Raw genomic sequence first — 144,179 nt, 5'->3', positions numbered from 1 at the left:
CCCAAATTGCTAAAAACATTTTGAGGGAAAAAAACGAAGCTGGAGGTCTTGCACTGCCTGACTTTAAGGCATATTATGAAGCCACAGTGGTCAAAACAGTATGGTATTGGCATAAAGATAGATATATCGACCAATGGAATTGAATAGAGTGCTCAGATGTAGACCCTCTCATCTATGGACATTTGATCTTTGATAAGGCAGTCAAGCCAACTCACCTGGGACAAAACAGTCTCTTCAATAAATGGTGCCTAGAGAACTGGATATCCATATGCAGAAGAATGAAAGAAGACCCATATCTCACAGCCTACACAAAAGTTAACTCAAAATGGATCAAAGATCTAAACATTAGGTCTAAGACCATAAAACAGTTAGAGGAAAATGTAGGGAGATATCTTATGAATCTTACAATTGGAGGCAGTTTTATGGACCTTAAACCTAAGGCAAGAGCACTGAAGAAGGAAATAAATGAATGGGAACTCCTCAAAATTAAACACTTTTGTGCATCAAGAACTTCATCAAGAAAGTAGAAAGGCAGCCTACACAATGGGAAACAATATTTGGAAACGACATATCAGATAAAGGTCTAGTATCCAGAATTTATAAAGAGATTGTTCAACTCAACAACAAAAAGACAGCCAACCCAATTACAAATTGGGAAAAAACTTGAATAGACACCTCTCAGAGGAGGAAATACAAATGGCCAAAAGGCACATGAAGAGATGCTCAATGTCCCTGGCCATTAGAGAAATGCAAATCAAAACCACAATGAGATATCATCTCACACCCACCAGAATGGCCATTATCAACAAAACAGAAAATGACAAGTGCTGGAGAGGATGCGGTGAAAGAGGCACACTTATCCACTGTTGGTGGGAATGTCAAATGGTGCAACCACTGTGGAAGGCAGTTTGGCAGTTCCTCAAAAAGCTGAATATAGAATTGCCATACGACCCAGCAATACCATTGCTGGGAATCTACTCAAAGGAATTAAGGGCAAAAACTCAAACAGACATTTGCACACCAATGTTTATAGCAGCGTTATTTACAATTGCAAAGAGATGGAAACAGCCAAAATGTCCATCAACAGATGAGTGGCTAAACAAACTGTGGTATATACATACGATGGAATATTATGGAGCTTTAAGACAGGATAAAATTATGAAGCATGTAATAACATGGATGGACCTAGAGAACATTAGGCTGAGTGAGTCTAGCCAAAAACTAAAAGACAAATACTGTATGGTCCCAATGATGTGAATCGACATTCGAGAATAAACTTGGAATATGTCATTGGTAACAGAGTTCAGCAGGAGTTAGAAACAGGGTAAGATAATGGGTAATTGGAGCTGATGGGATACAGACTGTGCAACAGGACTAGATACAAAAACTCAAAAATGGACAGCACAATAATACCTAATTGTAAAGTAATCATGTTAAAACACTGAATCAAGCTGCATCCGAGCTATAGGTTTTTGTTTTGTTTTGTTATGTTTTGTTTTGTTCTTACTATTATTACTTTTATTTTTTTCTCTATATTAACATTCTATATCTTTTTCGGTTGTGTTTCTAGCTCTTCTAAACCGATGCAAATGTACTAAGAAACGATGATCATGCATCTATGTGATGATGTTAAGAATTACTGATTGCATATGTAGAATGGTATGATTTCTAAATGTTGGGTTAATTTCTTTTTTTCCGTTAATTAATAAAAAAAAAAGAAAGAAATGACCAGTCAAAGGCATCCATCCAGGGAAAGATACCTTGATTCAAGAAGCCCGATGAAATTCAGGGTCTCTCTCTCAAGTGAGAAGGCACACGGTGAACACAGTCAGGGCTTCTCTCTCAGCTGGAAGGGCACATGGCAAAAGCATGGCATCATCTGCTAGCTTTCTCTCCTGGCTTCCAGTTTCATGAAGCTCCCCATAAGGTGTTTTACTTCTTCATCTCCAAAGGTTGCTGGCTTGTGGACTCTCCACTTCATGGTGCTGCAGCATTCTCTGCTCACTCGAATCTCTCTCATTCTCCAAAATGTTCCCTCTTTTATAGGAATCCAGAAACTAATCAAGACCCACCCAAATAGGTGGAGACACAGTTCCCCCAATTCAGCTTAACAACCACTCTTGATTGGGTTACATCTCCAGGAAGATGATCTAATTACAGATTCAAACATACAGTATTGAATAGGGATTATTCTATCTTTACAAAATAGGATTTAGATTAAAGCATAGCTTTTCTAGGGGACATGCAGACTTTCAAACCAGCACATTCCACCCTCTGGACCCTAAAAAAGACATGTTTTCCCCATATACAAAATACATTAATTTCATAACGATACCACAAATCCTTAAACCATTTCAGTAGCCATACACATGAAATACAAAGTTAGAAATGTACAAATATCTATCAAAGTTAGTTACAGGCATAGTCTGTTCTAAGGCAAAATTATCCTCTGTCTCTGGACCTATAAAAGCTCAAAATAAGTTATTTGCTGCCAATATACAAAGGAGGAACAGTCATCAGCCTGGACCTGTTGCAGAGCCTTCTCTTGTTCAGGTCCTACTCAAAATTGGCAGCTTTTCTGGTCACTTTATAAATGTGCTGGAGTAGCAGAAACAAATGAGGAATATGTTGTCACCAAAATCCAAAGAGACCGACTAGGTGTTGTGCCTCTTTTTTGGTCATAGGAGGGGCCAGATGCAACAACTTATCCTTCACATTAGAAGGGATATCTTGACATGCCCTACACCACTGGACACCTAGAAATTTCACTGAGGTGGAAGGCCCCTGTATTTTTGTTGGATTTATCTCCCATCCTCTGACACACAAATGCCTTACCAGTAAGTCTAGAGTATTTGCTACTTCTTGCTCAGTAGGGCCAATTAACATGATATCATGAATATAATGGACCAGTGTGATGTCTTGTGGGAGGGAGAAATGATCAAGTTCCCTGCGGACAAGCTACTCTGCCACTTAGGCCATATGATCCAGCAGATCCAGTGGTGCTGGAAGTGTCAGTGGCAAATAGAGATGCTGTTTGGATTCTTTGGCAGGTCCCTATAGGAGAATACAACACAGATCCTTACGATTTTGGAGCAAATCCTTACCACCTGCTGCAGATAACTACTCTCCTTTTGAGAAACAGCTTTTGGCCTGCTACTGGGCCTTAGTAGAGACTGAACGCTTAACCCTGGGCCACGAAGTTACTGTGAGACCTGAGTTGCCTATCATGAGTTGGGTGTTGTCTCACCACCAAGCCATAAAGTTGGGCATATAAAGCGGCACTCTATTGTAAAATGGAAATAGTATATATGAGATAGGGCCAGAGCAGGTCCTGAAGGCACAAATAAGTTACATGAGGAAGTGGTTGAAATACCCATGGTCTCCACTCCTGCCACATTACCTTCTCTTTCCCAGACCAGAGATATGGCCTCCTGGGGAATTCCTTACAGTGAATTGACTGAGGAAGAGAAAACTTGGGCCTGGTTTACAGATGGTCCAACACAATATGCAGGTACCACCCAAAAGTGGACAGTTGCAGCACTACAACCCCTTTCTGGGGTGTCCTTGAAGGACATTGGGGAGGGGAAATCCTCCCAGTGGGCAGAACTTCAAGCAATGCACCTGGTTATTCATTTTTCTTGGAAGGAGAACTGGCCAGAGGTGCATTTGTATACTGACTTAAGGACTGCTGCTAGTGGTTTGGCTGGATTGTCAGGGACTTGGAAATATCATAATTAGAAAATTGGTGACAAAGAGGTCTGGGGAAGAAGTATGTGGATAGACCTTTCTGAATGGGTTAAAAACATGAACATATTTGTGTCCCATGTGAATGTGCACCAGAGGGTGACTTCAGCAGAGGAAGGTTTTAATAATCAAGTGGATAAGATGACCCATTCTGTGGATACCAGTCATCCTTTCCTCAGAAACTCCTATCATTGTCCAATGGGCTCATGAACAAGGTGGCCATGGTGGTAGGGATGGAGGCTATGCATGGGCTCAGCAACATGGACTTCCACTCACCAAGGCTGACTTGGCTACAGCCACTACTGAGTGCCCAATCTGCCAGCAGCAGAGACCCACACTCAGCCCCCGATATAGGACCATTTCCTGAGGTGACCAGCCAGCTACAAGGTGGCAGATTGATTACATTGGCCCACTCCCTTCATGGAAGGGGGCAGCGATTTGTTCTAACTGGAATAGATACATACTCTGCATATGGGTGTGCTTTTCCTGCACGCAATACTTCTGTCAAAACTACCCTCTGTGTGCTTACGGAATGCCTTATCCATCGTCATGATATTCCACAAAGCATTACTTCTGATCAAGGAACACACTTCACAGCAAACAAAGTGTGGGAATAGGCACATGCTCATGGAATCCTCTGGTCTTAGCATGTTCCCCATCATCCAGAAGCAGCTGGATTGATAGAATGGTGGAATAGCCTTTTGAAAACTCAATTATGGTTCCAACTAGATGGCAATACCTTGAAAGGCTGGGGTAATGTTCTCCAGGAAGCTATATATGCTCTGAATCAGTGTCTGCTGTATGGTGCTGTTTCTCCCATAGCCAGGATCCATGAGGTCCAGGAACCAAGGGGTGGAAATGGGAGTGGTACCACTCACTATTACCCCTAGTGATCCACTAGGAAAATTTTTGCTTCCTGTCCCTGCGACCCTGTGCTCTGCTGGCCTGCAGGCTTTAGTTCCAAAAGGGGGAGTGCTTCCACCAGGAGAAACAACAATGATTCCGTTGAACTGGAATCTAAGACTGCCACCTGGTCACTTTGGGTTACTCATGTCCCTGGATCAACAAGCCAAAAAGGGTATTACATTATTGTCTGGGGTGATTGACCCTGACTATCAGGAGGAAATAGGACTGTAACTACACAATGGAGGTAAAGAAGAGTTTTCCTGGAATATGGGAGATCCCCTAGGGTGTCTTTTAGTACTACCATGCCCTGTAATTAAAATCAATGAAAACTACAACAACCCAATCCAGGCAGGACTACCAATGGCTCTGAAACTTCAGGAATGAAGGTTTGGGTTACCCCACCAGGCAAAGAACCACGGCCAGCTGAAGTGCTTGCAGAGGGTAAAGGGAACATGGAATGGGTAGTGGAAGAAGGTGGTGATAAATTAGAATGACGACAATGTGATCAGTTACAGAAATGAGGACTGTGATACTGTTATGTTCCTGTTATACTATTTAAGTTGTAATATATCGAGTCTAAGAATGAATATTACCCAAGGACTTGCACCCTATTCTGGAGAGAGTTAATGTGTTTCCGGTTATGTGCAGGACAGTTGAGTATTGTTAGGTGAAAGAAAAAATGTGTGTTTTACTGTTTTTTTATTTAGAAATTAGGTATGGTTTAATGTGATATGTATAGCTGCCAAGTTGACAAGGGTGACTGTCATGGTCAGACTCATGTGTCAACTTGGCCAAGTGGTGGTACCTGTTTGTCTGGTTGGGCAAGTGCTCATCTGTCTGTTGCGATGAGGACATTTCATAGAATTTAATCATGATCATGTCAGCTACATCCAAAGCTGATTCCATTTGTAATCAGCCAAGGGGAGTGTCTTCTCAATGAGTGATGCTTACTGTAATCACTGGAAGCCTTTTAAGGAGAATTCAGAAGAGACAGGCTCTCTTCCTGCTTTGGCCAGTGAGCTTCTCCCATGTAGTTTGTCCAGACGCTCTATTGGAATTGGCTTCACAGCCTGCCCTGCGGATTTTGGACTCTGCATTTCCATGGTTATGACTGTATAATGATATAGCTATCACAGTGTGACTGTGTATTGTGAAAACCTTGTGTCTGAATCTCCTTTTATCTACATATGGACAGATGTGTAAAACATATGGATTAAAAATAAATAAATACTAGGGGGAATAAATGTTAAAATAAATTTAGTAGATTGAAATGTTAGTGATCAATGAAAGGGAGTGGTAGGGGGTATAGAAAAAAATAGGGGAAAGAAAGGCTGAAATATATTGGGCAGATGGAAATACTAGCAGTCAATGAGAGGGAGGGGTAAGGGGTATGGTATGTATGAATTTTTTCTTTTTTCTTTTTATTTCTTTTTCTGCATTGATGCAAATTTTCTAAGAAATGAGCATGATGATGAATACACAACTATGTGATGATATTGTGAGTGTGCTGGTTTGAAAGGAAGTATGCCCCCTAAGAAAAGCCATGTTTTAATATAAATCCCATTTCATAAAGATAGAATAATCTCTATTCAATACTGTATGTTTGAAACTGTAATGAGATCATCTCCCTGGATGAGGTGATTTAGTCAAGAGTGGTTGTTAAACTGGATTGGGGACGACATGTCTCCACCCATTTGGGTGGGTCTTGATTGGTTTATTGGAGTCCTATAAAACAGGAAATATTTTGGAGAATGAGAGATTCAGAGAGAACAGCACCATGAAGCCGAGTCCACCAGCCAGCGACCTTTGGAGATGAAGAAGGAAAACACCTCCCGGGGAGCTTCATGAAACAGGAAGCCAGGAGAGAAAACTGCAGATGACGCCTTTCTCATCACGTGCCCTTCCACCTGAGAGAGAAACTGTGACTGTGTTCACCGTGTGCCTTCTCACTTGAGAGAAAGACCCTGAACTTCATCAGCCTTCTTGAACCAAGGTATCTTTCCCCAGATGCCTTAAATTGGACATGTCTATAGACTTGCTTTAATTGGTACATTTTCTCGGCCTTAGAACTGTAAACTAGCAATTTATTAAATTCCCCCTTGTTAAAAGCCACTCTGTTTCTGGTATATTGCATTCTGGCAACTAGCAAACTAGAACAGTGAGTTATTGATTATAGACCCAGAATGGAATGATCATACAGCAAGAATGTTCATGTTTTTATGTTTATAAAAAGTTTTTTTTTAATGGATCAAAGACCTACATTTAAGAGCCAATACCATAAAACATCTTGAAAAAAATGTAAGGAAACATCTTCAAGATCTTCAGATAGGAGGTAACTTCTTAAACCTTACACCTAAAGCACAAACTGTGAAAGAAAAAATTGACAAATACGAATTCCTTAAGATCAAGAGCTTCTGTACTCCAAAGGACTTTGTTAAAAAGGTGAAGAGGCAGCCAACTCAATGGAAGAAAATATTTGGAAACTGCTATAGGATAAGGGCTTGATATCCTGTGTATATAAAGAAATTATACAGTTCACCATCAAGAGAACAAACAATCCAATTATAAAATGGGCAGAAGGAATGAATAGGCACTTTTCTGAAGAACAAATCAGATGGCTAAAAAGCATAGGAAGAGCTGTTCATCTTCATTGGCAAAAGAGAAATGCAGATTAATACAACAATGAAATATCTCACACCTACGAGAATGGCTGCTATTAAACAAATAAGAAACTATAAATATTGGAGAGGATGTGGAGAAATTGGAACACTTATTCACTGTTGGTGGGAATGTAAAATGGTTCAGCCACTGTGGAACTCAGTTTGGTGATTCCCCAGAAAAGTAAATATTGAGCTGCCCTATGACCCAACAATACCAATACTCAGTATATATCCAGAAGAGTTGAGGGCAGTGACACAAACAGATATTTGCACACCGATGTTCATAGTGGCACTACTCACAATTGCAAGGAGATGGAAACAATCAGGTGCCCATGAACAGATGAGTGGATAAACGAAATGTGGTATATACATACAATGGAATATTGTGCAGCACTTAGACATTATGATGTCCTGAAACATTTGACAACATGGGTGAACATTGAGGACATACTGTTGAGTGAAATAAGTCAGACACAAAAGAACAGATATTGTATGATTCCATTATTATGTCTCTGATAAAGCCACCAGTCTTTTGGAGCAGCTAGAAGGAAATGTCTGAGTTGAGAGCATGGTAGCCCATGACAAACTCTGGGAACTGTCCTGTAGGTGCTTGCTGAAGTGTGCTTTGAAAATTGTTGCTTTTTTTCTTTCTTTTTGTTGTTGTTGTGTGTGTGTGTGTGTGTGTGTGTTATATTTTACAATGAAAAATGGTTAAAAAAGCTATAGGGATTTATTTGGTGAGGATGTTTGTTGTTTATTTTTCTCTTGGGGACAATAAAATTATCTGAAATTGAGAGAGTTGATGGACTCAACTTTGGGCATTATAAATGATGCCTAATGAATGCAGGTGGCTGAACAATGCAGTGGCTGAGAAGTAGATAGGTGTATACATATGATCAAGTATTGTGTTGTTACAAAAAGAATGGAGTTGTGAGACATGCTACACTGTGAATGAACCTATGGGATTTGGTGAGGTAAAATAAGCCAGAAACAAAAGAACAATTATTGTATGATCTCATTTAGAGAATACTTATAAGAAAATAGGGGCCTAGATTGTAAGCTCTTATAGCAGTCACATTTAGCCCAGAGTGATCATTATTATTTCTGGATTTTAAGAGCTGTTTTGTATATTTATAACCTGGTATTTAGGGTTAAGAGTGAAGTTGTCAGGTTGGGATTAAGGTAATTCAGATACAGGGGTAAGGAAGACATTGTCTATATTTTAGAACCTCATCTACTCTTTGAGACCAAAAGAAGAAAGGTTTATATTGTCCAGAACCTAAATTTTCCATGTCACATAATCTAATTCAACCTGTTTGGATAGATCATTCCAAACACAGGGAGGCCAGAGAAAGAATGAGAGCCTTTAATCCTGTATAGCTTAATGTAATACCTTGATATATCCCAGAATATGTTGAGCAGATAATCAAAAGGTATTGGCAGAGTCCTTTGGAGGATTGGGGAAAAAAAATAGAACTATTGAACTTTACCACTGGGGAAACCCCTGACATTGTGTCGCATATTAGGACCACCCAAATCAATAGGCTAAACCCTTGATCTTGAGGCTCACACTTGTGAAACTTTTGTATGTAGTGGAGAAGCTTAGCCTACCTATAGGTGTGCCTAAGAGTTACTTCCAGACAACCTCTTTTATTGCTCAGATGTGCCCCCCCACTCTGAGCCCAATTATGCAAGTGATTTCATTGTCCTCCCATTTATATGGCACATGACATTCAAGGGTGAAAGTCTCCCTGGCAGCATGGAAGATAACTCCCAGGGATGAGTCTGGTCCTGACACTCTGGGATCAATAATGCCATCCTGACTAATATGGGAAAAGAAGTATTATAAATAAGGTATCAGTGGTTGAGAGAGTTTAAATAGAGTCAAGGCACTACTCTGAAAGAGTTCAAATAGAGTCAAGAGGCTACTCTGGAGTTCAGTCTTACTTAAGCTTCAGTTGGACATTGCTGCCTACCATAACTTGCCAAACCCCAACCAAAACAATTTTTGCCAATCCTAAAGAACACCTAGAGCATTATATAAGTTCTACAAAGGTTCCATGCACTAGGGAAACTTTCCAGAAACCTACAACCTCCAGATGGGTCCCTGGATCAGATACGTCCTGAAATGCAGAAGGGTCAGCCTCTCGAGAATATTGATATAGTTCCATTCAATGGCCCCTTCCAACATGAAAAATTTAGAATGGGCATAGCCCAAATACCCCTAAAGCATGGGATAAAAAGATTGAAGGTGATGGTGGAATTATACATAGAAGGTAGGGTTTAATAAACAAGTATGATTGCTGATTCATTATATTGACATTTTTTTATTCTCCAATGAATTAGAGCAGCTAGAAGTAAAAACCTAAAAATGTGGAATTGTAACCCATACCAAACTCTGAAGTATGTTCTACAACTAATTGTTGTGATTTGCTTTGAAATTTATTACTTTTTTGTACATATGTTATTGTGCCCAAAAAGAAAAAAAAATTCTTCTAGCCTCCAATATTTTGGAGCAGCTAGAAGGAAGAATCCGAAGTAGTGGAATGATAGCCGATTACAAGTTCTGAAATTTGTTCTGTAACTGCTTGTTGAAGCGTACCTTGAAAATCATTGCTTTTTCTTTGTATATATGCTATATTTAACAATAAAAAGCTTTTAAAAATTAAAGACATATACAGAAGTAATAAGTGCACATCTCAAGGGAATTTCATAAACTGAACATACACTTGTACACACCACCTAGATCAAGAACAGAATATTATCAGCCCCCAAGAAGTAACCTTATGCCCCCTGATGTCACTACTGTCAATAGTAAACACTAGTCTAACATTTAAGAGAATTATCGCTTTTTCCTATTTGGGACTTGTGCTGGTTTGAAATTTATATAACCCAGAAAATGCATGCTTTTTAATCTGATTTGGCGGGTACAGACCTATGTTGGGTGGGTCCTTTTGATTAGGTTGTTTCCATGGAGATGTGACCCCGCCCATTCAACATGGGTCTTAATTCACTTGCTAGAGCTTAGAATAGAGAAATTAAGTGTTTTAGTTTGCTAACTGCTGGAATGCTATATACCAGAAGCAGAATGGCTTTTAAAAAGGGGAATTTATTAAGTTGCAAGCTTACAGTTCTATAACTGTGAAAATGTCCAAATTAAAGCAAACCTATAGAAATGTCCAATCTAAGGCATTCAGGGAAAGATACTTTGGTTCCAGAAGGCTGATGACGTTCAGTATTTCTTTCTCAACTGGAAAGGCACATGGCATTGTCTTTTTGCTTTCTCTCCAGGCTTCTTGTTTCATGAAGCTCCCTGGGGGCATTTTCCTTCTTCATCTCCAAAGGTCTCTGACTACATGGGCTCTAATGGTTCTTGTGGCTCATTCCTCTTGTGGCTCTAAAGTCTTTTCCAAAATGTTTCCGCTTTTAAAGGATTTCATTAAACTAATCAAAGCCCACCTGGAATAGGCATAGTCACATCTCCCTCTAATCAAAGGTTAATACCCATAATTGGGCATGTCACATCTCCCTGGAGATAATGCAATCGAGTTTCCAATCTACAGTCCTAATTAGTGATTAAAAGAAATTGCTATTTCCAGAAGATGGATCAGGATTAAAACATGGCTTTTCTAGGGTACATAAGCCTTTCAAAGTAGCACACTAAGAAAGAAGAAAATGGCCCCTAAGAAGTCAGAAAGGCCTACAGGAGTGAGGGATCAATTTTGAAACCAACCCAGAAGAAAGTGGCCAGCAGACATTACCATGTGGCTTCCCATGTGACAGAAGAACCCTGGACACCATCAGCCTTTCTTCAGTGAAGGGATTTTCTTGTTGATATCTTAGTTTGGATTTTTTTTTATAGCCTTGAAATGTAAATTTGTAACCTAGTATATCCCCTTTAAAAAAGCCATCCTATTCCTGGTATGTTGCATTCTGGCAGCTTTACCAAACTTAAATAGATTTTGGTACTAGAGAAGTGTGGTGCTGCAATTCACAAATACCAAAAAAAAAAAAAAAAAAAAAAAAAGCTAAATGGCTTTATAAATTCATAAGAGGAAGATTCTGGGAGAACTGTGACATGCTTGGTATGAGAAAGCTGAATTACTTTGAAGAGAATATTGCTAGAAATGTGGACTGTAAAGATATCTCTGATGAGGCCTTAAACAGAAATGATGGATGTGTCACTGGAAACTGGAAGGAAGGTGACTCTTGTTTTAAGTCACAGAGAATTTGGCAAATTGAGTACTGGTATTGGATGGAAGGGAGAATTTAAAAGTGACAAGCTGGGATATCTAGCTTAGGAAATTTCCAAATTAAACGTGGAAAATGCAGCCTGGCTTCTCCTTGCTGCTTAAAGTAGAATGTGAGAGGAAAGGGATAAACTGAGAACTGAATTCTTGGGTATAAAGCAACCAGAAATTGATAGTTTGGAAAATTCTTAACTTTTGGATAGTGAGTCCCCAGAGGATAGTACCCCACATGAGGATTTAATCAAACGTAGAATCAGTCAGCCATTTCAGCACAAGGAGGATAGCAAATGGTGTTATCCAAAAAGGATTTGTGGAAAGTCCTGTTGTCTGAGGGTTGTGACCCCTGTATGCTGCTTAGAGAATTGACAAGAGTGTTGTGGTATAAATGGAACCATTGCCAGTCTGGACTAAAGGAGGAAAAATGACTTCAGAGGCAGAACAATGGAGGCTAAGATCTGGAGCCAGGAAATCCCAGGCCAGGAGAGTGGACCTATCCAAGCACTTGAAGGGGGTGTGTTTGCCCTGGAAGCCAAGGGTGTGCCTTCCACTTCATTGTTCTTGAAGAGGTTCGGTTCTCCAGGCCTTGAAGAGGGTGGAGCACATAAACTGGGGATTGGGGGAGCCTGGGAATCACCCCATTGTTCTGACGGGTAGAGTGTGTGCCCCAGAGATGGAAGAGAGCCCAGGTGCTGCCCTAATGTTTGGAGATGATGGAGCCAAGAAAAAGGTGATCTTTCCAATGATCCCATGTTGGAACACTCACTTCAGTGTTTTCAGAGAGTGGGGCTGCTGCATAAGCCCTTGGAACAAGGTAGACTGTTGCTTTCTAAAGCCCTGATGATGAATGACTCTCAGACTTTGAAATTTAATGGAGTTTGCCTGACAGATTTTCAGAACTGTATGGGTCCAGGGACCCCTGTCTTCCTTTCTATTTCTACCTATGGTAATAGGAGACATGTATCCTTTGACTTTTCCTCTTTTGTATATTGGAAACAGATAACTTGTTCTGAGTTATGCACATCAATAGCTTCATGAAATTTTTGGCCTTAGAAAAAAACATGCTGTAACTAACTTTGATGAGATTTTGTACTGTTTCTGGCTTTGTATTACATTTGTATTGTTACTGAAGTGGTGTAAGGCTCTTGTGATATTGCAATGGAATTAATGTATTTTGTATATGGTAAGCATATGTCTTTTGTGGGTCCAGAGAGTTAAATACACTGGTTTGAAAGTGTTCTTTTTTTTTAATCCTGATTTAATACTGTGGGTGGGATCCTTTGATTAAAGTGTTTCTGTAAAGATATAATCCACTTAATTGTGGGTGTATAACCTTTTGATTAGATAGATCTGCAACTCCATTGATTTAAGATGTGTCTTGATTAGTTTGCTGGAGTCTTTCAAAAGGGGAAACACTTTATGTCTGGACCCCAGGAGTAAGCATTTCTTACCATTCATCTTCCAAGTCCGTCAGTCCTTAGATATGTGGCTTTTGCACTATTGGACCAAAAGTGTGACGTGAGGTTTTTGATGAAATTGAGTCATGCATCCATAACAATTGAATTTAAGAATGGAACACAGGTTCGTGGAACCATTTCAAGTGTGGAAGTCAGCCTGAGTACACACCTTAAAGCTGTGACAATGACTCTACAGAACAGAATCTGTACAGCTGAATCACTGAGTATTCGAAGATATAATATTTGATATTTTATTCTGCAAGACACCTTACCGCTGGATTTACTGCTTGCAGATATTGAATTGTAAGTGAAATCCAAGAAAAGGGAAGCTGTTGCAGGAAGAGGAAGAGGCTTAGGTAGGGGAAGAGGAGGTGGCCATGGTAGAGGAAGAGAAGGTCTTAGGTGATAATGTTTCTCAAGAGTCATGTTTCAAAGTGTTATGTGATTAGGCTATTTTTTTGTACAGCTTTTGTTTGTTTATGTCAATTTAAGTAAACTTAAATATGGGACCACATTGTCTATTGACTATCAAATTAAAATTTTAGTAGTCTCATATATATATGTACATGATATTAGCACAGTAGGAGCTAAGCACAACTTATAAGCAGCTCAGAAAAATTCCATTCTTAAGTGATTATGTTTAATTTTTAAAATTAAAAATTTCTATTTTATGATTATTTATGCAGAATATATACCTTTTACTTCACATGCATTGAAGATACATTATATTAATTTCCATTCTGTGGAACTTACCTACACATGAAATAAGCTCTTTTTGGTACTTCAGAAACTGAAGTCCTGTGGAATGGGGTCTACAATTGGTTTTCTTTCCCTGACTTTTTTTTTTTGGATATTTAAAACAATTATTTAATGGTAGGAAATATTGACATAGGGTGCGTTTTCATGTTTAAGTTTTAATACAATTTTTAAAAATTTATTTATTTATTAATTAAAAAATTTAACAAACGAACTAAAACATTAATATGTGATCATTCCATTCTACATATATAATCAGTCATTCACAATATCGTCACTTAATTGCATATTCACCATTTCTTAGAACATTTGCATCAATTCAGAAAAAGAAATAAAAAGACAATAGAAAAAGAAATAAAATGAAAACAGAAGAAAAAAGAAAGATTATACATACCATACCTCTTACTCCTCACTTTCATTGATCACTAGCATTTCAAACTAAATTTATTTTAACATTTGTTCCCCTTATTATTTATTTTTATTTCATATGTTCTACTCGTCTGTTCACAAGGTAGATATAAGGAGCATCAGACACAAGGTTTTCACAATCACACAGTCACATTGTGAAAGCTATATCATCATCAGTCATCATCAAGAAACATGGCTACTGGAACACAGCTCTACATTTTCAGGCAGTTCCCTCCAGCCTCTCCATTACACCTTGAATAACAAGGTGATATCTACTCAATGCATAAGAATAACCTCCAGGATAACCTCTCGACTCTGTTTGTAATCTGTCAGCCATTGACACTTTGTCTCATTTCACCCTTCCCCCTTTTGGTTGAGAAGGTTTTCTCAATCCCTTGATGCTGAACCTCAGCTCATTCTAGGGTTTTTTCAATCCCTTGATGCTGAGTCTCAGCTCATTCTAGGGTTTTTTTTCAATCACTTGATGCTGAGTCTCAGCTCATTCTAGGATTTCTGAACCACATTGCCAGGAAGGTCCACAACCCTGGGAGTCATGTCCCACACAGACAGGGGGAGGGTGGTGAGTTTCTTGTTGTGTTGGCTGGAAAGAGTGGCCACATCTGAGTAACAAAAGACGTTCTCTTGGGTGACTCTTAGGCCTAATTTTAAGTAGGCTTGACCTATCCTTTGTGGGGTTAAGTTTCATCTGAACAAACTCCAAGACTGGGGGCTCAGCCTATAGTTTTGGGTGTTCACACTGTTTGTGAGAATATCGAGAATTCAACTTGGAGGTTGAATTTTCCCCCATTCCCCAAAGGGAACTTTGAAAATACTTTTCCACTCACTGATTAAATCACTCTGGCATTCATCAGAACATCACTCTGGACAAACGAATAAAATCTCATGTCCTAACAAGGTTCCATGTACTTACAGTGTTCAACCAAGCTATCTACATAAGTTATATTAGGAAATGCACTAGTCAAAATATAAATTTTGTAACAAATAAACATTTTTTGCTTTAGTCTCACATAGAAGGTGACATTTTAAAATATTAATTACCAGCTATTTTCAGCACTCTGCAGTAATGACATTCCTTTGTTCTTCTTCTTGCAAAAACATTTTGAAAATTTGTACATTTATTCACTATCATTATACACTCTAAGCATTCCTAGATTATACCATCTCAATCTTTATCACCTTTCTTTCTTTCTGATTTCATTTGTGCCCCCAGCCCTCCCCTATCATTCTCACATTCAGCTTCATTCAGTGTTTTAACATAAATTGTATTACAGATAGGTAGTATTGTGCTGTCCATTTCTGAGTTTTTATATTCAGTCCTGTTGCACAATCTGTATCCTTTCAGCTCCAATTACCCAATATCTTACCCTATTTCTATCTCCAGATAGTCTCTGTTACCAACGAAATATTCCAAGTTTATTCACTAATGTCAGTTCATATCAGTGAGACCATACAGTGTTTGTTCTTTTGTATTTTGGCTAATCTCACACAGCATAATGTCCTTAAGGTCCATCCATGTTGTTACATACTTCATAACTTTATTCTGTCTTACAGCTGCATAAAATTCCATCATATGTATATACCACAGTTTGTTTAGCCAACCATCTGTTGATGGACATTTTGGCTGTTTCCATCTCTTTGCACTTGTAAATAAGTTGCTATAAACATTGGTGTGCAAATGTCCGTTTGTGTCTTTGCCTTTATATCTTTGAGTAGATACCTAGCAATGGTATTGCTGGGTCACATGGCAATTCTATATTCAGCTTTTGGAGGAACCGCCAAACTGCGTTCCACAGCGGTTGCACCTTTTGACATTCCCACTAACAGTGGATAAGTGTGTCTCTTTCTCCACATCCTCTCCAGCATTTGTCATTTTCTGTTTTGTTGATAATGGCCATTCTGGTGGGTGTGAGATGATATCTCATTGTGGTTTTGATTTGCATTTCTCTAATGGCCAGGGACATTGAGCATCTCTTCATGTGCTTTTTGGCCATTTGTATTTCCTCTTCTGAGAAGTGTCTGTTCAAGTCTTTTGCCCATTTTTGAATTGGATTGACTGTCTTTTTGTGGTTGAGTTGAACAATCTCTTTATAAATTCTGGATACTAGACCTTTATCTGATATGTCATTTCCAAATGTTGTCTCCCATTGTGTAGGCTGTCTTTTTACTTTCTTGATGTAGTTCTTTGATGCAAAAAAGTGTTTAATTTTGAGGAGTTCCGATTTCTTTCCTCAATGCTCTTGCTTTGCATATAAGGTCTATAAAACCACCTCTATGTACAAGATTTATAAGATATTTCCCTACATTTTCCTCTGTTTTATGGTCTTAGATCTAATGTTTAGGTCTTTGATCCATTTTGAGTTAGCTTTTGTATAGGGTGTGAGATATGGGTCCTTTTCCATTCTTGTACACATGGATATCCAGTTCTCTAGGCACCATTTATTGAAGAGACTGTTCTGTTCCAGATGAGTTGGCTTGACTGTCTCATCAAAGATCAATTGTCCATAGATGAGAGGGTCTATATCTGAGCACTCTATTCGATTCCATTGGTCAATATATCTATCTTTATGCCAGTACCATGCTGTTTTGACCACTGTAGCTTCATAATATGCCTTAAAATCAGGTAGTGTGAGACCTCCGACTTCATTTTTATTCTCATGATACTTTCAGCTATTTGGGGCACCCTGCCCTTCCAGATAAATTTGGTTATTGGTTTTTCCATTTCTGAAAAGTAAGTTGTTGGTATTTTGATTGTTGTTGCATTGAATCTGTAAATCAATTTAGGTAGAATTGACATCTTAACTATATTTAGTCTTCCAATCCACGAACACGGTATGCCCTTCCATCTATTTAGGTCTTCTGTGATTTCTTTTAACAATTTCTTGTAGTTTTCTTTGGATAGGTCTTTTGTCTATTTAGTTAAATTTATTCCTAAATATTTTATTCTTTTGTTTGCAATTGTAAGTGGAATTCATTTCTTGATTTCCCCCTCAGATTGTTCATTACTAGTGTATAGAAACACTACAGATTTTTGAGTGTTGACTTGTAACCTGCCACTTTGCTGTACTCATTTATTAGCTCTAGTAGTTTTGTTGTGGATTTTTCAGGGTTTTTGACATATAATATCATATCATCTGCAAACAGTGAGAGTTTTACTTCTTCCTATCCAGTTTTGATGGCTTGTATTTCTTTTTCTTGTCTAATTGCTCTGGCTAGAACTTCCAACACAATGTTGAATAACAGTGGTGATAGTGGACACCTTTGTCTTGTTCCTGATCTTAGGGGGAAAGTTTTCAGTTTTTCCCCATTGAGGATGATGTTAGCTCTGGGTTTTTCATATATTCCCTTTATCATTTTAAGGAAGTTCCCTTGTATTCCTATCCTTTGAGGTGTTTTCAACAGGAAAGGATGTTGAATTTTGTCAAATGCCTTTTCTGCATCAATTGAGATGATCATGTGATTTTTCTGCTTTGATTTGTTGATATGGTGAATTACATTAATTGATTTTCTGCTGTTGAACCATCCTTGCATACCTGAGATGAATCCTACTTGTTCATGATGTATAATTCTTTTAGTGTGTTGCTGGATTCGATTTGCTAGGATTTTGTTGAGGATTTTTGCATCTATATTCATTAGAGAGATTGGTCTGTAGGTTTCTTTTTTTGTAATATTTTGTCTGGATTTGGTATGAGGGTGATGTTCACTTCATAGAATGAGTTAGGTAGCTTTCCTTCCTCTTCAATTATTTTGAAGAGTTTGAGCGGGATTGGCACTAATTCTTTCTGGAATGTTTGGTAGAATTCACATGTGAAGCCATCTGGCCCTGGACTTTTCTTTTTGGGGAACTTCTTAATGACTGATTCAATTTCTTTACTTGTGATTGATTTTTTGAGGTCATCTATTTCTTCTCGGGTCAAAGTTGGCTGTTCATGCCTTTCTAGGAAGTTGTACATTTCATCTGCATTTTTGTATATATTAGCATAAAGTTGTTCATAGTATCCTGTCATTACTTCCTTTATTTCTGTGGGGTCAGTGGTTAAGTTTCCTCTTCCATTTCTTATTTTATTTATTTGCGTCCTCTCTCCTTTTTGTCATTCTTGCTAAGGGACCATCAATCATGTTGATTTTCTCATAAAATCAGCTTCTGATTTTATTGATTTCCTCAATTGTTTTCATGTTCTCAGTTTCATTTATTTCTGCTCTAATCTTCATTATTTCTTTCCTTTTGCTTGCTTTGGGGTTAGTTTGCTGTTCTTTCTCCAGTTCTTCCAAATGGACAGTTAATTCCTGAATTTTTGCCCTTTCTTCTTTTTTGATATAGGCATTTAGGGCAATAATTTTCCCTCTTAGCATTGCCTTTGCTGCTTCCCATAAGTTTTGATATGTTGTGTTTCAGTTTCATTTGCCTCAAGATATTTACTGATTTCTCTTATAATTTCTTCCTTGACCCACTGGTTGTTTAAGAGTGTGTTGTTGAGCCTCCACATATTTGTGGATTTTCTGGCACTCTGCCTATTATTGATTTCCAACTTCATTCCTTTATGATCTGAGAAAGTGTTTTCTATGATTTCAGTCTTTTTAAATTTATTGAGACTTGCTTTGTGACCCAGCATATGGTCTATCCTTGAGAACAATTCATGAGCACTTGAGAAAAAGGTGGATCCTGCTGTTGTGGGCTGTAATGTTCTATAAATGTCCATTAAGTCTAGTTCATTTATTGTATTATTCAAATTCTCTGTTTCTTTATTGATCATCTGTCTAGATGTTCTGTCCATTGATGAGAGTGGGGAATTGAAGTCTCCAACTATTATGGTAGATGTGTCTATTTCTCTTTTCAGTGTTTGCCACATGTATTTTGTAGGATTCTGGTTCTGTGCATAAATATTTATGATTGTTATGTCTTTGTACTCAATTGTTCCTTTTATTAATACATAGTATCCTTCTTTGTCTCTTTTAACTGTTTTACATTTGAAGTCTAATTTGTTGGCTATTAATATAGCTACTCCTGCTATTTTCTGATTGTTGTTCGCCTGAAATATCTTTTCCTAACCTTTCACCTTCAACCTATGTTTATCCTTAGGTCTAAGATGTGTTTCCTGTAGACAGCATATAGATGGGTCCTGTTTTTAATCCATTCTGCCAGTTATGTCTTTTGATTGAGGAGTTTAATTCATTAACGTTTAGTGTTATTACTGTACATGTAGTACTTTCTTCTACCATTTTGCCTTTTTGATTTTCTCCACACCTCTCTCTTTTGCCTTTTTGTATCTGTCTCTATTGCTCCCTTTAGTATTTCTTGCAGAGCTGGTCTCTATGTCACAAATTCTTTCTGTGATTTTTTTTGTATGAAAATGTTTTAATTTCACCATCTTTTTTGAAGGACAATTTTGCTGGATTGTCCTTCAAAATTCTTGGTTGGCAGTTTTTCTCTTTTAGTAATTTAAATATATCATCCCACTGTCTTCTCGCCTCCATTGTTTCTGCTGAAAAATCTATGCATAATCTTATTGGGCTTCCCTTGTATGTGATGGATTGCTTTTCTCTTGCTGCTTTCAAGATTCTCTCTTTCTCTTTGACCTCTGACTTCTGATTTGTAAGTGTCTTGGGGTATGTCTATTTGGGTTTATTCTCTTTGGGGTATGCTGCACTTCTTGGATCTGTAATTTTAAGTCTTTCATAAGAGTTGGGAAATTTTCAGTGATAATTTCCTCCATTAGTTTTTCTCTTCCTTTTCCCTTCTCTTCTCTTTCTGGGACACCCACAACACATATATTCATGTGTTTCATTTTGTCATTCAATTCCCTAAGTCCCTGTTCATATTTTTCTATTTTTTCCCTATATTTTCTTTTGCTTGTTGTATTTTAGATTTTTCATCCTCCAGTTCACTAATCCTATCTTCTGCCTCTCAAAATCTACCATTGTAGTTTTCCATTTTTTCATCTCTTCTACTGTGCCTTTCATTCCCATAAGTTCTTTTGTTTGTTTTTTCAGACTTTTGATTTCTTCTTTTTGTTCATTCCTTGCCTTCTTTTTATCCTCCCTGAATTCATTGATTTGATTTTTGATGAGGTTTTCCATGCCTGTTCATACATTCTGAATTAATTGTTTCAACTCCTGTATCACATCTGAATTGTTGGTTTGTACCTTTGACTGGGCCATATCTTCAGTTTTCCTAGTGTGATTTGTTATTTTTTTGCTGTGTCTGGGCATTTAATTACCTTAATTAGTTTATTCTGAAGATTGTTTTCACTTCTTTTACCTAGGGTTTTCTTGCTGGATGAATTTTTTTTGTCTGTGTGTTCTTTTTCTGGACCAGTGCTTAGGTTTTGTTTAACAGAGGAGAATTTTTCAGTTCTTGTTTTCTTATTTCTTGCCCTGCCTATATGGTGCCTTCCCTGCCCCCCACCTTAGAAGGGTCTACTTAGGTATTATAGACCCCAGACTGATTTTCCCAGACCAAACTGGACTCCTATCAGGAAGAAAGAGTCACTTTCATCAGTTTTCCCTGAGGGTGAGACACAGCAGGTTGAAAAACTTTCCTGTGAAGTCTTTGGACTCTGTTTTTTGTATCCTGCACAGTTATGTGGTGCTTGTCTGCCTGCAGGTCCCACCAGCATACGATGATGCTGTACCTTTAACTTTGGCAGACTCTCCCTGCTGGGGGCGTGTTGGATACAGAGGAGAGGTTGTAGGCTGGTTTTAATGGCTTCATATTACCAAGCCCTGGTGTCTGAATTCCTTAAGGGAGGGATTCCACCTGAGTTGGATTCACCCCTCCCCTGGGGAAGGCACAGGCTCCAAACAAACCCTCAAATGAGCTTATTTCTGCCTGTGCCTTGGGCAGTCGCAGCCTGAGAAGTCCTGCCGCTGTATCCAAAGGCAGTCAAGCCTTTGTAGAACACAGCAATGAAAACCTCTGTTTCTTTCTTTTTTTCTCTTTCCATCAGCCCTGCCCCCTTGGTGCCGGGGCAAAAATAAGTGACCTCCACTTTGACCAGGTTCACCTGAGTTGGAAGTCTGTTTTTAGTTGTCAGAATTTGTTAATGAATTCCACAATTGGCGTTTGGTTGGGCTCAGCCCCTGCTGCTGGTTAAGTCTCTTTCCTTTCCCCTCTGGGAAGCAGGCTGTGGAGGAGGGGCACCAGGTGCTGTGGCTTGGAGAACTCACAGTTCTGGGGGGACTCGCAGCTGGTCCAGCTGGTCCAGACTGTGGTGCGCTATGTGTCCCGTCACTGACGTGGCCCCAGGAGCTGTTCTGTACTGTTTCTGGTTATTTAGTCGCTGTCCTGGAGGATCAACTAATCATGCACATTGCTAAGCCGCCATCTTGCCTTGATTCCTTTTGGGGTTTTTGACATATATTATCATATCATCTGCAGACAGTGAGGGTTTTACTTCTTCCTTTCCAATTTTGATGCCTTGTATTTCTTTTTCTTGCCTACTTGCTCTGGATAGAACTTCCAACACAATGTTGAATAAAAGTGGTGATAGTAGATATCTTGTCTTGTTCCTGATCTTAGAGTTTCCCTGCATTTTATCCCTTTGAGCCTTAGGTACTTGGCAGAAAATAATAGCCATATTCTAAATAAAGAGTCAGTGATTTCCTTGTCATTGTTAATATTTTTGCTTGTTTTATAATAAATTCTCAACAGAAAAGTTTTAAGTTCTTCTGGGTTGAAACTGCAGAAACCTAGTTGCGTATTGCTTGTGACCAGTGTTAAAGCCTCATATTCTTTTGGAATGTACCTGGTAGTGACTTTATCAAATATTTTACAAGGAGTCTGTTAAGAACAAAATGAAAGAGACCTACTTTATTTTATAGCAAAACCAAATTATTTTCATTCACTAATAAGAAAAATTAAGTATTTTAATTGATTAAGCTTGATAAAAACTATATACAAGGCTTACTACCATTTTTGTCAAGCTAACTACCATTTCTGTACTAAGAAACAAGCTAATTTTGAAGATGGGGGAACTGAATCTGTATTTTTGTTTGATTATGCATTGTTGACTTAGTTGTCCTTTAATGAGAAGAAACTTTCTGCAAAGATTGTTACCTAAAAGTACAGAGTAGACCCTATAGGAGTTACTAAATTTGAGAGATGGCAAGAGCATTGTGTGTTTGTGTGCATGCATGTGTATATTTTAAAGAAACTATAAACTTGGAAAATATATATATATATAAGTATCTTGCTCATCTCCTGAAGATAACTCCATAGATGACATGTTTTTTTTCTGTTGTTCGTAAGTCATTGATCCATCCCAAAGTGCCCAGCTATTTTATCACAAATTATCCAGCATTGTTTAGAAAATTTTATCACAAATACTATGATCCAAAAAAAAAGGCACTGGGGATGGGATATGAAATCCATGATGATTAAAGGCAACTTCATATGAATATTTTTTAGTAGTAGATATATTAAACTTCAACCCACGTGACAAGCTATGATCAACATGTAATTTTTCTCCATATCTTTTGTAAATGAAGACAGTGAGGGAAAAAATTCATTCTTTATCACCCTCTAATCTCTTGCTGGTGCTCCTATTAGTTGAAGCCAAACATAAATTAGAAGGAAAGATGAAGAGTAGATTTGAAGGTGGCAGACAGAAAAAAATCCCACACAGTAGTGAATAAGCATGTTTCCTAGATGTTAAGCAAAAATAAATGCAGAATTGCAAATTGTGGTGAATACTCTGCAGATAAAAGATACTTCATATTTCTTGTCCATCCTAAAAGCTGTTTGTAGTGGCACTCATTTTTATATTCAAATATCACATAACATTTAAGATTTTAACTATGTTTTATTTTGAGGGTTTTGATGTCTAAGATGTTGTCTTTCTGAAATTAGTCTAATAAATGGTTTAAACCCAATAATGAAGGAAAGGGGGGTGGGTACATTTTGGAGAGAGTTCAGAGCTGACAGAGCCAATAGGCATTTGGAGATCTAGAAAGTAAATGCCCCTGGGGCAGCTGTCTGAAACCAGAAGCCAGAGACCCCAGCAGATGCCAGCCACATGCCTCCCTGGGTGACAGAGTTGTTCTGGATCCAACAGCCTTTATTGAGTCAGGGTATCTTTCTCTGGGTGCCTTAGTTTGGAAATGTTTATGACCTTAGAACTGTAAACATGAAACTTAAATAAATTCCCTAATAAAAAGCTGTTCCATTTCTGGTAAATTGCAATCCAGCTGCATTGACAAACCAATACCTACTTTAAGACCACATTCTATTTGTACTATCATTTTATTAAAAAGGATAATATGGTAGTTTGTAGGAGCCAAGGGTTAAAACAAGACCTGCAGGATTTGTTGGGAGCAGCTGGCCTCAGGATGGCAGCAGCAAACTGTGGAGATTGTTATGTAGAACAGTCTGGGAGGAAGAGAATGTTTACCCCAAATGGTTATGTTAAGTATGAAGGAAGAGAGCACTGAAAAATAAACTCTCTGTTCTTTCAAGAAATGCATGCATGCCTTTTGTCACCCTGCAGTATTTAAGCAGGATCTGGATAAGAATAAAGTTGTCTGATGTCTGATGTAAACTTAAGCTTCAGACTCTCTGAACCCATCCATGTCTGTCTTTCTTTCTTCCTTTCTTTCTCTCTTTCTCATCATTCCCTAATATCCTTTGAGCTCCGTTTTGATAGGAAGCAACAGTAGTTGTTCCAATATAATTGAACTCCAAACAATTTGGAGTTCCATTCTAATAACCTTTTAAATTTTCAAAATTCATCTGCAACGTTGATATCAATGTGCCTCTGTTACTTTCCTGAATTGCATTTCTCTGTTCACTTGGCAATACCATCAATCCATTCTAAAACTGGGGTTTGTTTTCCAGAAGACCCTTCTTTGTACGGTTTTGGCTAAAGATTGTCAGTTAGGAGAAATATATTTGGAATTTGGATGGCAGAAGTGAAGCAGAAGCAGTGACAAGATGCAGAATTTTTAGATATCCCCATCAGCTCTAACCTCATCACCATCCAAACAGCCAGAAGCAGTAATTTCTTAGACAACTTGAACCCTGGCTTTTCCATTCATGAGATAGATTAATTATGAAGTTAACAATATTATTTGCATGATACTCAGCTGAAGACTTCCATATATTTCACTGCTCATACTCCTTGCAAATTCCTGCTTAAATTTATATAGTTTTTTTTTCTTTTTGCATGGTCAGGTACTGGGAATCAAACCCGGGCCTCTGGCATGGCAGGCATGAACCCTGCCTGCTGAGCCACTGTGGCCTGTTGCTTTCTGTAGAAACAGAGCTCGAAGGATATTAAGCAATGGTGAGAAAGAAAGAAAGGAAGGAAGAAAGAAAGACACAGACGGGCTCAGGGGGTCTGAAGCTTGAGTTTACTTCAGACAGACTTCAGACAACTTTATTCTCAACCAGATCCTTGTTATATACCACAGGATGTCAATAGATACGCAGGCATTTCCTGAGGGAGCAAGATTCTTATCTCACAGTGTTCTTCATACTTAACATAACTGTTTTGGGTAAACATTCTTTTCCTCCCAGACTGCTCTACATAACCATCTCCACAGTTTACCACTGCCATCCCGAGGCCAGAAGCTTGCAACAAATTCTGTAGGTCTTGCTTTAAACTCTTGGCTTCTACATTTCCCCCTTTTTATTTTATAAGCCAAGGAAAACAAGAATCACCTTTTTAGGGTGATTATAAGCAGAGGCGACTGCGCCTGTCTTAGGTTGCCCTTAGGCTCTGAGGGTCTTACCCGTCATTGGCTGCCAGTCAAGCTCTCTGACTTTGATTCACAAGAATCACATTGTTATAAGCAGAGGTGGCCAGCGCCTGTCTTAGGTTGCCCTTAGGCTCTGAAGGGTCTTACCCGTCATTGGCTGCCAGTCAAGCTCTCTGACTTTGATTCAGGAGGGAGCCAACGAGTTTCTGCAAGAATCACCTTTTTCTTTGTTGTTAAACACAGCTGAGGAGGAAGCGAAGTATAAACAGCCTCAAACCTAAGATTTTTTAGCTCTTGGGTAAGTGATTGTGTAACATTACTTCCATAGGCTATATGTAGATTATTCTAATTTACATTCTAATACCCCCTTTTTTGTAATTCTAAGATATCAGGACTTAAACTATCTGAAAGCCTTAAAAGATGCCTATCCCCTTTTCCCATTCTATTTCAAACAAGCCATATGTTAAAAGAGGGTAATACAAAAACTGCTCTTAGTCCTTTTACACTTTAAACTTTGTAAAAAATTTAAATTATACATTTGATCTCCAATATGAACCAATGTCATTTCTATATCATTTAGTCCATTATTAGTTTGCTCATCAATGAGATTGTCTATGCCACAGTTCATTGGTGTTTTTCTAACAATGCTGCATCTGTATAGTTTGTTGCAATGCGGTTCCAGCGACTGCAGCCACTGTGATGCTTCCAATGATTCCAATGACAGATGCAATAATGAATCCAATTAGTCTATTAGTCCTTTTTAGATATTCTTTTGCCAAATGGATCAGTATATGTGTTTCTGGAGAGGATTGCAAAGATCTTGACATCTGCACCGGCAGCCAAATACCTCTTCTCCTTGCTGCTATAATCGTCTCATTTTCCTGCAACATAAATGCTTGGGGACAAGTGAATAGAGAATAATTTTCACAATTAGAAGTTTGATTTCTTATATGCATATGAACTTTAACAAGTATATATGGATTTCTAATACATATTTGTATATAGTGTTTATGGCTGCTAAAGAGAAGTTATAGTTACTAGAATTCACTATGAAAATTGGTCCCAGTCCTAGGAAAATTCCCCATAAATTTCTCTGAATAATGTATTTATAAACCCAAATCATGGCACAAATCATCCTCTATGTAATAACTCTGGTTTAGCTTGCCTATCCATATAGTCTCAGTTATCTTCAACCCCACAGGGGAATCTTACAATTCCATAGGAATCATTAATTATGATAACTGCTCAATCTATATGACATGACTGCCATCCATTCCAACTTTCTTTCCCACCTAACAGGCAAGTATCCTTTGTATCCAGAGTTAAGCATATAGGTCTTTCTAAAAATGGAATTAAATTTGACATCAGTTTTCTTCTTACTGGACCTGGGAATCCTAAACTTGTATTTAGGTTATTTTGGTAAAGTTGGATTGGCCCATGTTAGGGCTCACAGATAATCCCAGTAAGTATAAATATGTCCCTGTCCTTCAGCAATCAAAATTGTATGTCCTATAGTATACATTACCCATTTAGTTATTTTTGTCCGGGTTGACATGTCTGGGTTTTATTCTCTTCGAGGGAATCCAAACTGAAGTTCCGTCATCTGCAATGACAAGAGCAAATCCCCTACCCCACACCTTTACCATTCCTGGTTTCCATAAATCATCTTTCCAATAGCTGAAGTTCTGTTTGGGTTGTATCATTTTTCTTTTCCAAATTGCTAAAATGTTGTTCTGCTGGAGTCTGTGATGAATTATCATAAATGTTTAAAAAATTTAGAGTAAACAATGCCTTTGCTAATTGATCTTTAGGAGTACTTATTTTCATAACATCATCCTCCTGATCATCGTCTCTCCCTTTTTGTTTTAAAAGCATAGACTTTAGCGTCCGGTTTGCTCATTCAATAATTCCTTGCCCTGAGGGATTGTGTGGAATTCCTGTGATATGAGTAATATTAAAAGTAGTACAAAATTTATGAAATTGTTTTCCTGTATAAACAGGACCATTGTCCATTTTAATAGATTGAGGGCATCCCACAACAGCAAAAGCATTAAGTAAATGTGATTGAACATGGCAAAAACGATCTCCAGATTGTGCGGTAGCCCAGATGCAATGAGAACAAGTGTCTATGATAACATGTACATATTGCATTTTACTAAAATGTGAAATATGAGTAACATCCATTTGCTATAATTCATTTGCTTTTTGATCTCTAGGATTAATCCCTGATGCAAATGGAGGTACATTTAAAGGCCCACAGGTTTGACAAGTCCTAACAATGTCCTGAGCTTGCTGTTTAAAAAAGATGGAAATCTCTTTCACAGCCCTTTGCTATTGATATGAGTCAATTTGTGAAATGTTGTGGGATTTTGCATTACCCCCATAAGAGTATCTGCTTGCTGATTTTGTAATGATAAAGGACCTGGAAGATTGGTTTGAGCTCTTTATATGCATGATAAAAAGGGGGGTAATTCAGCTTTTGACTAATGTTTGTGAATGTAAAAACATTCAGGACAATTCATTTCTTTTAAACAAAGAAGCCATCTTAATGTAACTGTTTGGTAAACATATTCAAAATCAGAAACAATATCAATAGATTGTGGAAAACTGCAATACTTGAATTACAGCTGCTAATTCAGTACGCTGGGCTGAGGTATAAGGCATTTTCTAACTTGTTTTCCACTGGGGTGACATATGCAGGCTTTCCATTAATATTATCATCAGTAAAGACAGTAATAGCTAGTGGGGAAGCTGGAACTATTTTAGGCAAAATCCATTGCATTCATTTTTAAAAATTGTAAAAGTTTTGACATAGCAAATGATTATTCATTTGTCCTTTAAAGTCACTTAATGCTATTTGCCAAGAGGTATTGAAAATATATAGACTTTGAACCTCTTCCTTTGTGAGATCACACACTATGCAATTAGGGATCATGACCTCTTAATTGATAATATCTTTGGTGACCTTTGACTATTAAAGAAATAATCTTTTGCAAATATGTATTTAAACATTTTTGTCAATTGTTTGGTAAAAAAATCCATTTTGAAACACCGTCTTGCTAAAATAGGCCTGTGGGAGATTGCAAGGTAAAGAAAATAATAAAATCAACAGGCTTTTTTAGATCTATTTGAACAAGCTGTCCTTTTTGAATGCATTGTTCAATTAATTGTAACTCTCATTCAGCTGCAGCTGTTAACTGCCTTTTGCTTAATAAATCAGAATCTCCTTGTAAAATATGAAACAAGTTTTGTAACATATAATTAGGAATCCCTAAAGTGGCAGGTAGCAAAAATGAAAGCAGAGTGTCAATAGTGACGTGTACCCATAGTAAATGACCAGATTTTTAAAATTGAATTCATTGGATTGATTAAAAAGGAATGCAAGAATGTGGATTCTTTATAATTGGTTGTGCATTTTTGCTAATTTTAAATTTATTTCATGCAGTTTTTATGATATTTTCTCACAATAGTGGCCAAATTCTGATTTGCTTACATGACCGGGCCCAGTTGGGTCCTCTGGGAACTGGCTAGGGACCAAGAGGAGCTTCCTGGGACCTGGATATCTTTATTAAAGTACACCTCCTTCTGGGGGGATAGCAAGTCCTCCCAGCTAGAGTGTACATTTTAACTATTTATTACCAAGGTCATGTGATAGCAATATCAGTTGCATGTAATGGCAATATCAGGTGAACAAAAAAGACTCCACAAGTATATTTTTTCCTTGCATTCAACCCTCAAATCTGATCTGCTTCCACTATAAGCCATGGTTATCTTGGGATAAATTTAGTTTATACATATATAGTTTATATAAACACTGGACAAAGCATTAAAGTATTTTGGCTTAAAAGAATTTAGGTATTTAAATGATTTGAATATTATTTAGTCAGTAATAGATTCATTTATAGTAATAGTACTTAGATTAATAGATTAAGTCACCTGGTTTAGGGCAAGAAGCAGTTTTTGCCAGTATGATGATACCCAGGAGAAAATCAGTATTTTTTATACAGATAATAACATGATAAAAGTTAACAAAAGTTATTTTGATAAAACACAGACTCTTTGCTTTCTAACTAATTATTTAGAATTTTTTTTTTATATCCTTTCATTAGAACAGGCTAAAAGTCCAAGAAAACATTGTCATTTTAGACTCATTAAATCTTTCTTGATTTTAACCATAATTTCTATTTTTATAAACCCTCAGCACTTATTATATTAGTTTAGGCTTTGTCCTATATTTTTCTCACTTAGTAACAGTTATTCATTTTAGGATAAAACTATTCTGTTTTCCTATTAATAAAAATACATCTTTCATATTTTTCATACTTAAATCATTACTTTGAACAAATATTTTACCACATATGTAATTATCATCAAAATTAAATTTGTTAGAATAATGTTAAATATTTAAAATACTTTAATGTTTCAAATATGCATTAACTATCAATATATAGTTTTTAACAAGAATTTTTAGTTTTAAAGTTTTTAAAATATATTTCTCTTTTCAAACATGAATAGGAGCTAAACTCATGGCCAGTTTCCAAATTGCTGTTTATTGAGGATTTAAGTTAACAAAAGGAGATGGGGTTGCCATTCCCATTCTGAGTCATAGGACTTTACCTGTAGTATTGGTATAAATCTCATAGAATAATCATTCAGACTAAACAAAGGTAACCTAACAGAATACCTTGAGTCAGAACTACAATCCCGAACTGCACACCCCGTTGGGGACCAACCTTCCACAGGAACCATCAATGAGCAATGACCCCCGTTTGGTATGGCACCTTTCTCACTGAATACTTTCTGACTCAGGTGTACATGAATCCCTATATAAAGGCAGCACATCAAGAACAAGCCCAGACACCAATCTTTCTTTATCCTGCTCTGCCAAAGGCACAGCAAAGAAGCAATTTTTAAAATCTATCATAATAAATCAGTTCTTAGAAATTAAAACTGGTGTGGGCAAGCCAGGCTGCAATGACTCCATAGGCTGAACCACAGTATCAACTTTTATCAAATCAGTCAACATTCTCCATTTTCCTGACCTCCCTCCTGCAATAAATATTGGAGAATTCCAAGAACCACGAGACTCCTCTAAACGTCCTGCTCCAAACTGTTCCCAAATCAACTGAGTCAGAGCCTCAAACCTCTCTACAGATAAGGGCCACTGCTCAATTCAAAAAGGCCCGCCTGTAGTATTTGTAGTGGATGTCCCTGGAGCATCTCCTCACTTTATGCTTTAAGAGTTCCCTTATTAGATCCCTGTTTGGGCGCCAATTGCCGAGTCCGGCTCAAGCAACTGTCGAAACAGGGTAAGAAGTGGTAGTGAGAGATTGAGAAGAAACACAACTTAGAGTTTAAGACAAAGCATGAGCCAGGTAGTTCATTGCCTGACTGAACACAATAACCAAATAGAAACAGGAATATTTTCCCCATCATATATTCACTGCAAAGCCTTCATAACGAATTTCCATTACTTAAGATTTAACACATTATGGCCTTAAGGCTGAAACCAACAACAATGTTTTTGAATGAGCTCAAATAAGCTTACTAATTCAGATGTTTTAACAGGCACCCTAGTAGCTTTAACACACACACATACTCCTCCAGCCGCCTATTATGATTACCCGTTACCCTGATGATCCAAGGAAAATGCTTACTTTACCAATATGACTCGAGTCCTCTTCTATCGGCTGGACACACGTGCCTCTAATGAGACTTTTCCTTGGTTCCTTAATATTGATTTGGAGTCTTCTTCTTTGAGCCCCACGTTGGGTGCCAAATGTTGCTTTCTGTAGAAACAGAGCTCGAAGGATATTAAGGAATGATGAGAAAGAAAGGAAGAAAGAAAGAAAGACACAGACGGGCTCAGGGGGTCTGAAGCTTGAGTTTACTTCAAACAGACTTCAGACAACTTTATTCTCAACCAGATCCTTGTTATATACCACAGGATGTCAATAGATATGCAGGCATTTCCTGAGGGAGCAAGATTCTTATCTCACAGTGTTCTTCATACTCAACATAACTGTTTTGGGTAAACATTCTCTTCCTCCCAGACTGCTCTACATAACAATCGCCACAGTTTACCACTGCCATCCCGAGGCCAGCAGCTTGCAACAAATTCTGTAGGTCTTGCTTTAAACTCTTGGTTTCTACAGTGGCCTGCCCAATTTATATATTCTTATAACTGAAGTAATTGTAAGCATATATTCCTGTCCTCAGAATAATAGCTGGGCCAGCTGGATATTGGTATGCAAAAGAACTAAGATGGATCTCTACCTCTCACACCATATAAAAAATTTTACTCAAAATGGATCAGAAACCTAACTGTAGGAGCTAAAACTATAAAAGCCTTAGAACAAAACCTACAAATCTTCAAGACATTGGGTTAGGCGACAGTTTCTTAGATATGACATTAAACTATAAGAAAGAAAAAAAAAGTGGATTAATTGAATGTCAGCAAAATCAGAAACTTTTGGGTTTCAAAGGACACTATGAAAACAATGAGAGGACAATCCAGAGAATGACAAAAATATTTACAAATCATTTATCTGTTAAAGTTCTAATATCCAGAATATGAAAGAGCTCTTATTACTTAAAAATAAAAATCATCTAATTTAAAAATGGGCAAAGGATTTGAAAAGATATTTCTCCAAAGAAGATATATAAATGCCCAGCAAGCAACAGGAAAAAATGCTCAACATCATTATTCAACAGGGACTACAAATGCAAACCACAATGAAATAACCTACCAGGAGTGCAATAACAACAAAAATAAGAAACAGTGGGAGGGCAGTAGTGGTTCAGTGGCAGAATTTTCACCTGCTATGCTGGAGACCCCAGTTCAATTCCCATAGCTTGCCCATGTCCCCCCCCACCACCAAAAAAAAGAGCAGTATTACTAATAAAACAATAATTTGTGTTGATGTGAAGAAATTGGAATCTTCACACATTGCTGGTGTGAATATAAATGGTGCAACAGCTTTGATAACCAGTCTGGCAGTTCCTCAAACAGATCAATTTAAGAGTCACCATATAATCTAACTATGACTCCTACAACTATACTCAAGTGAAAGCATACCAACAAAAACTTGCAAGTGAATGTTCATAGCAGCAGTATTCACGGTAGCATAAGAGTGAAAAGAATACAAATGCCCATCAATGGATGAATGTATAAACAAAATATGGTATGTTTATAAAATGAAATACCATTTAGCCACAAAAAGGAATGAAGTACTAATACATACCATAACATGGATGAACCTTGAAAATGTCCTAAGTGAAAGAAGGCACACACAATAGCCACATTTTATATGATTGTGTTTATATGAAATGTCCAGAACAGGTAAATCCATAAGTCCAGAGTAGATTAGATATTGCCAAGAGCTGGGGAGGTAGAGGGTGAGATGATTAGGAGTGACAGCTAATGGGAACAAGATTTCCTTTTGGGGTGGTAAAACTGTTCTGGAATTAGATAGTGGTGATGGTGGCATAACTTTCTGAATGCACAAAAAAACCACTGAGCTGTACACTTAGTGATTTTTATCATATGTATGTAATATCTCAATAAAACAAAATAAACACCCAATAGTTTCACACTGAATTGAGAAAACAAATTCCAATCTACTGCCACTCTTCTATGTGGACTTAAAAGACATATCATCCAATATACAGTGCAGTAAGGAAGGCAACAGATGAGGTGATGATGGCAATAACAGCAAAGAGAGGAATTAGAGACATGATTTTGAGGTAAAATGAACACATTGTATTTCCTAAGTTCCAATCTGTGAATTGGAGCACAGAGTAGCAACAGGTCACCTGCTTCCACTTTACAATACTTCTGTTCATCATTTTATATCATTCTGGTTCTTTCATGAGCTAAAGATGTTCTTTATTTGTAGTTATAGAGCACTTAGTCATTACTGTAGGTGCATTTTCATGTCACACAAGTCTTAAAACAATTCCCTGATTTCTGTATCTACTAATTTTTTTGTTGAATACAAGAATTCTACTCAATTTGTAAAAGAATCATGTAACATAATGTCTAGTGCCATAATCACAAGTTGAGATTTATCTTTGAAAAATTGCACTAACAAGTTATTCAATCATATTTATTGCCTAAGTACTTCCACACATTTATCTTTACAAAGTTAGTGCACAAATCCCTTAGGAATTTTACCTAAACAATATTTCACACTTTCACCATATTATATGAAGAGTCCTAAGAATGCATCAGGAAGGGATATGTAGAAGTTAGAAGCAAGAGGAAAAGTGTGCTTACCCAACCATGGAGTCCAGAGCTTCAATAGTAAACATTCAGGACTGTATTAAAGTCTGACACCCTTTATTTGAGGTGCTTACTGAACAGCTTTTAAGCCTCCTTCCTCCCTCTACTTCTGACACATATCCAGCTAGCTGGTAACCTTGAGTTCTCCCTCCTTTTGTACAAGCAAGAACATCAAACCATGTCTGTATACTCTCACCCCTGGCCCATGCACTAAACACTATAAAGAGCTCAAGCCAGTTACCTTGCCCTGATCTCTGAAGCCATTTTGGGAACAGATTGTGAAGCTTGCCCTGCTCTCTCCAGAAAACCTCATTATGTAAGGAACATTCTCAGTCCCCTTTTGTGTGTGGAATTATCAGTCTCAAGGTCCAAATCCAATTTTTGGAAAGAAACTTGGGTTTGTGAAATGGTTAAAAGTACAGATTGACTAAAAATGTTTTAGGAATAAACATGTGAAGTTATTATTTTCAAAGAAGTATTTCTCCTTTGTTTTGTATGTTCACTCATAAAGGGAAATCTATAAACAGGGATTCTTTCAAATTATTTAATGATGGTTCCAAGCAAGAAAAACATTGTGTTGTCTTCACCTTTATTCTTAAACTTTTCTTTTATTTCCTAACACTTTTCATATGCTTAAAACATTTATTTTTCACTTTATGACATCAAGGACAATGCAAGCCATGGATCTTATTTAGGCACAAAAATGGGCACATGGAAATACAACCTTATGGTGCATATTCATGTATAGTACTGCAGGTTTTAGAAGGCAGTCTAAAATTGCAATGCTATGGTATTTTATTACAGCCACATAAATATCCAAGAGGCAGAATGCAGAGACAATAACTCAAGTGCAAACTATGAAGATATATCCCCCAGATTATATGGTCCATTTGACAATGGAAAGCAATTGTTATAGATGCCATTCAAACTGGGGAGCCTGTTGGTTATTGTTAATGCTTGTTATGAAGTACTGCAATGAGGTGGGAGAATTAAGTTACTAAAAGGAAACAGATGCATTCCAAGTTATGAAAACTGATTAAATTTTATTAAATGAAACATGAGAACTATTATCCATTTGAAACAAAATGCTACTAAAAGCATGCAAAGCAGTGATTACAGTGAAACACTGTTCGAGTTTGTTAGCTGCTTGAATGCAATATAACAGAAATGGAAAGGCTTCTAAAAAGGGGAATTTAATGAGTTGCTAGTTTACATTTCAAAGGTCAAGGAAATGTCCCAATTAAAGCAAGTCTATAAAAATGTCCAAATTAAGGCTTCAACAAGTGGTTACCTTCACGCAAGAAAGGCCAATGAAGTTCAGGGTTTCTCTCAGCTGGAAGGGCATGTGGCAAAATCTCTCAGTTTTCTCTCCTGGCTTCTTGTTTTATGAAGCTCCCCAGGAGGCATTTTCCTTCTGTCTCCAAAAGTCATTGGCTGGGAGTGAAGCTGCACAGGAACTGTCGTCCACCTCATGAATTTCTGCCATTATTTGGCAAAAATGGCCACCAATGATGCTATTCTGAAGAGTCTGGAACAGAAGGGTGCTGAGGCAGATCAAATTATTGAATATCTTAAGAAGCAAGTTGCTCTTCTTAAGGAAAAAGCAATTGTGCAGACAACTTTAAGAGAGAAGAAACATCGTGTTGAAAATGCTAAATTAAAGAAAGAAATCGAAGAACTGAAAGAAGAGCTTATTCAGGCAGAAATTCGAAATGGAATGAAACAAATACCTTTCCCATCTGGTACTCCACTGCAAGATAATTCTACACTTTCTGGAAGTGTGATACAGTCTACATCAATAACAACCATATCTTCTGGTGCCAGTGAACAGAAAAATGGAGGTAGAGGAGAAGAAGAAAAGAAGGTGAAAGAGAAAATTGAAAAGAAAGGAGAGGAGAAAAAACAGCAGTCACTAGCAGGAAGTGCTGATTGTAAGCCAATAGATGTTTCCCGCCTGGATCTTAGGATTGGTTGTATTATCACTGCCAGAAAACACCCTGATGCAGATTCTTTGTATGTAGAAGAAGTAGATGTGGGTGAAACAGCCCCTAGAACGGTTGTCAGTGGCCTGGTGAATCATGTTCCTCTTGAATAGATGCAAAATCGGATGGTGATTTTACTTTGTAACCTCAAACCTGCAAAGCTGAGGGGAATACTATCTCAAGCAATGGTGATGTGTGCTAGTTCACCAGAGAAAGTTGAAATCTTGGCTCCTCCTAAGGGATCTGTTCCTGGAGACAGAATTACTTTTGATACTTTCCCTGGAGAGCCTGACAAGGAACTAAATCCTAAAAAGAAGATATGGGAGCAGATACAGCCTGATCTTTGCACTAATGACGAGTGTGTGGCTACATACAAAGGAGCTCCCTTTGAGGTGAAAGGGAAGGGAGTGTGTAGGGCTCAAACCATGGCCAACAGTGGAATCAAATAAAAGAAAACGCTTCAGATATTGGAATTCATTAAAGAAAGCTTTAATAATAATAAAAAGAATATATTTGTCTCATAAAAAAAAAGTCATTGGCTGGTGCACTGTCTGCTCTGTGGTTCTGCAGTATTCTGCTGTGGCTTTCTCATAGCTCTAAAAAGGGACTCTTTCCAAAATGTCTCTTCTTTTAAAGGATTAATAGGTGGAATCACAACTCCACGGAAACTATCTGATCAAAAGTTACCACCCATAATTGGGTGGGTCACATCTCCATGGGAACAATCAAAATGCTCCCAGCCAGCAATATATCTATATATCTATATATATATATATAGATATTTAATATAGTTTTTATTTTTGGCAAAACAAAACAACCTACAAACATGAACGTTATTAACATTTGAACATTTCATACTTGGTGCGCAATCAATGGCTCACAATATCATCACATAGTTGTATATTCATCACCATTATCATTTCTTAGAACATCTGCATCACTCCAGAAAAAAAAAATAAAAAGAAAAATCGCATACATATCATACCCCTTACCACTCCCTCTCATTGGCCACTAGCATTTCCATCTATCCCATTTATTTTAGCATTTGTTCCCCTTATTATTCATTATTTATTTTTATTTTTTCATGGGCAGGCACAGGTAAGTGAACCTGGGTCTTTGGCATGGCAGGCAAGGATTCTGTCTGCTGAGCCACCATGGCCTGCTCTATTATTTATTTTTAATCCATGTTTTTTACTCATCTACCCATACCATAGATAAAAGGAGCATCAGAAGAAGGTTTTCACAAACACACGGTCACACTGCAAAAGCTATATCATTATACAGTCATGTTCAAGAAACATGGCTACAGGAACACAGTTCTAAAGTTTCAGGCACTTCCCTCTAGCCTAATACACCTTAAACCAAAAGGGGAATATCTATATAACACGTAAGAATAACCTCTAGACTCTGCTTGAAATCTCTCAGCCACTGACACTTTGCCTCATTTCTCTGTACCCCCTTTTGGTTGAGGTTTTTTCAAACACTTGACGCTCATTCTAGGATTTCTGTCCCACATTGCCAGGGAGGGTTACAGTCCTGGGAGTCATGTCCCACATAGACAAGGGGTGGGTAGTGAGTTTGCTTGCCATATTGCCAGCCAGCAATATTGAATGAGGATTAAAGGACATGGCTTTTCTGGGGTCCAACACAGATTCAAACCGGTATACACTGCATTGTTTCTTTTCATTAAACTTTCCTCTCTTTTCGGTTACCAAGATTAAGACTAGTTTTTTAATTAATCTTTGATATATAACAGATATTTCCTGTTATTTCCTCCACTTGAGCAGACTCTAATAACTTATTCTGCTCCTATGGAAATCTGAGTCTCTTAGTGTCCTGGTCTGCTCCTTCTTTTTCATGGTCAACTTGTAGAGGAATACTGTGTGAGAATCCATTGGCCCTCTATGGCACCACCAAATCTGTAGAAGAGGACCCTGAACACATTCTGATGATCTAGACCATAGTTTTACCTATACTTTTGCCCACTTTAAAAGACCTCATTCACACAGTATTGCATCTTAAGGTTCAGTGCCCTTGGTTTGTCCAGGGAACATAGATACAAATGAACTCCTATTATCCTACTGATCCCCTCCTGCAGACCTTCATGGTGACAAATAAAAGGGCTGCGAAGAAAGCATAATGACAGATTTCAAACCTCAAGTTGAAAGTCATTAAAAGTAATATAGCCTTTTTAAGACACCTCAAATAGAATAAAAATGTTTCCTAAACCAAAGAAACTACCTTTCCAGAGATCTCCTTGCTTCATTAACACCTATCATCTCACAAGTTTGAAGTGTTTTTCTCTTTTTATTAGTGTGCAGTAGTAAAATTACAGTCAGAATTTAACATCCAAGGTTGATGAATACTTGAGAAGGACAAAGACTTAGTTCTTACTACCAGGACTAGTATAGTCCACTGTGAGAATTAGTTATGCAATTCACCACCATGCTAGCTACATTTTTAAGGTTTCTCTCTGGTATGAACACTCTGGTGAATTCTGAAATCAGACCACTGCCTAAAGGCCTTGCCACATTCAATATATTTGTATGATTTCTCTCCAATATGATTTCTCTTTCATAATCCCAAAGGTGTGAATGTTTGATAACAGCCTTACTACACACATTATATTTGTGTGGCTTCTCTCCAGGATGTGTGTATATATATACACACATATAAAAAATTAAATATTTTTTATTATAAACAATGAACAAACATAGAAACATTCTTGATATATATTCTTGTCATGGTTACAATCAATGGCTCACAATATCATCACATAGTTGTGTATTCATCACCATGATAACTTTTTCAACATTTGCATCTCTCCAGCAAAAGAAAGAAAAAACAAAAAACTCACACATGCCATATTCTTTACCACTCCCTTTCACTGACCACTAATATTTCAATCTACTCAACTTATTTTAACCCTTGTTCCCCCTATTATTTGTTACCCATATTTTTTATTCATCTGTAGATAAAAAGACACAAGGTTTTCACAATCACAAAGTCCCATTGTGAACAGGATGTACATTTTGATGTCTAATGAGGCCGGAGGACTGCTTAAAGGCTTTGCCACATTCATTACATTTGTAAGGTTTCTCTCCAGTGTGAATTCTCAGATGAATTGTAAGGTTTGAATTCTGATTAAAGGCTTTGCCACATATATTACATTTATATGGTTTCTCTCCAGTATGGATTCTCTGATGTCGAATAAGGCGTGAACACCAGCTAAAGGATTTGCCACACTCATTGCATTTGTACAGTTTCTCCATACTATAAGTTGTTTGATGTTCCCCAAGGCTAGCGTTTTGGAGAAAACCACTGTTACATATATTAGATTCACCATGCTTATTTTCAGTATGTATTCTGTAATGTCTGTTTAGGCGTGCAAAGTAGGTATAGGCTTTACCACATTCATCACATTTGTAAGGTTTCTCTCCAGTACGGTTTCTCTTATGTTTATTAAGGCTTGAACACACAGTGAAAGTTTTATCACACTCATTACATCTGTAAAGTTTCTGTCCAGTATGAATTACTTGATGTTCCATAAGGCTTGAACTTTGGAAAAGAGCCTTACCACATTCAGGACATTTGTCTAGTTTCTCTTTCCTATGAATCCTCTGATGTTTCACAAGGCTAGAACTATGGATGAAAGCCTTGCCACACACATCACATTTATGTGGTTTCTCTCCAGGATGTGTATTCTGATGCCTATAGAGTTGTGAGCACTGCTTAAAGGCTTTGCCACATTGATTACATTTGTAAGGTTTCTCTCCAGTGTGAATTCTTCGGTGTATTTTGAGGTCAGACCACTGCCTAAAGGCCTTGCCACATCCAATACATTTGTATGGTTTCACTCCAGTATGAATTCTCTCATGATCCCAAAGGGATGAATGTTTGGTAAAAGCTTTACCACATTCATTACATTTGTATGGCTTCTCTTCAGTACGAATTCTCTTATGACGCCAAAGATCTGAATATCTGACAAAAGCCTTACCACATTCATTACATTTGTATGGTTTCTCTCCAGTATGAATTCTCCCATGACTTGCAAGATTTGAATTTTGACTAAAGGCCTTGCCACATACATTACATTTATATGGTTTCTCTCCAGTATGGATTCTTTGATGTGTCCTGAGGTTTGAGAACTGGTTAAAAGCCTTGCCACACACAGTGCATTTGTAAGGTCTCTGTCCAGAATGAATTCTCTGATGATTAGTGAGGATTGAGTTCTGGCTAAAAGCCTTCCCACAGTCATTGCATTTGTAAGGTTTTTCTCTACTGCGTGTTTTCTGCTGTTGTGCAAGCAATGAATGCTGCATGAAACCCTTCCCATTGTTACTACAAATGTTGGTTTTGACACCAGGGGGAAATCTTTGAAGTGGTGAAACTGAGGAACAATTTTTGATAGACTTCTCAACTTGGTAACATTCATAAATTTTCTCCTCAGTTTGAAATCTCTGTAGTTCAGCCATATGTGACTGAAATCCAAGCCTATTTTCAAAACATTTAACATACTTGTTTCCTGAATAGCCAAAGTTAGTTCTTAGCTTCAGTGAATTCCTTAAAAATGGCTTCTCATATTCAAAATATTGATTTGTACTTTTTCTAACAAGAAGACTCTGCTTTAGAGGGAAATTATTAAAGGATTTGATATGCTGTTGATCTTTTCTACAAATGAGATTTTTCTTACGAGTTATAGGCAAACCTTTGTGAGTTCTTTTGTCACGCCCCCACTGACTCTCAAATTCATGTATATGTTCTTGGAAAAAATCCTCTATGCCATGACTTTCATGTCTTTGTGATTTCACTGGTTGGCATAATTCTCCCTTATTAATGTCCTCTTTTGCTAATAATTTCCTGAGTTCACATTTTGGAGAAATATCTGAAAGATACAAAAGACCATAGGCTTCCTATTAACCAGAGGTGGAAGATGAATATTTTAAATTGAAAACATAGTATTACACCAAAAGTAATATTTATAATGAACAGAGTTAACAAACTTCTCAATCATGATCTTCAAATGTTTAAGAACACAGAGAGACCAGACCCTCTTCAATACAGGGTAATTACATGTAATTAAAATTATTTTAAGGGAAGCCTAGTTTCAAACACTTTATGACCAACCACTCATACTATGTAAACTTACATATGCCCTGAAAAAAGGAGTATTTTATTACTGCCATCTCAAAACACATATCAACTGGCAGTAGACATGAGTGTTTGATATGTGGAGGGAAACAGACATTACATTATTGCATATTTCCTGCATAAGTACTGTACATAAATAAATGCTAAAGCCCAGTAATATGTAATGCAATGGTAAATAGGACACAAAACTTATCTAATGACTGACATAAATAAATGGCAATTCAGAATTGTAAAACAAAAATAGTAACAAGCAAATCAGGAAGAACTTAATAAAAACCACTGGAAGAATAATAAAATATTCTTCTGAATAGCTGCTATAAGACTAGCTTTATCCATGCCACATAAGAATTTTGCAACATTAACAGTGCCTTACAGGTATAGTCCAAAATAGATACAGAAAATCCACACCTATAAACCATAATAAAAGCTAATAAATAAAACATTTAATAACCCAAGCTAAATTCAATAGACAAATATTAAGTAACCATAATTACACTAATTTAAAGTATGAGGAACTCTAAGGTGTTCTGCCTTAAGAACAAAAGAAAGGACTTATATTCCAGAAAGAGCACAAAAATATGAAAATTGGAAAATATGTTGAGAAATACTGACTTTTGGAATAACAATCTTAGGGAAAAACAAAGTATAAAGATTAAAAATTGGAGAAGGAAAAAAAGAATTGGGGAAGGGTGATCCCAAAGAAAATAGCAGAGTACGGAGCTCTTTAAAAGTACAACACATTCCCAGACCATGCACCCCCCCCCAAAAAAAATTAAAGTGTAACCCACCACAAAAACAGCAAATAAACTGGCAAAAATGAGCAGAATCAAATTTATCACAACTCTGGAAACTAATCAGAAGCATGTTTACCAAGTGAACACTTAAGAACAAGGATGTGTTTTCGGTTACCTTAGACCCATACCATCCTCCCCTAATCAGTAACACCCTTAAAGACAGTAGCCCAAATTCCTGGTAAAAAATGCCTAGTACCAGAGGAAACAGACAGATCTCAGTCTCAAAGAATTGTTAATTGTTTTTCTTTTTTACCTGTCTGATGGCTGATGGCTACCTGATGACATGGCTCAAAAAGCCTGCCTTTATTTTGCCTAACCCAGAACTCTCCCACAGAAAAGGCACTACTGGGGGGGTGGGGAGGGGCTAGCAGGGAAATGATATAACATTTAAATTTAAAGGCAAATGTATTAGCTTGTGACATTTGGAGCAAGAGATTGCAGACACACAGAACAAAAGACATACTGAAAAGACTAGGAAGGCTGGGGAGTTAGATACTTTGGGGAGCAAGGGCTTTGAAAGGCTCCCCCTTATTCCTGGGAATCTAGAAGGTTATATGTGTGTCCAGGACTGGGTACATACTGAGAAAATGCCAATTTTTCTGCTGTTTTTGCGGTGGGATACAATTTTAAAGCGCTCCCTACTCTGCTGTTTTCTTTGGCATCACCCTTCCCCTCTTCACCACTGGCTTTCAGGCAGAAGCAGGAGATGAAGACTAAAGCACAATTTTAAACATCACATCTGAATGTTAAAGGCCTTCCTCAACACAAAGAGCCCATTTGCAGAGAGTGGGAGACATTTTTTTGTGTTTTTTTTTTTTTAATATTTTTATTGATAAACCACATACAAACACAAGCATTCTTCACATACAAACATTCCATACATGGTATACAGTTGTGTATTCATCACCATGATCATTTCTTAGAACATTTGTATCACTCCAGAAAAAGGAATAAAAAGAAAAAAGAAAACAATCTCATACATACCATATCCCTTCTCATTGACTGCTAGTATTTCCATCTACCCGATTTAACATTTGTTCGCCCTATTATTTATTTTTTTACTCATCTGTCCATACTGTAGATAAAAGGCACATCAGACACAAGGCTTTCACAATCACACCATCACACTGTGAAAGCTGTATTGTTACACAATCATCTTCAAGAAACATGGCTACTAGAACACAGCTCTACAGTTTCAGGTACTTCCCTGTAGCCTCTCTAATACACCTTAAACTGGAAGGGGTTATCTATAAAATGCATAAGAATAACCTCAAGGATAACTTCTTGACTCTGTCTGAAATCTCTCAGCCACTGACACTTTATTTTGTCTCATTTCTTTCTTTCCCCTTTCGGTTGAGAAAGTTTTCTCAATCCCTTGTTGCTGAGTCCCAGCTCATTCTAGAATTTCTATCCCACATTGCCAGGGAGTTTTACACCCCTGGGAGTTATGTTCCACGTAGAGTGGGGAGGGCGGTGAGTCTTGTATTGGCTGAGAGAGAGATAGATCACATCAGAGCAACAAAAGAGGTTCTCTGGGGGGAAGGGTAACTCAGGCCTAATTTTAAGTAGGCTTAGCCTATCCTTTGTGGGGTGAGTTTCATATGAACAAACCCCAAGATTGAGGGAGGGCTCGGCCTATTGATTTGGTTGTCCCCACTCCTTGTGAGAATATCAGGAATTCTCCAAATGGGGAAACTGAATTTTTCACCTTTCTCACAATTCCCCCAAGGGGACTTTGCAGACACTTCTTTATCCACTATTCAAATCAATTGTCTAGCTTTCCTTCTGGTTTCATTTGTGACCCCAGCCCTCCTCCCGCTATCATTCTTACATTCAGCTTCATTCAGTGTACTAACATTTGTGCTACAATTAGGTAGTACTGTGTTATCCATTTCTGAATTTTTACAATCAGTTCTGCTGTACAATCTGTATCCCTTCAGGTCCAATTACCCAAAATCTACCCTATTTCTATCTCTTGATGGCCTCTGTTCTTAACTGAAATTCTCCAAGTTCACTCATTAATGTTAGTTCATATCAGTGAGACCATACAGTATTTGTCCTTTTGTTTCTGGCTAATCTCACTCAGCATAATGTTCTCAAGGTCCATCCGTGTTGTTACATGCTTCATGACTTTATTCTGTCTTACAGCTGCATAATATTCCATCATATGTATATACCACAGCTTGCTTAGCCACTTGTCTGTTGATGGCCATTTGGGCTGTTTCCATCTCTTGGCTATTTTCTTTTTAACATTGATCTGTGGGAGACGTTTTTGTTGTCCCATTTATTAAAGGAAATCTCTTTCAAATTACTAGCTGAAAATTAAACTAACCAAATACTTCACTGGCCACACATGACAAAGAATACAGACTTTACAAAATTAAGTTCAGAAAAGTTACTAAACAAACCACAATAACCACAACAAGAAGCAACAAGAAAGCCTGTAAGGGGGAAATATGATTTCCAAAAGTGCCATATTATAATACTGAAAATATCCAGTTTAAAAAAAAAATTACAAGGCATGCAAAGCAACTAGGACGTAAGATCCACACACAAGAAAAAAAAATTAATAGAAATTATCCCTCAGGAAGCCAAAATATTGGACTTTACATGACCAAGACTTTAAATCAACTATTTAAATATGTACAAAGAGTTCAAAGAAACCATATACAAAGAGCTAAAGAAAACAATGCCTTTCTAAATAAGGAATATAAATATAGGAATTATAGGATGGTATCAACTAAAATTTGTCAGCTGAAAAATACAATAGCTGAAATGAAAACTACAGTATAGGGGCTCAACAAGAAGTCTGAAAGGCAGAAGACATAATCAGTGAATTTCATGATAGGTGAATTTAGAAAACTCAACCTGATGCTATGAAAGAAAAAAGAATGAAGGAAAAAAAAAAAAAAAGATCCTTGGAGACCAGTGGGACACTATCAAGCATACTAAAAACACATAACAAATGAATTCAGTAAAACCCAGGTGTGATTTTATATACTGATAAAGAGCAAACTGAAAAGGAAATTGTTAACTGCCAAGAGTAAAACATAGAGGAATTAATTTAACCAAGGAGGTAAAAGACTTATACACTGAGAACTATAACATATTTTTGAAAAAAAATTAAAGACCTAAATAAATGGAAAGACATCATATGTTCATAGGTTGAAAGAAGTAATATGTAAAGAAGTACCCAAACTGATCTACAAATTCAATGCAATTTTTATCAAAATCTCAATGGACCTTTTTTCTGGAAATGGAAAAAGTTTTTCCTAAAATTCATGTGGGATTATAAGGCACCTCTGTTGTTAAAACAATCTCAAAAAAAGGAAAACAAAGTTGGAGGAATAAAACTTCCTGATTTCAACTCATAAAAAAAGCTATAGTAAACAAAACAGTGTGGTTGGTGCTGGCATAAGGAACTACATATGGGTCAATTGAACAGAATTTAGAGTCTAAAAATAAGTCCATATACCTATGATTAATTCACTTTGACAAGGTGCCAAGATTATTCACTGGGGGAAAGAACTGTTTCTGCAAGTGGTATTGAAACATCTGGATATCCATGTGCAAAAGAGTGAAGTTGGATATTAGCCTTACACCATATACAAAATTTAACTCAAAATGGAAAAAAGGATGTAAATATAAGAGCCAAAACTATACACTTATTAGAGGGAAACAGAAGTAAATTTTCAGAACCTTGTGTTTGGGAATGGATTCTTAGATGTGGCATCAATCACAGAAATGACAGAAAATATAGATAAATATGATTTCATGAAAATTTAAAACTATTGCTGACAAACGAAACTCATGATGAGATACCCCTTCAAACCTACAAAGATGAATGTTGTTTAAAAAACAGAAAACAAGCGTTGGAGAGGATAAAGAGAAACTGGAACTCTAGTACATTGTTTTTGGGAACTGAAAATGGTACACCTGCTATGGAAAGTGATATGTCAGTTCCTCAAAAAATTAAAGACAGAATTACCATATGAACTAGCAATTCTACTTCTAGATATATACCTAAAGAAAGTTCACACAGGGTCTCAGATATGTGTACGCCAATGTTTTTAGCAGCATTATTCACAATAGACAAAAGATGGAAAGAACTTAAGCCCATCCATAGATGAATGGACAAACAAATGTAGTATATACACACAATGGAATATTATTCAGTCATAAGAAAGAATGAAATACTGGGATGTGCTGCAAGATAAAAGAACCATGAAAACATTATGTTTAGTTAAATAAGAAAGACATATAAGGACAAATATTGAATCATGCCACTTAGAAAGATTTTCAGAAATAATATATTTACAGGGTCAAAAAATAGATTAGTGGTTACCAGAGGATGAAGGCAGAGAGAAAGTGTATGTATGAAAGATATGGAGTGTTTAAAATTAATTATATAAACTTTTGTTCTTCAAAGAGCACCTTCAAGAAAGTAAAAAGACAACTCTAGAATAGGAGAAAATATGTGTAAATCATATATCTGATTGAGAATGTAAAAAGAACTCTTACAACTGAATAACAGAAAGACATACTCCAATTAAAAGGTGGATAAAGGATCTGAATAGACACTTCTTCAAGGGAGATGTACAAATGGTCAATAAGCAAATGAAAAGATGTTTATGATCATCAATCATCAGGTAAATGCTAATCAAAACCACAATAAGATACCACTTCACATCCACTAGGATGGCTAGAATCAAAAAGTTAGGAAATAAAAAGTGTTGGTGAAGATGTGGAAGTGGAACTGTGGTGGGTTGAATTGTATACTCCAGTTTAGACATGTTCTTGGCATTGATCTGTGCTCAGGTGGGTGTGGACCCACCATAAATAGGATGTCCTGAAGATGCTACTTCAGTTAAGGTGTTCAGCCCAACTGAACTAGCCTGGGCTTTAATCAAGATTACTGGAGTTCTTTATAAAGAGAGAAGACCTTGGGGAGAAGCTGGAAGTCAAGAGAACCTGGAGGAGAAAAAAGACATTGCCATATGACAGAAGAGCCAAGGAGCCATGAAGACTGCCAGCTGTCCAGAAGATAACAGCCCTCAGAGGAAGTAAGCCTTCTAGCCTCTGAACCTACAAGCCAATACATTCCTGTTTTAAGCCAACCCACTGTATGGTATCTGTTTTAGCAGCTGGGAAACCAAGATACATACTCTCATATACTCCTGATGGGAATGTAAAATGGTGCAGCCACTTTGGAAACAATCTGGGATTCCCTCAAACAATTAAACATGGGGTTACCATATGACCCAGCAATTCCATGCTTTATACCCAAGAGAAATGAAAACACACATTCATGCAAAAAACTGAATATGAATGCTTACAGCAGCATTATTTATTATAACCAAACAAACTGGAAACCACTCAAATGACTATCAAGTGAAAAAGTGCATAAACAAAATATGGTATACAATGGAATACTATTTGGCCATAAAAAAGAATGATGTACTGATATATGCTACAACATGAGTAAGTATTAAAAACATAATGCTAAGAGAAAGAAGCCAGTCACAGGAATATATATCATATGATTCCACTCATAAGAAAAGTAGGGAATAGGAAAATGTACAGAGACAAAAAGTAGATTAGTGGTTGCTTAGAACTAGAGGGGACTGGGGGATACGAGGATGATTGCTAAAGAGTAAGGGTTTCTTTCTGAGGTGATATCGATGTCTGTGAACATACTAAAAACAACTCAATGGGACATTTTAAATGAGTTAATTGTATATATGTGAATTATATCTCCATAAAGCTCTTAAGAAAAAGGTGACATAAGACTTTGTGTTTACTCAGGTTCTTAGAACCACCACTAATTGTGTATGAAGTGTGTGTTAAAGTCCAGATGCTTTTCACTTCTGAAATCAACACAACTTAATTTCAGTTAAGCAAGGCTGAGGATCCTAAGCGATTTACAAGAGTAAATGCAAAGATACCCAAACACGCATTCTGACTTCTAGAAGGAAGATTCTCACCCAGGGTGACCAGGTTCCTGTAGTTCTCCAACATCACGTCCCTGTACAAAGCCCTCTGCTCAGGGTTCAGGCATTCCCACTCCTCCTGAGAGAATTCTATGGCTACATCTTGAAAGGTCAGCAGTCCCTGAAATGAAAAACACATTACACCTGGGGGCATGGTGGGAGTACTTATCCTCCACAAAATGAAAGAAGAGAGGTGCTAAGGAGCAACTAGATTGAAGAGAATGTTTTGACAGATCCATGTAAGATAATTGTGAGTAAGGAATATATCCCTAATTTTGTTTCAGCATACTTTTCTATCAAAGGATATGAAATACACTAAATCACCATGGATTTCAAATTTTTGTAGATGATAAAAAAAATACAGAAATGAAAAATCTTCAACACAGGGTCCTCTATATAGAAGTGCTAGATATGATGTTGTACATACCGAGTGACAGTTAATTTCTAGATGAGCTAGAGCAGGAATGGAGTCTTCAGGGAGACAATGTCCATAGTGGTTTACAAAGATCAGAATCTAAAACTTATTGAGGAGACAGCAAGAGCAATGACTAAGTTTTTGAACACTTCTCATGTGCTAAGCTTGTGTAATACATTAGAGAAAGCTCAAATTCTACCTTGGAGAGGAAACAACTGTCACAAAGCATGTAGGGAACTTGCTTTAGGTCAAACAGCTAATAAATGGAGAGCCAGCGCCTAAAGTTGGGCTTTAGAATTGAAACTAAAAAAATCAAACGACTGAGTAACACAGCATTCAAAGTATGTTGGCAGAAGGTTCCCTAACTGAGAAAATTAGAAACAAGGTTAAGGCTAACAACACGGAACTGGATAAAAAGTCATTATATATGTGCACCCACACACATCTACACACATAATGAGCTATTAGTACTTTTACAAGTATTAACTCACTAATGTGATGGTGGAGAAAACCTTAAAAATCCATGGAAAACACTTAATACATTTTCAAATGTTAATATGAATATAAAATGCATTTATGAAATGTCAATTGTCTTTTAAGATTCTTAAAATTTATTTTTATTTTTTACGTATTTTTAATTTAAGAAAACAAATAATCAGAAATGGACATTTTAGTTACCTTAACTATAGGCATATTTAAATAGAGTATCCACATAATCATTGTAAAGCCTGTGTTTGCACAGTAAGTTCCATAAACCAATTTAAAATTAAGGCAACAAGGGGAAAAAACTACATATTCAGATAGCAAGTTCTTAAATTCTAAGTATTAAAAACTAACTTAGATACCATTTGATCTGCTGTCAAGATTGTGAATGTTCTTAAAATATCAAATAGAATATTCTTACAGATATCTGCATTGCTATAGTAATGACCTATGTAAATATTTTCCTTATTTCAGGAAAATATGAAGATACAAATATTTTTGGAATTAACATACAGAAATCTTAACCACCTAAAATGGATATCTTATCCATAGGGAAATGTCAATTGTCTTTTGTAAACACCAGGGTCTCCTGGGCATGCGCACACACATATATACACACTGAAATTAACTGCAACAAAAGCAGTATCTCTGAGTGACAGATGTTCTTGGATGAATTTTCACGGTCTATCATTTTATATGTGTATTTATCTCAGCATTTTTGGCACAGTGAACATGCCTAGATTGTACTTAATTGAAACCAGGTTGTCAACATTATTCTATATAATCTAGGGAAAAAAAAAAACAATGGTGGAACCAGACTTTGGTCTCACTCTCTTTGATGACAAAAATAAAATCCTCTGCTTCATTACCTAAAGCACCTGCTGCATGAGAGTCCCTTTGTGAATTCCATGGTCTCCTTGGGATGGATGTGCTAAGAATTATTTAAGGAACCTCTTACTCTTAGACATTAGGTGGATGACACATTTTAAAACCAATTATTGAATAAAACATCCTCTATCGGTGCTGTGGATTTCTGAACTTTCCACTCTATCCCAAACCATTAGTATTTTGGAGCCAGAAGCACAATGATTCACTTGTTTAGCTTCGAATACATTAGGAAATCAGGCAGAGCAGGTTTCTCCTTATCACTCTTCCTTTCCAGGATTTTCCAGTGTCCAAGCACATTAATTCAGCACACTAATGTAATTTCATTAATCCTGGTGAATAGTGAGCTGATCCACATGTGCAATCCTAAGGAATCCTTGATGGCCACCTTCACTAACACTATGGAACCCACTCCTATCTCCAATCCATGCCCTTGTGGGGAGCCCTTCCCATGACAACCTTGGAACGGAGCCTCTTCACAAGTTCCATGTTTCTGAGTCACAGTGGGATGGAATCTGCATGGAAAGGAGGGAAACTAAGGAAAGGACATGGGTAAGTGCAAACAAATGTGTTAGACATACTACTTCAGAATCAGAAAAGATTAACAAGTCCAAAACAACAGCATTTCAGGAAGCACAGATAAAATAATCAACCAAGAATATGACTTTTACCTGGGAAAGAGCCATTCCTGACACTTCTTTCTCAGGTAAGATCTCCGGGCTTCTTTCTCAGGCAAGATTAATCTTGAGATGTTAATTCTAAGTGTTGAAAATATGCTGTTTAATGCTTAGATTCAACATGGTGCATTTCTGTGCCAGAACCACACATATAGAAAGGACCTCAACATGGGGAAAGGATAGTTCTCCACTGTCCACTACAACAGGAAGAATTCAGGGACAAAACACTCCATAGGAACCAAAAGAGAGTTTCCCATACTTTCTTCAGTATGTCCTCCCCTCCAAGTGAAACCCACAAATCTCACTGCAAGAGTGGGGTTTTGGGCTAGACAGAGAGATAGATTTAAAAATAAATAACCTGATATCCTGAAAGCCAGGAAGTGTTTCAAATCAACTGGGCAACATGCTGGTGATAGGAAAAATAAGATGAAGAGGAAGAATGAGTTGACTGGATTTAGAAAAAGGGAGGTCATTGGTGCCTCTGAAAAGGAAAGAATGGCAAATGCGAAAGCATGACTGGATTGTCCAGTGACAACTGGAGGCAAGAATTGAAGCTGACAATATGAACAAACTGTTGGTATATTTTGTTCCAAAATGGAAAATAGAGAATGTCACTTACTCAGTGGGAAGATGTAGTTAACAAATGACTTTTGTTTTAAAGATGCAAAATTTAGTGAAAAAGGTACTGAATAAAAGGCTTCGGGTTTGTTTTTTGTTTTTGTTTTAAGATGGAACACCACCACCATCTGTGTATGCTTACCAAAATAATTTCCTAGAGCTCAAAATAGATGATGCAGTGGCAAAAGGATGCAGTGGTTGCCTGAGACTCTGAGGGGGCTGTGGACAGGTACACAATCACTGACAACAGCCAGGAGCAGGGACACAGGATTCCCAGTCAACAGCGAAAATACTAACGGTTTGGGATAGAGTGGGAAGGTCTGAGGCAGGCGGGGAGCCCCTTTGGGGAAGACATCTCTCACTGCTTTCACAGCATAAGAAGCAAGGTCTCTGGCTGAGAGAAAAGATGGGGAAGGGGAAGTTGGACTTCTGAGGGGCTCTAGAGGAAAAACGTATGGAACAGATGAACTAGGGAATACAAGAGGTACCGGGCCAGGTATCAGCGTGAGACCAGTCAATGCGGGTTTAATTTTTCCTCCATCTGTTATAAGCCACAACACAGAGAGGAGGCAGAGTTGGATGTGAGATGATGTGAGGGAGAAGCAGAGTCAGGGACCTGTGAGAGAATGATTCCATCAGTCCTTTGATTTGGGGGCATTTGGAGCATTCTTTGATCAAATGGTTATTAGTAACTGAAAGAGCTTTTCTCCATATAGTATTCAACAATAACCTGAGAGGTCCAGAAAAATATCCCACCATTTCAACAAATTTTTTTTTTAATCCAAGATAATGACAATATTGCCACACAGTAAAGGCTCAGTAAGTTCTGAACAGATGAATAGCTGAAATGGTCAGCGGGACACTAGCTCAACCCCTGGCTTAGCCTTCCCTTTGGGGGGCTGATGAGGTAAACACTTGGCATAGCAGCCTAACGCTGAGCAGACCCCCTTCCTCAGTAAGAGAGTCAAACTTAGCAGAAAGAAATCTCCAGGCTACCCAGAACTTCAATGGAGAAGTTCCTAACAGGGGCTGGGGGTTGAGGGGAAGGAAGGTCTATCTCTGAATTTTAGACAGCCTCTATTCCAGTGGTTTTCATCATTTGGAGGAATGGGACCCACTTGAGATTCTAATTACAACCGGCGACCCTCTCTGAGAAAACTTCCACAGAGACAGAGACTGAATTTTACGAACCTCTTCAGGGACTGCTTTTTCTCTAGAGTTTTCTTCTTTCCTTTTCTTCCTCCGCTTCACTTTTATTCTCTGTCTCTCCCAGTCCACCCAACTCTACCCTCCATATTGCCCCGATTCGCATTCATTCTTCCTTTATTCCCCAGACTTAGATTCCTCATCCTCCCGCCGTAGATCTTTCACTCTCGCCAACCTCCATAACCTCCCCTACTTCCCGCGGGGCGCTGCACATTCACGGTTAAGGAATACAGATGTCCCCTGCCCAGGAAGAGCGCTATCCACTGGGACTTAAGGACTGTGGACACACCATGACGATCACAGCCAGTGGGAGGCGACTTGTGCAGAAGAAACACGGGGTCTCCCCGAACAGATGCAGGTCACCTCCCCCAGAGCCAGGGTGAGGGGGGCCTCGCCAAGGCAGTGACTGCGACAAAGAGGACTAGGGAGGGCTGGGGCCCAACTCACAGCCGCGCCGGGACTCACCGGGTGCGGGATCCTAACGTCCGGGACAAACCCCAGACTCCGGGTGTGCAGGACTGGGACTTGAGGGGCCGCGATAGGCAAGTTTGAACCAGAAAGTCGGAAACCTCACCTAAACTTGCCGCTCGCTCGGCTCTATCCGCTTCCGGGTTTGTGGGCATCTGCGCCTGCGCGGGGTGGCGGTTTCTCAAAGCGCGCGACTCAGCCGGCGGGGCGGGCGAGGGGCCGGGCCCTGGAAGAGAAAGTGCTGCGAGAGGGGCGGGACCTCGTCTCACCCCGCCCCACGCCTGGCACTTCCGGGTCTGTCGGCCGTCGGAGCCATGGCAACGTTTGTTCCCACGGAACTTTATGCTCCGCTTTGTAAAATCTTGAGTGTCCGATGGGTGGAACAAGGCTGCGTCCTCCCTATTGTCAGTGATTGGTTCGGACATTATACAAGGCCTTGGAAGACGAGATGTTGTGGACGCAAGAGTGAACACGCTGTCCTCGCGGGCGGGCGGAGGCCTGAGGCCTGAGAGGAAGCCGGGGCGACTGCGCTCGGACCCGGGAACGCGCGACGCTCCAGACCATCGGAACTTGTCTAATTGAGCCAGTATTGAGTGGCCTGCGTAGGTGAAGGAAACAAGGATGTGAATTGTGAACCTCTGCATGTGCAGTTTAATCTTGCCTCCTGCCAGAACGAAAATTCCGTTCCTATTCCCCATTTCTACCCGTTCATGGGGACAAGTCTGGGCTGTAGGATTAGAAATCCCTTTAAAAGAAGAAAAACTAACGTGTAGATATAAATTCGCTTTTATTTCTTTGCCTTTAACATATTCTTCTAGTCCACACATCTTGAGGTGAATTCAGATACCTTGGAAGTCATACTGGTTTGGCTTCCTGTATTTTGCTTGTCATTAATTACTAAATATACTTAATAATTTCAAATTTATCTTTATTCTCTGTTATCTGGAAGAATGTTTTTAATGTGACAACTAAAAAAGATTAGATATTTTCATATATGTTTTCTATTTCAGAATGTATAGAATTGTGTCGTGTCAAGTGTGAATAGCGATGCCTGTAGAAGATACACTTTTTCAGAGATATTTGAATCTGCTTTATGTTAGGCATGGGGTCACTAAAGAATTCCACAGGAGACAGAGAGTTAAAGCTTAATAGTTTTTTTTTGAGAAAGAGAGAAACAGATTGAGAGCAAAGGTAGAGCTGGAGGTGGAAGCCAGCAAAACCTGCCAGCAAAAAGAAAGGAAAAATGGCTCCAACTCTTTCTGACAGCTTGTGGTTTTAAAGGGAAAAAATGCACAAAGAAGGGTGGGGGGGTGACACGTGGCCACAGGCATCCTGGGCAATATCATGCTGATGCAGAGCATGATTTCATGTTCATGGTTATCTGGTCTGGCCTCTAGCAGGTAGGGTGTCCACATGTTTGTGCTATCTTGTCACATCAGGTCCTGTCAGAAGAGCTGCTGAGGGAGAGAAACGGAGGGGCCTCCCATGTCCCAGAATCCATTTTGTATGTTAAGTTTTGTTTTCTGATACCTGACACTTTAATGAAAAACTAACTTTGCAATATTTCCAGAGATATTTGAGAGGATTTTCTCTTCTTTTACTTGAACAATAAAATTAAATAGTAAAAGCCAGTTTTTAAAATCTTCGAAAGCAGCATTTTACACACTTAATAATTTTTAATTTGAAAAAATGTGAGTGAAAATCACCTTTTCTGTTTCCTTGGAAATTCTGAAAGTGGTGCTGGCTGGACTTTGGCCCTACCAGACCACAACTACATACTGCAGAAATTTCAGAAAGATGATTTCTGATAGAGGCACCATTCTCTTTTCCCCAGAAATAATACCAGTAACTCTGGCTTTTAAAGGTTTGGGGATTTTTTCACCTAATATTTTAATGAAAATTTGTTTTATTTTTTGAAGTAATTTTATGCTTGAACTTCAGTTGATTTAAATTTTGGAAGATAAATTTCTTTTGGGCAAGAGAACAAGAAATAACCTTGAGGCTTATATAGGAAAGGTAAGGAGAGGACCAGCCCTGTCCCACTCCCACGCCCACGGAACCCGTGGGTTCCCAGGTCTGAGTTCAGGCCTCTTGAGCTCTGCTCACTCCACTCCAACCTATACAGAAGTTGACTCAGACTCAGATTAAAGAGCCCCAGTCAGTAGGGTCCTGATATCCAAACTATTTAATTTTTCTTTAGCCCATCTCACCTGATATGGGGGATCCCAACCCACCTTCTTCACCAACTATTCTACCCACATGATTCATGTGCTTGGTAATTCTCCAAATCAAATAAAGTACATTCTCTTGGATTCACATCAAATACATTCTGAGCCCATTAGATGTCTGATTAAATCAGAGTCTGTCACCAGCTTTTTGGGTCTCTTTCCCTCTATTCTTAAATCCGTCGGCTTGGACTTAAATTTTTATTAAAACTCTAATACTTCTTTCTGTGCTTTACCCCAGCCAGGACGTTCTGCCCATTTTTACCTGGGAGTATTTTACATATGCCACTGCAGAACCCGGAAAGTCATATATTTCTACTGATACCTTTCCTCTCATGTGTTAAGGTAACACCACAAAACTGGTCTTAAATGTCCTGCGGTGTCTGATATATATCCTGCTCCATCCAGGGCTGCTTGCTACAAAGCCATTATTTTTTCTTCTTTGTGATTGAGAATCACAAAGGCTGCAACATTTAACACTTCTCACACTTCTCTGCCTAGATAATTCCTGGGAAATATTAATTTATTGGGTCTAAAATTAATTGTATAAGTTTCCATTATCTCCGAGTTATTAAAGGTCTCAATTTTTCATGGATCTCAGATGCTAAATTTATCCATTGCAACATTTAATAAAATGGAAATTATAAAAGCATTCTGGCATATTGATGTTCATAGCAGCATTATTCATATTTGTAAAAAGGTGGAAGCAATCTAAATGTCCATCAATGGCTGAATGGATTAACAAAATTTGGCACATACATACAATAGAATATTATTCAACTGTAAAAACAATGTTCTGGGGTGCAAGGGTAGTTCAGTGGGAGAATTCCGTCCTGCCATGCAGGAGACCTGGGTTAAATTCCCAGCTCATGCACTTCCCAAAAACAAACAAATGAAAAACAAGACAAAAACAAAAATACAATAAATGGTGCTAGAATAAGGGGATACTCATATGGAAAAAGAATGAAATGTGACCCCCACCATACACCATACAGAGAAAAAAAACAATGTTCTGATACATGTGACAGCATAACCGTACTTTGAAGACATCATGTTGAATGAAATGAGCCAATCAAAAAGATAAATATAATATGAAATAATTAGAATATGCACATGTATAGAGAAATTAGAATACTGGTTACCAGGGGACAGGTGTGGGTGTAGGGAATGGGAAGTTAATGCTTAATTGGTACTGAGTTTCTCTTTGGAAGGGTTTTAGTAATGGATAGTGGTGATGGCAGGACAATATTATGAATATAATTAACACCACTGAATTGCATACAGGTGTACATTGAAGACATTGCAGGTTCAGTTCCAGACACTGCAATAAAGTGAATATCACAATAAAGTGAGTCACATGAATTTTTGGTTTCTGAGTGCATCCAAAAATTATGTTTACGCTATTCTAGTGTGCCAGTCTGAAACTATTGTGTACCCAAGAAAAGCCATGTTCTTTAACCCTAATTCAATATTAGGTGGGTGGGATGTCTTTTATTAGGTTGTTTCCATGGAGATGTGTCTCCATCCATTCAAGGTGGGGTTGCTTGCTGGAGTCCTTTAAGAGGGAACTATTTTGGAACAAGCTTAGAGCCCACATAGCTAGAGACTTTTGGACATGCAGAAGAAAGTACACCAGGGGAAAGTATTTTGAAAGGAGAAGCCTGGTGAGAAATCTAGCAGACATTTCCATGTGCCTTCCCAGCTGACAGAGAAACCCCAAACAAGGGAAGTGAACAGATGAAACCCAGCCCCAGAGAGACCAAGTGAGGAACCCTGACAGGGAACAGAAGCTGAAAGCAATGGAACCCGGGAGCAGGGGACCAGGAGATGTCAGCCATGTGCCTTCCCAGCAGAGAAATATATTCCAGATAGTATCAGTCTTTCTTGAGTGAAGGTACCCTCTTGTTAGTGCCTTAATTTGGATATTTTCAAGCCCTTAGAACTGTAAACTTGCAACTTAATAAACTCCTTTTATAAAAGATGTTCCATTTTTGTTATATTGCATTCTGGCAGCTTTAACAAACCAAGACATCTATGGTCTCTTAAGAATGCAATAGTAGACTTCCGGAGAAGATGGCGGCTTAGTAAGACGCGCGGGTCTTAGTTCCTCCTCCAGAAAAGCAACTAAAGAAACAGAAACAATACGAAACAGCTCCCGGAGTCACGACAGAGACCAAAAAGACAGCGTACCCCATTCTGGAACAGCTGAACGGGCAGGGAGAATCTGCTGCGGTGAGCTACCCGAGGGGTGCGCGTTTTCCCGGCCGGGTCGGCTGGCGACTGGGGTCCCCTCCACGCACGTGGCTCCCCGGTCTGACTGGGAACGTTGGATAGCGGGGCCCTCCCGTCACGCTTGGCGTTTCGGTCCAGCTGGGCAATTAGGACCGGCACTCTCCCAAGCCACGGCGGCCAGCGACCCCCACCTCCATGCGCGGTTTCCCGGGCTGACTGCCGTGCAGACAGACGAGTGCCACGAGCGCCACCTACTGGGCAGGAAAAGAAAAACAGAGCCCAGAGATTTCCCAGAAAAACCTTTCAACCAGCCGCGTCCCACACCCAGGGAAATCTGATCAAATGCCCAGACACCAGCAGAAAATAATGGATGACGCTCGGAAAATTGAAGATATGGCCCAGTCAAAGGAACAAACCAATAGTTCAAATGAGATACAGGAGCTGAGACAACTAATGCTGAATATACGAACAGAAATGGAAAAATTCTTCAAAAACCAAATCAATAAATTGAGGGAGGACATGAAGAAGACATGGGCTGAACAAAAAGAAGAAATAGAAAATCTGAGAAAACAAATCACAGAACTTATGGGAGTGAAGGACAAAGAATAAAAAATGGAAAAAACAATGGATACCTACAATGGTAGATCTAAAGAGACAGAAGCTACAATTAGTGAACTGGAGGATGGAACATCTGAATTCCAAAAAGAAACAGAAACTATAGGGAAAAGAATGGAAAAACTTGAGCAGGGGATCAGGGAACTGAATGACAATATGAAGCGCACAAATATACGTGTTGTGGGTGTCCCAGAAGGAGAAGAGAAGGGAAAAGGAGGAGAACAACTAATGGAAGAAATTATCACTGAAAATTTCCCAACTCTTATGAAAGACCTAAATTTACAGATCCAAGAAGTGCAGCGCACCCCAAAGAGAATAGACCCAAATAGGCGTTCTCCAAGACACTTACTAGTTAGAATGTCAGAGGTCAAAGAGAAAGAGAGGATCTTGAAAGCAGCAAGAGAAAAACAATCTGTCACATACAAGGGAAACCCAATAAGACTATGTGTAGATTTCTCAGCAGAAACCATGGAAGCTAGAAGACAGTGGGATGATATATTTAAATTACTAAAAGAGAAAAACTGCCAACCAAGACTCCTATATCCAGCAAAATTGTCCTTCAAAAATGAAGGAGAAATTAAAACATTTATAGACAAAAAGTCACTGAGAGAATTTGTAACCAAGAGACCAGCTCTGCAAGAAATACTAAAGGGAGCACTAGAGTCAGATACGAAAAGACAGAAGAGAGAGGTATGGAGTAAAGTGTAGAAAGAAGGAAAATCAGATATGATATATATAATACAAAAGCCAAAATGGTAGAGGAAAATATTATCCAAACAGTAATAATACTAAAAGTTAATGGACTGAATTTCCCAATCAAAAGACATAGAATGGCAGAATGGATTACGACCCAGCAATACCACTGCTAGGTATCTACTCAAGGGACTTAAGGGCAAAGACACAGACGGACATTTGCACACCAGTGTTTATAGCAGCATTATCTACAATTGCAAAGAGATGGAAACAGCCAAAATGTTCATCAACAGATGAGTGGCTAAACAAACTGTGGTGTATACCTACGATGGAATATTATGCAGCTTTAAGACAGACTAAACTTATGAAGCATGTAATAACATGGATGGACCTAGAGAACATTATGCTGAGTGAGTCTAGCCCAAAACTAAAGGACAAATACTGTAAGGTCCCACTGATGTGAACCGACATTTGAGAATCAGCTTGGAATATATCATTGGTAACAGAGACCAGCAGGAGTTAGAAACAGGGTAAGATAATGGGTAATTGGAGCTGAAGGGATACAGACTGTGCAACAGGACTAGATACAAAAACTCAAAAATGGACAGCACAATAATACCTAAGTGTAATGTAACTATGTTGGAACACTGAATGAAGCTGCACCTGAAATATGGTTTTTTGTTTGTTTGTTTGTGTGTTTGTATCTTTTGTTTTTGTTTTTTTTCTTTTTCCTTTATATATATATATATATATATATAATTAGTATTATTATTTTAATTCTCTTCTCTATATTAACATTCTATATTTTTTTCTGCTGTTTTGCTAGTTCTTTTCCTAAATCGATGCAAATGTACTAAGAAATGATGATCATACATCTATGTGATGATACTAAGAATTACTGAGTGCATTTGTAGAATGGAATGATTTCTAAATGTTGTGTTAATTTCTTTTCTTTTTTTTGATTAATAAAAAAATTAAAAAAAAAATAAAAATAAAAAAAAAGATGTAATGGAGAGGCTGGAGGGAGCTGCCTGAAAATGTAGAAGAAAAAAAAAAAAAGAATGCAATAGTATTATGTCTAAAAAACAATGCACATACCTTAATTTAACAATATTACCAAATGCTGACCATCATCCTAACCTTCAGTGAGTCATATCTTTTTTGCTCATGGAGGGTCTTGTCTTGATGTTGATGGCTGCTAACTGATTAGGGTGATGGTTGCTGAAGGTTGTGATGGCTGTGGCAATTTCTTAAAATAAGACAAAAATGAAGTATCCTGCTTCAATTGACTCTTCCTTTCATGAAAGATTTCTGTGTAGCATGCAATGCTGTTGAGAGTGTTTACCACAGTAGAACTTCTTTCAAAATTGGAGCCAACCCCCTCAAAACCTGCCACTACTTTATTGTTGCTTCCTACGAAACGGAGCTTGAAGGTTATTAAGGAATGATGAGAGAGAGAGGGGGGGGGAGGGGAGAGGGGAGAGGAGAGAGGAGAGAGGAGAAAGGAGAAAGTGTTCAGGGATTCAGGGAGTCTGAAGCTCAGCAATAACAGACCAGATCCTGGTTATATACTGCATATATACTGCAGGATGACAAAAGGCATGCATGCATTTCCTGACCATTTGGGGTAAACAAGCATTCTCTTCCTCCTAGACTGTCTTACATAAATCAGATAACATAAAGCAGCTTATTGCCACCACCACCCTAATGCCATCTACTCCCAAGTAGTTCCGCAGGTCTTATGTTAATCCTATCTGCACACATCTGCTACACTTTATCAACTAAGTTGATATAATATTCTAAATCCTTTGTAGTTATTTCAACAATGTTCTTAGCATCTTCAGCAGGAGTAGATTCCATTTCAAGAAACCACCTAATTCGCTTTTCCATAAGCAACTCTCCCTCATCAAAGTTTTATCATGAGACTACAGCAATTAATTCACATCTTCAGACTCCATTACCAATTTTAGTGCTCTTGCTATTTCTACCACATCCGAAGTTGCTTTCTCCACTGAAGTCTTGAACCTCTCAAAGTCATCCATGAATGTTGGAATCAACCTGTTCCAAACTCCTATTAATGTTGATATTTTGATTTCCCACAAATCATGAATATTTCTTAATGGCATCTAGAATGATAAATCTTTTCCAGGAGTTTTCAATTTTCTTTGCCCAGATCCATCAGAGGAATCAACATCTATGGCAGCTAGTAAAAATGTACTCCTTACATAAGACATGAAAGTTGAAATGACATCTTTATTCATTAGCAGAAGGGATGTTGTGTTAGTAGGCAGAAAACAAAATTCATGTTCTTGTACATCTTGAGACATCACTGTTCTTCGGTGACCAGTTGCATCACCAATGAGTAGTCATGTTTTGTAAGGAATCTTCAAAAATATTTTTATTGGGAAATATCCACACATGTACAGTCCAACCATATTGTACAATCAATGAATCTCAGTATCCTCACATAATTGTGTATTCTTCAAGATGATCAGTTAGAACGTTTGCACCACTTCAGATAAACAACTCATATATCCCCTTAACCCTCCCTCCCACTGACCCACAGTATTTCAGTCTATTCAATATTTACCCCTTATCTTCCCTTACTATTTATTTTTATCTTTATTATTATTTTTTACTCATCTGTCTATACCCTGGATAAAAGAAGCATCAGACACAAGGTTTTCACAATCACACAGTCACATTGTAAAAGCTATATAGTTATACAATCACGTACAAGAATCAAGGCTACTGGAACATAACTCAACAGTTTCAGATACTTTTCTCCAGCCACTCCAATACACCATAAACTAAAAAGAGATATCTATGTAATGCATAAGAACAACATCCAGGATAACCTTCTGACTCCGTGTGAAATCTCTCAGCCACTGAGAGATTATTTTGTCTAATTTCTCTCTTCCCCTTTTTGGCCAAGAAGTCTTTCTCAGGTCCTAGATCATCCCTGGGAGTCAGGTTCCACGTTGCCAGGGAGATTTACACCCCTGGGAGATGTCCCATGTAGGGGAGGAGGGCAGTGCATTCACCTGCCACGCTGGCTTAGAGAGAGAGACCATATCTGAGCAACAAAAGAGGCTCTCAGTGGGTGACACTTAGGCATAATTATGAGGGGGCTTAGCCTCTTCTTTGCAGGAATAAGCTTCAGAGGGGTGAGCCCCAAGATTGAGGGCTCAGCTTATTGAACTGGTTGTACCCGCTGCTTACAAGATATCAGGAGCTCCCCAGGTGGAGAAGTTAAATATTTCCTCCTTTCTCCCCAATCTCCCAAGGTAACTTTGCAAATACTTTTTTATTCTCTGCCTAAATTACTCTGGGATATATTGGAGCATCACATGAACCTGTACAAACCAAGAAAATCTCACACCCTATTCAAGAGTCTATGTAATTGTGGTACTCAAGTAAATGGGCCATGCAAGTTAAATTCGGTAATGTGCCACTCAAAATATAATTTTTGCACCAAATAAACATCTTTCCCTTTGATCTCACACAGAGGTTAAAGTTTGAAAATATGGGCCATATCATCCTATACCCAGTATTCTGATTTACCTTAGTCCCATCCAGATTAGCTTTATTCATAACTCTAGATGAAGTCTGATAACTTTTTCAGTTTTTTAACCATTGCTTTGTGGGGTAATGCTGACTTGCATAACTTCAGTGCTCTAACTCTGAGTCTCAGGTGTCACATAAATACCTTAAGTTTCAGCGAACAGGTTATGTACAAATAGCTCATTATCTCAGAATTTAGATATAACAGTTACAACTCCTAATATATATGACTGCTGTAAGAGCTTGCAGTCTAGGAACCTTTACAATAGCACCTAACCTGCCAGACCATGCTCTCAACATCAGTTCTCTGAGTTTATATATTATAGTTAATCCATATGAGTGAGGCAAAATAATATTTTTCTTTTTGTTCTTGACATTTCATTCAACATACTGTCCTTACAGTTCATTTACCTAGTAGCATGCCTCACAACTTCATTCCTTCTTTTTTTTTTTTACATGGGCAGGCACCAGGAATCAAACCCGGGTCCTCTGGCACAGCAGGCATTCTTGCCTGCTGAGCCACCGTGGCCTGTCAAACTTCATTCCTTCTTGCTGCCACTCAGTAGTCCATTGTATGTAAACACCACGGTTCCTCCTTCCATTACTCAGTTGCACCTGTAGGCCACCTCCATCCATTGCAAATCTGAACAATGCAACTGTAAACACCAGTGTACAAATGTCCACTCAGGTCGCCACTCAGTTCCTCCAGGTATATGCCTAGTAAAAGGGTTGTAAGATCATATGGTACCCTACTCTTCGCCTCTTGTGGTACCACCACACTGCCTTCCAGAGGGGCTACACCTCTCAGCTTCCTGACTAACAGTGAATAGGTACATCTTTTTGCCCACATTTTCTCTAGCATTGTTTCTTTTATTTTATTTGCACATCATACAATCCAAACTAAGTAAACAGATATGCCTTCCCCACCATAATCTATATGATGACATTTCCTTTTCTTTCACATAGAATCCATACTCCTCACCTATGTCCCTCACTTGCTGACATTTAGTTTTGGCATAATGCCATTGTTACATTCCATGGAAGTATATTACAATGTTGTATTGACTATAGACCCTAGCTTGCACTGATTGTACCTTTTTCTATATACCATCCATTTTCAGCTTCTAATGTTGACATTCATTTGTTCGCCATCATGCAAATGTTTTTTTATTTGTACATTTAATCACCATCATTGTCCACTCTAGCATTTCTAAATTATACTATTTCAGCCTTTATCCTCTACCTTTCCTTATGGTTTCATACATGCCCCCAGCCCTTCTCCCTCAACCATAATCATCTTCAGCTTAATTCAGTGTACTTATATTATTGTGCTACCATCATGTAGTATTGTGCTATCCATTTCTGGATTTTTACATTCAGTCCTGTTGAAGAATAGAAAATTCCGATCTACCCCCAAGAAAGCACCCACGCCTCTGAGAACTGGACAAAAATTTTAGTGCCAACAGGCCCAGAGGACATCTGTCCAAAGTCTGAGCCCTGAAAAATCTTTGCTTCTAGATTATATAGGCTAGTGAGCAAGGTGGGAGTTACTAAGGGAACAGGTGGTAAACACTGGAAAAGTACAGAGACAGAATTTGCAGGGTGGGAATTACCATCTGGCCCTTAGCTGAACTCTTTTGTCAGAGATAAGGGCAGCTCTTGGACATGATGAGAAACAGGTCTAGCAGCCTTTCTGTTTGCACACTGATATCTTTGAACATGCTTGAGTAAGCCGGGATGTGATTTATAGCACTGCAGAGATTCTACTTTTCTTCCTTTGAGAATGCTTACATTTATATACCTTTATGAATGCATAAATTTATAGAGTGATGCACATAAATACACAGAGTAATATGCATAAATGCATAAAGTGATACACATAAATTCATAAAGTTGTACAACAATAATAATGAAGTGATACACCCAAATTCATAAAGTTGTACAATAACACTGAGGTTAAACTTGTAAACTACCTAAAATCTTTAAGGAATCTTTTCTTCTGAGAAATAGGTCTGAAAAGTAAGCTTGAAATATAGAGCAAACCATGTTGTAAACAGATATGCAGTCTTTTGGGATTGGGATTCCTTCTATTTTTAGAACATGTGCAGTGTAGATTTAGCGTAATTCATAAAGGCCCATGGATTTTCAGAATGGTAAATGAACATATGCTTCAACTTAAAGTTACTGCTGCATTAGCCCCTAACAAGAGAACCAGTCTATCTTTCTTTTTTTTTCACATGGTCTGGGTATCAGCCTATCTTTTGAAGCTTTGAAACCAAGCATTGACTTCTCTTCTCCAGCTAAGAAAGTCCTATATCTTCTTCCTATATAAGACTGTTTAGTTTCCACTGAAAATACGTCATTTAGTGTAGCTGCCTTCATCCAATTTTCTTAGCTAGATTTTCTGTATAACTTTCTGCAGCTCTACATCAACACTTGTTGCTTCACCTTACACTTTTATGCAAAGGAGATAGTTTTCTTTCCTTAAACGTCATGAACCATTCTCTACTAGCTTCAACTTTTCTTCTGCAGCTTCTTCATCTCTCTCTGCCTTCACAGAATTGAAGAGAGATAGGGTCTTGCTCTGGATTGGGCTTGGCTTAAGGGAATATTGTGCCTGGTTTGATTTTCCATCCAGACTAAACATTTCTCCACATCAGCAATAAGGCTGTTTTGGTTCCTTATCATTCATATGTTCACTAGAGTAGCACTTTTAATTTATTTGAGAACTTTTCCTTTGCATTCAAAAGTTGGCTAACTTTTTGGCCCAAGAGGCTAGCTTTTGGCCTTTCTCAGCTTTCAACATGTCTTCCTCACTAAGCTGAATAATTTCTAACTTGATTTAAAGTGATAGATGTGTGACTCCTGCCTTCACTTGAACAGGTACAGGGCATTGTAGGGTTACTAATAGGCCTAATTTCAATATTACTTTTCTCAGGAAATAGGGAGGCCTGAGGGAAGGAAGAGAAACAGGGGAGTGGAACACCCACAGTATTTATCAGTTAAGTTCATCTTTTATGGGCACAGCTCATGGCACCCCAAAACAATTATCATAGTAACAACAAAGATTACTGACCACAGATCAGTGTAAAAGACATAATAATAATGAAAAAGTTTGAAATATTGGGTAAATTAACAAAATGTGACATAGTGACACAAAATGAGCACATGCTGTTGGAAAAATGGCACCGATGGACTTTCTCAACTCAGGATTGCCACAAACCTTTAGTTTGTAAAAAACATAATACCTATTAAGTGCAAAAAGTGAAGAACAATAAAATGAGGTATGCCTATATATTCTAAGTATTCAAGTTTTTCTTATACTTTTAAACTTTATCTATTAAAAACTACATCTTTTTAAGTTTAAAGTGAAACGTGTTATGTTTATGTTATGAACTGCATATTTGTTCTTATTAATTTCCTTTTTTTTTTACTGGCTTCTGGGGCAGTACTGAATTTTCTCTGTAGATTGCTGAAAACTGTCATTAATTCCAACATTATAGCTGTAGAGTCCCTGGAAATTCTCTATATCAGTGATTCTTATAATTGGAAGCCCATGAAAGCATGAAGGGGGTTTTGAGTATTCCCACGACTGTGCCCCATTCCAGGAGCCTTTGCTACAAATGGTTGGGACATGACCAAGACCTTAATTATTAAAATGCTCCCTTGAGAATAACCAATCTTATAGAATTACACAAATTGCAAGTAAAAAGAATGTTGTCACCATTTTCCTTATTAATATTCTTCTTATTTTTCTTCCTTATCTAATTATTTAGAAATTCAGGTATATCCCCGAGTAGAAGCAGGCCTTGAGAATGGGATTAATTCTCGACTATCTTATCCTTCATGGACATGCTTCTAACATCTGACCACCAATATATAAATCTATGTTTGTTGTTGGTGGATGCCACGTATCAGAATTATTTCTCACCTCATATTAATGTGCTGAGCAGAAATTTTATTTAAAATATAATTGTTGAAATGTTTCAAGTGCTGCTCTGAAGCTATTAGCACAATGGAGATATTTTCTATTAGGGTGTATCATACCACAGCTGTGCTGGTTTGAATGTATTATGTACCCCCAGAAAAGCCATGTTTTAATCCTGATCCAATCTTGAGGAGGCAGCATTTCTTTTAATCCTGATTCAACACTGTAGGTTGGAGTGTTTTGATTAGAGTATCTCCACAGAGATGTGGCTCCACACATTCCAGATGGGTCTTGACTACTGGAGTGCCCTGGAGGGCATGTTTCTGGCAAGGTCCAAAACACAATTTTCTAGAATGTTCTGCCAACACAGGGACTGGTCTGCCTATTAGTGAGTCACCACTTTGCCCTTTTCAGCAATGTCTGGATGTCAGTCCTTGCATAGTACCTGCTTGTTTTATCCACTTTTTTCCCATACTGTAGAGTTCTCTTGACTTCTTGTCAATTCTCTTTACACAAACTCCTGAAAATTAATATTTTTTTTAATTTATTTTTTTATTAGAGAAGTTGTAGGTTTATAGGAAAATCATGGAAAAAATATATAAAGTTTCATATACTGGCCCTTCACACATGCAATTTTCCTAATTATTTAAGTTTAAAGTTTCCTTTTGTGTTTTTTTCTGTGAATGTTTAGATAAGACTGATAGAGCATCATCATGTGTCTTTCAAGTTGGATGTTTTGTTCTAATTAGAATATAAATATATTCAAACACACATTAAATACATATCTAAATAAATATTTCTGTATCTACACATACATGTATACATACATATCTGGAGTGTTTTAAGTATATTCATGTGTTGTATATTTTATTTATAAATGCCACCATTCATATCCCCAAGAAATACATTTAAAATATAACCACAAAACCGTTTCATACCCCAAATTTTAGATCCATACATCACATTTAGCTTGTGTGTCTGTTATCTCACTTTGGTTCTCCCTCCAATCTTCATTACAACAATTACTTGTTATAAAATGCATTCTGGGTGGGCCACGTGGCTCAACAGGCAGAGTTCTCACCTGCCATGCTGGAGACCTGGGTTTGATTTACAGTGCCTGCCCATGTAAAAAAAAAAGCAAGATAAAATGCATCCTGTTTTATTCTGAATTGTCCATATCAGCTTTTAGTTAATTATTTGTTCATGTTATCAAGTAACATGTAATTCAATCCTCCATGTTCATGTAAGCTGGTAATTCTATTTAGAAGCTTGTTTAAATAATATTCTCATTATGTTTTTTTGAAAGAATATTCCAAAAGTGATTCTTTGTACATACCTTTCTTGCATGTTGTGATGTGCAGGTCTTGTTCCCCCATTTTTAGTTATGCTCAAGTTGATGAGGAGGGATGTGCACATGCTCCATCCATCAACCATTATCTAGTGGTTTTAGAATTCTTTAATGTCTTCTAAGCATTTACTTCATTGATGGGTTTTGCATATGTTTGACGCCATTCATTCCCTACAGGTATTTGTAATATACCTTTTTGAGTTCAACTTGTACCATTTCACCAGGAGGAACCTCTATTGACTGGCTCCTGTGTTCCATGACATTAGGTGTTTTGAAAGATTCCTTGCTCTCAAACAAACACACAGTATGGGTTTCCCTTTGTCTTAATATAAGTTCCAAATAATTGTCTCCATTTTACATTGGTCTTTTTGCTTTGCTTATGCTGTTTCTTGCCAAGGAGAATATTTTAAATTTTACATAGTTGTTCTAGTTTGTTAGCTGCTGGAATGCAATACACCAGAGATGGATTGGCTTTCAATAAAAGGGGATTTATTTAGTTGATGTATAGTTTTTAAGAGGAAAGGCAGCTAACTTTCAACTGAGTTTTTTTCTTACATGGGAAGGCACAGGGCAATCTCTGCTGGCCTTCCCTCCAGGCCTCTGGGTTCTTCAGGCTGATTCCTTTCTGCATCTTCAAAGGCCTGGGCTGAGCTGCAAGTGCTGAGATGATGTATCTGAGCTGCTTTTGCTGTGCTACATTGAGTCTCTCATTTAAGCACCAGCCAATTAAGTCAAACATCATTCATTGCAGCAGGCATGCCTCCTAGCTGACTGCAGATGTAATCAATAACAGATGAGGTTCACTTGCCATTGGCTCATGTCCACAGCAATAGAACTAAGCACCTTCACCTAGCCAAGTTGACATCTGAATCTAACTAACTCAATAGTCTTATTTCTTGATCTTTGCTTTTATTAATATATTTTTGGTTTGTGCCATAAGACCAGTTTTCTCTGTTCCAGATTGTGAAAGAACTCACCTGTGGTTTCTTCCCTGTTTAAATAATCTAACTTTTTATTTTTTCAGTTGCTTTGTTTCACATTTGTTTTGCTTAGAATAGATGGGGCATAAATTCACGTTTTCCCTAAGGAATATACAGTAACCCAATATTTGTAATCATTAGAAATATTTCCTCCACTGCTGCCTTTATATACTCTGGTCTGTGGCTGCCTATTCTGTTTCATTGTTCAATCTGTCTATTTCTGAATTAAATCTATACTGTTCTATTCACAGGTTTAAAATACATCAGGCCAGCACTTCTCACAGTGTTTCTTTTCTCAAGTTTTCCCCATAATTCTCATTTGTTTAAGGTTTTCTATGAAACCTTCACTAAAATATTTACTTCCAGAAACAAATCTGATGATGCCTACAATGAGGTAACATCAAGCCTATAAACTATATAATGGAACTGTTCACTTTCTTTTCATCACCACCACCTGCTGGTGCTTTTCTGTCTAAAAATTCTGTTTAAGCCTACTTTGGTATTGTTCTAGTCTGCTAGCTGCCAGAATACAATATACCAGAAACAGAATGTCTTTTAAAAAGGAGAATTTTATAAGTTGGTAGTTTACAGTTCTAAGGCCAAGAAAATGCCCCAATTAAAGCAAGTCTATAGAAATGTCCAATCTAAGGCATCCAGGGAAAGATACCTTGGTTCAAGACCGATGAAATTCAGGGTTTCTCTCTCATCTGGAAAGGCACATGATGAACATGGCCAGGGTTCCTTTCTCATCTGAAAGAGCACATGGCAAGCATGGCATCATCTGTTAGTTCCTCCTCCTGGCTTCCTGTTTCCTGAAGCTCCCCAGGAGGCATTCTCCTTCTTCATCTCCAAAGGTCACTGGCTTGTGGACTCTCTGCTTCATGGTGTTGCAGCATTCTCTGCTCTCTCTGAATCTCCTTTATTCTCCAAAATGTTTCCTCTTTCATAGGACTCCAGAAACTTATCAAGACCCACCCAAATGGGTGGAGACATGCCTCTATCTAATTCAGTTTAACAACCACTCTTGATTAAATCACATCTCCAGGGAGATAATCTAATTACAGTTTCAAACATACAATACTGAATAGGGATTAGAAGAAACGGCTGCCTTTACAAAATGGGATTAGGATTAAAACATGGCTTTTCTAGGGGACAGACATCCTTTCAAACCAGCACAGGTATGTTTCAGGAATGTTAGAAAGCTTTCTTTATATAGCATTTGCACATTTCTTGTTAGGTTTGTGCCTAGGTATTTCTTGCTAGTTTTTAAAAATATTACTTTAAAACTTTCTTGTTTTTGTATAATACACACAGCATTAAATTTACCATTGGTGACATTTAGTTCAGTCACGTTGTCCGACCATCACTGCTGTGTTCTAGAACATTTCTGTCACCCACAGAAAGGAAATTGCATACCTTTTAAGCAGTCACTTCCTATCCTCCCCCTCTTCTCAACCCCTGCAACCACTAATCTGTTTTCTGTATCTATGGGTTTCCCTTTCTGCATATTTCATATAAATGAAATCATTTGTGTTCTTTTGTCTTATATTATTTTCAATTCAATTTTATTGGATGCTCTTGAACTTTAGCCTCACCTTCCATTGTATCTTTTTCCATTATATTTTCTAACCAAAGGCTATAACTGTCGCTATATGACTTTTCTGTCTTGTTTCATCCTGAATCATTTTTAGATTTTTCTTTTTTTCTGAAAATAGACTTCTAACACTTTGGTTACAATTCTCTTGTCACTTTCTGATCTTCCTTGTTAAATTTCCTTGGTGATTCCTTCCAAATCGATGCTGAATGTAGAGACTTAGAAACTCCTTATTGTTATTTCTGATTTTAATGGTATTTCTCTTGTGTTCCCCAGATATATGAAGATGCCTTACTTGTCAATTTTATGAATAGACATCAACTCCTAACTCATTGTGTGGTTTATTTAACATTAACCTCTGTTGAATTCTGCCAATAATTTTTTTGTATTCATAAACATGGAAAACAATATTTTTCTCATTATCACTAAAACTATGATTAACTACATTAGTGGACTTCATAATGTTGAATTGCTCCTGATTTCTTGTTATAAATTATATTTATTCAGGATACAGGGACAATTTAATTGGAAGTTGAAAATAGCTTGATAATATTTTATGTAAGGTTTTCCTATGTAGATGCAGACATGAACATTTTCTCCAATACTTCGTGCAGTAATTTTATTTATTTATTTATTTTTGCATGGGCAGGCACTAGGAATTGAACCCAGGTCTCTAGCATGGCAGGTGAGAACTTTACCTGCTGAGCAACCAGGGCCTGCCCATTGTGCAGTAATTTTAAAGAGTAGCTCTTGGTATCAATGTTCTATGCCAATATGAAAGTATTTTTAAATTTTCCTACTTCCTCAATAATCTTTGAATATTTCAAGTAGTATTGATTTTATGATGTTTAAAGGATTGGTGGAAATTCTCTATTACATCACATGATCATGTTTTGGTGGGGATTTTTTTACAAAGTGCTTCAGTTCACTAAGCTGCTGAAATGTAATATATAAGAAATGGGCTGGCATTTACAATGAAGATTTATTAGCTTATAAAATTACAATTATATGCCTTGAAAATGTCCAGATTAAGACACCAACAGGACAAAACCTTCTCTGAAGAAAGCTGCAGGAATCTGGGACACCCTGTCACATGGAAAGGCACATGGGTAGTGCATGCTGGTCCTTCCCTCGGGTTTCATTGCTTTCCAGTTCTGACTTCAGTGGCTTTGTCCCTCAGCTTCTATAGGTATGCCCTTGTCTTTCCACTTCTCTGGGGCTTCTCTGAGCTTTTATGGTCTTTTATCCTCTCATAAAGGACTCCGGTAAAAGGATTAAGACCCACCTTGAATGGGGTGTCATATTTCAATTGAAATAACCTGAAAAGTCCCACCTACAACAGGTCTGCACTCACAGGAATGGATTAAAATAGCATGCCCTTTTCTGGGGTATATAACTTCTTCAAACCACTACTGTTGTTTATGCTATCAACTCAATAAGTGATTACATATAAATCATTTATAGCAGCGACACTTAGTTTGAGTACCATGTGAAGATAATATGAAAATGTATGAGATCACTTTGTAATGAAAACTATATTTAACAAGTATTTATGAGTGGAAAACAGTGGATTTCAATTGTCATAACTAAAGTAACAAATGTCATATTTCCCTTTTGGACTCTCTCACTCTGAATATGAATATCAGTATTTGGAAGTGGCAGGAAGCCTCCAGGGGAATTTAATAAGTTGCAAGTTTACAGTTCTAAGGAAGTGGAAATGTCCAAACTAAGGCACCAAAAAGAGGTTACCTTCACTTAAGAAAGGCCGATTTGTGTGGAACACCTCCTTCAGCTGGGAAGTCATGTGGCTGACATCTGCTGGCCCCTTCCTCCTGGGCTCCATTGTTTTCAGTCTCTGTCCATGTGGATGTTCCTTGCTTAGCTTCTCCAAGGCTGGCTTTCATCTCTTGGCTTCCTTTGGCTCTCTCCAGTTTCTGGCTTGCTTAACATATCATGGTGATGTCTGCTGGGCTCCAAGCTTCTCCAAATGTCTGTGTCTCCACTCTCTATGTGTCTGCATCTGTGTAAGCTCTGCTGTGAAGTTTCTGCCAGTTCTGAGGCTTCTGTCATTTCTCTAGGTTCTTGTTGCTTCCTATTGAAATGGAGCTTGAAGGATATTAAGGAATGATGAGAAAAAAAGAAAAGAAGAAAGAAATAAAGACACAGATGGGCTCAGGAGGTCTGAGGCTTGAGTTTACTTCAGACAGACTTCAGACAATTTTATTCTTAACCAGATCCTGGTTATATACCACAGGATGTCAATAGGCATGCATGCATTTCCTGAGGGAGCAAAGTTCTTATCTTTCAGTGTTCTTCATACTTAACATAACCATTTGGGGTAAACATTCTCTTCCTCCCAGACTGCTCTACATAACAATCTCCACAGTATACTGCTATCCTGAGGCCAGCTGCTTCCAACAAATTCTGCAGGTCTTGTTTTAAACCCTTGGCTCCTACAGGTTCTATTGTTTCTGGCTCTCTCAAAAATGTTTCCTCTTTTAAAGGATTCTAGTAAGCCAATTAAGACCCATCTGGAATGGGTGAAGTCACATTTCCATCTAATCAAAAGTTAATATCCACAATTGGGTGCATCACATGTCCATGAAGATAATCTAATAAAAAAACTCCAACCTACAGTGCTGAATAGGGAAAAAGATATGGCTGCTCCCACCAGATTGGATCAGGATTAAAACATGGCTTTTCTGGGGTGCTTAAAATTTTCAAACCAGCACAAGGTTCTTTAAATAGTGTTCACACAAGGATTCTCATTCAGCAGGTGATTTAGGTGAAAGTGATTATAATTCAATGAAGACATTGGAGCAGAGAACTTTGTCATTTTTATCAGAGAAGCTGGAACCAAATTCTTGTTTCCAGTTCTTAAATATTATATTAGTTATATTTTAAATAACATGACATGCACAATTTTTTTGTGTGTGTGGTAAAACTCCATACAGATGTAGTTTAGAGAGTAAGAAATTGTTCTACTTTGTGAGGTGCCAGAATTCAATATTCCAGAAACAGAATGGCTTTTAATAAGGGAATTTATTAAGTTTCCAATCCACAGTTCTAAGGCCATGAAAACATCCCAACTAAAGCAAGGCTATAGAAATGTCCAATCTAAGGCATCCAGTGAGAGATACCTTGGTTCAAGATGGCTGATGATGTTTAGGATTATTCTCTCAACTGGAAATGCACATGGTGAACATGGCGGCATCTGCTGGCCTTCTCTGCCAGTTTCTTGTTTCATGAAGCTCCCCCAGGGACTTTTCCTTCATTTTCAAAGGTCTCTGGCTGTGTGGGCTCTGTCTCTCTCAGAATCTCTAGGCCTTTTCAGAATGCTTCCTCTTTTAAAAGATTCCAGGAAAGTAATCAAGACCCACCTGGAATGGGTGGAGTCAAATCTCCCTCTATTCAAAAGTTCATACCCACAATTAGATGAGTCACATCTCCATGGAGATAATCTAATCAAGTTTCCAACATACAGTACTGAACAGGGTTTAAAAAAAGTCTTTGCTTCCACAAAATTGGATTAGGTTTAAAACATGGCTATTCTAGGGTTTATAAATCCTTTCAAACTGGCACAGAAATAAAACATCCCCTTCCTACCATGTCCTCCACTATCACTCACTGTCTTGTCAGCTTTGTGACAAGATTTGGTGCAAATCTTATACAAATGCCTTTCTACATGGTTAGATGATTTTAGAAAAAATATTCAGTTAATATTTTGTTGTGCTATTTTCTTCTGCAAATTTAAAACAATTTATACACTATATTGGAAATACTTCTAATGTTTACTATTGATAATGATGTTTGGTGAAATTTCCTTGCTTAAGTTTTAAAAATTTCCCACTTAGGGTGAGCCACAGTGGCTCAGTGGCAGAGTTCTTGCCTGCCATGCCAGAAACCCGGATTCAATCCCAGGTGCACGCCCATGTTTTTTAAAAAATCCCCATTTAGCATGATTTTTAGTGATTCATTGAATTCTTTAAGGACCTACTGCTATAGTAAATATTGTTTTCTGTTTCAATATATTAAATTAATGTATATCAGTAATACATTTCTAATCTTGAATCATTGCATTATTAGTGGAATAAATTCCATTTGGCTCAAGTTAATGGCTAATTTTGATATCCAAATATCAAAATGAATAAAATTATATTTTATTTATATATATATATGTATTTAATGGAGATTACAGTCAAAGTTTTATATGTGTATATTTTTGTATTTTTTTATTAGCCTAATATAGAATACTTTAAGAAACTAATTTAAGTACAATTTCTACCTTTTCATATGGCAAAAATGCTGAAGTGCACATAGGAAAAGTGATAGATAATGAAAATTCAATTCAAAATATGTATCATTCAGAGCCTACTCTTCTTTCAGTTCATTTAAATGTGTGTCTCTGTGTGTGCTTGAGTGCATGTATGCACAAGCCTGTGAATTCTTCAAAAGACAGATACTTTCATAAATAGATTTTATATTTTGCAGTAGTTATGCATACATCAAATACTTTTTATGGCCTTCAATTTTTTCTATATTATCATGTTGTGGGTTAATAGTATAAGGCTAGCAACTCATTTGTGTTTCCATATTTGGAAACATATATAATGTTCTTCATCCTCCATGTTGTTAGCCTTGAACTTGTTTCTAGTTGTTTTCAGGTAGCAAGTCCACTGACAACATACTTTAACACTATATCTTTTTCTTAGCTCCTTGAGTCTTTAGATTCAATTCAGTTTTTAGGGTTCAGGTAGTGGTGGCATCATCTATTGATTCTTTAGCCTGAGGCCAGTTTCTAAGAGTATCTGTGATAGTTGTCTCCTCTTCTCAGGAAGGTAGGAACAGATTTTTTCTCTAATGGGTTGTTAGAGCTTTATACAAGTCAGTAAATGTAAAGCATCCAGAGTGCTGTTTAGCACGTGGAAAATGTCCAAAATTTCAGAGTTGTTATAATAATCATGACTACCATTTTAATATTCTGACTTGCCGTTAAAGCCACGGTGGACTTTGTCATTCCTGAAGACATTATTTCTGTTCTTGCTCACTTAGAACTTGAATGTCCCATGTAATACAGAACATAATATCTTGCATGTCTATATAAATGGCTTTGAAGTTTGTTGTTTATTTCTTTTATTGTACACAAACATGTGACATTCACAGCAATTGAGTGGATTTCATCTGATGAAAAAGCATAATAAAACAAAATTAAGGACATAGAGCTTGCTAAAAAATTCTTAAGTAGGTTTGTCAGAATACTCACTTCAATCAAATCCAACCTTACTTGGTGAGATGTTTTTCATTTCAGAGACTGTTAACTTCCAGGATGTGGTCACAGAATTCTCTGGGGAAGAATGGGGATGCCTGGACCCTACGCAATGGGCTTTGTACATGAATGTGATGTTGGAGAACTACAGGAACTTGGTCTCCCTGGGTGCCACCATCTGCCCTTGTGGATGTCCACATTTTCCTTTGAAAATCCCTTGGGAGCTTGCTTAATGGAGTTTCAATCCTTGTTCTTACAGGGATGACTGAAATTGATTCAGAAACAGAAAGCCTCATAAAGAGGCATCCAGACTTAACATTCTCTGCTTTCAGATGATTGGCCTACTTCACACGTGACCAGTGCTGCTTCTGGAACTCAAATATGCACAAAATTTTATGATGAACATTTAAATACCTAGCTTCCTGATTTAACACCTGTTCTTTTGATTCAGTGTGTACTGGAAGAGAGAGAAAGATACCTGCATATTGAAAATTTTTCCTAAGCATTACAGAAGGGGGTTGTCAGTGGATGAAATTGTGAAATATTTTTCTAGACCCATTTGTAATGTCCTCTTTTCAGTTGAGCAAAGAGCTAGGATTGTTCTGGAAAAACCACACCATATTCCCTTTAAATTCTTTTAAAACTAAGCAGGAATCTCTCTTTTTGAGCTAAGTATTATCTCCAGTTTGGAGCAAAGTGAATAACTGTGGAATATGGAGAGCCAGATGAAAATAGTGAAAAATCTAGGTAGGTGGAGAAGTAACAAGATGTGGACACAGGTAAGAGCTCAGATGAGGAGCTGTGCCTTTAAATTTTGTTTCTGGAAACTCCCCAGTGAGAGAAGTCTGTGGGGAAACAGAGGATTTTTTCTTGTGAGTTCACAAAATATATTTTTCAATTCACCCACCTCCCATCCCTCTGTTCTTCAGACATAGGAATTTATCCTCCCACTACACACTGCTCCAGGTCAAGAGAAAGGCAAAGTCTTTCTTAAGCCCTACAACACTCTTATTACCTGGTCCCTTGTGTCCTTTGGTGCTTTGTCTGAGGAACTCAGAGAAGGCTGTTTCACAAGTGTTCTATTCCCCTTTGATCTCTTTCAGACTTGAATCCATCAGCTGCTCAGTTCTTGGTTCACACACATCAGAGATGAGGGCTCTGAGTCCTGATTCCAGGACCCATGCAGGTTCCATTCCTACTTCACATACTCGGAAGACTACTCAGGAAATGAGAAGACACTGGCTGCTGTTCCTTTGCATGGGGCTGTCTCTATCTCTCTGTCTGCTCAGGTTCCTCAGCCATTTCTTCAGTTCTGCTTCTGCCACATTTCAGGAATGTGTGCAACAGAGGAGTGGGGTGGATCATTTGAAATTGTTACTCAGCAGTGATGTACAGATGGTGGACAGAGCCATCCTTTGAACTCCAGTCTTACACAGGACCCTAAGACAGTCTCTCAGGAACTTGGTCTCGGGTTTTTTTGGGTAGAGCCCACTGAACCTTCTTAAGATTCCCACAATATCTGACCCCATTACTTTACTTCCCTATTTTGTATTTTTCTCTCTACCTAGTCTGAGGATGTAGAAACACACCTTGACTCTTCCTGATTTCACCTTCTCCTGAGGATAAGTGACTTTCACCCCTCAAACTTGATTTTTTTTGGAGGGTGCATGTACTGGGAGTTGATTTAAAATATATATTGATTTAAATATAGTTGATTTAAAATATACAATCTTAGAGTCTGAAATTTCATCCTCTTTTTCTGCTGTGACAGTCCACCCTTTAGGGGATGGAACATCATCTGATGGACTCCCCAGTAGAGGGGCTTATTAGTCACCAAAAATTCTCAGAGGAAAACTCTCTGAACACTATGTTAAAATATCATCCTGCCACATAAGATGGGCTCCTTGAAGCCAAGGAGCAGAGTGGTCAGCGTATCCCAGGATGCTTAAATTGAAAATATCAGGAGACCCTGAAGAGCAGTGGGTTTAACTGTCCTTCTGGCATTTGTGGAGTGTCACAACATATCTTGAGGGCAGTATAGCAGTGTTGATCAAATATACTATGGTCATTCCCTTTTTGAGCCAGCAATCATAGTGGAGGAATTTGTCCTAGGGAGAACACTGTCCAAGTTCACAAACTTGTATCTCTAGGCTATTGAACAAACTTGTTCCTGCTACATTGATCATCCAAGTGTTGTTGTGGGGCACACCAAAAGAGAGACCACACAAATCAAAACTGAAAGCCAATTTGGAGTCTTTATTAGCCGGCCGGTGACTGCCTCAGAAACCTCCAAGAAAGAGGATTCAGAAAGCAGCCCCCAGAGGTTTTCAAGGTGTGCTTATAAAGGCTAAAATCATGCTGTGGTTTTTTTGCAGTTGCTAGCAAGCAAGCGGTTCATAGAAGCAGAAGAATGCCGTTAGCTGTTGCCAAAACATATCCCATCCCCACAGTTTCTTAGCATTGGTTATTGTTTAACTATCGGGGACATTCCGCCCCAATGGTGTGGGGACTTTTCCTGCTTGGGCCTGATTGATTGCTCCTGCTTGGGCCTGATTAATTGCTCCTGGCCCTCCACATTCCCCAATGGTTTTATGAGAGAATCAAACCATTGTTTCTTCATTTTGATTATAAATCTGTTGATATTGGGTTCCAAGAACTAATAGTTTAACAGTTTATATTTTTCTTGGCATGTATGAGGTTAGACAGTTGATTACACAGGGTCCAAACATTAAGCCTAATAATATGAGAATTAGGGGCCCTGCTGCAGTGGACAAGAGCATGGTTAGCCATGGAGACCAGGAAAATAAGTTTTCATACCAGTTGGTTTCAGTTTGTCAGCGTCCTTCCTGCTCTCGTAACCTGCTATGGACTAGGGATAGACAATTTCTAATTATTCCAGAATGATTGGCATAGAAGCAGTAGGTTTCTCTGAGGGCCATGCATAACCCCCATTGTTTCAGAAATAGGAGGTCTAAGCCTCCGTGGTTTTGGAGGATGACCTTAGCCAGTGAATTTAGGGAGTTTTCCAAATGACTGATGGAGCTTTTTAATTCACTAAGATCCAGATCAACTTGTTTGCTAAGAGTTTAAAAATTTTGGTCCCCGATGATAAGGGCTAAAGTCCTGACTGCAGTTGATCCTACAATGCCCAGTCCAAAAAGGAGGGGCACTAAGATTGGGGCTCGCTTGACCCAGTAAGTGGGTTCTAAATGTTCCCTACCTCTTTCCCCAGAATAATAATATACTTGGGGGATAATATGAACCAAAATACAAAACTCCTCCTCGACTGTCATTATTGGGTGAGTTATACAGGGGGTAATGCCGGATGTGCAGGCAAACCAAGAACCATCAGGGGCTACAAGGAGGCGGTCCCATCCACCTGGGGTTAAAGTTAAAATGCTCTTTAGTGACATGATGAGACTGCAGGAGTCACTATAGGGGGATTTAGCTAGATTAAAATTCTCAGAATAAATACAGGTTCCCTGCCCTTGGAGATCTCCTAGGGTGAGTTTCGGTTCCTGTCCCCACTTGCATAGGTGTTGGCCTTGTGCTTCTTGGACTGAGAGGTTTCTGATATAGGTATTTGTGAGGCCTAGGGAGATATTAGCTCCTATTCTGATGTAATAAGGGGGTTCAGGGTTTAAGCAAAGCCAATAGTCTTTAGTAATAAGTGGATTGGTTTGATTTATAAACTGGAAAACTGAATTTAACATGTTAAGCAGGGGTTTCTTAGGGGAGGGAGAAGAATTTATGAGTCTGGGGGGCTGAGCCAGTTTTATGCCAGGGTTGAGAGCTTGATTAGGTCCTATGGGATTGTCTGCTTTATGGGGGTGGAACCTTTGAATTGTAAAAATGGTGCCCGGGTTGTGACCTGAGACATATAATCTCCATCCCCAAGTTTTTCCACCCACCCAGGTTTGGCTGCACCAGGAAGGGATAGTAATAATCATTGGGTTACAGGTGCCTCGGGTGCAACTGTTGGGGTTATGGGCTGGTGCCCTTGTTAAAGTTATGAACAGGTCTCAGTTCGTCCATTCTGCGATTGTTTCACAACCCCAGTTGGCACAGTAATATTGGCCTCCCCCTTGGCAGTTAGAACTTCCCTCCACAGGACAGGCATAGATAGTATTGGGTATGCCATAAGCCTTTTTCTTGGTGGGGGGTAGCACATCTATATCTGAGCATGTTACCATAACTCCACTTCCCCAGGTGTACAAATAGTTGGGAGAGATCAAAGTGGAGGGTTGGTTGGGAGGGAGTAGTGGTTGTAGCCACCACTAATCCATCCACCATTTTTGTGAGTTCCCAGGTGTAGTTTATAACCTGGTGAGGGTTTTTTCCCATGACCCCCACCAAGGATATTAAGAGGACCCAGAGGGATTTCTGGAAAGTGTTATCTTTAGTGGATCCTTGGTTCACTGGATGGTCCATTTTTTAGGGATCTGGTCTGGGGTGGCCTTTTTTATCTGGGTGTGATGAATCCAGTGCCATTTTCCTGCAACTTTCACTGCCGTTGGAGTTGAGAGGATCACTGGGAGGTCTCCTGTCCACCAGGCTTCCAAGGTGGCTGGCTGAAGTTTCTTTATCCAGAGCAGGTCTCCGGGCTGCACCTGAAATAAATCTTTTTTAGGGGCAGGATTTGTTGGTCCCGGATGGGCTGCCTTTACCAGTTTGCTGGGTGTAGACTGCAGGGCCTATAATGATTTTAGAAGAGAATGGTTATTTAATTCAGCTATTTTTTCTTCCCCCAATTTAGGGATTAGTGGAGGCGGTCGTCCAAACATGATTTCATATGCGGCAATTCCCTTAACATAGGGAGTACATCTAGTTTTTAGGAGGGCAAATGGAAGGAGACTCACCCAGTTTTCGCCAGTCTCGAGCTTTAGTTTATTTAAAGATTCCTTTATTGTTCTGTTCATTCTTTCAACTTGCCCTGAATTCTGTGGTCTATAAATACAATGTAATTTCCATTTGATATTTAATATTTTTGCTAACAATTGGGTAACTTGGGCGATGAATGCCAGCTCATTGTCGGACCGCATTGCAGTCGGGAGGCCGAATCAGAGGACAATTTCAGAAACTAGTTTTTTTACTACTATTTGTGCTGTCTCGGTTCTGGTAGGAAATGCCTCAGCCCATCCAGAGAAGGTGTCGATGAAGACTAACAGGTATTTGTATCCATATGGACCATATAATATTTCTGTGAAGTCTATTTCCCACTGTTCCCCTGGGGCTTGTCCTCTCAGCCTGATTCCTTGGGGCATTTCTCTCCCTTGGCTGGAATTTACCTGGGCGCAGATGTGGCATCTGGAAGATATCTTCTGGGCTTGTTGTTGCAATCAGGGAATGTAGTAATCTCTCTGTAAGAGTTCAGTTAGTTTTGTACTGCCCAGATGTGTACTTTGGTGAACCTGGGCAACCAAATTGTGCCCCAGGTGCTCTGGCACTAGGATTCTCCCATATGGGAGAATTTTCCAACCGTCAGGTTTTGTTTTGGTGCACAGTGTTTCACCTAGTTTAATTTCTTCCCTGGTATATTCTGGAGAGCTCGGCAGCACTCACCCCGGTAAAACAGGAAGTATCTGCAGTGTCCCCACTGGTTTTGGGGCAACCTCTTGCTATTTTATCAGCCAGGGCATTTCCTCTGGCAATTTGAGTTTCAGCAGTCTGATGTCCTTTGCAATGTATAATGGCTGCCCTTTTTGGTAACCAGATAGACTCTAGCAAGGAGAGTATTTCTGGTATATTTTTTATTTCCTTTCCTCCTGATGGCAAAAGTCCCCACTCCTGATATAGTGCTCCATGGACATGCGTAGTTGCGAAGGTGTATCTGCCGTCCGTGTAGATGTTGACAACCTTCCCCTTTCCCCACCTTAGAGACTGAATCAGAACTATTAGTTTGGCCTTTTGGGCTGAAGTCCCATGTCCTAGGGCCTGAGCCCAGATGACCCGGTCCACAGTTACCACAACACAAGAAATGAGTGGGTGACAGTTCCTTCCCCAAGGTTAGTGATCCTAGTCTTATTCCATGGGTAAGACTTTGTTTTTCCCATTGCTCCCTGTATGGGGATTTTTTCCCTTAGATATGGGCCCTTCTGCTTGCTGGAAGATGGAGACGGTCACCCCAGTATCCACAAGAAAATTTGTAGGCTTGCCTCTGATTTCTAATGTGAACTTGGGCTCCCGGGGGCTCAACAGAATGGCGCCCCGGCCCCATCAATTCATCTCTTCAACCAGAACAGGGGTCAGTTTCATTCCTTTAAGTCCTCTTTTAGGGCATTCATTTTTCCACTGTCCATTCTCTTTGCAGTAGGCACATTGGTTTGCACCTAGGCCCAATCTTTTTCCTTGGTTTCCCTTTCTTTTTTCAATATTTTCCCATCTTTCTTTTTGTTTTTCCTGTTCAGCCATTGAGGATACTAAAATTTTGGCTATGTTTTTGGACTGCATGGTAACGGGGTCATCTCTGCTATTAAAAGTCTTTTGGGCAATCTCTATCAGTTCAGACAGCACTTTACCCTCCAATCCTTCTAACTTCTGTAATTTTTTTCTTATGTCTGGGGCCAACTGGGTGACAAATGCTATATTTACAGCTTGCCTATTTTCAGGTGCCTCTGGATCTATAGGGGTGTACAAGCGGTATGCCTCAAGGAGGCGCTCAAGGAAAGCGGCTGGATATTCGTCCAGCTTTTGTACAGTTTTGCTCCCCTGAGACAAGTTGGTTGGCTTCTTGGCCACCGCTCGTATCCCCTGGAGCAGAGTCTGGCGATACCCATCGAGAGCCTCCTTACCTCTATCAGTGTTGGGGTCCCATTAGGGGCAGGTGGAGGGGAACACAGCCTCTAATCAGGTTGATTCAGTAGTAGGCCATCCATCAGGTCCAAGAATTAACTTCCTCGCCTCTCTCCTCACTCAATCTCATTCCTTGGAGGTGAAGAGGGCCTGGAGGAGCTGTTGGCAGTCATCCCAACTGGGCTGGTGGGTAAAAAAGACAGTCTCCGAGAGGGAGATGAGCCCTTGGGGCTTTTTAGAGAAAGAGGGATTTTGGCTTTTCCAGTTATACAGATCACTAGAGGAAAAGGGGCCATAGACCATGAAAGGTGGGCGGTTGTCCCACAGGGCAGGGCCAACCTGCCTCAAGGGTAAAATTGGGACTCTGGAAGAATCCGGTGATTGTGAATGAGAAAAAGGGTGGTAATCAGAGCCACTTCTGGTATGGGGGGGAGCTGAAGGGCACCTCCTGGCTATTAGAGGAGCTGGTTGCAGCCTCTTGGCCATTTCTACCCTCCAGAGGTGGAGGGGCTGTTGGGTATGGAGGAGGGTCCATCAAGATCGGATCCTCCGGTGGTCCTGTCAATACTGGGATCCCATTAGTTTTTTCTTTTTGAGAGATTTTTATTAAGAGCACCATTTTGGCTCTGGGGGGGGGGGGGGGGTCTTTCTTTTTGGAACTCCAGGCAAGACCGTAACCACTTGGGTTTTTCTGTTAAAATTTCAATCCAAATTAGTATGTAGGGGATTTGGTCAGGGTGGCCTGGATCACCAAAAATCACCCTTTGGACTTTATAAGCTATAGATAGGTCTGCGGTTCCCTCAAGAGGCCACCCAGAACCAAAAGTTGGCCACACCCATCAGCAGAATTTTTCCAAGTCGGAGGCTCTGACAGGGACTCCATAGTCTCCTGGCCTTCTGCTGAAATTCCTGGAAATGTTTCAAGAAACATTGAAGTGGAGTACAGACAGATGAACTTGACTGACCCATGACAATTACGACAAAAACACCACAAAATGTGATGAGACCAACAATTAAGAGGAGGGACAAAACGAACTAAGACAAACAAATGCCTTATCCCTAAGAGATTCCTAACCGGAATCCTGGGCAATGTCTTGCTCCGGGACCGGAGCCTAGAAGTAATGCTATGTCCAGCCTTCCAGAGGTCCCCACTGGATCCAGTAACAGACCTGTACTCACCGGTGAGGTATCCATAAACAGATGACTCCACCAGATTTTGTGTAATTTTGGAGGGTCCTGTAGAACCCCTCCGGTTCCTGGTCCTTGCCTGGGGTGGAGGAACATCTCTCTGAGGCCTTCCCTTAGGCCGGACCTCAGTTCCGGGGACAATCCCCAGGACCTGTGGTCACCATGTGTCCCATTAGGGACAATCTTGCTGGGGCCTCCAAATGTTGTGGGGCACACCAAATGAGAGACCACACAAATCAAAACTGAAAGCCAATTTGGAGTCTTTATTAGCCGGCCAGCGACTGCCTCAGAAACCTCCAAGAAGGAAGATTCTGAAAGCAGCCCCCAGAGGTTTTCAAGGGGTACTTATAAAGGCTAAAATCACACTGTGTTTTTTTTTTTTTTTTGCAGTTGCTAGCAAGCAAGCGGTTCATAGAAGCAGAAGAATGCCGTTAGCCGTTGCCAAAACCTATCCCATTCCCACAGTTTCTTAGCATTGGTTATTGTTTAACTATCGGGGACATTCCGCCCCAATGGTGTGGGGACTTTTCCTGCTTGGGCCTGATTGATTGCTCCTGCTTGGGCCTGATTAATTTCTCCTGGCCCTCCACAGTGTGTGCCACTGTTCATTCTTCAGTGAACAGGATTTTGACACATAAAATTGAGGGAACATTTGAAATTGAATGATGCCTCCATTTTTTAACTCTATAGTAACTTAGTGTTAAGCATTTAAGCCATTGTTAAATTCATCTTCCATGTCTCTATTATAAGTGAACTTGTTCATTTAATCATCAGTTTCACAATTTTAATGATACTTTGTGATCTTTGTTTTAAATTGCAATTGGTAGGGCTATAGGATCAAGGAATGAATAAAGTTTTATGCATTTTCCTGGAAGATTTCCATTTTGAGAGTTAGTGGGTGTGGGTTCAGTAGCACTTTCTCCAAAAACCCATACAGCCTTCAGAACTTTATGAAAGATACCTTAGTAATTCCATTTGCTTCTGTTTCACCAGACTTAGTGCCTACTATTAAAGTACACCTTTCCCAATTAAATTGATTGAAGTTTGGATTGGAAATTTAGGATATACTGAGAATATATTTTTTGTATTGTCACTTATTCCCAGAAATACCATTAAATTGATTTGCCATAACAAATAAGATACACTGGTTATTCCATAGTGTTTTAAGGTTTCTAAACTGAATTGTTACATTTTATTTAAATTGCACTATGTTTTTATTTTTTTTTGAACACACACTGTATGGCTAATAATTAACTCCCTGTCTAGATGCACCATGTACATCTAGGTATGCCAAACTAATATTTAAATTTTTAATTGTATTTTATAGGAAATATAGCTAATTCTTCATTTATATACTTATTTCCCACTGTTACTTAGGACATGTGTTTTCCAAAAAATTTCTAAAATACGGACCTGTGGACTCATTAATAAGCAGCTTTCCAGTTCTGGGGCATAAACTATCTCAGATTTTATGGTCACCACCCATGTACCCTACCCACACCCCACAGCTGGTCTCAAATTATAAGGTCACCATCCCCTCTGCCCTCCCACCCCTAGTTTCTTTCCCTTTTTGTGTGCTTTTGCTTTAAAACTAACCAATCCTTGGTTCCTGTAGGTGACCTATTAACCCCTACTTCTGGACTATATAAAGGCACAAGCCCACATGTCCCTCTTGATCTGTGTGCTTCCCAAATGCTGGGTGAGTCCCCCCGAGTGGACTGCATTTCCTGTTGATCCCTCATGGTTCCCTTCTCTCTCTCTGGGATCTGTGAGTAAGAACCTATCTTTCTTTGCGTTATGGTCTCAATTTCTCATTGTGTCACATCTGACCTCCACTCAGACCCAAATTTAAAAACCAACTTAACTAATATGAAAGAATCAGAAGCACTTTTTACCACAGAGATAGTTTCTATCACAGAACGTTTTTATCATCTAAAAATAGACACTGTACCCATTAGGAGTCACTCCTTGGGCCCTCCAGAACCTAGCAACCAATTATCTTTCTGTTTATAACCATAATATATCGGCTTTATTTTCTGTTAGATCACCAGTTTCATTTGTTATGCCCACAGTTTTTTAACAAGTCTTTAGATTATCAGGCCTCTCTAGGAGAATCTCACTTGTAGGTCTTCACAAAACCATTTTGTTCAAAAAGGTTGTTGTAAACAGACACTTTGATCAACAGGAAATTTCCTTCAAAGGGCATTAGGACCATTTTCTTGATTTGGTCTTGGCTATGATACTGAATTTCAAATTGTCCTTGCCCCTCAAAGCATTTCTCAGTGTTAAGTTTTACTGTTTGGAGATGGGACATAGTTATGTACATAATCCCTGCTTGCAAACCACCCAATTCATTTTAGAGGGAATTCTTTACTGTAAGACTGTGCTAAATGTTGTTGAAAGCAACATGTCATGTTAGTATTTTTTTGCTTTCCTAACCTCTGCATTGAGGGTCTCAACCAGTGGTGATTTTGCACTTCAGAAAGCATTTTCAAATATCTGGAGTTATTTTTGACTGCCACAAATGGTGGAGGGTACTACTGGTATCCAGTGGTCAGAGGCTACAGAATGCATTGGGAAGCTTACTGCAAGAGAAACTGGTCCAAAATGTCAATAGGACGGAAAAGATATACCAAGCAAATATTAAACAAAAGAAAGCATGAGTGTCTATATTAATACCAAATAAAGTAAGCTTCTGGGAAAAGAAAATATCCAGAGAGAGTGACATTATATAATGATAATATGGCCCATTCACCAAGATGACCTAAGAATTCTAAACATGTATATACCAAACAACAGAGCTGCAGTATATGGTAAACAACATGTGATAGAATTAAAAGGAGAAATAGAAAAATCTATAATTACAGTTTGAGACCTCAATACTCTTTTCATTTATTGATGAAACAACTAGACATAAAGCAGCAAGCACACAGAATTCAACAATAAATCAACGAATAGGTGGCTCTAGTTGACATTCTTAGTACATACCACCTGATAACAGCAGAGTACACATTCTTTCCAAGTGAGACAGAACATATCCTGAGATAGACCATATACTTTGCCACAAATCTTAACAAATTTAAAAGTGTTAAAAATACACACACTGTATTCTTTCACCACAATGGACTCAAACTAGACATCAGTAACAGAAAGGTAACAGGACAATCTCCAAATATCTGGGAATTCAACAACACACTTAATCCATGGTCAAAGAAGATGTCTTAAGGAAAATTTTTTAAAAACATTTTGAACTGAAAGAAAATGAAAACACATCAAAATTTGTGATGCTGCCAAAACAGTGCTAAGATGCAAAGTTATAGCAATGTATGCTTAAATGAAAAAGAAATGTCTCAAGTCAACAGTCCAAGCTCTCACCTCAAAAGACGAGAGCAAAATAAAGCAAGCAGAAAGAATGTAAAACAGAAAATCTATAAAAGAATATCAATGAAACAGCTTGGAAAGATTAATTAAATAGACCAATATGGAAAAAACTCTATCAAGTCTGACAGAGTAAAAGAGAAGACACAAATTAGCAACATATAAGGAATGAAACTGGGTACCCTTACAGACATGTCAGACATGGAGGATTCTGTGGTAATGGAAATGTCCTATATCTTGACTACATCAACATCAATATCATGGTTGTGATATTGTACTAGTTTTATAAGGTGTTAATATTGGGATTAATTAGCAAAGGGCATGTGGGTTCTCTCCATATAATTTCTTACAACTGTACGTGAATTTACAGATTTCTCAAAATAAACTTTAAAAATAACAGCTTATTTTTATGTTCATATATTTTAGAACTCACTTTGCTATTCCTTGAACTTCTGATCCTATGGTCTACTGAAGATTTAGAAGTAGCTTTTCAGACTACACATATACACACAATGGCATGGATCTTATTAGTATTATTTGAATTTATGGGTTACATTTGGGAAGAATTGAAATCTTTATGCTGTGCTGCCTTTCTGTTCATAGGATAGTAATTCCAGACTAACCTCTTTTCTGCTTTTAAAATTGCTTTTAGCATAGCACTGAATTTTCTTTGTAAATTGATAGAAGACTGCCATAGGTTATAATAATATGGCTGTTGATTCACATGCAATTCTCTATTTGGATCACTGGTTCTCAAAACTGGCTACATGTGGAAGCACGTAGGGAGCTTTGAGCACTTTCTTTCCTATGTCCCATTCCAGGAGATTCTGATATACACATTCATGGGTGTCTGAATGTTATGTTTTTTAAAGCTTTTTTTTCAGAGCAATCAAATTACATAGTCATATGAATTGCAAACAAAAATTGTGCTATTGCTCCTTTATATTCATCTTATTCCCTTTTATTGTATAATTTTATGGGCAGAAATGGCTATGTCCCTGCATGTTCTAGTTTGCTAGCTGATTGAATGTGACATACCAGAAATGGAGTGGCCTTTAAAACAGGGGATTTATTAAGTTGCAAGCTTACAGTTCTATGGCCATGAAAATGTCCCAATTAAAGCAAGTCTATAAAAATATCCAAATTAAGGAAACAAGAGGTTACCTTCACTCAAGAAAGGCTGATGAACTTCAGGGTTTCTCTCTCAACTGGAAAAGCACATGTTGAACATGGCAACATCAATTAGTTTTCGCTCCAGGATTCTTGCTTCATGAAGCTCTCCCAGGAGCGTAGTCCTTCTTCATCTCCAAAGGTCTCTGGCTGCATGGGCTCTGTCTGGCTCTTGCTATTCTCTCAAATCTCATGCCTTTTCCAAAATGCTTCCTTTTTTAAAGGATTCTGGTAATGAAGACCCACCTGGAATTGGTAGACTCACATCTCCCTCTAACTAATACCCACAATTGGGCGAGTCACATTTCTGTGGAGATAATCTAATCAAATTCCCAGCCTACAGTACCAGATAGGGATTAAAAGATGGTGTATCACCCTGCACAGATTGAATGTGTAATATTCCTGGAATGTTACAAATTCCCATTGAATATTTTCATTATTTATTCTGCAACTAAATCCAGAAATTATATCCTCAAATGTTTTATGGTATAACAGCTACATCAAGTCTTTCCATACCTTTTCTTTTTTCCTGTTTTGTGTAAGTTTGTAAAGTTAGATAATAAACTATCCCTTGAAAATATGGGAAACTGTCATATAAGAGTCAGAATTTTACATGAATAATTCAAAGTAGCAGAGAGTTTTGTTTTTCCAGATTTTAATCCTTTGGCTATTAGTTTGGTAATCTACATTTTAGAGAAATTATCCTTTTCTTTTTAATTTTCAACCATAATAACAATAATCATTTTATCTAATTTTTATTAGTCATAATGGTTATGTGTCTATTTACATTTTTTGGTTAACATTGCAATAATTCTACTGTCAATTCTCAATAATAATTTCTTTTAATTCCATTTCTCATGAAATTCTATGAAAATTCTTAGCTTTATTATTTGAACTTTTAGTTCCCTTGGCTGCTGAAGCAAGTACCAAACAATGGGAATTTATTAGCTCATGGTTTTGAAGCCAGAAAATATTCCAAATCAAACCATAATCAAGGCTATGCTCTCTCTGAAGAGTGGCATTGTGGGTCTGGCTGCCAGCCCGCTATCCTTTGTCCTGGGCTCCTACTTCACATGGGAATGGAATGGTGGCCTCTCCATCTTGTCTGGGTTCCACTGACCTTCAGCTCTTGCTTCTTGTGACTTCTTCTATGGCTGGACTTTATTCCGCTTATAAAGGACTCTGGCAATAGAATTAAGACCAATCCTAATTAAATTGTGCTACACCTTAACTGAGGTTACCTCATCAACAGTACTTAAAATAGGCTCACACCCACAGGAAATTGTGTTTAAGAATATGTTTTTCTGGGGTACACAGAGTTCCATATCACCACGTTAACCTAATGGTACTTACTGTTTCTTTTAGCAAATTCTTGAATTGAAGCCTTGGAGGTGAATTGTCCAGCAATCTTTGAATTTGTGAATTTCCCTGGAGTTATTTGGCAAATTCTCACAGGCCATGAGAATAGAGAAAAACAGTGCACCATTAGTGTTTGTTATGAAGAAATGATATTTTATTGAAACATGAAAACTACGACATTCTAATAAAATGGTACCATGATGCAATTTCACTAGTTAAATGTGAATTTCACTAGTTAAATGTGAATCTGGTTCTTTTGATCAAACTGTTCTCTTCGAAATTTGCTCTCACTTTCCAAAAATCAGACATATTTTCATTCATCTCTGATATATAAAAGGTATTCCCTCTCAGTGGAAAAAGTGACCATGTTCAGTCTCTAGTAACCTATCTTTATACCCCCAAGAAAATCTCAAATGTTCTGGCACGTTTTTCTTTTTTCTTGATCAGTTGGTAGAGCAATCCTTTTTTACAATCAATTGTGGCTTTCTAGCATATCAATAAATATAGAGAAGGTCGATTTCCGGTCCATGCGTTCCCCTCAAAACAAACATGCACAACAAACAAAATACAACAAAGAAAAATTCAACAAATCGTGCTGCAACAAAGGGATACTCACATGAAAAATATGATGAAATCTGATCCCACCATATAGCATACAAAAAAAACAAGAGAGGGGCCCTGATTTCATATATCATGATTATTTCAATCATACTTTTACAACTGTTCTCTGCTACTTCCCATGCTTTCTAATTTAAACCATATTCTGCCTTAAAATTCAGTGTCCTTATTTTTACAGGTTTTGTGGATATGACAACCTCCCCCCAATGAAGTAGGCCCTTGTTTACTGATCTCATCAGTAATTATGGTGACACACGAAAAGTATATAAAAAAGGCATGACATCAACAAATTTTAAACTTCAGGTTGAAAGTCATCAATAATAACAGCATTAAAAAAGAAATCTCTATTAATTAAAAAATATTTTATTACTTTAAGATCTGCCCACAGATATCCTTGCTCACAAAATTTAAAACATTTCTATGTTTCTTCTGCTGTATGAATTGTTTCATGATTCCAAAAGTCTGAAGATTTGATAAAAGCTTATCACTTTCATTACATTTATAAAATTTCTCATTAGTAGAAATCCTGTGATATTCTACATAGCTTGGATTTTGGATAAAAACCTTGTTACACACATTAAAAATGTGTGGTTTCTCTCCAAGATATACTCTGATATCTACAGAGAAGTGAGTCCTGGTTAAAGACTAGATTCACATGGCTTCTCTACACCATCTAGTCTCTGAAGTCAAGTAAAGCTTAAACACACATTAAAGGTTTTGCCATACTCAGACTATCTGTAACATTTCTCCCCATTATTATCTGTTGTTCCCCAAGGACTGACCTTTAGATAAAAGCATTGCTACATACATTAGCTTTACACAGTTTCTTTTCAGTGTGTATTTTCTGATGTCTAGTAAGGTTCGCAAATTGGGTAAAAGCTTTACCACATTCATTACATTTATAAGGTTTCTCTCCAGTATGGATTTTCTTATGTTGAGTAAGGTTTGACCGCTCAGTAAAAGCTTTGCCACACTCATTACATTTGTGAGCTTTCTCTCCAGTATGAATTCTTTCATGACCCCAAAGGTGTGATCGCTTGCTAAAAGCCTTACCACATTCATTACATTTGTAAGGTTTTTCTCCAGTATGTATCCTCTGGTGTTCCATGAGACTTGAATTTTGAATAAAAGCCTTGCCACATACATTACATTTGTGTGGTTTCTCTCCAGGGTGTATATTCTGATGTTTAGTGAGGTGCGACCACTGATTAAAAGCTTTGCCACATTCATTACACTGGTAAGGCTTCTCTCCAGTATGGATTCTCTTATGTTGAGTAAGGCTTGAACGTTCAGTAAATGCTTTTCCACACTTGTTACATTTGTAAGGTTTTTCTCCAGTATGAATTCTCTCATGTGCCCTAAGGTGTGAACATTTGCTAAAAGCCTTACCACATTCATTACATTTGTAAGGTTTCTCTCCAGTATGCATTCGCTGATGACTTGCAAGGTTGGCATTTTGACTACAGGTCTTACCACATACATTGCACTTATATGGCTTCTCTCCAGTATGGACTCTCTGATGTCTAGTGAGGTTTGAGCACTGCTTAAAGGCTTTGCCACACTCATTACATTTGAAAGGTCTCTGTCCAGAATGAATTCTTTGATGATTAGTTAGGTTTGACCTTTTGCTAAAAGCCTTCTCACAGTCATTACACTGATACGTCTTTTCTCTACTGTGTGTTCTTGTTCTTCTGTATTGTGTAGATAATGAAGGGTACGTAACAATCTTCCCATATTTATTATGAGTGTTGGTTTTGCCACTATGAAGAATTCTTTGAAGCTGTGAAACTGAGCAACTATTACTGACTGACTTCTCACCTTGATTACATTCATAAATTTCCTCCTCAGTTTGAAATCTCTGCAGTTCAACTAGATGTGACTGAAAGCTTAATCCAATCTTGTTTTCAAAACACTTCACATACTTGTTGCCTCCATGGCTTGTGCGACTTTTGAGTTTTAACAAGCGCCTTATAAATGGCTTCTCATGTTTGTAATATGGATAGGTACTTTTTCTTATGGAAACACTCTGATTTACAGGAATATTATTCCAGGGTCTGTTAGGAAGCTGTTTTTTTTCACCAGTGAGATTTTTAGCGTGGGCAGTAGGTACTTCTTTGTAATGTCTTTCTTTACATTGCCAGTGTTGCTCAAACTCATATATATTTTCCTGGGCTTCCCTAGAGTCAAAATCCTCAATGTTATGGCTTCCCAAAATAACTGTTTGGAATAATTCTCGTTCATTAATACCCTCTTTTGGTGATACTTCCTTGATCATACATCTAGCAGAAATATCTGAAAAATATAAAGAACAGGCTTCCTATTAGCTAGATGAAGATGAATATTTTGTATGGCAATACATAATATAACACCAAAAGGAATACTTAAACTGAAAAGAGCTATGAAACTTCTCAACCATTGTTGTCAAATATGTAGGAACACAAAAGGAATAATAGTCATCACTAAAGAAAGGGTGATTACATGTAATTAAATTAAGGGAAGCCTAGTTTCAAATATCCTATCAGGAAACCAGTCACACTATGTAAATGCACATAAGCAGAAGGGGTATTTTTTCACCATCATTGCAAAGCACACAACAACTAGTTTAGCTGTATGGCTGCCTTAAGAGAAACAAATATGTTAATACATAACTACACATTTATTTGTGTACAGTAATTATACACAGCATTGTAAGCATTCTGTAATATGAACAATTGATGTACAGCAGTTAGGTCTAAAACAGATACTGAAAAACCATCATCCATAAATCATACTAACAAAATAGTTTAGTAATTTTTTATATATAAATAAATAACCACAGTTATACAAGATCATAGAGAGTGTGGAATTCTAAAAAATTTTCCCTTAAGAAAAGAAAGGATTTCTATTCCAGAGGAACACAAAATAGGAGAATGGGAAAGTATGCTGAGAAACCCTGACTTTTAAATAACAGATTCAAGTAAATATATACAATATTATAAAGATTAAAAACTGGGGAAGGCAGGCTGAAATCACAATATGCTTCCATGCCATCCAGTATGTAATAGTCAATAAATAAAGGAAATCCCTAACTATGGAACAGTCTTTAATACTCCAGTTCTGCAATCACAAAATATAATATAGAGTGTGTGCTTTGAAAATTTACTATCTAAGGTTTGTGACAACACTGATATGGAACTCACAAAATAAAAACATGCAAGATACTATACCAGCAAAGGTCAATTTCATAACAAACATAAAAGGTGACATATCTTACTAGATAATGGTAATGCTGCAGTCCTAACTGAAATATTAGGCAATATTCTAAGCTCTCTACCATGTTAACTTGTTTAAACATTCTTGAGGTCAATTATCACAAATATTTAGACAAAAATAACAAGTCTAAGTATTTTCTGTACTGATCTTAATACATAAAGTCATTTTGACAGCAAAGATGGAAACATGGTTCAGCAGGCAAAAATACATTTGAAAGTAATAAGGAGCACTGTGCATCCATGCAGTACATATTACAACAGGTCACAGCAAGTCCCAGGAGCTGAGAAAGAAACACTCAGGGGAGATATAGGACTGAGGTGTGTCACTAATCATGTGACTTTATAAACTTTATGGAAAACAATGTTATAAGCAACAATGGTGAGAAAGTACATGGAGTAAAAGAGATGACCTAGGCTTCCTATTAAAATACAATAAAATATTTAATTATGAGCTTAGTATACCAAGATATACGTGATAAATCTGGATAGGGAGAATCATTATTAGAATAAAGCATGTGTAACAAAAATGTAAAAGTCAGTGTAATTCAAATTAAATCCAATAAGTTTGGTGTAGAAAGCTTAACATATACCAGTGAAAACACAACGTATCTTGTTTAACAGATGCTGCAAATCAACTTAATATTCTGGGACTAATACTCAATAAAAAGGTATATTCTCAAGCTATCCAGTATCTCTAATTTAAGAAATGGAATAGATTTATTGAGAAATGTATACTCACACTGTAGACATAAACTCAGTGTTAACAGTATATGGAATAATTCACTGTCTTATAAAAGATGTGGAGGCTGTACACATTTTAGAGAAACTGCTGCTGAGCCATAACCCTAAACTTTAGAGAAGGGAATCTTGTAAAACATAAAGTATTCATTACTTGATCTGTAACTGATGATTAAATTGATACAAAATGAGTTTGTTTTTAATAGTTGGAAATGTGCAAGAAGAAAATAGCAGTGACTTAAAGCAATACAATTGATGTACAACATGACTCAACTTCTTAAGCTCTCTTAATAGGATGTGTCCAAGTCAATTAGCTGAAGAATAGTAGCATACCCTTGCATGAACAGTTTGATCAACAGCTTCATAGATGTGAGATTCTGTACTTGGGCAATATTTTCCCTAGGACAAATTCCTACACTGTAATTGTAGCAATTAAACTTATAGGGGATGGACATTTAGTATATTTGATCAACACTGTCACACTACCCTTGAGAGAGATCATGTCACTCCACAAACAACAGATGGACAGCTAGATTCACTTCTCAGTCAGGCTCTTGAGATAGTTTCATTCTCAGCATCCTCAGGGCCAGATTTTGTGAGTTCCTTGAGAAGAGGCTGTGTGCTTAGCCCAAAGAGCCCAGACAGAACACCCAAAAGGCTAAGATATGTTCTCCAGGTAGGAATGGGATTCAAAATATCTGTCAACTGTTTCCCAGTATTTTTGAGTAACAATTTCAGAATATTCAACCAACTCTTATGCAATATAAACACTCCTGAGATGTGGCAAAAGCAAAACTGGGGTGGGCCACGGTGGCTCAGCAGGCAGAGTTCTTGTCTGCCATGCCAGAGACCCAGGTTCGTTTCCTGGTACCTGCCCATGCAAAAAAAAAAAAAAAAAAAAGCAAAACTGAAGAATTGGTGGAAGGACCTGAATAGGCAGAGAGTGAGAAACAGCCCCATGCTGTTTCATGGGGTCCTAGATACAAAGGAAGAACAGCCATTGTCTCCCCAGTACATTATACGGGAACAAACCTGGACAGATCTTGGGGTCAGGACTACTGAGACCTCAGCTCTGATCTGTATGGACTGAAAAGTGAACATCAGATGGAATCACATATAGAAGAATAAAGGGAGAGAAGGACCCCTTTCATGCATCCCTCTCTGCTCACCTCAAGCGAAGGCACCAAAGAAGTATCAGGTACCAGATAGAAGAGTTTCACAGGTCATAAAAAAGATTATGGCATTGTATCTGCTTGAGCTGGAACATCACTGAAGAATGAGAGCATAACTTTAACAGGTCTGAAGAACAGAGATAAGTGGGTAACAGAGGCAATTTCCTTTGCAAGTTCTTGAGAAAATAAACTTTTCTTTTCCCAGTACTCTCCCACTGGAGAGTGTTCAGTAAAACGTTTAATGTAGCAGCTTCCTCTGCTCCTTACATGTTGTGTTGGCTTGAAAGGATTATGTACTATAGAAAAGCCATGTTTTAATCCTGATCCATCTCGTGGAGGCAGCCATTTCTTTTAATCCCTATTCAGTACTGTAAATTGGAAACTTATCTCCACGGACATGTGGCACAGTCAATTGTGGGTATTAACCTTTGATTAGAGGGAGATTGACTCCACCCATTCCAGGTGGGTCTTTGATTAGTTTACTTGAATCCTTTAAAAGAGGAAACATTTTGGAAAGAGCCACAGAGGGATGAGAACCCACACAGCCAGAAACCTTTGCAGATGAAGAAGGTAAAATGCCCCTGGGGGAGCCTGGAGAGAAAGCTAGCAGACGTCACCATGTTTGCCATGTGCCTTTCCAGCTGAGAGAGAAACCCTGAATGTCTTCGACCTTCTTGAACCATGGTACCTTTCCCTGGATGCCTTAGATTGGACATTTCTATAAACTTGCTTTAATTTGGACATTATCAGTCTTAGAACTGTATAGTAGTAACTAAATAAATTCCCTTTTTTAAAAGCCATTCTGTTTCTGGTATATTGCATTCTGGCAGCTAGCAAACTAGAACACCTGTGTTCATATCTTGATACATTTCCACTTACCTGGGATTTTCACACTGTTCTCCACAGGCAAAGATTCATTCATTGCTCCAAAGTAGAGCAAATATTCAGCCTAAACTGAGAGATTCCAACTTAATAAGAAAACAGGAACATAATATGCTGCAGTTTTTTGGTTTTTTTTTTTAAGGTGCATGGTCCAGGAATTGAACCCAGCTCCTCTGCATGGAAGTTGAGCATTCTACCACTAAACCACCCATGCATGCTATGCTGCAGTTTTAACAGGATACAATTACAACACTTTATTCAGCTAAGAAGAAAGTACAGATGGGTCTAGAAAATTATGTTACAATTCAGACACTGACCACCTCCTTCTGAGTGCTCACAGAGTATCTTAAATATGGAGATATCCAGCTTTCTTCTAAGAACTACTGACTCAAAAACACAGGGATAAAACCAGGGTATTAGATGTTTTAGAAGTTTGTGATAAGGTCTGTGCTTTCTCACGTTCTGGAACCAGGAACAATTGGATGAAGTGTGTAGATCATCCAAAGAAAGGGAAAGGTTAAAACTGTACACAGAGCATTTCGAAGCTTTTCATTTGAATTAGCACAGCTTCAGTGTCTCCCTTACCAGGGATTTGAAACTCAGTGAAATAGTGTGGAGTCATCCTAAGAGACAATGTAAAGTTATATAAGGGCATGTCCTCACCCAGGGAGACCAGGTTCCTGTAGTTCTCCAACATCACATCCCTGTACAAAGCCCTCTGCTCAGGGTCCAGACATTTCCACTCCTCCTGAGAGAATTCTATGGCCACATCTTGGTATGTCAACACTCCCTAAAATGAAAAAGATTATTTCACCTAGTGGACACCAAGGGGAACATTCTTATTTCCACACAAAATGAAAGGAAAGGCTTGTAAGGACTGATTTGGTTGAAGTAAGTACTTTGACACCTCCAACTAAAAAAATGGAGTGAACTGTATATCCGCATTTTTGTCAATTGATGTAAAATTCACATAACATACAATTAACCAATTTAAAGTGTACAATTCAGTGGCATTTATGCTGTACAATTACCATCTAATTATGAAACATTTTCCTCAACCCCAAAGAAAACCCCATACCCAATAAATAGTCACTCTCTACTCCAGTCCTCCTCCCCACCCCACCCCTGGCCTTGGCAACTATTAATACTGTTCTTATGAATTTACTTATTCTGGGTATTTCACATAAATGGAATCAAACAAAATGTGAACTTTTATATGTGTCTGTTTTCACTGAGCATGTTTTCAAGGTTCATCTACGTTATAGTATGTATAGTACTTAATTCACGGCTAAATAAAACTGGGTTACAGTGATGCGCACTGGGTTGCTTCCACATTTTGTCTATTGTGAATAGTGCTGCTATGAACATTCATATACAAGTATCTATTTGAATACTGGCTTTAAACTCTTGTGGGTTTATACCTGGGCATGAAATTGCTGGCTGATAGTGTTATTCTATGTTTAACTTTTTAATGCATTACCAAACTGTTTTCAACAGGCACTATAGCATTTTACCAGTAGTGTACAATGATTCCAATTTCTCTACATTTTTACCCACACTTATTCCCCTTACCCCCCTTTTTTATTATAGTAATTCCAGTGGGTGTGAAGAGATATCTAATTGCGGTTTTGATTTTGCATTTTTCTAATGTCACGGAACATCTTTTCATAGATCTGCTGGCCATCTGGATATCTTCTATGTAGAACTGTCTGTTAAAAGTCATTTAACCTTTTTTTGGTGGGGAGGCGGGTGGGGTACATGGTCTGGGAACCGAATTTGGATATACCACATGGAAGGTGAACATTCTACTGCTGAACCACCCGTGCACACCATTTAACCATTTTTAAGTGGGTTGTTTTTCTTCTTGTTGCTGAATTGAGGGTGTTCTTTATGTATTCTGGATGTTACACCTTTATCAGATATATTATTTACAAGTATTTTTAACCATTTAGTAGGTTGTGTTCTCACTTTTGTGATAGTGTCTCTTGCTGTAAAAAAATTTTGAGTTTGATGAAGCTCTATTTATTGAGGCTTTTGGTGTTGTATCTAGGAATCCATTGTCAAATTCAAGGTCATGACGATTTATTGTTATGCTTTCTTCTTATTAATAGAAATAATTACATAACCATGAATTTATTAATGCTTATACAACTCTAATCTAATAATTATAGTTCTAGTTCTTATACTTAGATCTCTGACCCATTCTGGGGTATTTTTTTAAATATGAGATGAGTTAAAGATCCACTTTCACTCTCTTATATGTGGATATCCATTTGTCCTAACACTATTTGCTAAAGAGACTATTCTTTCCCTCACTGAATGTTCTTGCCACCTGTGTAAATAATGAATTGACCACAAATTTATAGGCTTAACTCTGGAGTTCCAATTCTATGCCATTGGTCTATACGTCTATCCTTATGCCTGTACCATGCAGTTTTTCAAGATACACTACAAAGCTACTACTCAGGAAGTCTGAGTTCTCCAACTTTGTTCTTGTTTTGCAAGATTGTTTCATCTAAACAGAGTCTTTTGTAATTCAATATAAATGTTAAGATCGGCCTTAATACTTCTCCAAAAAAGGCCACCGGGATTTTTTTGATAGGGATTGCATTGAACCTTCTGGAGAATACTGACATCTTAGCAATATTAAACCTCTAACCTTGAACTTGGAATGTCTTTCAATTTACTTATGTCTTCTATTATTTCTTTTAGCAATGATTTGTAGTTTTCAAATCATTTTACTTCTACTTCCTTGGCTAATTTTAGTCCTAAGCATTTTATTCGTTTTGATGCTATTTAAATGGAATTGTTTCCATTCTTCTTAATTTCCTTTTGGGTTTGTTCTTTGCTAACATATAGAAATATAACTGATTTCTGTGTATTGATCTTGTAACTTTACCATATCTGTTTATTAGCTCTAATAGTTTCTTTCTTTTGCTCTTTAAACTTTTTTATTGTATAGTATAACATATATACAAAGCAAAGAAATAAAAAAGCAATAATTTTTAAAGCACTCTTCAAAAAGTGGTTACAGGATAGATCCCAGAGTTTGTCATGGCCTACCATATGATCCTCTCATATTTCTCCTTCTAGCTGTTCTAGAATATAGGAGGTTAGAGGACTTAAATACTTTTTTATCATCACAATCGACTTTTCCTTCTTTTTTTGTGAATAACACATATACAAATTTATACAAAAAAGCTATAAATTTCAAAGCACAGCACGACAATTAGTTGTAGAACATATTTCAGGGTTTGACATGGGCTACAACTTCAAAATTCTAGGTTTTTACTTCTAGCTGCTCTAAAATACTGGAGACTGAGAGAGATATCAATTTAATGATTCAGCATTCATATTCATTTGTTAAGTCCTATCTTCTATGCATAATTCCACCATCACCTTTGATCTTTCCCTACTTCTTACTGGATTGTTTGGTCTATGGCAATTCTAAATTTTTGATGATGGAAGGTCTGTCACTGATATGGGGTAGGGAGATGGAACTATCTGATGTTCTGGAGAGGCTGGGCTAGACGTCAGGACTTATCCGGAGCAGGGAGCCCTCTGGAGGTTGTAGGCTTCTGACAAGTTACTCTAGTGCCTGGAACCCTTGCGAAATCTTATAAATTGCCCTAGGTGTTCTTTAGGATCAGCTGGATGGTCCTGTTCGGGGGGTTGGCAGATTATGATAGGTAGCAAGGTCTACCTGAATCTAAAAAAAAGAGTAACCTCCAGATATCCTCTCGACTGTATGTGAACTCTCTCTGCCACTGATAATTATTAATTACACTTCTTTCCCCCCATTTGGTCAGGATGGAATGGTTGATCCCACAGTGCCAGGTCTGGATTCATCCCTGGGAGTCCTCTCCCACACTGCCAGGGAGATTTTCACCCCTGGATGTCATGTCCCATGTAGGGGGGGAGGACAATGATTTAACTTGCCAAGCTGGGCTTAGAGAGACTGAGGCCACAGTTAAGCACCAAAGAGGTCCTCCAGAAGGAACTCTTAGGCATGCCTATAGGTAGTCTAAGCTTCTCTGCTACCTACATAAACTTCACAAGAGTAAGCCTCATGATCGAGGGCATGGCCTATTGATTTGGGGATTCCCTGATGGTAAGGTTTAATAGTTCCATAGTCTTTCTCCCCTCCCTCGGAGGACTTTGCCAATACTTTTTGATTATCTGGTTAATATTCTCTAGGATGTTTCCAGGCATTACAATAATCTATACAGGATTAAAGGACTTTTTTCTCATTCTGTGCTCTCTGTGTTTCAGTTGTTCAAATGAGCTATACAAATAGGTTCAATTGGATCATACACTACAGAAAATTTCAGTTCCAAATCAAATAAACCTTTCTTTCATTGGTCTCAAAGAGTATGTGTGGTTCTAAAATATAGACACTGTCTTCTTACCCCTATGTTCTGAACTACTTCAACTCTAACCTGTTCAGCTTCGTTTTTTATCTCTAAATATCAGGTTATATATATATATATACGGCCTCTCAGAATCCAGAAATAATAATCACCACGCCAGACTTAATGTCTGTGCTCTAAAAGCTTACATTCCAGGCCTCTGTTTTCTTATAAGCATTTTCTAAAGGTGACCATACCATTTTTTTTTGTTTGTTTCTGGCTTATTTTGTCTCACCAAATGACTCACACATTCATTCACATCGTGCCTGCCTCATAATATTGTTTCTTTTTGTAGCTGCATAGCCTTCATTCATAAGTATACACCATCCTTCACCATTCTACTTCTCCGTCAATGCATTCTTCAGCCATCTGCATTCATCGGGCATCATGTAGAGGGCCCAAAGTCCACAGTCTATCAACATTCTCAATTTTAGATAATTTCATTGTTCCCAAGAGACGGAGAGCCAAAAAACACGCCCTCACCAAATAGGAGATCTAAACCTTCTCTTAACTCTTGTACCTCACCCCCATTATCTACCTCTGCTGTTGCTGTGGCAGTGCTGATGGTTTCCTTTTGAACATAGCTTGTAGCACGCAACAGCAGTTTTCCCCCTGTACCCTGGACTTAAACACTCTTTATACAAAAATCTTATCTTTGAAGTAATTCTTACAAGAACTCATTTATATTTCCAGTGAGTCAATGGGACATTTAGGTCTATACAGCCCCTTTCAATCTTGTTCATCTTCAATATGGGAATATTATTTCCAGACCCACTAGAGAATCACCTTCACTCCTATCCCCTTACATTGGAGTTCAACCTCATTAGCTAACAGTTCACCCATCTCTAGCTTCTATGTATCTCTAAGTCCCCTGTATTCTGTATTATAAATCTCTGATTATACCTCTATGCTGGTCATAAAAGTGGAATCATACAATATCTGTCCTTTTGTGTCTGGCTAATTTCATTCCGCATTATGTTCTCAAGGCTCATCTATCTTGTCACATGCTTCAAGACATCATTTTATCTTACTGCTGCATAATAACTGACCCTTTAATTAGTATATAGTGTCCTTCTTTGTCTCTTATGATGTCTTTACATTTAAAGTCTATTTTGTCTGATATTAGTATAGCTACTCCTGCTTTCTTTTGGTTACAACTTGTGTGGAAGATCTTCTTCCATCCTTTCACTTTCAATCTATTTGTATCCTTGTGTCTAATATGAGTCTCTTATAAACAGCATATAGCTGGATTATGTTTCTTAATCCATTCTGCCAATCCGTATCTTTTAATTGGCAAATTTAGTCAGTTAACATTCAAAGTTATTACTGAAAAGGTGTTTCTTGATTTCACCATCTTACCTTTTTAATTTTATTTGTCAGATCTATATATTCTTTTCCTCCTTGCATTCTTTAAATCACCCTTAGTGGTATGCTTCAATTCTGTGCCCTCCTCCAGATGTCTCTCTCCTGTCTTTTTTTCAGCTGGCAGATCTCTTTTTAGTATTTCTTGTAGTGCCGGTCACTTGTTGACAAATTCTTTCAGGACTTCTTTGTCTGTGAAAACTTTAATCTCTCCCTCAATTTTAAAGGACAATTTGGCTGGGTACAGAATTCTTGGCTGGAAGTCTTTCTTTTTCAGGATCTTGAATATATCATACCACTGCCTTCTTGCCTTCAGGGTGCTAGTGGAGTAGTCTGAGCTCAGTTTTATTTGATTTCCCTTGATGTAATAGACTGTTCTTCTCTTGCCGCTTTCAGAATTTTCTGCTTGTCTTCAACATTTGACAGACTGTTTAGTATGTGCCTTTGGGAAGGCCTATTTGGATTTATTCTGCTTGGAGTTGTTTGGGTTTCTTTGACTTGCATATTTATGTATAATTATGAGGGTTGGGAAGTTTTCCTCTCTTACATCCTCAACTTCCTAGCCCTTTACTCCTCTCTTCTCCCTTTGGTACACCAATGAGTGCTATAATTGTGTGCTTTGTCTATCATTTCCTTGAGTTCCTACTGATTTTTTTCCATCTTTTTTTTGCCATTTGCTGTTTTGAGTTTTTGAAGTCAGTTATCCTGTCCTCTATACCACTTACTCTTCTGTCTCTTCAAATCTGATGTTGTGTGCCTCTAGTGTGTTTTTCATTTGGTCAACAGAGTCTTTAATCTCTGTGATTTCTTCTATTTTTCTTTCAAATTCCTCTTTGTGCTTTTTTACTGTCTTCTTGATCTCCTTTATATCATTTGCTATCCTGCTTATTTTATTAAGTAGAGTTGCATGAACATCTTTGATTAGTTGATCCATCACTTGTGTTTCCTCAGATGTTTTAATTTGGTCATTAGGGAGGGCTATATCTGTCTGCATTGTGATATGCTTAGTGATCTGCTGTCTTCATTGCATGTAGATATCTTGATTGACTTACTTTGGGAGTTGATTTCTTTCAGTAGTCTAAGACCTTGTGTTCGTGGGATGGCTGTACAGCAGGGAGCAGGGCAGGGGTGGAGTACTCAGTACGGTGACTTGTTTTAGGGCAGGTATGGGCACAGGTTGGGGATGTTACACTGGTGCTTGTGAATGTAGGCGCCCAGCGGCCAGGAAGGATGTATCAGTGTGGGTGCACCGATCTGGGGGTGTAACCCTGGTGTGTGCTGGTCTAAGGCCTGGGGCCCTTTCTGTGAATGCATAAAGATGTGGCAGCAGGTCGGCGTTACATCTTCATGGATCAGGGACAGATGTGACCTGGCTGTGCCAGTCGGCACCTTCTCAGGACTGGGAAGTGAGGCTAAGGGCTGTGTGCACGCATGGTTCCAGAACTGCTGTAACGTGCAGTTTCCAGAGCTGAATGATGTGATTGGGGGCCCATGCACATACATATGTGGGCCTGGGAGTGCTGTAAATGGATGTGCTGAACTCAGGGAGGGCAGGGGTAGCCTAGGTATGGAGGTTAGTGCCCGCAACCTTTATGTGCTGGCAACAGCCTGCAGGGAACAGGGAGAATAGTGCTTGGTAGTGGTGTAGGAGAGGTGGGTTGGCTGCACTTGGGGTGGGGGTGGGGGTGGGGGTGGGGGACAGGTATGTGCATTGGGGGCTGGTGGGTGGGGGTGCCTGGAGCAAGGGAATGGGAGAGGGTGAGGGGTTCAGGTACATGGGGTGTGGGGAGAGTGGCTGGTCGCAGGGCTGTGCTGGTGAGGGTAGCACACCCAAGGAACGTGGCCTGGCTTACTTCCTATTCCCGTGTTTCCGTCCGTGCACTCCTGCGGGCTCCATAGCAATGCATCTCCATGCCAGGCTAGGCTCCAGCTTCCTCTTAGTTTCTCAGCCTCTGCAACCCTGGATGCCACACGTGGAGCAGAAGACTTTGCCAGGTAAGCCGCACTCCCGAACTGCTGCCTTGATTACACTCCTGTTCCTTCTCTAACTTTTCTGTGGAGCAGGGCTAATCTCAAGCTGCTCTAGTCGGCCATTGTCTTAGTTAGGGCTCTCTAGAGAAACAGAATCAACAGGGAACACTTGCAAATATAAAATTTATAAAAGTGTCTCACATGACCGTAGGAATGCAGAGTCCAAAATCCACAGGGCAGGCTGCAAAGTCAATGATTCTGATGGATGGCCTGGATGAACTCCACAGGAGAGGCTCACCAGCCAAAGCAGGAATGGAACCTGTCTCCTCTGAGTCCTCCTTAAAAGGCTTCCCATGATTACATTTAGCATCACTAATTGCAGAAGACACTCCCTTTTGGCTGATTACAAATGGAATCAGCTGTGGATGTAGCTGACGTGATCATGACCTAATCCTATGAAATGTCCTCATTGCAACAGACAGGCCAGTGCTTGCCCAATCAGATAAACAGGTACCACAACTTGGCCAAGTTGACACCTGTCCCTAACCATGATGGCCATCTTCCCAGAAGTCCTCTCCAACAGTTTCTTTTGAATTGCTTTTTACAAGATAATATAATCTGTGAACACAGATAGCTTTACTTCTTTTCCAGTTTCAATTCCTTTCGTTCCCTCATATTGTCTAACTGTTCTGGGTAGAACTTTCAGTTAAAGGCTAAACAGCAGCGTCATTACTGGACATCTGTGTTTTGTTCCAGATCTTTGGGGGAAAGCTTTCAGTCCTTCACCAATGAGTATGATGCCTGCTGTGGGTTTTTCATGAATGCCTCTTTTCAGGTTGAGGAGCTCCCTTCTATTCTAGTTTAATGAGTTTTTTTTTTTTTAAATCATGAGGGGTGTTGCAGTTTGTCAAAGGCTTTTTGATGATCACGGTTTTTTCCTTTCCACCATTCTTTTAATGTGATATATTTAATAACTGATTTCCATATATTGAACCATCTTTTTTAGTTTACCAGGCTGTTATAACAAGTTCCACCCAATAGGTTGGTTCAAACAACAGGAATTTATTGGCATACAATTTAGACTAAAATCAAGATATTGGCAAGGCTTGCTTTTTCTGAGTTTTGCATTCCAGCGATCCTTGAGGATCCTTGGCTTTTCATCTTTGTACCATGTTATATGGTGATGTCCTCTCTCTTCTGGGTTCTCTTGACTTCCAGCTTCTGGAAGTGTGAATTTCATATTTTTGTAACTAATAAAATACTACTAACACTACTAAACATTAAAATGCTAATGACACTAAAACACTAGGAAAATGATTCAAAATAAAAATATTTATTAATGTAATAAATTAATTTAAAAGGTTAAAATGGGAAAAAAAGATTATTAAAGAAGTTGATCTGTGAAGAATTACTGGGTAATTAAACTCACATTGAATAGGAAATTTCTAGTAAAGGCCAGAGGAGACAAAGGCAGACCAGGGCTCCTGCCACTCACCACTAAGCAGGAGTCTATATCCAGAACAGAAGGGGGAAAAGGAGAAAAATAAAATAGTCAAAGAAGTGGCATTATTATTGACAGATGACATGACTACAATCTAGAAAAAGCATGAAAACATATTTTGACTGAAAAACTAATAACAACATATTGAAAATAATTCCTGCTCTTCAGTAGCAGCAATTAAAAAAAAATACAAACACAAACAAGAAAATTAAAAAAAAAATACAAACAAAACAAGAAATAGCAAACATTTCCAGTAGCAAATATGTCATGACTTCTATTTAGAAGATACTTCCAGACCTATTTGAAGAAATTATAAAATTTTACTAAAGGACATAACAAAGACATGGTTAGAGACTGACAAATACTAATTTTATTAGAAAATTCTGTTAATATAAATATCTCAGTAGCTATGAAAATTCAGAAAAATCTAAACACAAAAGAATCACGGAATTTCAAACAAAAGTCTCTGTTGTGTCAAGGAGAGTAAACATAAATTTGCAAAAAAAGGAACAAAAAAGGAAAGGCCTGTTCAACTACACATGAACCTTTTACTACGTATATAATCTGAATCAATCCCTGCTGCCAACCCTCACTGACATCTGGGGACCACTATCATCTCTAATCCAAAGTGTGCAAAACCATTCTCGTGACAACCCCTGAATGCAGCCTTTTCATAAGTTCCATGTTTGGTCCACAGCTAGATGGAATCTGTGTGGAGAGAAAGGGGACTGAGGGAAAGCCCTGGGTGTGTAAGCTAACGTGATTGCCAGGATACTTCAGAATCAGAGAATATCAGCAAATTCAATAACCAACATTTTAGGAAGGACAGAGAGAACAATCAGCTGAGACTATGACTTTTACCTGGGAAAGAGCCATTCCTTCTTCTTCTTTCCTCTTCCCCTAGGCTTCTTTCTCAGGTAAGATCACTCTTTGTGGGGCAGGCCACGGTGGCTCAGCAGGCAGCATTCTTGCCTGCCACGCCAGAGACACAGGTTTGATTCCTGGTACCTTGCCATGTAAAAAAAAGAGCGATTTGAACAGTGAATAAAAAAGTATTTGCAAAGTCCCTTTGGGGGAATGGTGAGAAAGGGGGAAAATTCAATTTCCCCAAGTAGAGAATTCTTGATATTCTCACAAGCAGTGGGGTAAACCAAAGCAACAGAATGAGCCCCCAATCTTGGGGTTTGTTAATATGAAACTTAACCCCGCAAAGGATAGGCTAAGGCTACTTAAAATTAGGCCTAAGAGTCACCCCAAGAGAACCTCTTTTGTGCTCAGATGGGGCCTCTCTCCCTCTCAGCCAACAAGACAAGCAAACTCACTGACCTCCCCCTCTCTATGTGGGACATGACTCCCAGGGGTGTGGACCTTCCTGGCAACATGGGAAAGAAATCCTAGAATGAGCTGGGACTCAGCATCAAGGGATTGAGAAAACCTTTTCGACCAAAAGGGGGAAGAGAGAAATAAGACAGTGTCAATGGCTGAGGGATTTCAAACAGAGTTGAGAGGTTATCCTGGAGGTTATTTTTCGCATTAAATAGATATCACCTTTTTAGTTAAGGTGTAATGGAGAGGCTAGAGGGAATTGTCTGAAATTGTAGAGCTGTTCCAGTAGCCATGTTTCTTGAAAATGATTGTATAGTGACGCAAAGATTTCGCAATGTGACCATGTGATTGCAAAAACCTTGTGTCTGATGCTCCTTTTATCTACCTTATTGATAGACAAGTAAAACATACGGATTAAAGTAAATAATAAGGGGAACAAATGTTAAATTTAGTAGATTGAAATGCTAGTGATCAAAGAAAGGGAAGGGTAAGGGATATGGTATGTACGAATTTTTTTCTGTTTTCTCTTTATCTTTTTCTAAATTGATGTAAATGTTCTAAGAAATGATCACGATGATGAATAAACAACTGTGATGACACTGTGAGTTATTGATTATATATCAAGAACGGAATGATCAGATGGTAAGAATGTTTGTGTTTGTATGTGGTTAAGTCTAATTAAAAAAAAAGATCATTCTGTGTATCAAAAACATGCTGTTTAATGTTAGAATCAACATGTTCCCTTCCTGTGTTACAAATAACACACAGGGAGGACTTCACTATGGGGAAAAGACAACCCACTGTATGCCCACTACAACTGGAGTGATTCAGGGACAATAAATTCCTACAAAGAGCTCAACAAGAGATTTTTCTGATCCAACTCTTCCGGCACCCTCCCCTCCTGGTGAAGCCCACACACTCGGCAATAGGAAGGAGACCTGGTTGGACTGACCCTATACCTTTAGGTTATAAACGTGGCCTTGATACCAAACCCTACATAGAGAATAGTCCCAGGATCTTCCCCTCCCACATAAGGGACTGGACTCAGCTCTCAGAAATGAATACTCCAGACTCTTGATGCTCAAGGCTAGAAAAGATTCTAATTACTTAGGGAACTATAACTGCTATTGAGGCTAGGCCCCACATTTACCATCTGAAGAGGAATCTGCGACACAAGCAGATGCCCAGCAATCCAACATAAAGCCAGTGTTGAACACCACTCAGAGGCAAGAATGGTATACCTTCCACACTGTAGCTCTGCTCTCCTCGAAAGCCCTGCTGTCAACAATATCCAGCCAGTGGAAAAAAAAGGGACAGAAGAAACATGCAGCACAGGCATTATCTTCCAGGTGCTGGGGTGACGGTGTGGCTGGAATTTTAAACGGGGGTATCAGAGAAGGCTCCACTGAGAAGGTGATATCTGAATCTGAGTAAGGGAAGATGGTTGCCACCTGCAGTTCAGGAACCAGGGAGTCCAGGCAGACGGTCTACTCATGTGAAGGCCTGAGTCACTAGTGTCCCTGGTTACAGGAAAGAAAGAGGCCTGTGCGGCTGAACAGAATGAACAAGGAAAACAAAATCAGATAAGGTCAGAGTGGCACTAAGGGAATTTCATCAGGAAGGCATGGTCTTCACTTTTCTCCTAGACCCCAAAGGAATTTTGGAAAAGATGAATTCCTCATCCATTTTAAGTTAATATCTATTTTTTTCTTTTATAAATAATGTAATATACCGTACATTTAAAAAATCATGCTAAGATATTCCCCTAAGCACCAAAATGTGCAGGACTGCAGTGGAAACACTTTGGCAAGGTTCATTTTTCAACACATTAAGGTGGTGATTACAGTTAGATGCCCTAGCTAAGATGCTCAGGGGCCAGCTGGAAAGCTGAGTCTGGAGAGTTGGGAAACTGGGAGACATCAGGGCGCTTAAAGGCATGAGAAAGAATGAAATCAAAAGGCAGTGGGTGCTGACAAAGAGGAGGTATAGGGCTATGCCATAGGGTGATCCTACATTCAGCGCCCAGGGAGCTGAAGAGAAACCAGCAGACAAAAATGAGGAGAGGTATGGAAATGGAGAAGAAAAAACACATATAGGATGGGCCACGGTGGCTCAGCAGGCAGACTTCTTGCCTGCATGCCAGAGACCTGGGTTCGATTCCCGGTGCCTGCCCATGAGAAAAAAAAAAAAAACAAAAACCCACACACATATAGACAGACAGACAGGTAGGTATATAGGCAGATAGATTAGCCTATGTTAAGAGAATCAGCGTGATGATGTCCTAAAGTCAAGAAAAAAAGTTTCAAAGAGGGAATGATCACCTGTGTAACATGGGACTAACACGACAGTGAATGATGGATAAGAACCACTTAACCACTAGATTTAGAAAAGGGGAGGTCACTGGTGACTTTGACAAGGAAAGTATCAGTGGAATGGTAGATGTATAAATTAGACTGAATAGGGTTCAAATGAGGATTGGAGGCAAGAACTAATTAGAATGGAAACACTGAGTGTATTTTGCTCTGAAATGGAGCAGAGTGAAGGGGTACATAGTAGAGGGGGAGTGTAGTTATTAAAGGATTTTGTTTTGTTTTGTTTAAAAGATGAGAGAATGTTGTGAAAAGGCTTTTTTTTAAAACCTCTGCTTTTCTTTAAACAAGACAATTCTGCCACCTGTGTATGCTGAAGGAAATCACTGCCTAGAAGTAAAAACTTATGAAAGTGGTCCTATGACTATGTTGGGTGGGAATAACAAGCTTTGTGGGGGCTCAGAAGTGGTGGAAAATGCGTGGGCCGGCCAGAGCCAAGAGTAGGGCCAGGCCATTCCCTGTCAGAAGTGTCGCAGAGGACAGAGACTTGAGGCAGGCCTGAGGGTCAGTTGGAGAAGACTACTTCCCACTGCTTCAGGCCCTCAGGGGTTAGAGAAAAGATGCGGAAGAGGGAGCTGGACTGTGGAGGGGCTCTAGAGGAAAATGTACAGATAAGACAAGTAGGGACATGCAAGGAAGCTGTGCCTGGACTCTGAAGTGATGCCAGCCAATTTGGGTTTGTTTTCCTCCAGCTGTGATCAGTCATATGGGGACAGGCACAGCAGAGGTAGAGCTGGATGTGCGAAAAGAAGCACAGAACTCAGTGGTGTGTGAGGGGATGATTACAACAGCCCTGCGCTTTGGGGGCATTATTAGTAACTGATAGGGTTTTTCTCTCTGCAACATTTAAGCATAACCTAGATCAGGTCTGAATAAATACTACATCTGTTTACTATTTTTATCTTAAATATATAGATAACAAGTCTAGTATATAATTGAGGCTCCATTTTTACTGAATGAACAAATGAGAAGGCCTCAGAATGACACTAATCTATCATCCCACACCTCTTTCACTGGGAGACTGATGTGTGTAGGGATCCTGTTTGTCTATGGAATGGTCTTCAGTGGGGGAGGGCACAGAGGATCCTTCACCCACACTACTTTCTTCACCACAACAGGTGGGAAGGGCAAGTGCAAGGATAATCAGAAACCCAGTGAGTTGAACCCCTGGGTGGCGACCTCAAGCTAAGCAGTCCTAATAAGAAAATAACAGAGTCTAGACTTCGCCTGTGATGGGTAGTTTTATGTGTCACCTTGGCCAAGTGATGCTGCCCAGGTGTCTGGTCAAGTAAGCACAAGCCTATCTATTACTGTGAGGACATCTCCTGGACTTAAATAATCAGTCAGTTAATTGTATTTATGACTAATTACATCCATGATCGACTAAGGAGTGTCTCTCAACAAAAGACATTTAATCCAATCAGTTGAAGGCTTTTAAGGGAGAGGTGACTATTTCAACAGTCAGAAGAGGAAACTTTTGTCTCTACTTTAGCCAACAAGACTCTCCTGGGGAATTCATTGAAGACCTTCATCAGAGTGCCAACTTGTAGTCTGCCCTAAGCAGTCTGAACTCATGCATCCCCACAGTTGCATGAGACACTTTTATAAAATCTCATACTACGTACAGATACCACCTGATGGTTCTATTTCCCTAGAGAACTCTGACTAATACACTGCCTAAAGAGGAAAAGCCTCCAGGCTGCCCAGGCAATTCTCTTGAGAAAAGTTACTGGCATCAAAGATTTCTGGCTTTGCCTTATTTATTCATAGTCCCTAATCTTGACTTAAATGGGTTTTAGGATTGTGCAAATTTATAGAAGATTGTGCAAAGTTACAGTAGGAAGTGTTCGCTAGAACAGGAGAAGGGAATCTGTCAGATCCACGGGAGAGGAAAAGGGTAGGTAAAACTAGACAAAACCATGTTTTGGTATCAATTTTATCTTTCTAGAGAAGATAGCAAATGAAGTAGGACGTGTGTATCTCGGGTGCGTGTTTGCATGGATGTTCTGGGTGAAACAACAAAATTCTTTCTCTAAAATGTGACCCTTCAAAATGTGATCCTTGGCTCAAGTCTATCTATTTTAGTAACTGCTGAACACAGAGTCACCAGGTAAGGATAAGCAGAGCTTTTCCTTTCTCCAGTTCCTAAGTCTCCCTTCTGTTACTGGGGCTTTACCCCAGTAGTATTTCTCCTTCCTCTCCTACGTTTTCCAGAACCTATTGGCCCTACCTAGCTGGAGAAATGCTCTTGTTCCATATTTAGTTTAAACATTTTGTCCCTCTCCTCTTCAGTTGCCTTGTCCCTTTGTCTGTGTGCTAGATCTGGCAGGGGGGTGACTGAGAATGGCCAGTAGGAAGTATCCAGAACTGGCCAGGCAGCAAGTAAGTGGTGGCTGCCTCAGCACCATTTCCTCAGGGACAGTTCCAAATGTTAGGCTTTGAGCTGCAAAGTCACAGTGCTGGAGTTTTCTCTTTGACTCTTGGTACAATATGTCGCTGAAGTCAAGGGTTCTTAGAGTCCCTTTGCAGTTATGCCCAGAGACTCATCCTCACACCATAAAGTCCATGGCCACTTGCCCTTAACCCCCACTGTCTTCCTTGTGGACTCAGACACTCCTACAAGATTCCACAGGGCTCCAAGCACCTACTGGATATACAACAATAATGCAAGAACAGTGACTCCTAATAATCCACACACTGTGCCACAGAACCCTACAAATAGTTCCAAACATCTATAATGGATGTTACTTTAGAAATACTCCCAAAGATCCAGGAACTCATATTTCCCTTCATGGAGACCACATCCTAAACCCTGGCACCTCCATAACGTCAAAATGAAAGACAGATGTCTCCAATGACCACACAGTCCAATAAGCCCCCACAATCCTCTAAAATACCCCATACATTAGCCATCTCTATGCCACAAAATGCATGTGATATTCCCCACCACATACTATACTCAAAATGATCTGTGAGACTTTAAGAGTATAATTGCCCCATGGGGGCACAATTATCTTCACATCTCAGGAGACTCCACAAAAGTCACCATTTGGATGTCCTCAGCACCAAGGCACTAACTGCCAGGAGTTTGCTGCTGTTGACTTACCAATTAAACCCTCCCTGTGAAGTACATTCAGACAAAGGGAGTACCTGGCCCAGGGTCACTGCACCTTGCTCAGCAGCCAGCATCCAAAGCCTGGACAACACAGGTTATGAAATTCTGGCCGTTCATTCAATCTGGACCAACTTTAAAGGGTCACCCCAGCTCCAGAGCTCCAAGACTCTAGCTAGGGCTGAGAGTCTGGGTATCGTCCTGAGGGCAATGGGAACCCACTAGAGGATTTCAGGCTGAGAAGAACATGGTCAATGTCAAGTTGTTGTCTGATGAGAGAGAGAAAGATATCTTGTCTCTGAATCCGTCTCTTTCTTAAAGGCTTTCATCATTTCTGACAGATCCTATTTCACATTCTGATTGCAACAGGGTACCCTCTCTCAGAAAATTGTCACACAGAGACACATACCCAAATTTGGAAGTCATTTCAGGACTTGCGTTTGTTCAGCAATTTCCATTCTAGTGTATCACCTCCATGTTACAGGTGGGGCACACTGAGGTCCACAGGAGGTCTGAATAGAACTAGATGATAAGCAATTCTGAAATGAAGACATGGGTGGGGAAGTGGGCAGTTTTTCCTTCTCATACTTTCTTTAAATATTCCAGCCTGCCTTTCATAATCCTGGGCCAGAGAAGCTTCTCTTTAATGGGTTTAAAAACTCCCAAGCATTTGATTCCTCTTTTCCAGAAACAACAACATAATGAAAAGAAAAACAGTAAAATGTTAAAAATATGAAATTACAAAAACCAGTTAGTTTAATATTTAACAGCTTCTTTTCTTAAGTGATTTCTTTAGTGATCTATGAGCCAAGTTTCTAAGTAATAGTCCCCTCACTTCCCTTTTTTCTTTCTCTGCATATGTTAAAGGATGTGCTGGTTAATCTGGTATGTTGGTCCAACAGTGCCTATCTGTTTGTGATGAAGAAATTGCTCAGAGCTTATCTCTATAGCTGAGTCCATGACATATTTTCCAGGACCAACAACCACGCTTTCTCTAGCACTCTGTATTTTGTTCTCTCTGTACACGTCTCTCTCTTCTCCTTCTTTCCATTTGTTCTATACCTCTCAGTTATCTGCTCATCACTTTGCTCCCCTCTCTCTAGTCCTTTTCTTAAAGGCTGTTAGGCCTCGCTCTGTTGTGACTCCTCTGTTTCATTGGTTGTTCTTTCTCCCAAAACTTTCTGACTGTCCTCCAATTTCATTTGTTTTGCCTCATGCTTGTTCCCCCTGTGCTTACCTTGTTACATTCCCTTTTCCCTATTACAAGGTATTTTCTCCAACTCTGGCCCCCTCAGCTTGCTAAATTCCCTCTCTGCTTTGTATCTCCATAAGCTGTCACCTTTGCCTCCTCTTTCTGTCCCAGAACCATGTCTCTGTCTTCGATGGACGCATTTTTTTTTAAATTCTCCTAGGTCTCTGAGTTGAATGGGCCCTCTTTTTTTACTGTCCCACCCCTATGGTTGGTCAAGTTCCTCTTCCTATTTTGCTACCTTTAATCTCTCTGGAGATCTCTCTTTTTCTCTGGATTTCTACACTTTCTTTTCTACCTCTGCTTCTTTCTCTCCGAGTCACCTGCTCTATCCTCTATTTTGTCCTGTTCCTCCCTCATTTTTTTCTCCCTCAGCTTTTCTCGTTTTACTTACATCTCATTCTCTGCTCCTTCCCCCATCACAGTCCTTGCACAATCACACATATTCCTTACATTTAAGAACACTTTCAGTGGGGTGTATGGGATGTAAACCCACCTAGGCAGGCACCGTCAATGGGATGCGTCGCGTTCAAAACAAATACGGAAGGACACCTAACAGGTGCAGGTCACTCTCCCAGAGCGGCGGCCAGGGGCCTGCGAAGGGCAAGACCAGGAAATAGCGGGAACGCCAGAAAGGGTTGGGTCTCCAAAACCCCAGAGCCAGGGAGAGGACGCCGCGTCCCAGGGCAAGCAGCGGAGCGCAAGGCCGAGAGAACCCCAGAGATCCGAGGCCGGGGTTGGTGGTGCGAATCTACACCGCCAGCGAGGACCAGACTCAGGTCGCGGTGAACCCGGTCGCCAAAGAAAGGCTTTACGGAGAACAACGAAGCGGCTGGAGGTGTCTACCAGGACCTACCGCAGCAAGGCCGGAGCGGGGTCCGGCTCAGATCTTAAGCCGGGACTCCCCGGACCCGCGGCGGAGCGACCGGACTTGGAGCATCTCACCGCGACGCCGCGACTCACCGAGCGCAAGACGGCCGGGGACGGGCACTAGAACGTTCGGGCCGACCCCCAAACTCCGAGCGTGGAGGGTGGCAGTACGATGAGCCAGAAAGCTCGGGTTTTAATCAGAAAATAGGAAACTCACTCCCTCCAGTGTCTCCTCAGCTCCGCTCGATTCGCTTCCGGGTCTGCAGGAAACTGCGCATGCGCGGCGAGTTGACCGTTGCGGGGGCGTGGCTTAGGGTGCGGCGGGCGAGTCCGGAAAGCCTGCGGGAAGCGCGACGCGGCGGGGGCGGGGCTTGCATCGGGGCGGGGCCTGAAGAGCAGCAAGAGCAGCGGGGCAGAGCCTCGCCTCCCTCGCCCCGTCCCTAGGCTGGCCTGGACCCTTCCCTCCCTTTCTTAGGCCCGAAAGAACTGGATTGCGATTAGAACCATTCGACTTTCTTGGGATCCTAGGAGGAGGGGGTGCTTCCCGCCTATAAATTAATATTTCAAACAGTTTAAGGTAGAAAATTAGAGTTGTGTGGGCCACTTACACTGCAAGTTGAGATGGCGAACCCCGTGAGGAGGCAGGCACAACTCAGCCCTCTGGGCGCTTGACCTCGGGGGTTTTCCCCACGCCTCACCACCCAGGAACACAGCTTCAAACCTGCTCCTATAGTTGCAATTTCATTTTTTTTTTAATATTTAACTTGTTATGCTTGTCTACATGTCTTGAGATGATTTATAAATTCAGATACCTTTCAGACATACTGGATGTAAAGCAACACTTTGCTGAAGCCAGTAATTTCACAACATAGCATAAATTTTCTTTTAATTTAGTTATGTTTATTGTCAGTTACATGGAAAAATATTTTTTTAGTTTGAAAATTAAATCAGTGAGTAAAGGAAAGCATGTCCATCCCCTCTTCGGGTCAGTTCCATCCCCTCTTTGGGTCAGTTTTCATGGTGGGGAATTAGCTCTGATGGCCGGCTGGTAATGGATGAATAATGAATGCATTTTAGTCTAACTTGTCCACATGTTTTATTACAAGAAGACAAAAAAAAATAAAAAGGAAACTCCAAACAGTCCTTAGAAAAATTGCTTCATTAAAGAACTGATCATTTTTCAGGAGAAAATTAACCCTAAGTAAGGGTAAATGATGTAGGATGGAGGTTGGGGAAGGTCCCTCAGGGCCCTGAAACCGTGTCTAAGGTAGCCAGGGCTCACATCATTCCTTGGGAACAACCGACTTTCTCTTCTCAGGGTGCAGGTGACCATCAAGGGCCCGAGTGTCCCAACATTTATCTAGCTCTCACGCCGACAGCAGCAGTTTGCTCAAAGGAAACTGGAAGGAAGCAGTGAATGGCAATGGCTTAGGTTGGGGAATAAAGAACTGTGGGCTTGGAGAATCAAATGCCCCGGATGGGGAGGTGACGACATACGAAGTTTGAGAATATCGTGTTCCCAGTGTTGAAAACATGGGTCAAATATTTGCCCTTCTGTGTTTCTGCTAAGACCTCCAGGATGCTCATATCCAGAATTTGCTTCATGTGTTCGCATTTTCTTTCATGATGAAATTACATGTATTTTATGATGAGTATTTTAATGCTCTAATAATAATAATAATAATGCAATGTAATAAGGCAGTGTGGGAATGAAACAGAACAGAATTAGAAACTGAAAGTAGAAAGAGAAAGTGAAAATCTTCCTTCATTTCCTCACTCCCTTCCATTATAGTAAATAATCACTTGAGATAGGCACAGTCAAGAGTTTGAGTAAATATGTTTCAAAATTTTAAATTTCGAATAAAAATTCATCCTGCAAATAATTTTGCAAAATAGTTAAATAACATGGACAATAATAATGATGATGATAATAAACAAGATTCTAGCTTGTTTCATACTGGTTTCCAAGTACAGCAAAGCCCTTCGTCAGAGCCAGCTGTATTTTCTGGACCATGTAGCATGTTTCAGATGTAGGACACTACATATAGTAACCACACAAATTGTACTGCTCTTCTGTGCTGTTCTGGTTTGCTAGCTGCTGGAATGCAATATACCAGAGATGGAATGACTTTTAGCAAGGGGAATTTAATGAGTTGCTAGTTTACAGTTCTAAGGCCGAGAAAATGTCCCAATTAGAACAAGTCTATAGAAATGTCCAATCAAAGGCATCCAGGGAAAGATACCTTGGTTCAAGAAGGCCGATGAAGTTCAGGGTTTCTCTCTCAAGTGAGAAGGCACATGGCAAACACAGTCAGGGCTTCTCTCTTGGCTGGAGGGGCACATGGCGAGTACAGCATCATCTGCTAGCTTTCTCTCCTGGCTTTTGGTTTCCTGAAGCTCCCTGGGAGGTGTTTTCCTTCTTCATCTCCAAAGGTCGCTGGCTGGTGGACTCTCTGCTTCGTAGTGTTGCTCTCTCTTAATCTCTCATTCTCCAAAATGTTTCCTCTTTTATTGGACTTCAGAAACTAATCAAGACCCACTCAAATCGGTGGAGACATGTCATCCCCTAATCCAGTTTAACAACCATTCTTGACTAAATCACATCATCCAGGGAGATGATCTCATTACAGTTTCAAATATACAGTATGAATAGGGATTATTCTACCTTTAAGAAATGGGATTTATATCAAAACATGGCTTTTCTTAGGGGGCATACTTCCTTTCAAACCAGCACATTCCACCCTCTGGCCCCTAAAAAAGACGTGTTTTTCCCATATACAAAATACATTAATTTCATAACAATATCAGAAAACTTAAACCTTTCAGGAGCAATACAAATGAAGTACAAAATTAAAGACAGTATAAAATCTCATCAAATCAGTTACAGGCATGGTCTGTCCTAAGGCAAAATTCTCTTCATTTGTGCTGGACCTTTGAAAACTCATAACAAGTTATTTGCTGCCAACATACAAAGGAGGAACACTCATAGGATACATATACAGATTTCCATGAGGAGGAAGGAACACAGGGGGTCACCAGACCCATACAGTTTCGAAAACCTACAGGGCAAAGTCCATTAGATTTCAGTCTGAGAGTCACTTATCCTCAGGGCTTTAGAAAGTGGCAGTCCCACCCTTTCCAAATGCCTACGCCTGCCTCTCTCTGAATGCAATCTTGGGCGATACTGGGGAGCCCACCCTTCTCTAGGCTCCACCCTCTCCAAGCATTGGGGCCACACCCGGGCTCCCTGCCATCTCAGGGGCACACGCTCTACCCCTCCATATGGTGGCAGCCAGGCTCTCCCAAACCCCAAGGAGCTTGCTATGCCTTTTCCAAGGCCCGAGGCTGCACAACTCTTCCATTGCAACGAGAGGGGAGATTCATCCTTGTCCTTCAGGGTAAATTCACCCTCTCCATGTATATGGGTGGGTCCACTCTCCTGGCTGAGGTTTCTTGGCTTCAGACCTAGCTTCCATGGTTCTCACTCTGCAAACTCCAATTTTTTCCCTTTTGTCTCCTCCTTTGTCAAGATTGGCAGTGGTTCCATTTACACCAACAGTCTCTTCAAGCACTCCAGGACTTCTCCATCATTCTCTTCATGGTTCCTCCAAAATCTTCCCCTTGGCCATCCAAAACACCATTCCAACAATGCTGGCATTTGCAAACTGCAGCAGCAGCACCCCATTCTCCAGTATCAAAATCTGTTCTGGTTTGCTAACTGCCGGAATGCAACACACCAGAGACGGATTGGCTTTTAATAAAAGGGGATTTATTTTGTTAGTTCTTCAGAGGAAAGGCAGCTAACTTTCCACTGAGGTTCTTTCTTATGTGGGAAGGCACAGGGTGTTCTCTGCTGGCTTTCTCTCCAGGCCTTTGGGTTCCAACAACTTTCCCCGGGGTGACTTCTTTCTGCATCTCCAAAGGCCTGGGCTGAGCTGCAAGTGCTGAGATGAGGAATGCTGAGCTGCTGGAATACTGTATATAAATATTACATTGTATCTGTTGTTCCACCAATTGGTTTTCTTAAGAATACCAAGTAGAAGGTTGGGGGAAGGGTTATGGGAGGTTTGGGTTTTCTTTGTTCTTTGAGTAATGTAAAAGTTCTAAAAATGGTCATGATGATGAATGTACAATTATGTGATGATACTGTGAACCACTAATTGTATACTTTGGATGGAATGTGTGGTGTGCGGGTATATCTCAATAAAATTACATTAAAAATGTATACCCTCTGGAGAGGTTTCCTAATATTAGAGACAATGACTATACCATACGTTATTTAACAATTTCCTCATTTTAGGCTGTCATGTTTTATTGCTATGTGTTGGCTAAAATGTAAATAATTCTATGAAGATCCTTATACTTGGAGTTTTTAACAGTGAAGATTGTTTTCTGGGTCATTCTAAAAGTGGAATTGATGGCTCAGAGAGTGTCCTAGCTGTATCTTACTATGTAACGAATTACTCAAATCCTGAGCACCTTAAAGCCACAAGCTTCTATTATCACATAGTTTCTGATTTTCAGTAGCCATGAAGCAGCTTAGCTGGGTGACTCTGGCTCATTGACTCTCAAGAAGTGTAGTCATGCTGTTGCCTGGGCTTGCATTGAACCCAAGGGTTGATTTCAGATCTTCAGTGTTCTTCTAAGGCTATTTTCATGGTAAATATAAACCTCCTTATGAAGACTTTCTGAAATATGACTAAAAATTACTACATTACAGCTTAGGAAATAGAATTCTTATGGTATAAGAGACTGCAAAATTCTGGAGTCATCTTACTTCTGTTACCAACCCTCTTCCTAGTTAATTCCAGGAAAAGTTCAATCATTTGGGCTTCAATTTTGTACTCATACAAATTTCTATTTTCTTCAAATTATTGGAGGTTCTATTTTAGTGGATTTTTAGACTCCAAACTTCTCCATTGCACCATTTACTAAAACGAAAATTATAAAAGCACTCTGCATAATGTTTACTTTAGTGTTTCCTGTGTCTATGACATTATGAATTCTATGAAGGCAGAGACTTTATCTCACACTGTCACTGTTATGTGACTGCTTATTCTTGTGTTTAGACCTCTGCCAGGAGAAAATGAATAAATAACTGCAGATTGTGAAAAAAAAAAGGATGGGATTTACAGTTATCGAACCAGTTTAGGGCATACCTTCTGCAGCAACTAAAGTTGTAGCCTGGGTAGTCTTAAGTCCATGGATCCAAAGATGAGGGTTAAATGTTGGGAAATATGAATCAAATAGGGCAGGTATATTCAGAAGCCACCAAATGGCCTAATCAAAAAAAGCCAAGTAAAATGAATAGATGGAGATGAGGATGTAAAGAGATAGAAAGGTGCTCACCAGTACACCAATAAAGTGTAATTGCTCAAACTTCCAAGGACAGACTAAAATTGGTAATGCATGAGAATAATGGATCCAGCAATTCCATTCCACCCTCTCAGTTAATATTAACAAGGAGATAAACCAAAACATATTTGTGGCAGCATCTCTGGTGGAAAAGAAATATTGAAACAACATAAATGTCCAGCAATGGAGGAAGGAAAAAGATTAAAAGTTGAGTGCTCTTACAACAATAAAATTTTCATCCTTGGAAGATCAGCCAGCATAGCATAGTGCATTGTTTAGATGTACATATATCATATAAAACGAAAATACTAAGGACAAAAATACCAAATAAAATAGTTCATCAAATCATAGGAGTTTGAAGAGGGCTTAGATCAATCATGATTAGGTTTGGTTGATTAGATTAGCGTGGGTGTATGATCTGGGTGAGTCATCAGGCAGTATAAAACCCACAGGCGAAGGCAACTCCTACCCAGTCCATCTCTTCTTCACTCATCCTGGAAGGTCCACCATCTCCAGTGGAGTTTGATAATCATCCACATACCGGGAGGACCCGGAGGGAGGACAACAGGTTAGTTTGCGTTACTATTTTGGGTCTAGATTTATCTTTCATGAGAAAGGAGAGTAGGAGAAACTACACTGGGGTGGTTCTGAGTGTAGGGAAAAAGGTGAGTTAATTTTTCAATGGTGTATCTTAAGACAGAGTCTGAACTAATAAATATTTCAGAGATGGCCATTATTACAGGAAGGCCACAATTTCCAGGAAATGATCACTGAGTACCCTTATTTGTGTGGGGTGGTGAATGAGCAGTCATGTAGAGCTGATGCCTCAGACTGAGCGCTTTTAACAAGTAAGGTATTTATTCATTGAGCATTTGGTATTAGCTGGTGAAAATGGAGGCCTTGATGATAAAAAAGGAAATGAAATAGACAAGGACTTCAGCTGTGAAGCTCCTAGTCAAATGATGGGTAAGGAAACTACATACATTTGGTGCTTAAAAAACAGTGTTCTTTCACTTTTAAATTTTGTTATCTTAAGTTTAGGATAGGAAAGCATAATTTATTGAAGGTTTTCCAAAAATGTTGGCTACAGGACTAAAGGTAGCATGCCTTGATTCTTTTATCGTTTGTTTGTTTCTATGGCAATGTTGTCTTTTCTTTTCCTAACACTGTTTATTACATTTAATCTTATCTTTTACAATCTGTGGCTAATGTATTCTAGTGATGTTCTCAAAGAAATGATACATTTTTCTAGTACATTATGTTTATTTTTCCCTTTATATCCCATTTGCTTTTATTTCAACAGATCTCTCTATTGGTTGGACTATTATTTTTCTGTCTCGAGTTTCATAAGATGAGCACTTTCTATAAATTTAATTTCTTCTTTAACAATGTGGGTATTTAAACTAAGACTTTAACCATGACCCAGTTTTTGCTCCCTACTCTGCCGCTGATAGCTTCAGCCGGGCCGCGCGACCGGTACACTGGGTGGGTTTGGGGCGAGCTCGCAGGGAATTAACCTGGGTAAGCTGGAGCCGGCGCTTTCCCCAGCCGGCGGTCGCGAGAAAAGTCTTCACTGAGGCCAGATTCGGGTTAACGCTTTTATTGATACACACCGGGATGGGCCACCCGGAACCCGAGGAGTGAGACGTCTGGGGTCCGAAGACCCCGGGGCTCGGACGACCCAGAGCTCGGAAAGCGCAGGGCTTAAGTACATTCGGGGGAAGGGGTGGAGTTTCGGGCTCACACGTCAGGAGGTGACAGCCAATCACACAAGCTAGGAGGCAGTTGCTAAGCTTCAGGCAGGTGTAGAGCTAGAATTAGGGGTAGAGAAGGGAGGAGAAAAACAGGAAGGGTTGTGGGTTTGTGGTGAGCTACAGAAATGGGCGGTCTACAACAAGAGGGGGAAGGGGGGAACAGAGAGGGGGTTTACAGGTACGGAGGGCAGAGAGTGAATGTAGAGAGGGAGAGAAGGATTAAAAATTTTAAGCATGGCTAGGCTCCAGTCCCTGAGAAATATGCCACACTACTCCAAGTTTTGACATAAAGTGCTTTAACTTTTATTTACACAACAAATCATGATTTCCATTTGAGTCTCATTTTGGACCAAGGTGTGTCAATGAAAGTATTTCATTGGTTTAGAAACCATTAATTTTGCAAAGGAGCTAAATATTTTAGTTATATATAATTTTGTTAAATTATGGCAAAGGGGAATATAGGCTATAAAATAACCAGTTTTCTAATATATTGAATTGTGTTTGAGATCAGTCACGTGAGTTTTCCAAGTATTTTGTGATATGTTATATAGTATCTTTACTTAATGGATCTGCATTATATATATATATATATATATATATATATATATATATATATATATATATATATATATATTATGTTATGTTTAGTGACCCAACACTTTTTACTTCCTCGCCTTAAACCTCATTCAAATAAGTACCATTTAACTAGTAGAAGAATGTGTACATGTAGAAGGAAATAAGGGGTCCTAAATTAGATGGTGGGCACAAAAAGGAGGTGATGGCAGGCTGAATCCTGCAATTGGGAGATTCCAGGGATATGGTGAGTTTAGTGGTCTCTTTTCTCTACCCTGCACAGGGCTACAGAACACCTGGGAGTGCGAAAACCCTGATGGATCCCAACAGTCTTTCAATGGAAGAGGGGAAACGGTTCTTAAAGCAGGTTGGGATCCCACAAAGAGATGTAAGTAAGGGAGACTGGATTAAGTGAGACGTACACAAAATGAGGTGGGGTCCAAGTCTAGGGACACAGGTGAGGCAGTACTCCTCCTGCAACCAGGTGTGAGGAGTGTATGAGAACCTGTGAAAATGGGCTCTGAGCATTCAAAATCAACATGCACCAATCAGGGTAGACAGCCATATGCAACGGTTGTGGCCCCTCAATTCCAAACTGGGGACTGATAGTATTCACTTTCAACCTTTGGTGCCACTCTGAGGTCATCAGCACATACACAGGATGTGGAGGAATGAAAAACATTGCACTCTGATTAGTATTACACTAAAGAATCCATGAATTGCATTTATGTTCTGTTATTGTTAGGCCTCCGCCTGCGTGCAGAACTCTGATTGTACCTTGATTCTCTTTTCTATCAGATTGATTTGATGACAGAGAAATGGATAGTTCTTGCCTCTGTGGAGGTTTTGCTACAATTTCCTCTGCTGCCAGGAGAGGATCCAACAGCCCGTTGCATCCCAGAGGCAAAATGTCAGCCATCAGTGGCTTTCCCTCACACAATGTCAAAAAAATTTGGAGACCGAGAACAGGGGTAAGACAAATATTATGGGGGAATGCAAGTTACATCTGGATGGACGCGCTATGAGGCATACTTGTAGGGCTGTAGATTTTTCCTTATACATACCTGGAGTCTTCTGCCTTGTGTGTCCCTTACCATAATATAGGATTTTACTTGTGAGTTCCTAGGTGTGAACTAGAACATATGTACTTACTTGCACAGTCATCCTCAGATTCATCGTGTGCTGCTCTGCATGTGTCCATGTGAAAATTTGCATGTGGTTATGCAGATGGTGTGAGAAATTTCACAGGTGATCATTAGCTTGACTGTCAAATTTGCTAAGCCTTGTCAGAGGATTTGGCAGGTTTCCGCAGTAAGAAATTATTCTGTGAAATGAGTGGGTTCTGGAGCTCTGTGAAAAAAATCAATATTCCTGGGTGCCTTGTGTATTGACTTTGATAAACACTGGAAGATGCTTTACAATTCAGAGAGCATGGCTGGACATAGACACAGAGCGAAGGCTTCAGGTGCATTGAAATTCTCTGGGAGGAACAGCACAAACAGCCTTGACCATCACAAAATCTGCAGAATCAAGCATTCAATGCTGAAAATCCAAATGCACCATTTATAAATCCAGTGGTCTTCTCAAAGGTAATGTCATATACTGAGAGGAAGTAATGATGGTAGTGAATGACAAGTGACAGAATGGGCCATCATTTCAAGAGAAGACAAAATAATTGTGGCTGTGACTTTGTGGCCAGTGGGCATCTCTCCATCTCCACTTGGGGAAGTAAAGGAGATTTTAGTAAAGTACGAGGGGCTTTACTTTTAGGAAAGTATGAAGGACTTTAAGGTCTGGGACTACATGGAATTTTTATTTCTGTTACTCAGGAAACCAAAAAATCAATTCCTGAGGGAGTGTGACCAGAAGCCCAAGGACATGAGGCGCATGGCTGATTATCACATACACTCTCAACCCCACAGATCCACTAAAATCCAGAACCTACGGAAGCAGTGGAAGAAATCAGTGGGTCAGACAGTGTCACCACCAGAGGAGAATACAAGGGTAAGAAGAGGCTTGGACTTCTAAGCAATCAGTGAGACTGCATAGACCTCAGAGAGTGGGATTATTGAAAGTGGAAAATTCTTTCTCCATAACTCATTTGCCCTTGCAGGCCAAGGCTGGCTTGGCTTCTGCTCTCATATCTGGCTGATTGGCCCATTCAAAGTGTCTGAGGAGTAACTACATTCTCAATTTCATGTCATGCTCACCTTTGTTTGCCAAATTCTTAAATTTTCGTTCATCATAATCACCCTTAGACACATGCAACTCCTTTGTTCTCATATTCCTTTATAAAATGGGCTTTGGGCAGAACTATAATTCTTGAATTTCCTGTAAACTAATGGGGTATGCATCTGTGTCCCCTCCCCAAAACTGATATCCAACTCTAAAAATCTGTACTCATCCACCTTTGGAACCTGCCTATAGTTGGCAGTGGCTCACAGACTGCCCTCCTTCTCCACCCTCAGGTGAAGTGCAAGAACTGTGGAGCCTTTGGGCACTTGGCAAGCAGTAGCAAGTGTCCCATGAAGTCCTGGCGTGGGGCCCTCGCACCACAACTCTTCGCCTCAAGAAAGAAAAAGGAAAATTTGGAACCAAGGAAATCCCAGGAATTCTTGACATCTGAGCCTTTTAACAAGACTCACAGAGGGAAGGTACAAGTGCAAAGGTGAGGAATCATCAGGATCAAGGACTGTCCTTGGGCATTGAAACCTGAGGATTGTGTCTCCACTTTAACTCTTTGTAGAGGTATCTCAAGTGAAACAGACAAAAACTTAGTACTTTCCAGGGATCCACACTGAGAGCTCATTCAAGTTCTCAGATCACTAGGGTACTAAGGACAAGGAATAATTGTTGTGTTTCATATGCCTGAACAGAAGCAATAGAGTCTACATGAGCATGAGCATATACTAGAGAAGCTGTGAGGTTGGAGGACTATCTGGGAAATGGGACTGGTTCTGAGATGAGAGACGGAAAAGCCTTGGCAAAGTTCACGGGGAGTTCATTCCAAAATAAGGACTAGGGTGGACCCAGGGATGTTTTTGGTTTCTAGTCTCTGATGTGGGCAGGAAGGTCAGCTATATCCAGAGAGTTAACATGATTTACTTTGCAGGCAAGAAGAACAGGAGAGAAAAGACCTATACCAGAATTTTCCCAAGAGATACAGAGAGAGCAAGCAGACTAACTGGAAGGGATCAATGAAATCTTGTGACTTTCTGAGAGTGAGTCTCACCCCCTTACTCCTTTGCCTGTATCTCTTCAAGTTCCCAAATTTGCTTCCCTAGCCTGCCCCTCTTGTGTAAGATTATGTTAAAACTCAGATTAACCTCCATATTCCTGTTTTATTTGCATGCATTTCCTTTTCCAGTTGTTAAAGTTGAATGTTTGTTTTTTTGCAAGTCTGTAAGTAAATGATAGTAGAGTAATTTCTGTTCATGTATGAACATGTTTTATCAGATTCCTTCTACAATTCTGTATCATGGTGAACCATTTTTAAAATTTTGATAAATAGCCAAAATTGCCCTTATAAGTGACATTTGTAACTTACACTTCCATAGTACGTAGGGAAGGCTTGTTCATCCTGTTCTACCAACAGACATCATGATGAAATTTTAATTATTACATCTTGAGCGATAAAACAATCAGATTGGTTGTAAAGTCCCTTCACCCACAAAACCACTCCTGATGTGGGAATCTCTGCATATTTTCAGGGAACATTTGCATGTCTTTTTCTGTGAATTTTACGTTCTCATATGTGTTCTTTCTACCATAGGCTGTCCTTTTTCCTGCTGAGTTAGAGGAAATCACAATGTATTTCCTATTTTCCCCTGATTATTGGCATTAGTCTGACAGTTTCCCTTTGTGCTAACTTTCTTATTGTTTTCATATTTTTTTTTTATATTGTTACGGTTGAGTATGTCAATTTTCACTTTACACAATTTGATAATCCTGAATCCTGAGGTGTCTAATGTGAGGTTTCTTCCCTCACAGAACCCAACCAGGCCGCTACCAGTCCAAACAAACCAGAAGAGAGCTGCAGTGGCTGCTGTTTTGACAGAACGACCACCTGTCAAGACACCTGACATAAGATCATTCAGCCCAACCCAATCTGTCATCAAAAGAACCTAATCTGAGCACCTTCCTCTCACCTCATGGATTAGCTAAAGGATGTGAGGTGGGATTGGCTGGATCTCCTCATCCTGTTCTCAAGAACTTTTGCCAAAACTCTACCTTCATTGCCAAGCAGGTAGCCAGTAGGCTTGGTGTTTTATCTGATAATGTCCCCCAGTCTGCCAAGAAATCACATGCCCAAGGCCATGTCTTCAGCCTCCCAGCATGAGCCAAATGTTCTGATTTGAATTCAAAGCCCAGGCTGCAGGCTGCCACTCAAATATCACCCCAACTACAAGTTCAGCATACAAGCAGCAGGTCAGCATTCTTTTGAAGTCCCCATTCAGACATGCCAGAATCCTCCATTAAAATCAACATTCATCCCCTTCCTGACACCCAGCAGACTATTCACATATATCATATGGGCGTTCTCCAGACTGTCTAGCCTCCACCCCGCACACCAGACATGGGGCCACTTAGGTACCCCAAGCGACCATGAAGACATCTGCCCAGATGCCAGACATTGATTTTCAGCCTCCATTCAGCAAACAATACCAGTGTCCTGTCCAGGCCTTCACTACACCCAAACACTACCATTTAGCCATGTTCCAGGTTAACCACACAAAACGACCTCCATGAGTTGGAAAGGATTGAGTATCTCTAGGTTAAAAAAAGCTGCTGTGCCCCTTCCTCCTGTGACGCTTATAGCTCCTGCTCAGTGCCTTAATATCTTAGAGACCTCTGAAGGCTACTCTCCCCATGTCTAGGAGTGACATTTCCTCATGACAGAGAAGACTAAGCCACCAGCTTCACATGACTTGGAGATGACTTAAGGACTGAAACATGGAAAGATGCACAGAGCAGTGTCTGGTGAATCAGTGCTTTTCCATGTGTGCTGTGTATTCCAATGGTGGGATGCCAAGCAATATTGGTGGATGAATGGACAGATATTGCTTATTTAAATTTTGTAAATAAAAGCAATAATTAAAATGGAGCTGATGAAGCAGTTGTGTTATGTTGTTTGTAAATTAGATAATTTTATAATGTCAATACACTCTATGAAGTTTATCAGTATTGGTTGGCAAATGAGTGAAATTTGCATAGCTGTGTGTTAAGCACCCATTTATAGGCGTGTAAATGACCTGCATATTTTAAGCAGTGTGCTTTTTTGATTCAGAGGGAGAATTTTAGTGGAAATCTTAATATGGAATATTCTCAAGGTCTTATATATTCTGTTATTAAAATCATAAAATAGCATTGGGCTAATTTTTTCTATGTTAATAAGATTATCTGAACTATGACATGTTTTACAGGAGGGTAGGTATTTTCTTCTCACTTGGTGCAATTACAAAATTTTTTTTGGAAATTTTAATTCACCAAAATCCATTTACCTGATAGTAAAGAGGTATTTGGTATATACAGTGTGCTACATGAATCTAGAGTTTGTAAGAAATGCAGACTCTTAGGTATGAGCCAGCCCCACTGAATCAGCAACTAGCCTTTAATTCTAGGTGTTTCACATGCATATGAAAGTGTGATAACCATGAAATATGGATTTTTCTTAATGTGTCTGCACATCAGACTGTATGGAGAAGTGTTACCAGCTCAAGTGAGTTCTTTCAGAACTCACACAGTATGGCAAAAGCTCTTCAATTTTTTCTCATGCGATCAGGCACTCACAGGAATAACCAGCAAGCAAGTACAAAGTATGGGAGCATTCAAGTTCCTTTTATATTAGTCCCTAATGCAAAGGAGACCTCCCACCCCCCCTTCACCATTGGCAGTCTACTTAGGAGTTACAACCTAGCAAGATAATAGGTGAGTTTTCTACACCTTATTATCATAATTATTCATTCACTTTTTAACCAATCACAGATTAGGGTAGGTTGAATCTTTCATTTACGTAGCCAACTGCCCTTATATACAGGGAGCCAATCAAGTAAGCTTCATACTTGATTGAATCCTTCATTTGCATACCTGACTGCTTAATATAGAGGGAACCAATCACGTAAGCTTCATACTAAGCATGTATCATATTATAGTAAACTTAATCCTTCAGTAGCATAAACTGATATAGTTTCCGGGAAATGTGGGCTGGATTAGGAGGTCGAGACTTAATTTACTTCCTTATTTGTGTGAAAGGAGTCCACTATCCCTTATAAGAGTCACCTGGTGAGCTTTAAAGATGCTGTCTGCATCCCTACCCCCAATAGTAATTGTTTCACATGTAAATATGTTTTTAGAAGTCAATTCAAACAGCCCAAGCCCTAGTGTAAATAATTTCTTTATTTTAAATATTATTCAACACACTGCCTGTTTTAATTTCTTAGAAAAGATAGACCCACTAAAAGTTCCCCCAATTCCTCAGAGAACTGCGGGTGGAATCGGCGGTGCTATAAGCTCTCTTCCCACGAGGCCCATTGTCCTCAGCGAAGGTGACCCAGGTGGGTCCCTCATGGCCAAGATGGGTCTCCTAGAGAAGGGAGGTTCCATCCCACAGCGCTCTGACTTTGGGAGGGGTCTCCTGGTTTGTAGATTCCAAGTCTTCCAGTGTCCTAATGGGACTATCAAGCCCATGATGCTCAGGAAAGGAAGTCAGAGACGGGCTCCCTGACCAAAGCCCGGGATCCCATGGCCGACCACAGCCGCGCATGCCTTCGTACACCACCACGGCCACACACTACCAGAACCAGCTTCTTACAGAGAACGCACTTTCCACGGCACATTCGCCGCAAACTCTTCCGGGCAATCTGGTCTTTTGACCAATTCGGGCCAGTGGATCACGAGTTTCCAATTGTCTGCACCGAGCTCGTTCCTGATGGTACTTGTGCTAGCCATAACTAAACATTCCCATAAGAAAACTGGGGACTCAGTTTTCTTCACAGGAGCATTCTAGCAATAATACGGATTACCAAGCTGCTTCAGAAAATAGAAATTTACTGACATCTTAACTGAGCCCAGAATTACCCTGATAAAACTAGGCAAAAACATTACAAGAAAGTAAAAAAGAATATTATTCCTCGTAAACGTGAATGCAAACATGCACAAAATATTTTTACCAAATGATGTGGAACATTTTATTCAAAAGAAAAATAAAAGTGAGAGTAATTTAGAAATATGGGATTAGTTTAACGTTTGAAAATGATATAATATACCATACTAATTCCATTCACTGGAATATTAAATCACTACCCCCTACATTTAGCAAGAGTTGTGGAGTCCATTGAGGGCAGGGTGGAAATGAAACAGGATTGAGGAGAGGGCTGCCCTCGACCTCAAACATGTGATAAAAGCAATTTTATATGGATGAAGTAGTAACACTTGAAAACATTAAAGTTTATTTAATTATAATTATTACTCATTAAATTAATTAAAAGGCAAATGACTGGAGTCAAGAGCCAAGTACTTTCATTTTATTTCATAAAGCATTATACATTTACATATTGTATATATAGTGTATATTTTGATAAAGAAATTCCATGAATGGGTGAAAATGCATATAGGAAATTGGAAGAAATATGTAAAACAATGTACATCAATATGTACAACTTTTATTATTTATATTTTATTAAATAATATTATTAAATATAAATGGGATATTTTTTCATTAAATGGCTTCTCATATACCACCAGAGTGTCCATGGGGCTTTTCTGGAGAGGTGATGCTCTTCTCCTGTGGACAGGGATTGATGCTTCTCAATGCACAAACTCCTGTGTCCCCTCTTGCTGAAATCCTTGGCACCCTTGAACTCACAGCTTTTGTCAGAATCTGATCCCTTCACTTACTTCTTTCCCAATTTCACTCTGCACTCGGCAGCAGGAGAGTCCATTGAGAGGAAAATGTGCAGTTGACAGACTATCCTGATCAGGGCAGAAGGATCCCACATACCAGGATCTCTCCGGAGTCTTCTCATGAACACAATCTATCACATCCTTTGAGCTCTAGTGTCCAGCAGGAGGAGAGAATATACTCTATCCACAGTCTCCCAATCTCCCTGGATCTTGGACTCTCCAAACCGTTCTCAGCCACTCAGCACCTTGCTCTTTGCCTATTAACTGGGTGAGTAACCTGCTTGCCAACATATTTCCTTTGGTATTAAAACCGAGATCCTAATTGTTATATCACAGCTGATGTTCCTGGAACTGATTTTGTCTCTCTGGATTTCACCGCATCTAATATGGGCTCTGGTTCTTTTGATAAATGGTGAGTTGGGTGATCATGGTTTCCCTTAGGTCTTTGAGTATATTTAAGACAGTTGATTTAAAGTATGAGCTCCCCCTCCTTAAAATTAGGCCTAAGAGTCACCCCTAAAGAACCTCTGATGTTGCTCAAATGGCCTCTCTCTCAGCCAACACAACAAGCAAACTCACTGTCCTCCCCCTCTCTATGTAGGATATGACTCCCAGGGTTGTAAACCTTCCCGGCAACGTGGGACAGAAATACTAGAATGATGCTGGGACTCAGCATCAAGGGACTGAGAAAACCTTCTCGACCAGAAGGGGGAAGAGAGAAATGAGACAAAATAAAGTGTCAATGGCTAAGGGATTTCAAACGGAGTTGAGAGGTTATCCTGGAGGTTATTCTTATGCATTAAATAAATATCACCTTTTTAGTTAGGGTATATAGGAGAGGCTGTAGGGAAGTGCCTGAAAATGTAGAGCTGTGTTCCAGTAGCCATGTTTCTTGAAGATGATTGTATAATGATATAGCTTTTGGAGTGTGACTGTGTGCTTGTGAAAACCTTGTGTCTGATGCTCCTTTTATCTATAGTATGGACAGATGAGTAAAATATATGGATTAAAAATAAATAAATAATATGGGGAACAAATGTTAAAATAAATTTAGTAGATTGAAATACTAGTGATCAATGAAAGGGAGTGGTAAGGGGTACAGAAAAAATAACGGGAAACAAAGGCTAAAATATATTGGGTAGATGGAAATATTAACAATCAATGAGAGAGAGGGGTACGGGATATGGTATGTATGAGTTTTTTTCTTTTTATTTCTTTTTCTGAATTGATGCAAATGTCCTAAGAAATGATCATGGTGATGAATATGCAACTATGTGATGGTATTGCGAATTATTGATTATATACCAAGAATGGAATGATCATATGATAAGAATATGTTGTTATGTTTAAAAGAAATAAAAAGGAAAAAAATTAAGTATGAGCTTCCACAGGGACAATTTCTGACAATTTATTGTTTGTTTAGTGATTTTTCTCAATTTTTTTTCAAAGTCTGTATTTCTTTTATGGAGGCTGTGTGGTTTGAAACTGTTTGTACTCTAGAAAAGCCATGATCTTAAATGCTCATTCAATATTGCCGGGCATAAACCATCTTGATTAGATGGTCTCTACAGAGTTGTGGCATGCCCAGTTGTGGGTGTGCCCTTTTGGTTAGATGGAACTGTGACTCTACCCATTTAAGGTGGGTCTTGATTAGAGTACCAGAGTCCTTTAAAAAGGGAAACATTTCGGAGAAATCTCAGATGCAGACTCTTTTTTTTTTTTTTTTTGACTTTTTAAAGAAATATTTTTATTGAGAAATCTTCACACCTGCTAGCTGCCAGAATGCAATATGCCTGAAATGGAATGGCTTTTAAAAGGGGAATTTAATAAGTTGCTAGTTTACATTTCTATGACCAAGAAAATGCCCCAATTAAAACAAGGCTATAGAAATGTCCAATCTAAGGCATCCAGGGAAAGATACCTCAGTTCAAGAAGGCCGATGACGTTCACCATTTCTCTCTCAGCTGGAAGGGCACATGGAAAACATGGCGGTGTCTGCTGGCTTTCTCGTGGCTCTACAAAAGGGAACTCTCTCCAAAATGTTTCCTCTTTTAAAAGATTTCAGTAAGCAAATCCACCTTCAATGGGTGGAGACACACCTCGATGGAGATCATCTAATCAAAAGTTAACATCCACAATTGGGCAGGTCACATCTCCATGGAAACAATCAAAATACTCCCACCCAGCAATATTGAATGAGGATTAAAGAACATGGCTTTTCTGGGGTCCACCAGAGATTCAAACCAGTCATGTGCCTTCCACTTGAGAGAGAAACCCTGAACTTCATTGGCCTTCTTGAACCAAGATATCTTTACCTGGATGCCTTAGATTGGACATTTCTATAGACTTGCTTTAATTGGGACATTTTCTTGGCCTATAAACTGTGAACTTGCAACTTATTAAATTCCGTTTTTAAAAAGTCATTCCAGGCGGGCCGCGGTGGCTCAGCGGGCAAGAGTGCTTGCCTGCCATGCCGGAGGACCCCGGTTCGATTCCCGGCCCCAGCCCATGTAAAAAACAAACAAACAAACAAAATATAATAAAACAAGAAAATGTTTAAAGATGTTTCCCTTTCTTCCTCCCTTCCTTCCTTCCATCCTTCCTTCCTTCTCTCTGTCTTTCCTTCCCTTCCTCCCTCTCTCTTTAAAAAAAAAAAAAAAAAAAAAAAAAAGTCATTCCATTTCTGATATATTACATTCTGGCAGCTAGGAAACTAGAACAACTTGTAACATAATAAATGCCCTACTTAAAAGCCATTCAATTTCTGGTATATTGCATATCAGCAGCTTTAACAAACAATTACAGATTTTGGTACTAGAAGTGAGAAACAGAATCTTAAAAATGGTCTTTTACCATTGGTTTTCTACTCTTATTAGACTCAAAGCACTAATGACTGTGTTTCCAATAATCAGCATGACGCTGACCATCCATGTCGTGAGTTGGCAATACAGATACTCAAAATATCACCATTTGATTCTGATATTTGCATGCTTATATGAGGCAAGGCTCTGGGTGATGGTGTTTTTGACACCTTAAAGAAGTTTTGTGGAGTTAAGAGGTATAATGATGTTGGCTGCTTGTTCTTAAATTTGCAAGATACAGTTATGAGGGAAAGGGATGAGCTGAAGGGCACAAATTTTCAAATTAAACACCAAATGAAAATGAAAGATGTAAAAGTTTGTATGTGTACCCTGAAAGAAAATCTTATTTCCTGTGGTTGCAGACTTGAGATCTCTAAAAACCAGACCCAGAGTGCTAGTTGGAGGTTTAGAATGTAAACTAAATTCTCAATCTTTCAGGATGTCTGCTGCTAAAGTACAGGCCTTTATGGGAAAACAATGGGATCTTGAAACTTGGGATGGGTACATTTGGGTTGATAATAATGGCAGTGGGAAGATGGAATATATGGATTCTGCTGAGTCTTTGCCAGACAAACCTGCAATGGTCTGTCCTGAGAAAAGAGCTTTCAGAACACCAGTCGGCCTTGGGGAAACAGCTTCCTAACCTCCAGTCTACCTTGAGGAATCTGCCATCCGACCTCCACCTAAAGAGATTAACCCTTAAGTGCAGGCTAAACCTGTAACCACCTCCCCTGGGGAACCATCCTCTCATCTCTGTCTGGAGAGATTAATCCTGTCTCACCAGATGAAACTGCAATGAAATGCCCCGAGGTAATTGGCTTGAATGTCACTTCTAATACTTTTGATAATCCAGACCAACTACTCCTTTTTCCTCAAGACATTTAACAAGACTAAAGTTCCATCAGGCTCACAAAGGTGAGGTACAAAGTATGACTCATGAGGAAGTATACTATATTCTAAAAGAACTTCATGAGTTTTCCAATTTATATAGACATAAATCAGGGAAATATGTGCGGGAATGGATATTAAGGGTTTGGGATAATAGTGGAAGGATATAAAGATGGATCAAGCTGAATTTATTAATACTGGCCCACTAAGCAGAGATTTTGCATTCAGAGTTTTAGCTCAAAGAGTTAGAAAGGGCTTTAATAACTTCTTTGGGTGGTTGGCTGAAACATGGATGAAAACACAGACAACATTACCTGAGGTTGAAATGGAAGAACTGCATTGATATAATGTAGATGAGGAGAGCCAAACAAAGGCTTAGAGAGATTGGAATTTTAGAGTGGATTTATCATGAAAGACCTCATACACCCCAGAAATGTCAAGAGGACAAAACTTTTACCAGAACTTTGAGGAATAAATTTGTGGGTATAGCTACAACATCCCTGAAGATCTTTGCAGTCACCTTTCTGGGTAGGTCAGATATTAAACTATGGGAACTGCTGTCGTTGAGCTGGAATCCTCAAACACAATGGGAATGATTGGATATCGAGTTGGCAAAAGCCATGTGGAAACAATTAATTCCCAACAGAGAAGGTGGGTATAGACAAGGTGGACACCATATGGGATAGCGGACTCAAAGTAGCAGTCAAAATAATCTGACCTGCAGAGACTTATGGCATTGGCTAGTAGATCATGGGGTACCTAGGAATAAAATAGATGGGCTGTCTACAAAATTCTTGTTTGACTTGTAGAAGCAGACGAGTTCAAGTTCAAGTGAGCAGAAGTCTAATTTGATTTACCAAAACAGAAGGTCATATCTTGTTGATCCGTTAGTCTTGAGACAGTATACAGGCCCAGAGCCCTTTGAGTGAATGAAGGGCTTCCCTTGGGGAAGGACCCTGTTACTCTTCCCAAAATTTACACTGTTAACCTTCCTGGTGGCCTTCTCCAAAGAGACTTTTGGCCTTTTACCAGGGTGACTGTATTGGGGAAAAGGACATGATCAGATATTTTGGGCATTATTAGACACTGGCTCAGAAGTGACACTAATTCCAGGACAGACAAAATGTCACTCTGGCCCATCAGTCAGAGTACAGGCTTATGGAGGTCAGGAGATAGATGGAGTTTTATCTCACATCCATTGCACAGTGGGTTTAGTGGGTTCATGAACCCATTCTGTGGTTATTTCCACAGTTCTGGAATGCATTAATTGGAATTGGCATGTTCAGCAAATGGCAGAATTCCCACGTTGGTTTCCTGACCTGTGGAGTGAAGGCGATTATGGTGGGGAGACCAAGTAGAAGCCACAAGAACTACCCCTACTTAGCAAAATAGTACATCAGAAACAATATGGGATTCCTGGAAAGGTTGCCAAGATTAGTGCCACCCATAAAAATTTGAAGGATGCAGAAATGGTGATTCCCACCATATACCCATTCAACTGTCTTGTTTGGCATTTGTCATGATCAGGTTCATGTGTCAACTTGGGCAGGTGGTGGTACCTGTTTGTCTGGTTGGGCAAGTGCTGGCCTGTCTTTTGCTATGAGGACATTTCATAGAATTAAATCATGACCACTTCAGCTCTATCCACAGATGATTCCATTTGTAATCAGCCAAGGGGAGTGTTTTTAATGAGTGATGCTAAATTTAATCACTGGAAGCCTTTTATGGAGGATTCCAAAGAAACAGGTTCTCTTCCTGCTTCAGCCGGTGAGCCTCTTCTGTGGAGTTCATTCAGACCCTCCATCAGAATCATCAGCTTCACAGCCTGCCCTACAGATTTTGGATTCTATATTCCCATGGTTACTTTGAGACACTTTTATAAATTTTATATTTGTGAGTGTTTCCTGTTGATTCTATTTCTCTAGAGAACCCTAACTAATATAACTTGGTACCAGGAATGGTTCTTAAGAAACAGAATCTTAAAAATGGTTTTTTTTTATGAATGGTTTTCTAAACTGACTGGATTCAAAAGCACTAAGGACTCTGATTTCCATAATCAGAATGACATTGCCAATCCATGGAGTAGGTTGGCAAAAGAGATAGTCAAAATATCACCACAATGCTTTGCTTGTACGAAGCCAGGCTCTGGGGTGTGGGGGGCCAGGAGCAATTAATCAGGCCCAAGCAGGGAAAGTCCCCACACCACTGGGGCAGAATGTCCCTGAGAGTTAAACAATAACGAATGTTAAGAAACTGTGGGAATAGGATATGTGTTAGTAAGGGCTAATGGCATTCCTCTGCTTCTATGATCATGCTTGCTTGCTAGCAACTGCAAAAAAACCACAGCATGTTTTTAGTCTTCATAAGCACACCTTGAAAACCTCTGGGGGCTGCTCTCTGAATCCTTTCTTGGAGGTTTCTAAGGTAGTCGCCGGCCAGCTAATAAAAACTCCAAATTAGCTTGCAGTTTTAAGTTGTGTGGTCTCTCTTTCAGTGCACCCCACAACATGGGGGATAATATTTTTGACACCTTTATGGAGTTTTGTGGAAATAGGAAGTATAGAGAAGTTGGCTTGTTGTTGTCAGATACACTGTATGCATTAATGAGTGAAAGGGATGGGCTTAAGTCTTCAAATGAGACGCTTAAGTGCCGTCTGACCGATGCAGACATTTCTGTGAGTATGCTGCAGGAAAGTCTTATTTCCTGTAGCTGTAGACTTGAGATCTCTGAAAATCAGACTCAGAATCTTATTGTTAGAGTAGAAACTTTACAACATAAACTGAAATCTCAATCTTGCATGGTGTCTGCTGTTAAAGTGAGGGTATTAATTGGAAAAAGGGGGATCCTGAAAATGGGATGGTGACATATGGATTGAAAATGATATTGGTGGTGAGGTTGAAACCCTAGGTCATGCTGAGTCTTCTCTAGATAATCCTGCAATAGTCTGCCCTGAGGACATAGCCACTTCACCTCCAGTCGGCCTTGAGGAGTAGGCCACCCAACCTCCACCTGAAGGGATTAGCCCTAGAGTGATTAATCCTGTTTCACCAGATGAAACTGCAAATGAATGCCCTGAAGCAAATGGCTTGGAAGAGAATTTTAATTCTTTTCATGATTTGGTAGTTAGGTTCAGGTGTCAACTTGGGTAGGTGAAGGTGCCTAGTTCTATTGCTGTGGACATCAGCCAATGGCATGTGAACCTTATCTATTGCTGATTACATCTGCAGTCGGTGAGGAGGCACACCTGCTGCAATGAATGATGTTGATTTAATTGACTGGTGCTTAAATAAGAGCGCTAAATGTAGCACAGCAAAAGCAGCTCAGCATACCTCATCTTGGCACTTGCAGCTCAGCCGAGGCCTTTGGAGATCCAGAAAGGAATCAGCCTGGGGAAAGTTATTGGAACCCAGAGGCCTGAAGAGAAGGCCAGCAGAGAGTGCCCTGTGCCTTCCCACATAAGAAAGTACCTCAGTTGAAAGTTAGCTGCCTTTCCTCTGAAGAACTATATGTTAACTAAATAAATCCCCTTTTATTGACAGCCAATCCAACTCTGGTGAGTTGCATTCCAGCAGCTAACAAAGTAGAACAATGACCCAGCCTCACCATCCCTCATTTCTTCCAGACCTATAACTAGACTAAAATTCCAACAGGCCCCTAAAGCTGAGGTGCAAAGTATCACACATGAGAAGGTACATCATACTCCGAAAGAACTGTGTGAGTTTTCCGATTTATATATACAGAAATCAGGGGAATATGTGTGGCAATGGATTTTAAGGGTGTGGGATAATGGTGGGAGGAATATAAGGCTGGATCAGGCTGAATTTATTGCTATGGGCCCATTAAGCAGAGATTCTGCATTTAATGTTATAGCTTGAGGGGTTAGAAAAGGCATTAACAGCTGGTTTGAATGGTTGGCTGAAACATGGATGAAAAGGTGGCTGACATTACCTGAGGCTGAAATGCCAGAACTGCCCTATATAATGTAGATGAAAGATCTAGAAGCTTAGAGAGATTGGAGTGTTAGAGTGGATTTATCATGCAAAGCCTGCTCTTATACCCCAGGAATGTCCAGAGGATGCACCTTTTACCAGAACAGTGAGAAATAAATTTGTCAGACTAGTGCCATCATCCCTGAAGAGCTCTGTAGTTACACTTCTCTGTAGGTCAGATATTACTGTAGGAACTACTGTCACTGAGCTGGAATCCTTAAACACAATGGGGATGACCAGATCCTGAGTTGGCAGAAGCCAGGTAGCAGCACTTAATTGCCAAAGACAGGGTAGACGTGGCTGTTATAATAGATAGCAAACTCAAAGCAGGAGTCAAAATTATATGACCCACAGATATTTGTGGCATTGGCTAGCAAATCATGGGTTACCTAGAAATGCAATAGAAGGGCAGTCTATTAAATTCTTGTTTGAGCTGTATAAACAAAAGAGTTCTAGGTCAAGTGAGCAGAAGTCTAACCTGAATTACAAAAACACAGAGTCACAGCCCCTTAATCAATTTCCAGATTTGAGACAGTTTACAGACCCTTGAATGAAGGGGAGGCCAGATCTCTTTGAGGGAAAACCCTGTTACACTGCCACAAATTTATACTGTTAATCTTCCTCCAAGCCTTCCCCAAGGAGACCAATGGCCTTTACCATGGTACCTGTGCATTGGGGAAAAGGAAATGATCAGATATTTCAGGGATTATTAGACACTGGTTCAGAAGTGACATTAATTGCAGGGCACCCAAAATGTCACTCTGGTCCACCAGTCAGAGTAGGGGCTTATGGAGGTCAGGTGATGAATGGAATTTGCTCAGGCCTATCTCACTGTGGGTCCAGTGGGCCCCTGGACCCATTCTATAGTTATTTCCCCAGTTCCAGAATGCATAATTGGAATACACACACTGAGCAACTAGCAGAATTCCAACATTGGGTCTCTAACTCATGGAGTGAGGGCTATTATAGTGGAAATGGCCAAGTGGAAACCACTAGAACTGCCCCTACCTAGCAAAATAGCCAATCAGAAGCAATACAGGATTCCTGGAGGGTTAAAGAGATTAAGGACTTGAAGGATGCAGCGTTGGTGATTCCCACCACATCCCCATTCAACTCTCCTATTTGGCTTGTGCAGAAAACAAATGGGTCTTGGAGGATGCAGTGGACTATCATAAGCTCAACCAGGTGGTAACTCCAGTTGCAGCTGATCCAGATGTGGTTTCATTGCTTGAGCAAATCAATACTTCCCCTGGTACCTGGTATGCTATTGATCTGGCATATGCTTTTTCCTCAATAGCTGTTAGTAAGGACCACCAGAAACAGTTTGCTTTCAGCTGGCAAGGTCAGCAATGTACTTTCACTATCCTACCTCAGGGGCATATGAACTCTCCAGCAGATCTTGTCCACAGGGACCTTGATTATTTCTCCATCCCACAAGCCATCACACTGGCCCATTTATTGATGATATCATGTTGATTGGACCTAGTGAGCAAGAAGTGGCAATTGGATTCCTTTTGAGAAACAGCTTTCTGGCTTATTCTTGGGCCTTAGTAGAGAATGAATGCTTAACCTTGGGCCACTAAGTTACTATGAGACCTGAGTTGCCTATCATAAGATGGGTGTTGTTTAACCCACCAAGCCATAAAGTTGGGTGCGGACAGCAGCACTCTATCTTAAAATGGAAATGGTATGTATGAAATAGGGCCAGAGCACAAGTAAGTTACTTGAGGAAGTGGCCCAAATGCCCATGGACTCCACTCCTGTCACATTACCTTCTGTTTCCCAGACCAGAACTATGGCCTCTTGGAGACTTCCTTACAGTGAATTGACTGAGGAAGAGAAAGCTTGAACCTGGTTTATAGATGGTTCAGCACGATATACAGGTACCACCCGAAAGTGGACAGCTGTAGTACTACAATCCCTTTCTGGGGTGTCCTTGAAGGACTATGGTGAGGGGAAATCCTCCCAGTCAGCAAAACCTTGAGCAGTGCATCTGGTTGTTCATTTTGCTTGGAAGGAGAACTGGCCAGAGGTGTGTTTGTATACTGACACATGGGCTGTTGCTAATGGTTTGGCTGGATGGTCAGGGACTTGGAAAGACCACAATTGGAAAATTGGTGACAAAGAGGTCTGGGGAAGAGGTATGTGGATAGACCTTTCTGAGTTGGATAAAAACATGAACATATTTGTGTCCCATGTGAATGCACACCAGAGGGTGACTTCAGCAGAGGAAGGTTTTATTAATCAAGTGTATAAGATGACCCATTCTGTGGATACCAGCCAGCCTCTTTCCCCAGCAACTCCTGCCATTGCCGAATGGGCTCATGAACAAAGCGGTCATGGTGGTAGGGATGGAGGTTATGCATCAGCTCAGCAACATGAACTGTCACTCACCAAGACTTACCTGCCTACAGCCACTGCTGAGTGCCCAATATGCCAGAAGCAGAGACCCACACTCAGCCCCCGATATGGCACCCTTCCCCAAAGTGTCCAGCCAGCTACATGGTGGCAGATTGATTACACTGGACCACTCCCTTCATGGAAGGGGGCAGCAATTTGTTCTAACTGGAATAGACACATACTCTGCATATGGGTTTGCTTTCCCTGTACGCAATACTTCTGCCAAAACTACCATCTGTGGGCTTACAGAATTCCTTATCTATCATCACGGTATTCCACACAGCATTGCTTCTGATCAGGGAACACATTTCACAGCAAATGAAGTGCAGGAATGGGCACATGCTCATGGAATCCTTTGGTCTTACCATGTTCCCCATCATCTAGAAGCAGCTGGATTGATAGAACGGTAGAACGGCCCTTTGAAAACTCAATTACAGTGCCAACTACGTGGCAGTATCTTGAAGGGCTGGAGTAATGTTCTTCAGGAAGCTGTATATGCTCTGAATCAGCGTCCACTGTATGATGCTGTTTCTCCCATAGCCAGGATCCATGGGTCTAGGAACCAAGGGGTGGAAATGGGAGTGGCACCAGTCACTATTACCCCTAGTGGTCCACTAGGAAAATTTTTGCTTCCTGTCCCTGCGACCCTGTGCTCTGCTGGTCTACAGGCTTTAGTTCCAAAAGGGGGAGTGCTTCCACCAGGAGAAACAACAGTGATTCCATTGAAGTGTAATCTAAGACTGCCACCTGGTCATTTGGGCTACTCATGCCCCTGGACCAACAAGCCGAGAAGGGTATTACATTATTGTCTGGGGTGACTGACCCTATCAGGGGGAAATAGGACTGCAACTACACAATGGAGGTAAAGAAGAGTTTTCCTGGAATATAAGAGATCCCCTAGGGTGTCTTTTAGTACTACCATGCCCTCTGATTAAAATCAATGGAAAACTGCAACAACCCAGTACAGGTAGGACTAGCAACAACCTAGTCCAGGCAGGACTACCAATGGCTCCAAAACTTCAGGAATGAAGGTTTGGTACACCCCACCAGGCAAAGAACCACGGCCATCTGAAGTGCTTGCTGAGGGCAAAGGGAACATGGAATGGGTAATGGAAGTAGATAGTGATAAATATGAACTACAACCATGTGATCAATTACAGAAATGAGGACTGTTTTGTTCCTATTATACCATTTAAGTTGTAAGATATCAGGTTTAAGAATGAATATTTCCCAAGGTCTTGCACCCTATTCTGGGGAGATTTAATGTGTTTCTGGTTATATGCAGAGCAGTTGAGTATTGTTAGGTGAAAGAAGAAATGTGTCTTTTATTGTTTTTTACTTAGAAATTAGGTATGGTTTAAGGTGATGTGTATTGCTGCCAAGTTGACACGGGGTGGACGGTCATGGTCAGGTTCATTTGTCAACTTTGCCAGGTGGTGGTACCTGTTTGTCTGGTTGGGAAAGTGCTGGCCTGTCTGTTGTGATGAGGACATTTCATAGTATTAAATCATGATCACGTCAGCTACATCCACAGATGATTCCATTTGTAATCAGCCAAGGGGAGTGTCTTCTGCAATGAGTGATGCTTATCTAATCACTGGAAGCCTTCTAAGGAGGATTCAAATGAGACAGGCTCTCTTCCTGCTTTGGCCAGCGAGCCTCTCCTGTGGAGTTCATTCAGACCCTCCATTGGAATCATTAGCTTCACAGCCTGCTATGGATTTTGGACTTTATGTTCCCACAGTTACTTAAGAAACTTTTATAAATTTTATATTTATGAATATTTCCCATTGACTCTGTTTCTCTAGAGAACCCTCACTAATACATGGAGGTAATTACACATTAATTTGGATGAATGGCTGCTGTTAGCATTATGATGGAATGGAAAATGTGTACTCTGTCGTTTATTTCCATTAGTTGAAGTGTAAAAAATTACACTTAAATATGACCCAGTTAATTAAAGGCCAGCTCCATAACTCTGGGCTCTAAATTATTTTTTACTGCTTTAACCCCAATATCTAAGAAGATGGGAAGTAAATAGTAAGTTCTCAGTATATTTACATCATGGATGAATTAATGAATTTAATTAATGGCTCACCTGTTACAGGGTTCTTTGTTTAATGTTCATTTATGAGAATTTTTAGGTGAGTATCCATCTTTCACTTTCTCTAACTCAGTGTAAATGCTTATGTAGCTTCAACTCTTCTGAGTCTTATCCTGGGAATATGACTTTTACCTTAGAGTAAGCTGCGAGTTATGTGAAATAATAAAAATCTCCCTGTGAGTGGAGCTTTACCAGGGAGCTGTGAGGTGAGATAGATATCCATCTCTCTAGGGATGGGTCCTTTGAGGCCCTCTAAGCCCAGTGCCCCTCTGATGGCTGTGAGGCTGCACTGTTTCATGGTTACTGTGGTTGTGAGGCTGTTGGTTTTCAAGACTACTGTAGGCCTGAAGATGGCGATAGAAGCAGGTCAAGTTAAAACTCCACAATCCTCTGATACAACTAAGGTCCAAAGTTTTTCTTGAGTCAATGTTCTTCAGATTGTTGTAAACCTTTGAGTAAATTCTGGGGGTTTGTAAAGGTTGATTATGATAAAATTGCCAGTAGTTTTATTGTTTCTATGGAAAATTGAATTTTGAGAGATCCTCACATCACTGTTGTGGAGGTCCTGCATTATCAGGACTTTTTATTTTCGCAAAATAATCCCCTATGATACAATTGAAAAATCTTTCTGATAAATACCCTGTTTCAGTTTGTTAAAGCTGCCAGAATGCAATATACCAGAAATGGATTGGCTTTTCCATTGGGACTTTATTAAGTTACAAATTTACAGTTCTAAGGCCATGAAAATGTCCAAATTAAGGCATCAAGAGGAAGATACCTTCTCTGAGGAAAGGCTGATGGTATCTGTGGTTCTTCTGCCACATGGGAAGGCACATGGTGATAGGTATGGTCCTTCTCTCCTGGTTCTGGTTTTAGTCCGTCTCCAATTATCTCTGCGCATTTCTCTCTAATATCTCTTGTTTTTTTACTGCCTTCTATCCTCTTCACAAAGGGCTCCATTGAAGGATTAAGACTTACCTTGAATGGGCTAGGTCACATCTCAATTGAAGTAGCCTAAGCAAAAGGTCACACCCACAAAGACTGCCCCCACAAGAATGGTTTAAAAGAACATAATCTTTTCTGGGGTGCATAATATATTCAAACCAGCACATATCCTGAGTCTTATTTCTGCCCACATTATCTCTACAATTATGTTAAATATTTCAAGGAGAAGAAAAATGAGACAGGTTCTACATGGCTAAGTTAATATCATACAAATATTTCATTGTCAGTGTCTTGGGATGGGTCTGTCCTGTATGAGACAGCCAGAAATTATTGGTTTAAGAAGTGAATAACCAGATTCTTTGAAGAAAAGGAAAGAGAGCAGTAATCTGTTTTTTTCTTTCACTATTTAAGAGCAGAAACTTGGTGCTTGGGGATCTCAAAGCAGCAATATCATGGGGCTGAGTGTGGGATAGCATGCTACCAAAAAGGTGGTAGTGTGCTGCAGCCAAGGATGAGATTTGGAAAAAACTGTATTGTAAATTGTAAGAATAGAATTGGTGAAGTAAAACAGAATGAAGGTGCTTGCCAGGAGCAGGATGGTTTGAGTGGCTTTGGCCTCAGGGGAGAATCTGTGGGAGATGCCTAGGGTATGAATATACTTCATTCTCTGGTGGTGTCTGTGTAGGAGAAGAACCATGTGAACACTGGCACCAAGCATGAGTACCAAGAACACAACATCAGGGAGAGTCATTAGAATGGTGTGTTTTATAGTAGTAGATGTTTCAGGATTTTTGGAAGAGCATAGACCATAATTCCTAATCTTTGTGGAATTGTGGAAGTGATTAGGGGCCTCTAAATGCATAGGAACAAAGATGTTTAGCAGCAGGTTGGAGACCCAGCACAGAAGGCAGGAGGAACTGATGTTCTTCCAAGCTCTGTCTTTGAACCTCATCCACCCACCAGCTCTGGGGCTGATGGTAATAGCCTGAAAACTGCTCAAGAGACAAGTTGTGCAGAGAGAAAGGCCCCGGGCCACTCTGTGGATGTAATAGACAAGTTTACACCCGGTGTTGTCAAGGATGTGTGTCACTCCCCAGATAAATATCATCTGGGGGATCCCCTTGAAGAAAAGAACCGAGAAGTTGGCCACAGCCAGGTTGGCAAGAATCAGGTGCATGGGCCTCAGTGCGTGTCCAGTGTTTAAAGGGGAGGCATAAGTGAAGAGAAGGAAGGTATTTCCCAGGATGCCAATCCCAGTCTGGACCAGGAAAAGTAGTCTCAGAATCAAGTTTCCAAAAGTCATTCTCATGAGAGCATAGGAAGGAGATGTTCAGGAAAGAACCTGAAGGTCCTAGAATTAGAATTTGGAGTGGCAGCACCGGTCGCAAATTTGTTAGAATATTCTCAGTTCAGATGGAAACTACTAGGTCCCTACTACTTCCCCTTTTCTGGGGACAGCAATCATATTTTTGTTGAGGAGGCTCCACATTAGTGAGCTCAACATTGCCACACAGAGTAGTCCTCTTGGAGCATTTCTACTTGGGCTTATTTTGTCATGCAGAATGGTTTTGTATTTCATCTATTTCCCAAATACTTTGGTGTGTATGTTGTGAACATATGCCTCAAGGTAAAGTCTTATCTTTCATTCCACACATTTTTCTTGAATATCCAGTATATACAAGAATGTTGTCAGTCCTGGGATATGCAGAGATTAATTGAGGTTGATCTGTTTTCCAAAGAGCCTAGTTTGGGAAACATATATAAAATATGATAGCCATGAAATATAAATCATACCATGATATAAGTTATTGTGGAAATATTTATCAGAGAGTCTGGCACTCAGTGGTTCTCTGGTAAGATATAGAAAATTTTGTTATTTCTATTAATTAGAAAAAATTTCTCACAAAGTATTGAACTCACATGTGCTTATCACAAGGGTAAATTAATAGAACAAATACAGAGACAAAAATTAAACTCTGATGTCTCATATTTCTAGTCATACTCCTTTGAGATAATTATATATCACAGGTGTACCTTATTCCAAAATATTCTTCATGTTCTTGCAAAATGTGTGTGTGGTGGGAGCGGATTAGGACCAATAATAAATATAGGATTAAATGTGCTACTTATGTCTGAAAATGTAAGGCATTCTTCATAACTCATGGGCCCCAAAAGAGCTAATACTGGAAACGTGGTATTAAAATTAATGAGTTTTTCTTTCATAGTTTTGGAGGCTAGAAGATTGACATCAAGGTATCAGCATGACCATACTCTCTTTAAAGTATCCAGAGTGGAATCCTTCCTACCTCGGCTCCTGCAATACTTGGCATTCCTGGGCTTTTATTTTATTTTTTGTAAACTGTATGGTGAGGATCACATTTCATTCTTTTTCCATGTGAGT

At 39.3% G+C, this 144,179-nt stretch overlaps 3 protein-coding genes, 1 long non-coding RNA gene and 1 pseudogene across 5 annotated transcripts; 2 read left to right on the top strand and 3 right to left on the bottom strand.

The window, feature by feature from the left end:
* Positions 1 to 34,616: 34,616 nt before the first annotated feature.
* On the top strand, positions 34,617 to 35,682 carry LOC143658698 (aminoacyl tRNA synthase complex-interacting multifunctional protein 1 pseudogene; annotated as a pseudogene).
* Positions 35,683 to 37,609: 1,927 nt separating this feature from the next.
* Positions 37,610 to 113,333, bottom strand: LOC143658705 (uncharacterized). Of its 2 annotated transcripts, XM_077130892.1 has the most exons (6): positions 112,993 to 113,084; positions 104,942 to 105,088; positions 95,501 to 95,627; positions 89,614 to 91,086; positions 87,079 to 87,088; positions 37,610 to 39,498 (listed from the first exon to the last, which is right to left on the bottom strand). In XM_077130892.1, exons 2-6 carry the CDS (start codon positions 104,954 to 104,956, stop codon positions 38,157 to 38,159), a joined length of 2,967 nt encoding a protein of 988 aa, XP_076987007.1. In that variant the 5' UTR covers positions 104,957 to 105,088; positions 112,993 to 113,084; the 3' UTR covers positions 37,610 to 38,156. The 2 variants fall into 2 exon arrangements, 1 of the variants encoding a protein (XP_076987007.1); XR_013163294.1 differs by lacking the exons at positions 37,610 to 39,498; positions 87,079 to 87,088; positions 89,614 to 91,086; positions 95,501 to 95,627; positions 112,993 to 113,084 and adding exons at positions 102,351 to 103,800; positions 113,224 to 113,333.
* On the bottom strand, positions 39,888 to 52,015 carry LOC143658703 (zinc finger protein 525-like). The gene is made up of 3 exons (XM_077130890.1): positions 49,547 to 52,015; positions 47,028 to 47,213; positions 39,888 to 40,042 (listed from the first exon to the last, which is right to left on the bottom strand). The coding sequence occupies exons 1-3, from the start codon at positions 49,559 to 49,561 to the stop codon at positions 40,007 to 40,009; spliced, it is 237 nt and encodes a 78-aa protein (XP_076987005.1). The 5' UTR covers positions 49,562 to 52,015; the 3' UTR covers positions 39,888 to 40,006.
* On the top strand, positions 49,386 to 121,624 carry LOC143658707 (uncharacterized). Its single transcript, XR_013163295.1, has 3 exons — positions 49,386 to 49,427; positions 120,972 to 121,076; positions 121,487 to 121,624. It is a non-coding gene; the product is annotated as an uncharacterized LOC143658707 (long non-coding RNA).
* Positions 121,625 to 142,214: 20,590 nt separating this feature from the next.
* LOC143660151 (vomeronasal type-1 receptor 1-like) lies at positions 142,215 to 143,081 on the bottom strand. Its single transcript, XM_077133562.1, has one exon. The coding sequence runs from the start codon at positions 143,079 to 143,081 to the stop codon at positions 142,215 to 142,217; it is 867 nt and encodes a 288-aa protein (XP_076989677.1).
* Between the last annotated feature and the right edge of the window lie 1,098 nt (positions 143,082 to 144,179).

This window comes from Tamandua tetradactyla, chromosome 16, assembly GCF_023851605.1.
Source record: "Tamandua tetradactyla isolate mTamTet1 chromosome 16, mTamTet1.pri, whole genome shotgun sequence".
Classification (NCBI taxonomy): Eukaryota; Metazoa; Chordata; class Mammalia; order Pilosa; family Myrmecophagidae; genus Tamandua; species Tamandua tetradactyla.
Note: the sequence above shows the minus strand (reverse complement) of the source record. Positions and strands in the feature narration are given on the sequence as shown.

Bases quoted from the DNA above. Each gene is read 5' to 3' on its own strand.
- LOC143660151 (XM_077133562.1), bottom strand. From the start codon at position 143,081: ATGACTTTTGGAAACTTGATTCTGAGACTACTTTTCCTGGTCCAGACT.
- LOC143658705 (XM_077130892.1), bottom strand. The intron at 91,087-95,500 runs GTGAGGACATGC...TATATTTTTCAG, and splicing joins CAGGAACCTGGTCTCCCTGG to ATATTTCTGCTAGATGTATG.
- LOC143658703 (XM_077130890.1), bottom strand. The intron at 40,043-47,027 runs GTAAATCGCTTA...TGTATCTTTCAG, and splicing joins GTATCTTTGCATTTACTCTT to ATATTTCTCCAAAATGTGAA.